Consider the following 144,179-nt stretch of genomic DNA (forward strand, 5'->3'; position numbering starts at 1 on the left):
ACCTTCAGTTGCTAATAGACTGAACTTCAGTTGGAAGAATATCCACCATTATCCAGTTGGACTCAATGATACCACATGCATTTGATATGCAATGATATCAAATGGAAGAAGAGAGCAGAAGAGAAACAGAATGGAGATGCTTCCAGAGCTGAGAATGGCAGACTAAAGGTAGGGAAGAACGAAGAATCTCAGTGCCACAATGGTGTAAAACTGAATTCTGACAATAACATAAATGATCCTGGAAATAGATTTTCTTCTAGAGCCTCAAAAAAATAAATAAATAAATAAATGGACACAGCTCTATAGACACCTTCATTTGGCTCTTTGAAGATGCAGCACAGAGAAACAAGCTAAGTCGACCTGACTCTGATATAAAACTGTGCTGTTATTAATTAGGTGTTGCTCTAAGGTGATACATATGTGATGAATTGTTACGCAGCAGTCAAAAGGTAATCTACTTGGTTTTTAATGGTTTTTCTTAAGAGGATTGGTGGGTTACCTTTATAGGGCCTTTACAGTTCCTGAATGCTTGTCCTTTCTTGATAGGAATCAGTACCACACATAGCTGGTCATAAAAAGAAAGCATGATGATTTATCTTTGAGAAATAGACTAAAGCAACAAGATGCAAACCTGGTCATGGACCCTAGTCTCACCTTCTGAGATCTTTGATCAAAGGGATGATCAGCAGATGAGGGTAAATCCAATTTATTAAGTGGATAACAGGTATAACAGGTTTTCACTTTAATTAATTGCACACCTCTGTTAGCAACTGCCAACTCTTTTCTGTCTTGATTCTAACACCTCATTCTCAAGAGTGGCTAGGAAACTTCTCTTTTCTCTCCCAGCAGGTCTCGGAAAGATGAGAGCAGCACTACGCTTGCTTGTATGACACTCCATCTTGTGAGGTATCTGTGGGGGGAAAAGTCCAGTTAGAGATTAAAAATATTGATTATAATTGGATTCCAGAAAGTGGAGAGTAAATCCTTAATAGGATGGATAGATACAATATGCTATGACTATTAACTGCTATACAGAATATATTTAATATATATATTTGTTCAATTATTTGGAAAGCTAAGCATATTAGATATCAGTATCTTCATTTTTTTCTTCCTTATGATATTCTTTTTAATGATTAATAGGCTTTTTATTATTGTACCTTTAGGTTTACAGAAAAATTGGATAGCATGGCAGGGAGGTCCACATACTGATCCAAGACCCACTCTCTACTCCCCCCAGTCTTCCTATTATTAATGTACTTCCTGTCATTAAAATTAATAGGGTTCACCTGTTACCATTAATGACCCAATGTCTATATAATGATTAACAAAGTCTATAACTTAAGGTCTGCTCTTAGGTTGTGCAGTTCTGCATTTTGATAAACATACTGTCATTTATCCACCGTTACAGATTCATATAGAATAGTACATCATATAGAATGCTATAGCACACAGAAGATAGTATCCTATAGGATCTCTCTCTGTAGTATCACACACCTCTCTTAGGATCTCCTGCATCTCACCTATGCGTCTCACCTTTTCCTCTCACTGAAACCTCTAACAATCTCAACTCTTTTTGCTCTTCTTCTTTTCACAGAATGCCATAGAGTTAGAATCTTACAGAAAGTAGTCTTTTCATACCTGCTTCTTTCACTTGTAATTATGCATTTAAGGATCTTTCATGGCTTACTAGTTCATTAATCTTTTTATTAATGAGTAATTTTCCATTGTATTGATGAACCAGTGTCTTTATACATTCATTTATTAAAAGACATCCTGGTTGCTTCCAGCTCAGGGCTGTTAGGAAAAAAGGTACTATAAATATTTGTGGTCAGGTTTTTGAATGGGTAATACCTTCATTTTTTTCAGAGTTGATATTTCATTGTTGGAAGGAGACATTTGACTTTACATTAGAGGGAACTTCATAGTATAAATATTTCAGGTTTCTCTTCAATACTTCCATCTTTCAGACCCCTGAAAAATAGAAATATCTTACTGGTAAATATATGGGGACAATCACTCCACTCCCCCTTTTTCTCTTTTTATTGAGGTTGCCTTCTGTATTATCAATTCCATGTGAATTAAAACTTCTAGCCCTGCCCTAAAACCCAACCTCTATTAGTTATTAAGGTCATATCATGACTTATATTTATTCATATTTACATTTAATTTCTTTATAGATATCTACAGAACTTGGCAGGGAAGAGAAATACTATTTACTATGGGTGTCCTCATAGATCCCAACATAAATCCAAGCTCAAAGAGGTCAAATAATTCATACAAAGTCAAGCAGTTGGCAAGTAGCAGAGCTAAAAATTAAATCTTAGTTGGTCAGATGCTAGATTCTGTATTCTTTCTCCTACACCAACCTCTTCCAAAGTACTTTCTACTTTAGCCTCTGCTAGTATTTCTCATTACTATTGGAGGAAGATGCTTTTGTATTCAAATAAACTTTGCAAAATTGGATCAGATAAAGCTAAACCAGTTAGTTTCAATGTGTTTTTCACTAAGAGAGCAGATATAGTGTGCAATGTTTCTTATATTTATAGGGACCTGGAATGCCTTTTAAGAGTATTTCATGGGACTCATGTTTTAGATTCTGAATTTTTAGATGAGCATTTTGTAGCCCCATTTCAGAAAGCATCATTTTGTTCACACCACATTACAAAACCATTTTAGAATCTGTGGGCCACAGAGCAGCCTTCCAAAAGATGTGGATAGGAAATATGTAGAAAGGGAGGTAGGTCAAAAATGCAGGGTCAAATAAAATTAAAGAAGTTGCTTTATTGCAGGATTTCTCAGTCTCTACTCCACTACTACAGTATTTTAATTTCCTGAAAAGGAACAGAGAATAAAGCATTTTGCAACAATGTCTTTAACAGAACTTTTCTTCCCCTGTGAAAAAAGGATCTCACAGTCTGTCAAAAACAATTTGGAAAATGCTGCTTTATAGCAAAATTACCATTTCTCCTACTGGTACCATATATTTTCATCTCTTTGCAAAAGAGAAATAAATTGAAACCCTCAATTACAGTGGCTTTTTGAAATGTTCCATAAGAGACAATTTGACCTTGATTGCAGATGGTCCCATACTTAAACTATTCCTCTTACAGAACCACTTTGGACTTGGAAAGTTATTCTGCCTCTAGGGATGTGATGAAATGAAAGTTGCAATGGAAGCTCTGTGTTGCCAGATAATGCTGAGAGCAGCAATTTGGGGGTGATGCTCAACCACAAGCCTCTTTTGAGAAGCCTTTGTAATTGAAAGGTCAGAAGTGAAGGGAAATAAAGACATCATTGACAGCATTACTGATGTATTCAAGTTTTCCTCCATACTGTTTCCTTCCTAAGTGAATTGCAAATTTATTCATAGAAGTTATTGGGCACTTTACAGGATATTTTACTGCTTGCCAATATCGTTGTTCATTTATTGTAACGAGCATCTAGGAACTAATTCAATAAAGCTCAGTATCCATTCCTTTTCAAGTTAATTCGTTTAGGTCATCTCTGTACCAAACGAAGGTTTTAGAAACTTGTCAAAAGTATTCTCCTTATTTAAATAAAAGTCATCATGGACTATCAGCTGTTTTCTTAAATAGGAAACCCAACTAAAGCAGGTAAGAGGCAGGATGGAAAGACATTAGGACTTAGATTTCAGTATGGGTACTTAATCCTTTGCAGGCATGCTTACTTTCAATAGAGGGTATATAGTAAACACTGTGATGGTTGAGTTATTGAGTAAGGTCAGAGATCCATGGTGTCCTATATTCTGTGATGTTGCTGAAGCATTAGTTCTACTGCTTATAGAGAGGGGGTGGTATAGAAGCAAGTTACATAGGCAATGTCTGAGTCTCCTGGAATCTCCTTTCTACTACAAGCCAACATTGGGAGGGTGGTAGGGTGAATAAATGCCCCTCCCCAAAATATATCTACTACCTAATACCTGGGACATTGAACATTTTGTTATACAGGAAGAGGACTTTGCAGATGTGCTTAATTTAAGGATCTTGAGATGGGGAGATTATTCTGGACTATGTAACTGGGCCCAATATAATCACAAAGGTTCTTATACAAAGGAGGCAGAAGGAATGACATATAAAGAAAGTGATGTAATGATCAAAACAGAACTTGTGCACTGAGCCCTTCAATGTCATAGCCAAGAAATACAGGCAGGCCACCAGAGGGTGAAAAAGGAAAACAGGCAAACAATCAGCTCTAACTCTACCTTGGCTTGAACCTAGTGAAACTGATTTCAGACTTCTGACTTCCAGCACTATAAGAGAAAAAGGGATTGTAAATTTTTAGCCAACTAATTTTGTGGTAATTTGTTACAGCAACTACAAGAACCTAATACAGGAACAAAGGCAACAAAGCAATGAACTAGACCGTCTCTGAGGCCATATTGTTGGGAGACAGTAGATAGTATCATGTCTGGGGGGTGGTGTTTGGCACTAGTTCTTCCTGTCATTTCCTGGATTGACTATAATATTTTAGAAATATTGATGTGTACCCTTATCATACATATGTTTTAAGAATTAATATACTGTAAATATAGAGTATTTAGCCGTGGGTTTAATCCAGACTAAGGACTTAAATATTATTTGTTATCATGTTTAAGAAGCTATATATAACAACTCAAAAGGTTGAACTAAAATGTCACTATTTTAGTTGGCTTTTTAGCTGATGTGACCAAAAGACTTTTTAAAGAGGAAAAGTTAATTTGTAGCTCATGGGTGCAGAGGTCTCAGTCCATAGGCAGCCAGCTTCATCACTCTTGACCCAAGATGAGGCAGGATATCATGGCAGAAAAGTGTGGTGGAGGAAAGCAATTCAAGACATGGTAGCAGAGAGAGAGAGAGACTTCTCTCACCAAGAACAAATATATAACCTAAAGACCCACCTCCTCTAGTCACACCCTACCTGCCTTCAGTTACCATCCAATTAACCCATATCAGTGGATTAATGCACTTATTAGGTTAAAACTATCATAATTCAATCATTTCACCTCTAAAGTTTCATTCATTGTCTCATACCTGAGCTCTTTGAGGGAGATCTCTTCTCTAAACCATAGCAGTCATCTACTTGGACTTCTTTTTTTAAAAATATTTTACCTGTTCTTTTTATTTACACATGACAGCAGAATGTATTTGATATATCATATATACATGTAGTATATAACATCTCATTTTTGTGGAGGTACATGGTGTGGAGTTAAACTGATCACGTGTTCATATACAAACATAGCAAAGTTATGTCTGATTCATTCTACTGTCTTTCCCATTCCACTCCCCTCTCCCTTCCCCCCACTCCACCCTGTCAATCCAGTGAGCCACCTCTCCCCCAACCCCACCCACCTATTGTGAGTCAGCACCCACTTATCAGAGAAAACAATGGTTTGGGGGGGATTGGCTTATTACAATTAGCATGATAACCTCCAGTTTCATTCATTTATTGGCAAATACCATAATTTTATTCTTCTTTATGGTGGAGTAATATTCCCTTGTGTTTATGTACCACATTTTCTTTGTTCTACAGCTTAGCTATTGTGAATTGAGCTGCCATAAACATTGATGTCTACCTGAATTTATTCTATTTTTGCCCATTTATAACCCATATTCCATATATTAATTAAAGTTGTTATCTTTCAATGACTTATAGAATATAAAACACATAAATATATAATGTTATAAAATAATATATAAAATATAATACATAAATATATATTATTTGTTTATAATAAAACCTATTATAAACATGTTTTATAGAATAAAGTATATAATGTCAATCTCTTATTTAAAGTTCTCCAAAGAATTATCACTGTCTTTAAAAAAAATGTAAGTTTTATAACATGATCTATAAACCTCTTCATAATTCAATGGCTAGATTATGTTGCTCTCTGGAAACAGGGAAAATGTGTTATTTTTTAATGACTGAATCCAATGAAGACCAAAAATCAATATGATGATCCCACTTCCCAGTGAAATGTTGATGTATCCTTTAGATATTTAAAGAAAGATTCAATCCTATACACAGTTATATACAATGTCTTGAATAACTAACGTATTCCTGGCTGATGTTATATATTCCAGTGAGAAAAGACAACAAGCAAGTAAACAAATGAAGAAACAAGAAAATTCAATAAGTGCTAAAATGGAAACAAGTTAGGCTACGGTGATGGAAAGTGGCCATTGATTGGCACCATAGGTGGTCTCCGCAGGTAAGACTTTGATGAACTGAGACCTGAGGGACAAGAAGGCACCAGCCATAGGCAGTACCATAACTAGATGCAGAGGGAGAGGGAAGAAGGTATCCAAAGCAGGAGTGTTTGAGGTGTGTGTGTGTGTGTGTGTGTGTGTGTGTGTGTGTGTGTATTCTTCAGGGAGGAAGAAGTTCAATGTTTCTAGAGTGGAGTGAGTGGATGTGTAATTTGTCAGAGAAGTAGGCAGTCACTGGATTCTGAAAAAGTTTTAGATCATGTTACAGAGTTTGGATTTTCTTGTAAGGGCAATGATAATCTTTGGGGGATATCAAACAAGAATGTGGCATTCTATTTTCTACATTTAAATCACCACTCCAGTGAATATATGGAACACTGATTATAGCAGGTCAAAAAGACAAGTAAGGAATTCTGGTTAGGTGATTTTGAAACTCATCCCAGGTAGAGGTAATAGGTATCTTGGAAAGTAGGAGTAGCAGTGAAGATGGGAATAAGTGGAAACTTTTGTAATGGGTTTTGGAGTTAGACTCAAAGCATTTGTGATAAATGGTGTTTTAGTCAGCTTTTTCATAGCTATGGTCAAAAGACCTGGCAAGAACAACATAAAGAAGGAAAGTTGACTTGGGGTCCAGGGAATCAGAGGTTCAGTCCATAGACGGCTGACTTCACCACTCTGGGCCTGAGGTGAGGCAGGACATCGTGATGGAAGGTTGTAAAGGAGGAAAGCAGCTCAGAAATGACAACTGAGGAGCAGAGAGAGTTCTGTTCATCAGAGACAAAACAGGCACCCCAATGTTACACCCTAGTGACCTGTCTCCTCCTGCCACTACCTACCTGCCTACAGTTACCACCCAAGTAATCCGCATCAATGAATTAATGCACTGATTATGTTAAGGCTCACATAACCCAATCATTTCACCTTGGAACTTTCTCACACTGTCTCACACATGAGTTTGTGGGAGACACCTCCTATCTAAACCATAACAGATGGAATTCAGTGAGAGGAAAAGAGAAAGTTATGACTCCTAGATGTTTGGATTAAACAATGAGGGAAAAATTGATTTCATTTTTTTGAGAGGACAAAAGCTTGAAAAATGTAAGGTTTAAGAGAAGGAAATTGAGTTCTCTTTGCCTGTGTTTGGGTATGAGGTAAGTGCAAATGTTGAAATAGAAATTGTATATATGTTCCTAGAGCTCATGGTGTTGAGATATTGTTGAAATGTTTAATCCATAAATAATGAAAATAGCAGCATTACAAAGACATTCCATGGTAAAGAAGATCAAATAAATTTTTGTATCATTGGATATTTTATTAAGGTTGCAATATACTGATGTGAATTAAAAATTATGTGTCTTGGGGCTGGGGTTATGGCTCAGCAGTAGAGCGTTCGCCTCGCACATGCAAGGTCCTGGGTTCGATCCTCAGCACCACATAAAATTAAATAAATAAAAGTTGTTGTGTACAACTACAAAAAAATAAATATTTAAAAAATTGCCTGTCTTAATTATTGTGTGATTTATATGTTGTTGTATTTAACAGTGTTTTATTTGGTGCCAGTGTGATTCCTATTCCTGGAAAAAATTATTTTGAAAATCAGAAAACTCAGGTAAAGATAAATATTATTTAATTCCTACTGCCACCTAGTGGCAGAATTCAAAATTAAAATGGGAAGTCACACTTGAGACAGGATTGTCATTAGCAAGTTAGAGAACAGTGACTAATGCTATCATTGATCATAGAAGGATAGAGGAAATAGATAACAGTTACCAAATATGTACTCTGAGATAGGCATTGTGTTGAAAATTTTGCCTGTACCATCTCAGTTAATCCTTACAAAAATCTCAATAAAGCAAGTTCTTTTGGTGCCTCAGTTCACAAAAGGAAACCGTGCTTTGGTGAATTTAAGTTATTTTACCAAAGTCAGATAACTAGTGAATATCAGAGTCGAGATTGAAACTTCGGTTAGTATGATGTCACAATGCAAAACCGCACTACAATGTGGCCTCTGAGCCATCAGTGTGGAGGCTTTCTAAAAACACAAATTCTTCTCTCCCTGCAAATGGTCTAAAGAAGAGAGCTCAGAAATCTGAATGTTCAGTAGGTTTTAAGCACGATAGAATTTGAAATCCACCAAGCTAGAGTGTATGAGAGGATATCAGAGAAGGTGAGAACAAAGAGCTATAAAGAATAGATAAGGTAAAATATGAAGGCCTTGCATATTTTTCAAGAGACTAGGACATTTATTTCAATTCCTTACTTCTGTTATAAAATATGTTGTCCACACTATTTTTAAAATTGTATTTCATGCTGTTTTGCAAAATACAAGGTTAGGGAAATACAAAGAATTCAATTGTCCATACATAAGCCTTAATAGCAATTTGATACATATTCCTCTAATTTTTAAATATATGGTGAACTATATTACTTTGAAAAACAATGAAATCATGAAACATTTTTTGTGTTCTCTTAGTTATAATGTAAAGCAGGAGTTTATACACTTTTACCGAGAGACAGAGAGTAAATATCTTTTTTTGTTTTTTAGGTGTGGTTCTGGGGATCGAACCAAGTGTCTCATTCATGCTAAGCAAGCGCTGTACCACTGAACCACAACCCCTGCCCAAGGGAGTAAATATTTGAGGGTTTGTGGGCCATAGGATCTTTGTCACAATGACTGAATTCTGCTATTAAAATGCAAATGCAGCCTTAGACAATACAAGATGCATGAACATAATTCTGTTTTAACACTTTATTTACAAAAATATATGATGGACCATAGTTCACTTTTATGACAACATTTGCCAAATTTTGCTCTAGAACATCATTTAGAAGTGATATAAGTTAGAAGTAGAAAGAAAAATTCAGATGAAATTAGGGCAAGCTTGGTGACAAATAAAGAGAGTTTGAACCAAAACAGTTGTGCTGAGTTATAGGTAAGCAGAAGCGTTCTTAAGATATTTCTGAGAAATAAACAGTCCAATGAGAGATGAGAGTTTGAAAGGCCAATATAAGGAAAAAAATCAAACCAGATTTTGAATTTCCTAATCTAGGACACTGGATGAATTGACATATTGTGAAATGTGATGTAGGATACATTAAAAAGGATTAATTTTTATTAGAAATAGTCTGTGTCACCCATTGTACAAGATTTAGTATACATCCAGTATTATAATAATTAAGTTTAATAGCTAGTTCTGAAATACCTCTTTAGGAAAAAATTGCTTTTGATTTGTTAAATGTTTTGGCGGGTCATTGGTAATAAAACTGAGGCCCCAAATGACCAAACAAAGAAACCAAGAAGCAAGGCATAGTGTGTAAGTGAATGTATTTAACACAGAAATTTTGAAGTGGAGAGAACACAATGAGGAGGTCATGAGAGATTAAAAAAAAAAGAGAGAGAAAGAGTAATAATAAAGTGGAAGGATTTTTTTAAAAAGGAATGCACAATATTTTACTGTAAATTATTTCTGTTGATACAAACATAGTTTGCTGCTCTTGAACTTTTCATAATTCTGTCATACATATACATGCACTTTACCTCCACATTTGTAGATGGGCATATGTGTATGGGAGCTGCATAATTCATGTAAAGAACCCGAGTTCCATATATGAGTTACAAATTAGTAAAACAAGGATAATCCGTGTACAGTTTGTGATAATTATTTATTGATGCTTAAAACAACGTTGATCTTAATGTTTCTCAGGATTCCTGTGTTGACTGGTCTTGGACTCATTCATTCGGCTACATCCAGCTGTTGGCCACTTGGAAACTGAGGTTAGCTGGGACATCTGGGAGGCTTTGGCCTGTCTCTCCATGTGATCTTTATTCAGAATCTTATTTTTTAGTAGTTTTATTGAATATATTTTAAATGCCATAAGTTTGACCCAAATGATGATTCACCCTCATTAAAAAGATTTGGAAATCTTCACCCCTTTCTGCATTCTTGATACCATAGTGGCCTCAGTTCCATGAAAACAGTGGTGGAAAATATAAGACCTCCTAACGATTAGGCTCAGAAATCACAGTCTTGGGGTCTTTCACATCCTATCAATCAAAGTAGAGTAAGATCAGCAAAAGATGGAGAAATTTCTCTTAATGGAATTTTTTTGCAAGGAATCTGTGGTCATTTTTTTAATTCACTGTGAAAATGAATAGATCATCTGTGCTCATTCACTGGAAGCCAAATTGCAGAACCAAATATAGTAGGAAAAACAGGCACCCAACTTCTCAAGAATCCCTAAAGAGATGAAGAAGCATCTTCATGGGATTATGCTTAATCCACACATGGGATTATGTTTAATCCATTTCAGTGAACTCCCAATGGAGAGGATACTTCAGCTTTCATATGAGTGTCATCATATTTGATCTTCATGACAAAATTTTGTAGTAGTTATTAACTCCATTTTACATGGGGAATGTCATCCAAATACATTGGGCACTTTTCTTGAAGCTGCATGGTAATCATGTGGTTGAACCAAGATTGAAAGCTCAGTTAATGTGAATCTATTGTCCCTGCTTTTACCACTGTCTCACATGACTTCAGGATGCAATATGAAGTGAGGAGGTTACCAGGAGGCTATTTTTTTTTTTTTTTTGGAAAGTCCTTGCATACTGGAGCTATTATTTGACAGTAGGAGATGGGTCTGGCAGCCAGGAAAATGTTTTGTGATAGGTCCAATTTATCATTGTCAACATAACAGCAATATTTGAATGGAAGGATCACATAGACTCATAGGAAACAGTGTGGAGTGAAAGGGTGGACAAAGAGAAGACAAGACTATTAAAGAGTAGAGGGAGATATTCAGGAAGTTGGGAGAAAGAAAAGGGACAGGGAAAGTGAGAGAAGGGAAGAGAGAGAAAAGGGATAAAGATAACAGCTGAATTAGAGGAACTGTCCTCACCAATTACTGCAGAGAGATGAAGCAAAATGAAAACCGAGATGAATTTACTTTGTTTTAGAAGCTTTTTGGAAGAGGTCTCTTTAGAGCATTTAAACTTCTGAATCCTTAGATTTTCGTAGATCACGTGGAATTAAGTCCTATAGTTTCACAAAAGCAAAGAGATGAAAACTCAATGATGTATATTAACAATTTCAAGAATTTAAGTTGAGCAGAATCAAAGGGTGACCAATGCACAATGTCTGTTATGGAAATACCACAGTCAACCTCATTAATTTTTACAATCAACATGTAATAATAATAATAATAATTTTTAAAGAAAAAATATAAAAAAAAGTTTTAAAGATTGTTTCTTCACTAAAGCCATGAAGAAGATAAAACTTAGTTTTTTTCTTTATAGAACACTTTTCACCTTAACCTTAAATTTTTATTTCTAAGATAACTGAAGGTCACTAATAAAACTTACCACATGAGAAAATAATAATTTCATACAATCTTATAGTTCATACCATACTTTCTTATGTTATAGTTTCATCTCTCTGTTTTTAAGCCCCATCATTTTATAACCCTCTCTAAGGAAAAACCAAGAATTGTGGCCTTAATATGTCTCTAGCATTTGTGCATGGGACAGACTTTCAGTAAGTGTGTGCTGAATAAATTGATGGGAACAAACAAGATTCATATGAACATTTCTTGCTCATGAATAGGTGGAATACCTGGGGAGACTGTGTTTCCTAAGAGAGATGTACATGTCACCTAACATGTACATCTTGTGAGCAAGACTGATATACATTTGAGGAATATGTAAACCATATTAATCCAAGAGTCAATAATGCCTCAGACTTGGTGCTACCATATTTAAACAAGAAGTCAGAGAAAACAGGTAGTTAAGAATTATTTTAACTTGGCTGGGGATGTGGCTTGGTGATAGAGTACCTGCTTAACAGGTACAAGGTCCTGAATTCAATCTCAAGTCTGTCTCTCTCTCTCTCTCTCTCTCTCTCTCTCTCTCTCTCTCTCTCTCACACACACACACACACACACACACACACACACATAATTATTTTACCTTTACTTTCATTGCTTATAAGCTGCTAAAAAGAGCATCTAATACTGAGTCCAAGGTACACCTTAAAATTCCTGTGTCCCTTCTTAAACACCATTCTGTCTCTCAATTCACAGCTACTCCGAAACTTCCTTTTCCTAAACCATGCCCTGAAAACTCTGTCTCACACCTGCACAGGTATTTTTTTTTTTTTTCTGTTTCTTTCTCAAAGTCTTTCACATCCTCAGAAGTAGCCTGTGGAAAGTAACTGTGCTATTTTGGTCCTATATATGTTACCAATTTTAAAGTTATTCTTTCACTCTGATAACCTTTTCTATGATAAATCTTTATGGATAATTGCTAATAGATAAAAAATTTTTTACTTAAGCAGATGAGTTTAATATATAAAAATAAGTAAGCTAATTTTATGATGAGTTTAAGAAACAAATCCATGCCTCCTCCCTCATATACTTACTCTGCATATATGTTTGACATTTTGCTATGTGGTAGACATATTTCTAAGTCTTAGGGATATCCCACTTGGTTAAATGAACAGAAATTCATTCATTTGTTTGATCCTAAGTAGACAGAGCAGTGATAAGCCAATTTCATTGTCTGGTACACTTGAAAGGTGATAAATTCAAGTCAACTCCTTGTTATTCTCTGTCTATATCTACATTAGTATAGATTGCAGAAAACTACACCTCTCTTGCCCAAATGTTCTGGATTTTGAGTGGGTCTGCCCATTGTGGAACAATAGAGGTTGGGATGATCAATTAAGCAATAGCAGTATAGGGGGTGCTTGAAGTCTGTGGTCACCCCTTTAACCTCAGTGGATTCATGCTCTCTAGCCTCATCTAGCTACACTGATGCAGCTTTGAGTAAGTAAGGAGCTGCAGTTTACCAGGACTCTGGTTTTAACAAGAGAACAGAGTGAATGTAGAGAGGGAGGAGGATGCTGAAACACATGCAAAACAATAATGGTACAAACTGATGATGAAAGTGAAGCTGGGCTAGGAAGAGAATAAAAAGCAATCAGATAGTGAGAAAAGGTGACAACATGGATGGATTTTACAAATCAAGCTTTGCAAGTGTTTTTCTTGACATGAGATTAAGTATTAAATATTATTTCTTGAGTATCCTTTGTAATGTAGTACAATGCTAAAAGTTAGGGACAAAGAATAAATTAGACATAGTTCCTTCATTAGATAAGCTTACATTCTAACAGGTTTGGCAGAAAATAAACAAACAAAAATAATAAAGGACCTAGATAAGAATGTCTAAATATCTTGTCCAATATCACGCATGATATTCTTACCAACAACTGCCAATTCAAGTTCATTATTCTTTGTCTATAACTCTTAAACTCCCTACTCCTGAGGCTGTACAAAGTTCTGCCAGTGTTTTTATTCTATAAAACTGAAGTCTTTTATTTGACTCTGATTGAAGTAGCAACTGTGTTTCTACTTTCAATTTGCTCTTAGATGAAGTGAGAATCTTTTTAAAAGTCTGTGAATCTATCTCAATGAATAATATTCTAGATTTTTATAATTATCTTTCCTTAAAATTTTATTTCTCCCATATGACTAATTCATTAGCAACTTTTATTTGCAATAGGTTTTATCAAGACATCCTACTTAATTTGTTTTAAAAACCATCATCTTTAATTTTGCACAATGGTTTTTCAAAAATAATGTCTAATTTAATTATTGAATTGCAGGAGCAATTGTTATTCGAAAAAACATATTGAAAGGTTAGAACAAATTAATTTTGATAAAAGAGTAATACAGTTAAAAGCACTTGCAGTAATTAAAAAAATTCATTGGTTACTATTGTTTTCTAACTTCTTGAAGGCATTAGTCATAACTTGTTGTTTGTTTGTTGAGGGGCAGTACTGAGAATTGAACTCAGAGCCTCACATGCAGTAGGCAAGCACTCTTACCACAGAGCTACATCACCAGCACCTGAGTCATAACGTTTTACAGAAGGAATAGAGAATACAGAATGAGCCAGAAGGTCAGTCAAATAAGTTAAATATAGTTTATACTGTTTTTCTCTTTTTGGAAACTTGTATGCAAGTTCCTGAAAAGACTTGAAGTGTAGACATCTACTTGGTAATTCTCAAAGTTTCCTAAGTTTATGTAATTTTACCATCATTTTAAACTTTTTTTAAAATCCCAGGTACCTGGGATTTAACCCAGGTGCAGTTTACTACTGTATTCCCAGATTTTTTTTATATTTTATTTTTGAGACAGACCCTTGCAAAACTGCTCAGTGTCTCACTAAGTTGCTGAAGCTGGCCTTGAACTTGTAATCTTCCTAACTTAGCCTCCTGCCTCAGCTTCCCCAGTTGCTGGGATTACAGGCATGCACTGCCATACCCAGCTTAAATTTTTTTTTTCTTAAAGAATTGTCCATATTGTTTTTAAAGAAAATAATTTCAGGGACTTATGTTTCAGTCCAAGATTACCTGTGTCCTCTAAACACTCCCAATTCCAAAGGAAGGAAGGAATAAAGGAAGGAAGGAAGGAAGGAAGGAAGGAAGGAAGGAAGGAAGGAAGGAAGGAAGGAAGGGAGGGAGGGAGGGAGGAAGGGAGGGAAGGAGGGAGGGAGGAAGGAAAGAAGATATTGTCCATCAGGGAAGGAAGGATCCTTGAGAAATGAAAATAAGTGAAGTGAAATCTAAACCTGCTAGGGTCTTAGTCAGAGGCGTAAGTGGAGGCACAAGAGAAAGGGAAAGGGTGTGAATGAAAAATGTTTGCAGAAATCTGTCTGAAAACATTCCAAATTAAATGAAAAGTAAAACTAGAAAGATCCAAGAATTTCACTCAGGATAAGAAATAATGAAGAAATAATGTGCATAAATTCACATCATAATCAAACTACTCAAAAATAGCAATAAAGAAAAAATTAAGGTAACCGGAATAAAAATGAATATATCTAAAAAGAAAAAAAAACAGATAATAAAGATAGCACATTTCTTATTGAAAAGGATGGAAGCAAGAAAGAACACTTTACAGTATCAAAATGATAAATCTGATAATTAAATTAGAATTTTATGCCCAATGAAAATATCTTTTAGTAGTAAAAGTGAAATGAGGACTTTAGGGGCTGTAGTGGTAGCTCAGTGGTAGAGCTCTTTTCTAGCTTTTGTGAGGCACTGGGTTTGATTCTCAGTACCACACATGAATAAATAAAGGTCCATAATCAGCTAAAAATATATATTTTTAAAAAAATATGAAGACTTTACACACACAAAACCTAAGTTTATCACTAGGTTATGGCTTGAACTACAAGAGCTCCTTGAGACTTTATCAGCTGATGGACACCTAGGTTTCTTCTAATTCTTGGCTACTATGAATGGCACAAGCATAAAAATGAGATACCTCATTTATATACTGATTTCAATTCAACACACTGATTTCAATGAGAAGGATAGAGAGATCAGTTAAGTGGAGTATGGAGATGAGTAAAGGCAATGAAACTATTAGTGATGCTGTAACAGGATTTGATGCATGTCATTAAAAATTTGTCAAAAGCTGCAGAATGAAGGTTGGGGTGTAGCTTACTGGCAGAGCACATGCTTAGCATGCTTAAGGTCCTGGGTTCAATCCCAGTACGCGTGCGCATACAACACACACACACACACACACACACACACACAAACAAATGAAGAATGTAAAACACTAAGAGTGAAACTTAATGTAAACTATAAGCTTCAGTTTGTAATAGTGTATCAATATGAGCTCATCAATTGTAACTAATGGACCACACAAAAGGAATATATTAAAAACAGAGGCCAGCAGCTCAGGAGGCTGAGATTGGAGGATCAGGAGTTCAAAGTCAGCCTTAGCAATGGTGAGGCAAGGCACTAAACAACTTAATGAGGCCCTGTCTCTAAATTAAATACAAAGTAGGGCTGGGGATATGACTCAGTGGTTGAGCGCCCCTGAGTTCAAACACCACTACCCACCCCCCAAATAGAGGAAGTTTCTGGATGTGGTGGCCCAAGTTTGTAATCCCAGTGACTCAGGGCATGAGGCAGGAGTATTGTAAATTCATGGCCAGCTTCAGCAGCTTAGTGAGATCCTGTCTCAAAAACTAAAAACAATGCACAAAGCCCTGGGTTCATTCCCAGCACCACGAAAGGAAGGAAGGAAGGAAGGAAGGAAGGAAGGACTGGAGGGAGGGAGGGAGCAAGGAAGTAAGGAAAAGAAAAATAGGGGCTGGGATGAAGCTCAGTGATAAAGCACCCCTGGTTTCAATCCACAGCAACAACAATAACAACAACAAAACAAGCAAGCAATAAAAAACCCACAGTGGTCTATTTGTCAAGTAGAGAGAAAATTTTTAAGTGTTCACCTAATATGAAAGTACCAAATTTTATGAAGCAAAAATTAATAAATAAACAAAACCTTATGTAAAAATCCACATAATTATAATTGGAGCCTTCAATACCTCTCTAAAAAATTAATAATACAAACAGACAGGAAATTATTAAAGATAAGGAGGACTTGCAGAATACAATCAACTACCTTGGCCTAATGAACATCTATCTATATGATACTGCATGTAAAAGTATGAAATATGTATCACTTTCAAGTGATTTCAGAACCTATGCTGTGATAGACTATATTTGGTGCCAGTAAAACAAATCTCAATACATTGAAAAGAATCCAGGTCATACGAAAATATATTCTCTGAAACAAAGGAATTAAATTAGAAATGAATACCAAAAACATCTTTGGATATTTTAATTTGTTTTAATTAGTTACACATGAGAGTAGAATGATCTTGACATATCTTAATTCTTGGGCAATTAAAATAGCACACTCCTAAGAAAATCTATGTCAGAGAAGAAATCAAAGAGGAAATCAAAAAGTATTTTGAACTTTATTAAAAGGAAAACATTATGAAAATGTGTTGGACGATATTACAGCAGTCCTCAAGAGGACACACTCATAGTATCCAAAAAGATACACTAGAGGAGAAGAAATATCTCAATTTGAAGTTTCAAATTCCACCTTTAGAAACAATAAAAGAAGAAAGCATTTTAACCGAAGTAAACAGAAGAAAGCTAATAGGAAACATTGGATAGGCAAACAGTGGAAGGAAAAATAAGAGAGAAAAATCAATGAAACTAAGAGTTTGTGGTTTAAGAAAATAAGCAATTTTTTACTATAATAGAATGTTTTATGTATCATAATTATTATTTCATATGAACATGGAGAACTGCAAATGTATTTTTATGTATATAGAGAGTTTTTTAAAAGTTTATTTGTTCTTTTTAGGTATATATGACAATAGAATGCATTTTGTCATATTATACATACATGGAGTATAACATATTCTAACTGGAGTCCTATTCTTTGGTCATACATGATGCAGAGTTACCCTGGTGGTGTATATAAGGCTAGGAAAGTTATGCCCAATTAATTCTACTGCTCTTCTCCTTTATCCTCCTCCTCTCCCTTCCCTTTATTCTCCCCCTGCCTTTTTTTTAATCCAGTGGACTTCTATTCTTCCCCTCTCCACCATCCCTTGATATGGGTTAGCATCTACATATCAGAAAGAACATTCAGCCTTTGACTTATTTCACTTAGCATGATATTCTCCAACTCCACCTATTTACTGGCAAATGCCATAATTTCATTCTTCTTTAAGGGTAATATTCCATTGTGTATATATACCTCATTATCTTTATCCATCCATCTATTGAAGGATTTCCAGATTGATTCCATAGCTTGGCTACTGTGAATGGTGAATAAACACTGATGTTGCTGCATCACTGTAATATGCTGATTTTAAGTCCTTTGGATATAGACCAAGGAGTGGGATAACTGGATCAAATGGTGGGTCCATTCTAAGTTTTCTAAGGAATCTCCACATTGGTTTACATAGTGGTTACACCAATTTGCAGTCCCACCACCAATGTATGAGAGTACCTTTCTCTGTACATCCTCACCAACATTTATTGTTACTTCTGTCTTTATAATTGCCATTCTGACTGGATTAAGAATAAACACAATACCAGACCTTAAATTATACTACAGAGCTATAGTAACAAAAGCAGTATGGTGTTGGCACAAAAGTAGACACAAAGGTCTATGGAACAGAATAAAAGACACAGGAACATACCCACCTAAGTACAACTATCCCATACTACAAAAAGGCTCCATAAACATACACTGAAGAAAGATAGCCTCTCAATAAATGGTGCTGGGGAAACTGGAAATACATATTTAATAGAAGAAAATTGAACCCCTATCTCTCACCTGGCACAAAATTCAACTCAATATGGATCAGATCAAGAACCTAGGCATTATACCAGACACCCTGTGACTTCTAGAAGACAAAGTAGGCCTAACTCTCCATCATGTTGGCTTACGAACCAACTTTCTCAATATGACTCCTAAAGCACAAGAAATAAAATCAAGAATCAATAAATGGAATGGTATCAAACCAAAAAGAACCTTCACGGCAAAGAAAACCATCAAGAGCATGAACAGGAAGCCTACAGAGTGGGAGAAAATCTTTACCACCTGTACCTTGGAGCATTCATCTCCAGGATAGACGAAGAAACTCGAAAATCTTAACAAGAAAAAACCAAATAACCCAACCAATAAATGGGTGAGGGAACTCTACAAACACATCACAGAAGAAGAAATGTGAATAGTCAAAAAATACATAAAAAAATTTTCAACATCTCTATCAATTAGAGAAAACAAGCAATATTAAAAAACATGAATCTATACCTATTAGGAAAAAAAAAGACATGCCTTCAATTTCAATGTCAAGAATTAGAAGACTGATGTCACTACTAACTCTAAAGATATCACAGGGCTAATTAATAGGCATCTCACCAAATAGGAGCTACAGATGGTAAATAAGTGCATGAAGAACTTTTCATCATTGCTATTGTTTTAGTCAGCTTTTTCACTGCTGTGATTAAAAGACCTGACCAGAACAAATGCAAAGGAGGAAAAGTTTATTTGAGGGCTCATGATTTCAGAGGTCTCAGTCCCTACAAGGCCAGCTCCATTGCAAAGTGCTCCAGGTGAGGCAGATCATCATGGCAGAAGAGTGTAATGGAGGGAAGTGGCTCACATGATGCTCAGGAAGCAGAGAGATTCCACTCTCCACTTACAAAATATATTCCTCATAGCCACAACCCACCTGCTCCCGTCACCATCCAGTTAATCTCTTCAAAGATGAACTATCGAATTTTGCCCCATTGTTGATGAACATCAAAATAATTATGCTGAGTAAAACAGAAGCTCCCCCCACAAACAAAAGAACTCATATGATACCATTGATTCAAAAATCTAGTGAGTGACAATTAATCTCTAGTTGAAATTAAATGTTGACCAAAAGCAGCAAGAGATGTGGAGGAGTAGGGATAAGCATTGTAAAATTGCACAAAAAGACTTTGGATAATGATAAATACATTTGCTATCTTGATTATGATGATAGCTTCTGAGGCATATATAATCCGTGACTCTGGCTCCTTCTGAGTGCTATGAAGAATAGTGTGGTTTCCAGATTCATTTCCTCTTCTTCCTGTGTACACGGATTGATTACACCTGACTGCATGCCTTGCAGTGACCAAGTGCCAAAGTGACAAGTTCCTCAGAATATAAGCAGGTACTGCTTACAGACATGACAGAAACTTCTGCATCTCACTTTTTGCTTCTCTCCTGGTAAGCACAGTGACTTTAGAGGCCTGGTTTTGAAGACAGCATAGCCAGAACACAGTAAATAAACAGTCAAAAAATAGTAAAAAAAAAATAGTAAAGAAAAAATAGTCTTTCTAATTCTTGACATTGAACTTGATGCCATGTCTTTTTTTCCTAATAGGTATAGATTCGTGTTTATTAATATTGCTTATTTTCTATAATTTCTAGAGATGTTGAACATTTTTATGTATTTTTGACTGTTCTCTAAATAACACCTTGGTAGAGAATCATCTGTTGATCAGAAAAGTACTTTCTGAAGTCAGGCACGGTGGAACTAGCTGGAACCCAGGTATGTATTCAGGAGGCTGAGGTGGGAGGATGACGGAAGCCCAGAAGTTTGAGAGGAGCCTGGGCAACAAAGTGTGATCTTATCTAAAAAAGAGAGGAGCGGGGCACATTGCAGACAGACAAGTACATTCTGGACAGAATACATTCTGGACTGAATCAATTCTGATAGAATGTAAATTTCTATCAAAATAAATCACTGAGTCTTGGGAGTGTATCTGCTACACCAGTTAGCATTTACTTTAGCTAATATACAGTTGTAGTTTGCCTAGTGGGGCCTCACTCCTCACCACATTGCTGTAAGTGTCCTTTTTAAGGCACATTGCAGTCTGACTTTCTGTCATTCTTGCTGGATGAGGAAGCACTCAAAATAAAACTAGCCTGAAACCAGGTACAGTAGCACACACCTATAATCCCAGTGGCTCGGGAGGCTGAGGCAGGAAGATCACAAGTTCAAAATCAGCCTCAGCAATTTAGGAAGACCCTATTTCAAAATAAAAAATGAAAAACGCTGGTGATGTAGATCAGTGGTAAAGCAATCCTAGGTTCAATCCTCAGTACCTGTTCTCCCGCAAGACTAGCCTAGGGGAAAAAAAAGAACAAATTTTAAGCTATAGATCCTTGAAACTTTTAAACGTGTGTGTGTGTGTGTGTGTGTGTGTGTGTGTGTGTGTGTGTGTATAATCTCTGTGTTCCTGGAGATTCCAAAAATTTGCCTCCTTCAAGAAGCCAGACTGTGATGAAATAAGAGTGCCCCCTTGTGGCTTCCTGAAGTCACATCCACATTCCTGGGAGAGTGAAGAGTTGTGAGAATCTTGCAGCCAGGAAAGATCCGAGAGATCACTGTATCCAAGGATTTTCAAGCATCTATTAGGGTTGCAGTATTCCTAATCACATTCATGCCATAAAATAGATTAAAATTCTCTTTCTTATCCTCCAAGGTGACCTGTGAAGGACCTCCACTGAACACATTTTAAAAACTGAGAGCAACCTTTTATTCTGCTAACAGGAGGGTTAAAGGATACAATTGCACATAATTAATGGCTAAATAATTACTAGAACCCAGGCCTCTGACTTCTCCTGTAGTACCCTTCTCATTTCAAACTGTCCCCCAGTGTCTTTTTCCCTGTGTTGGCCTCCTTCCCCCTCCCACCTCCCCCTCTTGTTATATTCTTTTCTTTCTGTATGACTGAGACTACCAAACAAGACATAATGTCACATTAAACAGTATGCAGGAGTAAGAAAGAAGATTGGAGAGTGGGAGTGTGTAGGATGCCCAGTGCCTCAAAATGAAAACCAACCAAATAACAAGCAACCTTCTTGACATTTAAAGATGGAAAAAAAGACAGAAAAAACGGCAGAATAATCTTTTTCTACAAGAACTCTGTTCTCACCACCTTTTCACTCTGGAGTACTCTTGAAAGAAACTGTTTTTAATTGTTTACTCAGAGAGTGGGCTATATTTAGCCATTGGATCCCTGCTTCTTCTCTTTGTTGCTGTGAACTCTTTAAAGCCAAGGTCTGGGTAATCAGCGCCTCCTCCAATTCAGCATGTTAAAGTCAATAAGCATTGCTGATTGACACCAGGTTGACCAGTAACAGCTGGAAAACAGGAAATAAGTAGCTGTAGGCAAGCATTTTAGACACAAGTAATTTAGACTTCATTTCACAAGCAGCACCCAAGTAAACATCTAAAGAAAAAAAAAATCTGCAATATATAGACCGGAACAGTCCCCACTTACTAGTTTTATATACAAGTTTTGAAGCTACATAAATATATATTATATACTCTCATTGACATCCCTCACTGTGCATCACATACAGAAGCACAAAAATACACAAATCCCACATACTTAAATTCACAAGATCTTTTATACCTAGGATTAGTAAAATGCCTCCTCTCTTCCCTACAAAATCACAGACATATTACTTTGGGGCTGGGGAGAAAATCTAGCAAACAGCAAGACCATTTTATTTATAATTATCCCTCCCTGTTTCCTCTTTTCTATTCTTAATAAATATGTAGCAAGAGATAAAATCAGACACAAAGAACATGAACACAAGGTTTCCAACATGAGAATATAGAGAAAATATAAATGTGCATGACAGATGGGGGCAGGTATACAAAACCCTCTTTCAATCAGGCAAAGGAAATCCTAACTTTTTTTTCTTTTAACCTCAAGGAGGCTTTCTTAGTCACTGATTTCTGTCAAAACAGAGTCTCTTCCTGAAGATCCTGAATTCACATGCAACATCTCCCAAGAAAATAAAACGATGTTAGTTAAACTTCTTCAACTCACTTATTTGAAATTTTATAAATACTCATTGTATGCAATGAAATACCACACCATAACCCATGAAAATGTACAATTATTATTAGCTTATAGGAATTTTTTAAAAAATTAAAAATAAGAGGCTACAAACAGGAGTCTAAAGTTTGCTTAGGAGAAGAAATGGTTTATAAGGCATCAAAGGACTCATTATATGAAATGTTGCTACTCATTTCTGATGACACTTATCCACCCCACTTAACATCCCTTTTGAAGTGTAAGGTCCACTTTGTAAGTATTTCTGATTTCTGTCTATCTTTAAAAATAATAAAATTGCATTCCTTTGGAACCCCCCAAATTAAGATATACTTCAAATGGATCCTTCCCTTTAGGTCTATGAGAGTAGCTTTATCATTCATGATGGAAGGCTTTGCAGAAGCATTGACTATCAACTACTGAAAAGAATACATTGAAAAACATTATGTAATATGAAGCATACAATTTTACACAATTTTCGATACTACCAGACACTACCTCAGCCATTTGAAACCTTGCTCATTGGTTTTCAACCAAACAAGCTCCCGTTTTCTGCTCTTGACGGGCATCCTTCTCATTCCCACCTCAGGGTAGATGTGCTAATAATCTCCTTTGTTTTTTTTTTCCCTGTTCTTTACCAAGCTAATGCTAATCATTCTTCAGAAATTAATTCAAACATCTCTTCAAAACTGAAAGCACATAACTGAGTGGTTGGGTCCTTTGGATTAATTTATATTACATCTTAATGGTCCTTTGTACTTCCATACTCCACTCCTTTATAAAGAGGGTTTTGTATTTACCTGTTTGAATTCAATACTACCTTATCCTCTAAAGAGAGGTTTCCTGCTTTTTTAGTTGAATGTTGACGTTGAGAATCATGGCAGTAGTTTAATGTTCACCAGGTGACTAAAAGTGATGTTGCGACTTCAGTTTGTCTTTGCCTAACTAGTATTAAGTTTAAACATCTTTTTATAATGGTAGTTTGGGTTTGCCTCTGAGAAGTGTCTTTTTATGTCTGTAATGAGTTGGATCCCCACAAAAATAAATACATTTTAGTCGCAATCTCTGGTACTTCAATGTGTTACTTATTTGGGAATGGGGGGGTCTTTGAAAGCCTTATTAATGAACATGAGGTCATACTGCAGTGTGGACCCTGAACCCAGTATGACTGGTATTGCTACAAAGAAGTGAAGACAGACACAGGGAAAGCTCATGTGCAGACTGAGGCAGAATCTCGAGTGGGCATCCACAAACCAAGGAGAGGCTACTGTGCCAGAGATGGCAGAGATGAGAAAGAAACTTCCCCTGAGCTTTTTGTGGACCTGACCCTGCCAGCACCTGATTTCAGTCTGCTCCACTAGAATCATGAGACAATAAATTCTGGTGTTCTAGACTAGGATTGTAAAAGAGCTTTTTACTCTCTAGCTACATATTTGCCAATTTTTGTACTATGTCAGTATTATTTTTACTATTTTTTTGGTAAAGTCATCATACAGATTTCAGCACTTTCTTTTTGCATTTTTGAATGCTTTTTCTACCTTTTATATTTGTCTATTAAATTTATTCTGTTAATCATTGTCTAGTAGAAAATAAATTTTAATTAGACATCAAAATCATTGTCAAAAGTTACAATTTTATTTAGACAATATGTCTGTCTTTTATTAATGCAGATTTAGGATTTTTTTTTATTTGAATGATCTCTCAAATCCCTAGGTTATACATCTTAAGTCCTAGATTAACTAAGGTTTTTACCATTTTATCTTTAACTTAGTTTCCTACCTAGAACTTGGATTTTTGAATATGAGAAGAGAAATAGATCATTTTTCCAGATGAATAACTAGTTGTGCCATCACCAATTGTTAAAGTATCTCCCCCATTCAAAAAAATTTTTCACACATTTAAATTCTAATGTACAGTGATATTTATTTCATTATTTAATTTGTTTTATATATATCTCACACACACAATGCAATATTGTTTGGATTGTATCCATGTATAAATGCTGAATTTTGGAAAGGCCAATGTCTTTCTTCCAGGACTCTATCAGAAGTCAAAAGAGACTCTAAAATCTCCCACAGCTGGATAAGCCTGCCCAACTCCCAGCTTCAACATTATCTCTAGCAAGAATCAAGAAAGAACCCCAGAAATCATGGATTTCAGATAGCTTTAAATTTTCCTTTTTTTTTTTTTATCACTCAGTACTGAGACAGTGCTTCAAGGAAGAAGAAATAATCTCTGTGAGTTAAATGCTCTTGATGGGTCAAAGAAGATGAAGACTTAAAATAGATTGTTGGGTTTATTTCACTTTTCTTAGATGATCATGTCTCAATTCTCTCTTACATGCTGTTATTTGTCTTGCAAGAAAACTGTGTTACCTGTTGTCTTCAAATCTGTGTGGCCACTCCTCAGTCTTTGTTGCTAGTTCCTTCCTATGCTCTTTAACTTCATACAGGGATGCCTTAAAGTCTAAATATACCATGAAGAAACTCATTCCCAGACAATCTTACCTAATCCTTTATTTAAATGATTAAACATTATTTATATTGTGTTTGATGCCAGATTTATCTTTCTGACCAAGACTTTGCCCTGAATCTAGGATATTTTATAACTTATGTCTCTAAATGCTTACTCAGCATCACCACTTAGATGTATATTGAGTATCTCAAAATTAGCAAATTCAACATGCCTAATCATTACCTCTAATCGTTTAGTCATCTGAACTTTTCAATCTGTTTTAGTCAGCTTTTTGCACTGCTGTGACTAAAAGATCTGACCACAACAATTGTAGAGGAGAAAGAGTTTATTTGGGGGCTCATAGTTTCAGAGGTCTCAGTCCGTGGAGAGCTGGGGCTGGAGATGATGCAGAATATCATGGCAGAAGAGTGTGGTGGAGGGAAGGGGATCACATGATAATCAGAAAGCAGAGAAAGATTCTACTTCCATGTACAAAATATATACCCCAAAGCCATTCTCCAAGGGACCCATCCCCTCCAGCCATATCCTACCTGCCTTCACTTAGCACTCATTTAATCCCATCAGGAAATCAATTCACTGATTAGGTTAAGATTCTCATAACCCAATCATTTCTCCTCTGAACCTTCTGGCTTTTTCTCATACAATTAACTCTGTGCTGTATTTGAATGGCAGAATATTATTTGTAGATTAATTTCTATCCCTTGCACGAATAGTTCACTCAAAGCACTGGGAGTAGTTTTGCTCAACTTGAGGACAGGAATTGTATCTAGTTACGTGTCTAGCACCAACCTTGACACGTTATGTGATCCATAAATATATGTTGAATGAATAGTGAATGGATAGATGTCAATACAGATATGGAGTTTTCTTAAATCTTGAAGAATTTATTCTTATGGTGTACAACATATAGATACATTCATCTGAATAGTACTTGGTTTCAAAGAAATTAATTTTTTTCTTAAACTTACTTATTTTGTAATTTCCAGAGAATAAAACAATGTGTTCAGTGAAATACAGGAAGACACAGTCTGTACAGAATTTTATATTCCTAACCAATCCCTCAACAGTCTTATTTCTTTTTAGATGGATCAACTTGTTCCTGGGGTGATATTAATCACTATTCTTTATACAGCTTTGAATACAAAGCCTTGCAAATGATGACATTCAATGAATTCTTGTGAAGTGCTTAGATTGAAGCCATTCATGGAAAAGTAGAATAGAACCTAGATAGAAAGGGCCTTGAGACTCAGCCTTTATTCTCCCAGTTTCCTGCAGGACTCAAAATTCAATTTGCCCCTGTAGTTTAATATTAATTCTATTTTAAAAGAAAAAAAAAGCAATTTTATTCATTTGCTTAGTAACTCACTCTATTGCCTACTAGTTAGACCATCCTGGATTTCTGTAAGTTTAGTCTGTATGGCCGTAGATAAATTCCATAAAATATCTAAAATCAAATTTCTTCTTCAACATGATGGAAATAGTATTTCCACTGGGAGAGGCTTGTGAAGTCTGGCAGCGATGGATATGCCAGTATTGGGCTTAGCACAGCATCTACCACTAAGTGCTCAGTACTTTTTAGTTTTGTTTTTGTTTTTATTACATATAACATCATATTGTAATTATCTCTAAGTGCCAAGAAAAATGAATAAAGTACAACAGGCATCCAAGAATAGTGCACAGGGAAAGTTCCAAATGAGGGAAAAATCCCCCTCTCCCACAAATGCCTCATAATTGACTTTTACTTATATGTATAGAGATCAAGTGAACACTCTGTGAACCGAATATGAAATTAGTGAACATTCTGACTTCTCATCGGGTCCTATCTAGCCCTCACTTAAAGACTATTATTTTAAGAATAGTTTTAGAATTACAGAAACCTTGCTAGGATAATACAGTAAGTTCTCACATATGCCATACCCAGTTTCTCCAATGTTAACATCCTACATTATTATGGGATATTTAATACAACTAGTGAAGCAATATTAATATTTTCTTATTAACTGCTCCCCAAACTTCTTTTAGATATCATTTTTTCTTTCCAATATGCTTCTGTTGTTCTTTCAAGATCTTATCGTATATACACACTTAATATCCTTTGTTTTTATCTTGACTTTGACAATATTTAAGACTCTCCTTGTGTTTTGATGATCCTGAACAGTTTGAGGAATACTGATCAGGTATTTTGTAGCATGTCCCTAATTTGGGACTTTATGTTTTTCTTATGTTTAAATTGAGGTTGTAGATTTAGGGGAAAAGACCACAAAGATGGAGTCTTATTCTCAACACCTAAAATAAAGGGTGCTTGCTATCAACATGTCTCATCATTGATCATGTTCATCTTGATCACCTTGATAATAGTGTTTGCCAGATTTTTTCTCCATAAAGTTATGACTTTTCCCTCTTTCCATATTGTGCTCTTCAGATGCAAGTAACTAAATGTGAACAACACATGGAGGTTGAAACATATGCTCTATTTCCTTGAGAATAGAAGGAAACCACCAAAAATATTTGCTGATTTCATCCTAGAGAATGCTGACCTCCTAATGTATAACAATAACCATTATTTTCACAACTCTAAAAACCATCACTTTGAATAATTCAAGGTATGTGTTATTCAAGAAAAAAATGCATACAGCTCAATAAGAATAGTGAACTTTCTCTTTGTTGACTTGCTGTTTCCATCACCCTCTCACAAACCCATGATAACTCTAATAACCAATGGGCCCACAAGGTAAAATTCTATCAGCCACAGAATGTGGTTGGAGCTCTACCAAAGACCAATTCCATTATTAACTCATTATTAACCTGTGAAGTTGTCAGAGAACTCCATAGGTAAAGCTTTCTTTACTTGACCTGACAGGTTTCCCAGAACCATTTCCCTGGGTGTGTTTGGGGTTGGAGGGGCACCAAGAGGCCATGTTTGTTGAAAACAATCAACAATTATTGAACATTGTATCTGCCTGATGTGACAATACTAATTGAGGCAAGCACATTTACAAAAAATATTTAAAGAAAAGCTGGGAATAAGATGTCCATTAAGGACATTGAAGAGTTCTAACAACTCCTTTGGGACAACAAAAGGCTCCATGTTTGCAGAGTGCTGGGTTCATACCTAGAGTTGTGTGCATGTCCAGGAAAGATATACGCTTTTGTATCCAGTTGATCTTGTGGCTCTAAGAAGAGTGTCAAAGGCAAACCTCAACATGCACACTTGGTCAACTCTGAGAGATGTATTGGTCCAAAGCATTCCAGGAAGTTTCTGTCTGATCATTATATTCACTAAGCTGACTGTGCTGAGACTTCAGGGTCACACATGGAAAACAATGTGGGCTTTACTAAAGTACTTGTGGATAAGTCTCTAAAGAAACAAACAACAATAAATCCTGGGTATGGTGATGATCTGATTTCCAACTTTACCACATTTATTTTTTAAATGTCAAATTTAAAACAAATATTTAGAGAGATACAAAGAAATAATAACATATGACCTATCTACAGGTGAAAAGAAATAGATGATAATAACTGTCCATGAGGAAGACCCAATGTTGGGGTTACTAGGAAAAGACAAACCTTTAAATCAACTGTTTTAAATATGTTCAAAGAAGTAAAAGAAGTTGGATTTCTGAGTGTTCTAGTTGTCCAGCTTCCCCAGGGGCGACTTCTCCCCTTTAGTTCAATTTGCATCAAAGACAAGTCTTAGATATCTTGTAAAGTTCAGAAGTTTTATTCTGTTAGTGCTGTTACAAGACAGAAGGCAGGAAGGAGCAAGTGAGTGACATGGGTCAGGCCTAGTGAAGAGTTCAGACCACTGACCAGGAGGTTCCCCCTAGAAACCACTCTCAAAGTTTAGAAGATTCTTTTCCCTTTCTCATAATTTATTATCTCTGAATTAATTACAGATTTTTCTTTTATGAAGGGAGTTTAAAATATCCTTGTGAGGGTAAGCTTTGTTGTAAGGTTCATGAAACTTTCATCTTGGCTGAGGTAGTCTTGTTACTAGGTCAACCACAGTTTTTAGGTCTCACTCTCATAGATGTGGTAATCCTTGGTTTAAGATTAGAAATTACCAGGTCAGGTTATAACCTACTGCTATGTGACATGTAGTACAGGTAGTATGAGATGTTTGAGTGGACTTTCTGACAATTGTTGATCTTTCAGGCACAATATGTCCCATAGTATACTCCATTCTGCTTCCCAACTCTAAAAGGGTAAATAATCCAAAGACTATTTAAATTTAAAAGTATATTCCATGGTCAGTCAAATCTCAAAAATGGATCTACTACAGTGGGGTTAGGTCAGTTGTAACAAGAACAGCAGGAGGTAATAAAAGAAGGTGATCATTGGCAAAGAGCAAGAGTTCATTTATTCATGCAGGTGGGAAGGAGTTTCTGTTTGACTTCAAAATGTATACCCTTACCATTACATTTGATTCCTTTCCAGATGAGGGTCTCTTCTCAAGGAAAATAACATTGAGATCCAGAGGGGAATGTTCGGGTTCCTCTCAGGGGCCCTCCAACCTCCCTGTTCAAGTTCAGGTGGCATAGAACCTTTGGTGACTGAGCTTGAATATCAATCCCAGGTGGATATTTGTCCAGGGCTTTATCCACCAAAGCTTCACCAGCAATTGGTAATTGAGATACATGTATTACATTTAGTATTTCTTAAATACAATATGTTTTCACTGATGCTTCTTTCATGCCTAATTCCCCAGACACGTCTCCATTGTGCCACATCTGTGCTACAGAATGATAGACCTTCCTATGTGCTTCAGTTGACCTTTGGAGCTTTTCAAAACAAAAATGAATAATAGAAGGAAAGGATAAATAACTAAAATTCCAACTTCCTTCTCTTAAAAATGAAACATACATTTGTTCTGAGAAAAAAAATTCAAAAATAAAAAAATTTGCTTCCCTTAAGACAACTTGTAAATATTTATCTATATTTACTGTTACTTAGAAGCTATTTGTTTGGAAATGAAGATCACCCACCACGATAGTCTCACCAAATGATTCTTCTTTACAGAAGTAAGTCAAATTTCAGTGTTCTCTGTCATTTGTTTTTGGTTTTTACAGAGGATTATGTTAGATAATGCAGGTCAAGCACCACAAATTTTCATAATTGATATTAAGCCCTCAATAAAATTTAGTAACAATGGTAAAAACACTGAAATGCTGATGGCATTGGTGGTGATCTTCTTAAAACTTCGAAGTATCATAATTTAAAAACTTAAAAAAGATATCAAAGAGAGTAATTTGAATTAATTGTCTCTCTCACTAGCATGCCATGAAAAGATGAGACAGTTAAAAGGAACAGGAGTGTAGAAGACAGTGAAAGAAACAATTATGGAACATTAGATAATATTTCAAACCATATGAAATTATTCTTTGGTCTATACAGGTTATAAGGAAAGGGAGCTATAGGAATTATGAACAACTTGCTTTGTCTAGCCATGTCTCCATGGTACCATGTGTGTGCTTCCTCTCTGGAATTTCAGACCTTCCTTGTGTGTCACACACACAATACTAGACATTATATTTCATTAGGGCAATATATTAAAGAAACATACATATAATCCTACAAATTAGGAAACTGAAATATAAGTATATATAAAGGTATATAAAGAAACTTATAAATACTTAAAAGAAACTCATATCATAAATAATCCTATCAATTGGGAATTGAAATTATATATATATATATATATATATATATATATATATATACACACACATATATATACATAAATATATATATATATATATTCATCATATTAAGTTTTCTAATTGGTAGGATTCTGTGATATTTATGGAAAATAACCTTTGTGCTCTAAGAATAAAACAATCATACTGAAACATATGATTATGATAAAAATCCAAGATATTTAAGAAAGCATAGTATAAAGCACATTCTAAAACAAACTTACCATAATCTGGTTTTGACAGACTAAATGCTGACTTTGTTCTGGTTCTCAATGAATCTTTAAGGATCACATGGAATTTATACTCTAATCAGAGAGACAGAAAGACAATATATATAATTGACAAAGAAAATATGTAATTTTGAATGGTAACATTGGTATGGGGAAAAATGCATGTACATGGTTTGGACCATTATTCAAACACATCCATTACAATGATACATTTCTGATAAACCTGAGAAATTTAAATACAGACTACTATGATTTGATTCTGTTAATTTTGTTATATTTGTTGATGGCATGGTGATTGTGCCCCATATCTCAAAAAAAGTACCTATGATCTAAAGATGTGGACTAGAAGTGTTTATAAACTTAATAATATTACAAAAATGTTGACAATTGTTGATGTTGGACAATAGATATGTGAGAAAAGGTCTACTCCATTTTTCTAAGTTGGTATATATTTAATTTTTTTCATAATATACCATTTATTTTTTAAAAAAGAAATGGATTGAGGTGGCAGGTAGCAAGGGACAAAAGTGAAGAGTTTCAAGATCAAATAGGTAGTTTAAGTAAGTTCTTGCTAAGAAGATAACATTTGAGCAAAGACTTGAAAGAGGTATGGAAAAGAACTATGTGAATCTCTGGTGGAAGAAATTCCAGGTAGAGGAAGGATCTTGTGCAAAGACATGAGAGTATGCCTGGCATGTTCAGGAAATAAGTCCAATAGATGCAAAGGATAAAATGTAAGAGGTGTCCTGAGTTAACACTGGTAAGTGGCAAAAGGAAAAGGCATGCCTGCTTATATCCAACCAAGAAGTCATATCTAAAATATATAGGTAATGCCTGCAAAGGAAGTATAAAAATGCAACTCAGTATAAAAATTGGCAAAATACTTGAAAGGGCATGTCACAGAAAAAGGAAATGGCCAGCAATCACATGAAAAGCTTCTCTATTTCATTGACACCCAGGAAATATAAATTAAAACCACAATGCTTTACTACTACACACTCACTGAAAAGTTCAAACTTTAAAGTATTTGTTGTTGCTTATTTTCACTTTTTCAAATAATTAACATTTATTAACATTTATTGCCTTGACATGTGCCAGATTCTATGCTAAGAATTTCCAAAATTATTTTATTGGTGCATATTAATAACACAGAATAGTAGGTTTCATTGTGGCATATTCATAAATGCACAAAATTTAATCAATTTCATTTTTCTGTACCTCCCCCTGCTTTCCCCTCCCACCTCCCCTGGTCCCATTTCTCTATTCTAATGATCTACTGTCTATTTTCATGAAATCTATTCCCGCTCCTTTTTTTTTTTTCTCTAGCTTTCACATATGAAAGAAAACATATGGTGGGCTGGGGATATAGCTCAGTTGGTAGAGTGCTTGCCTCGCATGCACAAGTCCCTGGGTTCAATCCCCAGCACCACACACACATACAGGCACAAGCACACACACACGCACATGCACACACACACACATACACACAAGCACATACACACACTATCTATCTATCTATATGTATGTGTGTATGTGTATATATACGCACACACATATATATATGGTACTTTTCACTCTCAGTCTGGCTATTTTAGCTTAGCATGGTGGTCTTCACTTCCATCTATCTTCCTGAAAAGGAAATAATTTTGTTCTTATTTTTAATTTAATAAAATTCCCTTGTGTATATATATCACATTTTCTTTATCCACTCATCAGTTGATGGATATGCAGACTATTTTCATAACTTGACTTTTGTGAATTGCACTGCCACAAACAGGAATGCATGTGACTATAAAGTATATTGTCTTTAATTCTTTTGGATAAATACCAAGTAGTGATATAGCTGGGTCATATAGTAGTTCCATTTTTAGTTCTTTGAGGAACTTCATAATGATTTCCACAGTGGCTGTATTAAATTTACATTCTCCCCAATAGTGTGTAAGGGTTTGTTTTACCCCATATCCTCAGTAGCACTTATTGTTATTTGTGTTCTTGATGATTGTCATTCTGACTGGAGAGAGATGGAATCTCAATGTAGCTTTGATTTGTTTCTTCTTGGTATTTGGTTTTGTTGCCATTTTGAGATCAGTTTGTCAGTTGGGCCATGGAAGGAAAATATTTTTCACCAATCTTAGTATTGCTCCCAATACTAAGCCTAAGTTGGTATACCTTGATTCCAAGTCCATATACAGTAAGTATAACATGTTAGAGGGTCTCTCAGTCATCTCTGATAAAGTGTCTGCTAGCCTGTCAAAAACATCATCAGGGTAAAATGGCCAAGGTGAAATTGGCCTGACATAGCCTAACTGGAAGAGAAGCAGCTCTGAAGATCATTGACAGAAGTCCATGCAAGTCCTTCAGCCTCCAGAAACTATTCTACAAAGAATTTTGAAGTCTCTGAATCATCCCAACATGTTAGAAGTGATTAAGACTGAGGAATCACTCTATCTGCTCATGCAGTAGTCTAGTAGACATTTGATTACTCAGGGGCTCATCGTCACTTGAAAGAAAAGGAAGCCCATTCTAAATTCTATCAAAGAACATCTTCTATAGAATATTGTACTTCTTGCCTATCAGTGAGTCTTTGGTCCCTTCCTGTATGTAATTATGAATATTGTCAACTCAGAAAACGTGCCCTGGGATGATGTAGAAATCAAAATTGCAGACTATGGCATAAGCAATGAGTTCACCTTTAACATCAAGCTGAATACCTCTGTTGGCATTCCCCTTCTGCTGCCTCCAAACTTTTACAGAGCCAGAAGTATGATGAACTTGATGTGGATGTTTGGAATCTGGAAGTCACTACATAAATATTCATTAGGGGATATCTGACTTTTTCATGCACAAAAATACAGGAATTGTGGGAATAAATTATGAGTGGGCAATGCTACTTTTCCTTGTTCATGTCCAGAGAATGTGAAGTTTTTCAAGAAATTTCTTATTTTCAACCCCAGAAAGAACAGTACATTTGAGAACAAGAAAGAGTAATGGATACATATGGTCCATGAAGATAATGAACTAAAATTTTATGTGGAGACACTCTCAGAGGACAAAGCTGATGGTATCTTTGGGTTAGACATTGGAAGAGAGGCAGGACTCACTAATGAGCAAGGTGTGTTTTCTGATCCTATAATAGATCAGGTGTGTTTTCTGATCCTATAATAGATCTGATCGGCAGATTACCCCAACACCCTGAAGTCTTAGCCTTCAGTGAATCTGAGCAATAGCATCTCTCCTTCCCCATCCCATGTGGTACAGCAGAGCAACTTTGTCAATTGCAAGGAGCAGAGTTTCAGTGAGCCAGCTGATCCCACCTTCAGTTCCTACTTAAAGAACATTCAGTAGCAATACAGAAAATCAAGTGTCCTAGAAGGACCAGGATTCAGGACTGAAGGTAATTAAAACAGCCAGTCAGACCATTCTGAGGAGTGGAGAAGAAAAGGTCCATCTTTGTTCTCTCCATTAACAGTGACTTCTCTACCAGCACAAATCAAAGCAGGAATTCCCCACCTTTGAATAGAGCCAACCTTGGTCAGGCATCCATCCCAAACATTAAAGGCAGCCTAACTGTGCCAGCCTTATGCCCTCTAGGGCCTCTGTTTCTCCCCTACCAGCTTGCACCAGTACCTTAGTCCATTCAGGCTGTTATCACAACATATCTTAGACTGAATATTTTATAAGCAGAATTTATTGCTCATGATTCTGGAAGCCAGAAGTCTAAGATCAAGGTGTCAGTGGATTTAGCATGTGGTGAGGGCTTGATCTCTGCTTCATAGGTGGAACCTTCTCTTTGAACCCTCACATGACTGGAGGGGTGGAAAAGTGCTCTCAGCCTTTTTTTTTTTGTATGAGTGCCCTCGTCCAGTTTATGAGGACAGAGCTGTCATGACCTAATTATCTTCCAAAGACCCCACCTTTTAGTACTATTGCTCTGGACAGTAGGTTTTCATATAAGAATTTGGGGAGGACACAAACATTCCCATCATAGCTATCAGGAATGTAAGATGGCTTCAATTCAGCACAACTAGATTGGCTCCCATGGAGAGTAACTGCATATCCCAACACAACCCTCCAGTATGTCCCTATGTTATGGCCTCCCCCTCCATCCACAGCCTCAGCAGCACTGGTGGGCCACTGTCATAATATCTTCCTCTGGGTGTGTCCAAAGGAATATCCATCCATGCTGGGAAATTCTAATAGGTAGGTGACCTGAAGAATTCACCCTATTAGTTATGAGTCTCATATATATCTATCAGGAGGACATTGGAGCTTCTTCAGCAATTTCTTCTTTATGTTTCTCCTTTTTACACAGAAGTCTCTGTGTCAGGTTTGCACAAAGCAAGAGAAATGCAAATCAAAACTGCTCTAAGATTTCATCTCACTCCAGTCAGAATGGCAGTTATCAAGAGCACAAACAACAATAAGTGTTGGCGACGATGTGAGGGAAAAGGCACACTCATACATTCCTGGTGGGTCTGCAAATTGGTACAACCAATCCTGAAAGCAGTATGGAGATTCCTTAGAAAACTTGGAATGGAAATACCATTTGACCCAGCTGTCCCATTCCTCAGTTTATACCCAAAAAGACTTAAAAATAGGATACTACAGAGATGAAGCCACATCAATATTTATAGCAGCAGAATTCACAATAGCTAAATTGTGGAACCAACCTAGATACCCTTCAGTAGATGAATGGAAAAAGAAACTTTGTTATACATAAACAATGGAATATTACTCAGCATTAAAAGAGAATTAAATTATGGCATTTGCAGGTAAATGGATGGAGTTGGAGGATATAATGCTAGGTGAAGTAAGCCAAACCCATAAAACCAAAACCTGAATGTTCTCTCTGATAGTGGATGCTGATCCATAATGGGGATGGGGAGAGAATGGAAGAACTGTGGGCCAAGGGGAGGGGAGTGAATGGGAGGGGGTATAGGGGTAGGAAAGATCCTGGAATGATATGAGCATCATTACCCTAGGTACATGTATGACTGCACATTGGTGAAACTTTACATCGTGTAAAATCAGAGAAATGAAAAAGTTGTGCTCCATTTGAATACAATGAATTGAAAAGCTTTCTGCTGTCATGTATAACTGACTAGAATTAATAAAAAATAAATTAAAAGAAAAAGAAGCAGCTAGCAGTCATTGACTAAGTCTGACCTTTCTGGACCAACTTTTTGGGGAGGTTGTAGTTTAGCCACCTGGGCCTGTGGCCACAGAGGCTGTGGATCTGAGTACATGCAGTCTCTCAGTCCTGAAACTGCCCCAAAGTCCAATCTTCTCCTCTCTTCCTCAGCAGGACTCTCATTGTTTCACCTAAAATAGATTTATCTTATTATTATAGAAAAAGGAAAGAAAGTTTATATGGCCACCTTTCCTCCCTGTTCTCTTGAAACACAGGAGATTAGGCCTAGGAGGTTTCCCAGGAGAGGGCTGAGAGATTGAAATGTTCTCAGGCTTGGCTGATGGAGTTCTCTGCTAGGCCCTACCAGGTCAATCTTTGCCTTACTTCCTCTTTTCCTAGTTTTTATCTTCAACTGAAGCAGAGGATCATACCCCTGACCTCATACTTCTGGGCCTGAGACTGATCAGCCCTGGGCACTGGGCAGTGCTAAGTGGATAACACAGTCAGGGCTTGCTCTCAGGCTCCAGAGAAGAGCTTTTCCCTTCTTCCCTGACTCCTCGGCCCTCTCTCCTTCCAAGGAGCTGGCATTTCCTTCCTCAAAGAGCTGTGTGAGGAGTATTTGTCTCCCTCAAGAATCTGTGTTATGCCTCCTGTACCAACCTCTTGGATAGAAGTGTAGACCCAGGGCTGGGAGGGAACTGCAGGGAGGCTCAGCTCCTCAGATCACAGTGCTCCCCTGTCATCAGGTGTCTTAAACATTTTAGTTTATTATGGTTGTTATATAGAACAAGAAAAGGCAAGTAATAGAGTCTGAGGTTATTAGGGTTTTTATACATTTTATCACTCATTGAGGGTTTTGATATTTATCAGTAAGCAATTTTTTTTTATATCACCATGGACATATATTTTATCTTGAATCAAATTAGAAATCTGGTTGCAATTGGAGGTAGATTCACTTCACCCCTCACTCTGAGTTATAGTCTCTCTTTTTGTAGAAAACAAGAGTTCTGGAGTTTCAAATTGCTAGACTGAGGTTGAGAGATCTCAATTCTGTAAGCCCATAAGATTTCAAGAGCATGAAACTATAAGACTTAAAGAAAATGAGAACTCTAGCTGAAACTGCAAAACAGGACACAGACTGCAGGAGTATAGTTTCACCATGAGACAGAGACCACATGACCTCAAGGCCCTGTGGTTATGCAACCAGACATTGAAACTGTGAGGGGGAGACTAAGGGTCAGTCTATGAGACTTTCCAGCCTTTCCCCAGCCTCCTCTTAGCAAAATTACACTGTAAAAGTATTCTTACTTAAAGAAGATGGTTTTGGCCTTTTGTGTGTATATCTCTAGATTTCAAGCTTGTCAAAATTTTGGGAAATTTATGAACTTCTTTCTTACTGGTACATAATAATTATACATAGCAGTGACATTCGTTGTGACATTATGACATATTCCTACACACACACAACATAATTTTGTCATTTTAATTCCACAGCACCCCCTTCCCTTCTCTTCCCCATCTCTATCCTAATGTTCTCTCTTCTATTTTCATGATATCTCTCTCTTCTCTCTCTCTCTCTCTCTCTCTCTCTCTCTCTCTCTCTCTCTCTCTCTCTCTCTCTCTCTCCATCCCCCTCTCTTTCAGAAAACAAACAACCTTTGACTTTCTGAGTTTGGCTTACTTCTCCTAACATGATTTTCTACAGTTCCATGTTTTCCTACAAAAGAATCATTTTTTTTCTTTATGGATGAATAAAACCCCATTGTGGATATATAACATATAACACATTTTCTTTATCTATTCATCTATTGACAGACCCTTAGCTTGGTTCCATAACTTGGCTATGGTGAATTGCAGTGCTATAAACATGGGTATGCATGTATCACTATAGTAAAATGATTTTAATTCTCTGGATGAACACCAAGGAGTGGTATAGCTGTAAATGGATAATATGTAAATATATAAGTATTATGCTACATTGTCAGGAGCAGTGATTTGAATCACAGTCTCTGATTGTCCTATAGCAGGAGCTGCACTTGTGCTGGGAATTTCTTGTGCAAAGGTGCAAGTCAAGACTGCCTGGTTGCTATGGTGATGCCATACTTAAACGAGGTTCTGTGCTAGGCTGGGAGTATCAGTCTTGACCCTGAGTGTGGATACCGGCTGCCAGGGATAGAAAATTATGAGTGCAAATTGATAATTATAATTGGCCGCTAGTCTTCGATCTTCATCCTGCATACTTTGAAGACACTTTCTTACAGAAAATCCTTTGGATGATAAAACCTATATAATAAACATGCTGAGCTAGCTCTGGGTCATTTATTCTCCATCAGAGGGTGATGTCCCACCTAGCGCCAGCTTTTACTCTACGCCTTTGTCTTATCTCAATCCCCCATCACCCCTTGTGGGTTTCTAAATTAAAGGCCATGCTGGTTGTGGCACTACATGTCTTACCATTTTCTGCCTGCCTTTAGTTCTGCTTTTGCTATTTAAAATTCTTTTGGATAAATACCAAGAAAGTGGTATAGCTGGGTTCTAATCTTTTGAGGAACCTCCATGCTGATTTCCATAATGGTTGTACAATTGCTATGCTAAAAGTCCTCTGTAACAAGATCACTTCTTGGCCTGATCTGGTCTCAAGCTTAGCAATTGGCCCAAATGTGAATGCATCCTTTATTATCATCTAGGAGGGCTCACCTCCCTGAAGTTTATATTTCTTAGATTTGTTTGTGTTCACAATTATCAAAGGTCTTTGGAGTAAAATATTAAGAAGAAGTGAGTTCTTATTTCATTAGGAAAGAAGTTCTTATCGTCTACATCCTAACCAGAGCTCAACCTTGGTTTTTAGTATACATGGGAGAAATTTTACCATATCTATGTTAGTGATGCAAGAGGTACATTTTGGTAACAACCTCTTAATTTTGCAGAACTTGCAACCCTCACCAAAATAAAAATGGGGTATAACTTGCCAGTACAGGGCCAAGCATTGGAGTTCTACACTCACCCTCACAGTTGGAGAAGAATTCTCTGAAATTCTTTTTTTGACTTAACATCTGGGAAAAGAAACTGAACCTTGCACAGCAGTGGCAAATGGTGGTAGGCATAGGGTGCGCTGTCTTCAAGAAAATAGCAAAGTAAGACCCCTTTTACGACATATATTATAGTGCTTTAGTCAAAAAGAAGTTTATTACTTAAAAATTATCCATCTCCCTTTGTTTACGATCTGGTTTATTGTCATTGGTTGATTTTTTATATTTCCAGACACATAAAGGCAAAATAGGAATCATGTAATATGAAGAGCATATTAACAATTTTTTTTGGGGGGGGGCGCTTGGGATTGAGCCCAGGGGCACTTACCTACTGAGCCACAACCCCCGTCATTTTTATATTTTATTCAGAGACAGGATTTCAATGAGTTGCTTTGGCTTTGATAAATTGCTGAGGCTGGGATTACAGGCATGGGCCACCGTGCCTGACAAGGAATCCTTTCTCTGTCAGGCCCCACATTTAATGTAACCCAATTTCTTAAATTCTTCTTCAGTCCTGAATCAAATCCCATTTCACTCACATTCAAGTCAAAACTTTATGATAGTGGGTTAAGCTCAGAATAGCCTCCTATGTCACCTCTGAACATGCCTTTTACAGTGGTCCCTCCTGCTCCTCCCAGGCCAGACTTCACCCAGCCGATAGCATTTGCCCTGACTGCTTCTTGTTCCCTTGTTACGGATACCGCATGGCCAGTTCCCTGAGTCTACCCACATATCTGGTTCTCCATGAACACACCCTGACTACTCGACTTGTAAACCTATTTACCCAGGACTGTTTACTCCTTTAAAATATATGAGCACCTCTCTTTCTAACATGTTATATAACTTAAATTATTTTTCATTATTCTCTGTCCCCAGAACTTCTCCTAGAAAGTCCTAGAAGGCAGAAATCTTACTCTTGTTCTTTTTTTCACTTATGTAAATGGAGTGCTCAAAGGAGCTCTAGACAGAAGCAAGCATCCAATAAATATTTGTCAAAATGAAATGAGGTTCCAGATCCAGGGTCTTTTCTAAGACACCCCAACTTTCTGTGATAATAATGAGAAGATTGAAATACTAATAGTTGTAAGTCGTGCATAATCACTTTAGTTTTCACAGTGCTTTCACATAAATAGTCTAAGTAGGTCAGAAATTGTGTAGTGTTTCACACAAAAAAATTGTATGAAGCTAGCTTTTTTATGTTTTTTTTTTTTTAATGCAAGCTATCTTAACTGGAACTTCAAGTGTTAATGGAGCAGAGCCTGTTATAAACAGTAACAAGCTATAAACTGTGAAGCTACAAAATTAGTAGCAACACTTTCATTCTCTGGGAATTTTAGATACATTAGGAACCTGTAATTACTGACTCCATCTGCCTACTCTGTCTTCAGCTTAATTATGTATTTCAGAAGGAACGTTTCTCATGTTTTCATTTTTTGTATATATAAATATTTAGCTACATCTCTTATCATTTTCTGCCTCCCTTTCCCTCTGCTTTTGCCATTTACAATCTCTAGAGCTATTTTTACTTCCAAATCGCAATGTCTTCCCTCAGAGTCAACATGAGAGAGATTGGAGCCAAATTTAGTTCTGCCAGTGTCCCTGTGGCATCTTTGAAGGCAGGTTACCAAGCCTCAAACACATATTTACATTTGGTGGGATGGGGCAAGACAGCTCTAGGATCTTTCTAATAGGAATATTCAAAATAGTAACACAGTCTTTTAAATCAATAAGGTGCAGACTCTTCCTTAGGGTGGGAGGTCATAAGTAAAACTGGGAAAAAATGAATTAATAGCATTCTTTGTATCCGGATTTAGAATCATCCTTAAAATATGAATATGACTCCCCAAGAGGTGAGTACAGCATACATTATTTCCAGAATAATTTGATCAGTATAAACAAAGCCCTTTGGGGCTGGGAGGAATGAGACAGACCTAGTTTCATTTCCCCCAACAATGTTCTGGAAACTGATGCTCTACTGAAAACCATTTTCATGCTCTAAATACATTGTCTATATTGATAAAGTATTGGTTAGTGTTAGCTGTGTCTTAGTATTTCATTATTTCTTATACTTCCGTGAGACATGAGAAAGAACTACAAATACAGTAACCCTTTCTGCCTCCTCACTCCAAATTCTTTACACAACCCTCACTAGTCCCAAAGGATGTCTGGAAGAATCTCCCCGCATGCCTGTGTTTAGAAATTAAGCACCAAAAGACAGAGTTGTCCAGAAAGGCAAGGAAAGATGTCTATTCCTTGGACATAAAAAAGAAAAGTCGAGCCCAAGAGGGGTGAGTGACTCCCAAAAATGGAAAAAGACTGGACTGTGAATGTATGTGCATGTATGTGGGTATGTACATGTGAGTATGCATGTATGTATAAATGCTTTTTTGTTTGTTTATTTTCTGTTGGCAGGGAAGTGTGCTCAAAGATAAAGTCCCTGGTCTGGGGAAGAAGTCACAGCTATGTCATGTCCAAGTAAAGGGGAGGTTGTCTATGCTTTATCCTAAAGTGATAAACATGATAGACTGTGGCCTACTCACTGGGTCATGATTTACAGTAAGTGACATTAAAATTGCTTATGCAATAGATAGATAGATAGATAGATAGATAGATAGATAGATAGATAGATAGATAAAACCAAAAGACTTTAGTTCTACCTTTCAGTCTAGACATTTCATATTTGATGACACTAAGACAACACTAATTTCTACTTAACTTTTAATATAAGTGAATGGTGTCAGCTCCCAGAGGAAGCCTTAAAAATCTTATGCACAATAACTTCTAAGAAAAGATCAATTTGGAATTCCAGGACAGGGTGAAAGATTATATCTACATGCCTCAGGAATGGGATTCCCATTGGATCCCATGCTGGGCATACTAGTTAACTTAGCTTTAGGATTCTAATGGTTTCAGTCAGCAGGCCTAAAACCAATAGAGGGTATAATGAGATTGGAAGCTTTTGAAACTGTAATGGGTGGTAGACCCAGTACTTCAGATCCTCCTGGCAGCAGCAAGGCAGGGGAATTTTGGAAGGAGTGGTAATAGTGTATCAATAGTATGTCTTCATAGTCAACTTAGATAACACATATTATGTAGTATTTTATGTTTAATTATAATTATTATTTGGAATACACTGATTTGAATATACTTCTGATAAAATGGATACATTTTACAGATCAGTACACAAGCTAGGGTTAATTAATTGACTAAAGTCATAGATTCAATCTGTCCCTGATTCAGCCTTACACCTAATTCCAAAGCTGATGGGCTCTTTTCAACCTCAGCAGCTCTTACTGCCCAATCATAACAATCACCTGGAAGCTTATCACAAAAAAACGAGTTCCTTATAACTATCCATAGGAACACCAATTCTATAAGGTCTGGCCCTGAGTAGTTTTCAGAAGCAAAAGCTCAGGTGTTTGTGCTGATTAGAGTTTAAGAAGTGCTATCTTTCACTGTCACTGAAAAGGGTGATTGCACCTCACTGAGGCAGAGCATAGCAGGGTTAGGAAAAATATAATGAAAACAAACAAATCCAAAGCAGTGTGGATGGATTCAGGGGCATAAGGTTAGTTCTGTCTACAGAGACTAGGAAATGCAAGGCAGAAGAGGCTAGTCCAGGTAGCACTCCAAGGCAAGGACTCAGAGACAGAGGGATGTTATTACTATAGCTGGTAGATGATGGTGGGAATGGGGAGATGTACAGAATGTTTCGAATGCTCATTTCTTAGAGCAGAGGGTAAGGGAAGTGTGTGATCAATTAGGCCAACTCTTCATATCCAGCAGAGAGACCACTGCCATTCTTTTAATCATGCAAACAGTTTATAGATTCTTTAACAAACATTACCTGAGCATCTGGTATGTGTTAGGCTTTCTGCCAGAGGATATTATAGTACCCCAAACAGATATGACACCTGCCTTTTGGAGAGTTCAGTAAGTGGAGGTGATGATCACTAAACATAATTAACTTCTATCTCATGCAATGAGGAAAATGAACTGGGAGCTGTGTTGGAGGGCAATGCCATGGGGAGATTGAGAGAAAGGAGAGGCAGGGAAGGCTTACACTAAGAAATTGCTGTAGCTGTGATGGCAAAAAGAAGCAATCTACACTCTCAAATGTGCAGGAGCTGGTGCTAAGCCACAGAAGCATCTTTCTAACATGGGCATCAGGAAACTCAACTCATTCAATGGAAAAATATTAGGATTTTTTCTTTGAACATATAAAACTGCCTTGTAATGCAAAATATAAGACACACAACATCAATGGGTGATTCCTACAACTTGGACTCTTGTGGGTATTTTTCTTTGTCTGATTGGTACTATTCAGGTCATGAGTTGGCAGGAGTATGGGAAGCTTAAACTCTAAGTTCAAGACTGGTGTAAAAGGCAGAGCAGACATTTAAAAATGCCAATACCCAAATATTTTCCGTAACAACTCCTTAGTTCTGATTCCTTCCCCCAGTCTCAGAGGACTTCTGGGAGAAATCTTACCCCAGTTCTTTGAGAGTGTGATGCTAGGTTTCATTTTAACTGCCAATTCTCAACTGATGGCTGTGGCCCCCTCAAGCAGCCTGTTTAATGATGTGTTGAGGCTCCAACTGGCTCCACAGGAAAGAGAACCCACACAGTAGGGAAGGAAGGGCAACCAAGATCAACCATTTGCTTTCAGATTAGCAGTGAGGCCCAGAGGAAAAAGTTTGAGGTTAGTTATGGGGAGGGGTTATATAACCCCTGACAGCTCTGAGAGCCAAGCCTGTGATCTTGGTTATTTTGTATTCTGGGCCTCAGTTTCCTCATTTGTAAAGGGGAGCCATGACCCACCCCACAGGCTAAGGAAATAAAATGAAATAATTAACAATTTGTCTTTTTGACAATTCTCTAGAGCTAGTCAGAAGTCAGACTGACTCAGACACTAGCTGAGGTTGCCAACTTACTTAAGGTAGGAATAAAGTGGCTCTGTCGTCAGTTCTACATTCTATGGAAAAATCTAGCACTCGGAGATTTCTTCATGTTCTGAAAAATTATTTTTCTCCTTATCTTCGTGGCTCTGATTTCTGGCTCATGCGTCTTGCATCTGTCCCCTGTTTTGGCCTTGTCATTGACTCAAATGCTGAAGATAGCATCTATTTCTCCAGATCTTTCCCTGCAAATTCATCCCCCATGTGCAAGTGTGTACAGGAGACTATTGCTTGATTTGAGGGTAAATACTAGGAGCATACATGATCATGATACTCAGAAAATAGTTTATGCATCAGAATCAATAGGTCTGGAAGATCCCTTTGGGTGTTTCTGCCAGTTTCTTCTGTAAATTTTCATCTAATCTATACTCTCACTTGGTTTTCCCCCTCCAATTATTTTCCCTACATCCAAAAGGCTGTTTCTTAGGTCTTTTATTTTTACCTCTCTTCTTCCTTGGAACTTTATCAGAATATAAAGAAGAGGTTTGCCAGGCTCCTGGGAAGACATAGTCCTTAATTGGAGGTCCTTGAGAGGGAGTTTGAGACACTTCTTTAGTTCCATTGGCCACAGAAAATTCTATGCAAGAAATTCCATATCAAAAGGAAAAAGAAAAAAGAAATTCCATGTCTATGTATCTGTTCCTGAGAACTCACTGTTTTTAGAGTATTCTCAAACAAATCTCCTGCCCAAACAAACAACAACAACAACAAAAATCGAAGTCTATATTTATACAGTATGCCTTTAACCACAGGAAACCATTACAAACCTCTATTCAAGAGAGAAAAATGGCAGCATGCAATCCTCTGGCATACATGGGAAGTAATCCTTACTCAATAAATGTAGGACTGATACACAATTATTCGTGTTAACAAAAAATATAAGATGGAGTATGAATTTAATAAATAGAAATATATCTTGCTTCTTGGAATGATTCATTTTAGGGAAGGATCTGCCTAATAGACCCTTAGATCATGAACTTGAATTTTATTTTTAATAACCTCCTAACATGTTAACATAATAACTTGCACTAGCAGTTAGGAACAATGAATGATTTGTGGTATTTTTTAACAGTGTAACATACTACTTTAGGAGAGAAAAAAAATTGTTCACTGTCACTTCATCAATTGAGAAATAATTCTTTGTTCCCTATTTTCAACAATGCCCATTGGTAATATTATGACAGTTCTAATACAAGCAATTTTCACATTCTTGTACAGAGCTGTTCTAAGAAAATGTTAGTTGGTACCATATTATTTACTTATTAACATTTATTAATTGTACAAATTAATGGAATTCATTCTGATATTTCCATACTTACATACAACACATATCGATTAGGTCCATTCACCCTTCTTCTACCATTGCCACCCTCCCCCACCTGCCCAGTACACTTTCCAATCTCTAATAATCCTTTTTACAATTTCATATCAAGTTATTTTCCTTTTAGTTTCCACATATGAGAGGACATGTGATCTTTCTGTGTCTGGTTTATTTGACTTAACATAACAACCTCCAGTTCCATTTACATTGCTGCAAATGACAGAGTTCATTTCTGTGGCTAATATTCCATTGTGCATACATATCATATTTTCTTTATCAATTCACCCTGCTGAACTGAGTCCATGTCTTAGCTATTGTGAATACTGCTGCAATAAGCATGGATCTGCAGGTACGTCTTTTGTATGCTGACTTCATTTGCTTTGGATATATGCCCAGGGGTAGGATATCTGGATCATATGGTTGCTCTATTTTTAGTTTTTCAAGGAATCTCCATAGTATTTTCCATGGTAGCCATACTAATGCACATTCTCACTAACAGTACATAAGGGTTTCTCTTTCTTCACATCCTTGACAGTACCTGGCAATAAACATTCTAACAGGGTGAGATCACTGTTAGTATTTCATTGTCGTTTTGACTTTCATTTCACTAAGGACTAGTGATATTGAGTATTTTTCAGATATTGATGACCATTTGTATTTCTTATTTTAAGAAATATATATTCAGATTCTTTGTCCATTTTAGATTGGATTACTTGGGGGATGTTTTGCTGTTTACTATTTTGGGTTCTTTACATATTCTGGATATTAACCCTTTGTCAGGTGAATAGCTAGTGAATATTTTCTCCCATTCTCTAAATTTTATCTTCACTCTATTGATTGTTTTCTTTGCTGGCCAGAAGCATTTTAGTTTGATGAAATCCCACAAATGGGATTTTCTTTTCTTTCTTGTGCATTTGGGATCCTAACCAGAAAACAGATGCCAGTACTAACACTGTGAGGTGTTTCCCCTGTTTTTCTCTACTTGTTTCAAAAGTTTCATTTATGCATATCAATTTCTTTCTGAGAAGATAATTGGTAGTACTTATTGTTTTCTCAAACATCTTGTTCAATAAATTAAATGCTATGGTTATACAAATCTTACATTAAGGTGTTTGATTCTTTTTGAGTTGACTTTTGTACAAGTAAAAAGATGAGGGTCAAGTTTCAATCTTCTGTATGTGGGTATCCAGTTTTCCCAGTACTATTTGTTACAGAGTCCAATGTATGCTTTTTAGGTACCATATGAAACAGGAAAAATCATGGTCTCTTTTGGATTTGAATATGCTGATTATTTGGAGATTATATGCCTAGCAAAGCTCAGTAACTATGTTCTTCCTCTTGGCCAGCAAGAAGTACATCATGAAGGAACTCCTTCATGAAGGCTGAAAGTTCTGTCAGAGTTAAACAGTGAAGCTCTATGGGACTTACAAATCATATATGCATGTAGTGTGTGAAGAGATAATGGGACTCCATGGAGTTGATTTTCTCACTAAGTACCCCTGGTGAGACCTCTGTTGGAACATGGGGTGAAGATTGGAGGTATATATGCTGGATACAAATAAGAGTCTAAAGGATGTGAAAGTCTTAACACTCCATTCCCTCTTGGCCAGGTCAGACATTAAAAGAAGCTAAAGTAAAAGCACTATCATGAACAACTTAGAATATTTCACCAGTAAACTAACATGTGCTTTAGGAAAGTCTACCCTTAGCATTTTTGAAAGGTCAGGGACATGAGTACAAGACAAACATACCATATGTCTAAATATTTAATAGTTATTGATAAACTAGAAACTATTAAATACAATGTTTTACATCTTATTTTGACAATATGGGTTTGTAGCAACATCAAAGGCTAGGATTAAATTTAGGATTTTCAAAGTCCTGTTATTTGATGGTACTCCACCTCTTCTTCCCACCCTGAGCTCCCAGCTCCATTGCATTATATCAAGAATCCTGCCTGCATGTGGGTGGGCACACAACCCTAATGTCAATGACCTATTCATACACCAATATAAATAGTCACCCTGATAATGGAACTTGAGAATAGGGCTTGAGAAGGCACAGTCCCTGGGTCCTTTTTGGCAATCTTGGGTTCCAGGTTTTTAAGATGTGGACTCAAGGACTTAGCCTGTAAGAAAGGGCACCAGAGGAGAAGGGTCAAAGAAGGTTTTCTAAAGAGGCACTTCTTTTAGCCTAAGTGTGTTATTGTCTCGAATAAGAAAAGCAGGCTGGAAAACCAGCCAAAAGAAGCAAGTAAAAAACAAAGAAAATAAGTAGTGATGCGTGCTATAGCAGGAATGAACCTTGAAAACATGCTATTTAAAAGAAGCCAGACGTAAAAGTTAACATATAGTATGATCCCATTCATATTGCATGTCCAGAATATGGAAATCTACAGAAACAAAAAGTAAATCAGTGGTTGTTTAAGGATGGGGTGGGTAGGTGAAGCGATGGCAAATGATGGTTCAAGAACACTGTGTTTATTTTTGAGACAATAAAAAATGATCTAAAAATTGATAATAGTAATGATTGCTTATATTGGAAAATATATTAAAAATTATTGCTTTGTAGATTTTAAATGGGAAAATGTACCCTGTGAAGTATCTCAATAGAACAATTAAAATAAAGAAGCAAGACAAATGCATTTCAGTCCAATTAATGGATTATCAAATTCTAGTCTGCAAAAGTAAGTGATTAAGCACATGTGATTTAGAATTTAAAAAAGAGTGAGGTGCAATTATAGGCTCTGTTAAATTTTGTGGTACTGGGTAATTTCCTGTATTCTTCCATATTTCATTTTCTTTATCTACAAATTGCTAATGATGTTAACTTATATCACAGTAGTATGACAGTGGAATAAATGAGTTGGTTTTTATAGTTGAATTCTATAAGTAGAAGCTAATAATTATCATAATTTTTAATCAGCATTATTAAGATATCATGTGCCCATCAAGTGCTAGACAGAGGTGAATTTTTGAAAAGTAAGACAAATTTCCCTGAGGAATTTACAAAATCTAAGAATATAGATGCTAAAAGCAACAAACTTTATGGAAATCATCTGGGAGAATCTATTTTGCACAAACTGTCGAATATCAGTCATCAACCAAAGCCAGATGACAACACAGGTAACAATGTGTGTCCTCTGAGTGGTGAGGGGAGAGAGGAAGAAACCATATGGGGATGTAGAATCCAAAACAGATAGTTGTGGGAACATAAATTCAGTGAGAATGCAGAGGAGACCTCAGGAATGTGGGCACACAGAGGAGGAACTTCCACTAGTCTAGAGACATTGGTGAAGCTTTTTAAGCTGAGGATTTTGAGAGATAGGCTGTGTAAAGAGGGATTACAGGTCCAATGCACTGAGGCAGTTAGCAAGATTGCTTAGGGAGGTGCCTGTGTTTTTGTTTCATCAGGACCACATCTCATAGTGTAGGTAAAAGAGCACAACAGGTGAGGGTAAAGGAATAGGTTGGGCAGGGCAAAGAATCCCCATATGCAAGACTGGCATTGCCCTCCAGGAAGAATTGGGCTGATTAGCATTCTTGAAATACAATGTCTTAGACACATGACTTCATGGGTTATTTATTTTGTACCAAAGTGTTACACAAGTGAGTATTATTGATAGAGTCTAGGACAAAATTCTCTCAACTTTCTCCTTGGTAAAGTTGGACTATTACTTGGTCATAACAAAATAGGGGAGGATTTTCAAAGACAGTAAGTAGGTAGGCTCAAATGAAAACCTATGTAGGTCAACAAAAGCTAGTAACCTCTGGGGTATAAGTTGAAATTTAGAAAGAGACATATCTGGGGCTGGAGTTGTAGCTCAGTGGTAGAACACTTGCCTCATATGTGTGAGACACTGTGTTCGATTCCCAGCTCACATACAAATAAGCAAATAAAATAAAGGTCCATCAACAACTAAAAAATAAAAAAAGAGACATTAATTAATCAGTCCTTTTTTGTTGTTGACATTTTAGTACAGAAGAAAAAAAGTAAATCTGCATCATTGGTAAAATGCAAACTTGGATTTGCTTGAGTTGATTGGCAGTATAGGTTGAAATAGGGCTTAGGAGTCTGGGGTTTGAATTTTCACTCTATCAATGTGTTATTGGCTCATCTTATTTGATTTTTTTTTCTTTTTTTTTTTTGAATTTAATTCAGTGGATTGAATTCAGGGGCACTCAACCACTGAGACACATCCCCAGTCCTATTTTATATTTCATTTAGAGACAAAATTTCACTGAGTTGCTCAGTACCTTGCTTTTTGCTGAGGTTGAGTTTGAACTCTCTATCCTCCTGCCTTAGCCTCCCAATCCGCTGGGATTACAGGGAGGAGCCACCGCTCCCAGCCTTATTTGATTCCTTTATCCTCATCTTTATCTGTATAGTAAGGACAGAACAGATGCCACCACATAACTGTTGTGAGGAATGAATGAAATAATGCATGCAAAGTGCCTAGCACAGAGATGTTGCAAGGCATCATCTCCAATTGATTTAGTGTTCCAGACTCTGCACCTCTGAGTTAGCATGATACTGGTTTCCTATTATTGTGAACATCAAAAGTCGTGTTTTGCTCCACCCTCCAACCACCTTTTCATTTCACTTTCTGTCTCTAAGGACAGCAATAAACCATATTTGGAAGCCTAATTAGGCATATACAACTCCTGGCTGTCTTATCTTAATCCTGCCAGTAATAGAACAGTAATTGTTCAGAGAAACTACAAGGGAAATTGTAGTGAGGAATGCAGACAGTGCTCCAATTGATCTCAATTACTGTCATGAAATTGAGTCTTCTGTCCAACATCTAAATTTAATGCTTCTTTTTCCCTGAGGATTTGTCCCTGGTTGTTTCTGCCTATTGTATCTGTGGATGGCTTGTCACCATCTGCATTGCCCTCTCCATCAGAATGATAGAATTGCTTCTATTCACCTGATATTTCCTCTCTATTTGGTTTGCCTCCTAGATCCCTGCTCTGGTCTTCTGACATTCATATCTGAATCTTTTCATTTTCTCTGGCTCAATACCCGAGGAAGAGCTATGTTGTGTTTTGGCATCCAAATAATTGATTTCCATTTATGAGCGAGAAGACAATTTTTCAAAACCTAAACAAGATGAGAGTAGGCTTTGCCCAAAGGATGAAAACATATTCTGAAGTGAATGATTTCCCTCTTTATTTGGGTGCAATTAGGAAAGTTAATGACGGGTAATTTTCAGCATGCATATGCCTTCACTTTGCTGATTTATAAGGAGGCATAAACATAATTAGGTGTGCATATGCATCCTCACAGTTTAATGGGCCCTGCATTCCTGGTAATTAGGAGGCTCAGCATGTTGTTGATGTGTCATTTTTCAGGCCAAGGTATGGGAAGATTTTTGGATTGACTACCCCTAGGAAATTACATGGAAATGCAAGGTACAAACTTACATAAATTCAGAAATAATGGTATCTTAGGAGACATTCACCATCTGTTTTTCTTCTTAAATAGATTCAATAGATTTAGATAGATTCAGAAAATGTGTCTCTCTAAAGTAGGTGTTCCTTTTTTTTATGAAGTTGTAAAGTTCTCCATATTTAGAAATTAACAGATTTATAGTATTTTAGAACTAGAATTACATAAGAGAGCATCCAATTAAGATGAGATTTTATAGATGAGATTGTTCAGACTCAGCAAATTGAAGTGATTTCCCCAAAGCTATATCATTTTTTAAAGAAACCTACAAATGAGTTGGCAGTAGATGAAAGAAACAGATTTTTTTTTTTTTTGATGGCCAATAAGGAATCCACATTTCCCTAGAAGTTCGTCTTTACTACCAGCAGGATCATCTACAGTTTGTGAGGCCCAGAGAAAGGTAAAAATTCAGAGTCCTTTGTCCAAAATTAAAAATTTAAAGATGGTGACCCCAGAGCATTACACTAAGCACCAAACCTTTCTAAGCATGGGTCCCTGTTTGGCTACACGAGTTGCACGTTTACAAAGGTGGCTCTGAGTGTATTGGATGACAAAAAACAGGCCACTAAGAGGTAGTGAGAAGGATTATAACTACCCCAGGGGTATGGAGAAATAATTGCCAAGAACATTTCCATGAGCACTGGCCAGAGAACCAGAAGAAAGGTCACTGTCACAAATGAGAAAGTTTATGTAGCTGTTTTTGAACAACTGTTCAAATGTTAGAAATAGGGCATGTCTGATTAATCAATACACAATGGCATATGAATTATGTTGAAAAAGGACAAAATTATTCCAACATCTTATGATAAACAGGAAGTTGAAACTTCTGATCTTTTTTTTTTTTTAAATATAAGCAAAGGTGTAAACAATGAAGGCATTCGGTGAGCAATGTGGAAAGCCACATGCTTTCTCTTGGGGAACTTTCTGTCAAGTAGAAATGATGATCTTATAAATTACTTTCATAAAAATTAGAAAGTGCTGAGAGATTTAGATGATAATTTCAGAGCTCAGAGAAATGCAGATGGACTTAAAAGAGAGTTAATTTACATTTATTGCTCTTCCAATATATGTCAAACTGTGCTGGTGAGGCCTCTCAAAGCAGTCTTAAGAAAGATGTATTATCAACTTCCGTTTCAAGATGTGTGATCAGAGAGTAAAAGAAATTAAGTTACTTGCTCATGACCACAGACCTCATAAAGGATGATTTTTGGGGATGAAATTGCAAGTATATCTGATTCCATAAACATTTGGTTCCTAAGTGTGGTTCCTGGACCAGCAGCATCAGCATCAGCTGGAAATTGTTAGAAATACAATTTCTTGGGCATCACTGTTTCAGACCTATGGAATCTTAGCCTCTGGGTGGGGGACCCAGCAGTCTGTTTAACATGACTTCTAGGGAATATTCATGCACTTTGGAATTTAAGACCCACTACACTGTACCACACTCTTTCTCTTGCCTTGTGCTGCCCTTTAACAATTGTTGAGTGCCTACTACAAGTCATACATTCTGCTAGGTGTTTTATGTACTTTAAGTGTTTAATTCTTACGATAATCTAATGAAATAGATAGTATGGTTATTATAGTTAATGAAACTGAAGATCAGAGATACTAAATAATATGTAATAACTACATGCTTGTTTTTAATGTGTTTTGCCCACTAGAGAATAAATTTTGTTATGATAGAACTCTTACCTGCTTATGCTATTGAGTTTTTTTTTTTTTTTTTTTTTTTTTTTTGTAACTGTGATCAAAATACCTGACAAGGACAACTTAGAGGAGAAGAAGTTTATTTGGAACTCATAGTGTCAGAGGTTGAGTCCATAGTCACCAGATTCCATTGCCCTGGGCCTGCAGTGAGGCAGAACATCTTGGTGAAAAGGGTGTAGCAGAGGAACTTGGCTCAGCTCAAGGTAGTGGGGAAGCAGAGAACAGGAAGGAAGACATCAGGGACAAAGTATAAACCCCCAAAGCATATACCCAGTGACCTGCACCCCTTAGTAGCTCTCTAACTGCCTGTAGTTATCACCCAGTACCAACTAGAGTAATACACTGATTAGGTAACAGATTTCATAATCTTCCCTTTATCCTCTGAGTATTCCTACATTATTTATCAGGAGCTTTTTGTTGGAGGGGGGAACATTTCATATCCAAACCATAACACTACCTAATTCACTACTGTGGGCTTTGTGTCTGCCCAGGACCTGAAAGGTACTATGTGCTTAACAAACATTTAGTTAGTGAGTGAATGAATTTTTGAAGGGTAGATATGCAGGAAAAAATTCAGGTTTTAAGTCTGCCTCTGTTGGTTTTGAAGCCCAAGTTCTTCATGTCATAACTTGAGAAAACTTTTTATTTTTTTTATTTTTTAAAGAGAGAGAGAGAGAGAATTATATATATATAAAATTATATATATATAATATATAAATATATATATATATATATATATTTAGTCTTTGGGGAACACAACATCTTTGTTTGTATGTGGTGCTGAGGATCGAACCCGGGCCGCACGCATGCCAGGCGAGCGCGCTACCGCTTGAGCCACATCTCCAGCCCCAAGAGAAAACTTTTTAATATGGTAACATTGAAGTTCCCTCTTCCTCTAAACTCCAGACAGACTAATTTTTTTTTCAAAATTTATGGAGAAATCAGAATTCAAGCTTGGTCTCTGCTCATGACTTATACTAAAATATTCTGCAGCATAGTTGTTGCATGGATGGGTTTGGATTAACTTGCTTTTTCAAATTTGACTTGGAGTGCTTAATTTTTATTTTCATACTTTACCACGTGCTGAAGATAGTATATTGAGCCACTTACTGAGTAATTTTGGGTAGAGCTTAGAGTTATAGGAATGTTCCATAGAGTCTGAGGGAGGAAAGAGATAGACAAGGTAACATGGCCTGAACCCTGGACTCATACTTTCAACCTAAAGAGACAGAAAATCTTCAGGTATAAATTGAAGGAGACCCTGGGAACTGTGAGTTTCTGAACAATAGCAATACTTTTTTCAATGTCTCCAGTGAAAGATTTCAATACAGTGTATAAGAATGGGCACTGTTCTCTCTTTATTTTGAAATACAATTGCCTCTATTTTGAGGATTTTATATTTGGTGGTATAGAGTTGGGTGTATTAGCACTTGTTTCCTTGGCCTGGTCTCTCCCCCAGTCTCAACATTACCATTAGTTATGGAAAGAGCCCATAAAGGTCTGTGTACCCTCCTGATACCACAGGTCTCTGCATGGGAAGATCTCCCCGAATCCCCTCTTTTAAATGCTTGTCTTTGCTTTTATCACTGCCTTTCCCTACTCTGCTTTGTGTTTTTTTTTAAATTGCATTTATCACTATGTAGCCCACTTTATTAGCTCTGCTATTTATTTCCTTGTTTCCTGCCATGTAGGCACTATTAGAACAATAATTTTTCTGTTTTACTCACATTTTTGTTTTGACTTGAACAGAGAATGTCATCTAGGAGATGTTTGACAAATATTTGTTGAATGAATTATTGACCCCAATGTCATGAAGAACAGACTGGCAGAAATGTCAGAATCAAGGGACTGTTGTCAATCAACTCTTAAACAGTGTAAAAACATGGCAAATGGATTAATAAATTATGAATGACTTTTCTGATAGTGTTTAGAAACGGCTGAGGCTGACTTCATAAGAGTGCTGGACATCACCCATACTGTAGGCCATGAACGGGCTTGCATGATTTCAATTATTACTATTAATGTGACCTCATTTATATCTATATTTTAGTGAAGCCTAGATACTTATGACATGTTAAGCCTTATGTAAGACTATTACATGGCAATGACCAGTCATATCTCTTGGTTTAGCATCAATTGAGGTATGTTTGGGTCAACAGTAGTGCCATGTGGTATGGGACTCAAACTGAGTTATCCAGGTATCTTTCCCTTTGTGGAGACCTTGAGTAAGCAAATTATTATGATTTTTCAACTCACCATTTCTATTTTACATTAGAGGCATGTAAATCTGAAGTTTACCTTCAGGAGGTTTATCTTAAATCCTAGAGATGCTTTCCTGATCCACCAATCTGTGGATGTATTGCTGAGCATCCTTACTGGGAATCTGGCACTCCGTTAGCCATCTTTCTTCCCATCCACCTCAGATAGACTCAGAAACCCTGATATTGTACCTAGATCCTTCTCTTAATGCTCGTGGCTAAACTAAGACCATGCTGAAGTTGAATAAGGTATCATTAAAGATTCAATAACAGAAGGGAAATTCAACAGAGAAAGTCACTCAGAATTGCTGCAAGATACAGCTAGTCTTAGGAGTTAAAAAAGGCATTCCCATATCATGGAAATAGTTAACTGTCTTGAACATCCAGGAAAAATACTCCATTTGTTTGCATTATCATGTTAGGTACACTAATTGATACCACTTCTCAGGATAATTTATATTAGAAAAGTCAAATTCTTCTAAGGCAAACTCTGCCCATGAGATAACTTTAAATACTGACTACTAAGTGAACTACAGTAGCTAAGTATAATATTGACATTCAAATCAGGACATTTATCAAGCTACATATTAACACTGTTGAATAAACTGTGTATTCGACATTAGTAAAGGTCAAATATGGCCATTACTAATTGGCTTACTTTTTAGAATTTCTCCTCCTTCTCCATCTGATCATTGTATTGTCCTCCATGTTTTCATACCATATACAGATCCTGAAGAACTGGTTCCCATTAACATTAAATAATGTTTTACCATTTGCATCTGGATTTTCACATTTCTTATTTTTTTATATCGCACTACATAAGGGACATTTATTCACTGTAGAAAATTCAGAAAATGCAAACTGATAATCTTAAAGCACAAATAGAATCACCAAGACTGACCCCAATCAAAACAACAATTGCTTTTTCTGTTGATTGGTATTAATATGCACATTTTAAAGGGTTTATATAGCAATATTGTTTTATTTTCCATAATATAATATTGCTCATATGAGTATAACATAATGATTAGTGATTACCATGGAATTGCATAAATGGATGTGAAACACATTATTTAATCAGTCACCAATGCTAAGTTATTTAGAGTGGGTCTGGTGATTCTGTATGCTCTGAGAGTTGCCATGAACATATATTCTTATTGCTATATATTTGTGTGTACTGATGAATAGGTTTTACAATGATTTTTGTGGAAAAGCTGAACTATTTGGAAAGGTTTTGTAATTCTGATAAATAATGTCAAGTTGATTTTCACAGATTGTGCCATCTCATACTAACCAGCAATGCAGGTGAATGGCTTCCACTGACACTGACACTAGATATTTCTCCACCTCTTCCTCTTCTGTGAGTTTGAAATGCCAATAATGACTCTTCATTTTTCAGTTTTTAATTCTTTACTAGTGCAGTTTAACATTTTCAAAATATATAATATAAAATATGTAATAATATATAATAATCACATAATATACATAATGTATGTTTGTGCAGTTCTTCTTTGGTTATTTGTCTAGCTACCTCCTTCATCTAGTTTTTTGTTGGGGTGTTGCCCTTTTTCTTTTTTGTTACTGAACTTTCCTTTCAATCATGCCTAAGAGGGGAAAGATTCTATTTCAGTTATGAGAGATAAAGTGTGGTCAAATATAAATTTGTTTTTGTGGTATTAGAAATGGAACCTAGGGTCTTGTGCATAATGCACTTTAACATTATGCCCAAGTCAAGCAATGATTTTATGTGAAATGGTTCTTCTCCCATTTAATACACTGAAATATGTTTTTCTATCTTTGTATTTATTAAAGCCCTCTTTGCACCAGAAGGGTTCTCAGCTGATGATCCATATCTAGATGGTTCTTACCAACAAGTTAACACCTAGATAAAGTTTATCAAGGGTGACTACTTAATTTCTGAAAACATCTGCCCTTTGCACAAGTCACTGAAATTTATGGAGAAGTAGCTCACTAGCTTGTCTTGAGGACTCCATGAAAAATCAATTCCTCTATTTTCTTTTCACTTAGTTTCTTCAGATAGATTGCAACCTCTTTGAGAATATGAACTATAAGTCTATCCTCAAAGTACTTGCATCTGATTTGATATTCTTTTCAATAAGGGCATTAGGTGAAATGAGATAATTAACAACTTTTAAGGTGGTTTTCTATGACAGACATTTCTAAAAACTTCACTATACAAGATGTCTTATGACTATTTCTCATATTTTTCTAAAATGTAAACCATGGTTCAGAGAGGTCAAACAACTTGCCTAAGTTCACACAGCTAGTTAGCTATTGAGAGGAGTTTCAAACCCATAACATGAGACTCCAGCACCTTTGCTCCTGTACCACAGCCATCATTGTAGTAGTCTTGGCGTGAAGCTTTCCTAAAACCAGGCAGCTAAGTACACACTTGACAATTTGATTTGTAGTTTATCCAGGAACAGCAAAATGTTATGAGAACAAGGTTTTTGTCCATTTCTGGCTCATTCCTACTCCAAGATAACATTATGCCTTTTATTTCAATGAATAATGCTGGTGAGCATACATATAAGTTCAAAGCTGTAATTCACATCAGCCTTACCTCCTCTTCAGAGGGCACTAAAAATTGCTGGGCATCTCAGTTCACTTCTGAGACTACAAATTATATTTCCATTTTCTATAAAAATATTGAGACATGCACAGATACCAAACCAAAAGAGGTTGTTATATTCCATTTTCTAAAATTATAGCAAAGAGAGTGAGTTTTCTCCCTATGGATACCGCATTGTCTGCATTTATTTTTTTCTTTTTTTTTTTAGTGTCATTTTGGCTTAGAGAAACTGGTTATCTTTCACAATAGATTTCCTCTGGTGGTAGAATACTCTGCTCTCCAGGTGTTGATAAGTTGGTTGTTATCCTTATTACAGAAATAAAAAAGGAACGGTGTGATGAAATGACACATAATAGCCTGGGCGATTTGGAAACAGAATTTTGAATGCTGCATCAACATCAGGGCCTGTATTCTGGGAATTGTCATGATATCAGTTATTACTCTGAATCACAAGATTTGTCTCCTTATAGAATTTGAATATTTCACTATATATACACATATACATAATAAAACTTTGACCACAGAAATTGAATAGCTGATAGATATACACATCTAATACAAAAATGATTTTGTAGGCATTTACATTTTCTTTATATCTAAATTTCTTTTTATATCTGCCTTTGAGTGAAGGGAAAAGGAGGAGAGAGTGTAGAAGAGAGAAACCACATTCTTCTGAGCACTTTATTATACTACTAGAGTCAGAGTTATTTGAGAGTAAGGACAATGGAAGGTTTAATTGACACATATAATTGGCATTGCTAATACTATAGATGTTTGGTTTGTGGATAAAAATGTGAACTTCTATTCACCAGTGCCATTTGATTCCCTCTCTATTTCCTTCTATTAATCAGTTGCAAAATTTCAGTATTTTCATCTCCCTTTTGGAGCATCTTTCTCTCCACCTCATCTTATTTCTGATGAGAATCAACAGCACATCTTTCTTCAGGGAAAAAGTCATATCTATTTCAAAGTCCTCTCAAGCCATAACCTTGCTCTGGACCTTGCACATGTAAAAATAAAAGTTTTCTTTGAAGAAGCAAATTTCCATCAAGTAGTTCTTTTCTTGAACATCTTTTTATTTCCTTATTGACATATAAAAATCACACATGTTTATTATGTATAACATGTTGATTTGAAATGTATGTACACCATGGAATGGCTAAATTGAGCTAATTAACATGCATATCTCACATACTTTTTCTGTGATAATAACAACTGAAATCTACTCTCAACAATTTTCAAGAATACAGTAAATGGTTGCTAACTAGTAATACAATAGCTCACTTGAACCCATTCCTCATAACTGGGATTTCATATCCTTTGGCCAATATCTTCCTGCCCACTGCCCCCTTTTATGGAATTTTTTTCCCTATTAAAATTTTGTTTTATGTACAAAATAGTTAGCATTGTTTTTTCATCATGTTGCTGGCTTAAATAATCCATTCAAGGAAGATACTGAAGTCCAACTTGGTAATCAGATTGAAATCAGTGTTAGAGACTGATTAAAAACAAGTAAGCTGAATAAGACATCTAACATGCCCCTCTACCTTCTGTAGACAATTAAGATCTGCTGTGATCTGTCTTCTCCTAATTTTCTCACTTTCTTGATAGGAACCCCAACTTAGTCTAGAATTTCCCAACTTGTATCTCACTAGGCCTTCCACCAAAACAGTAAAGGTGAAAAAGACTGGATTAAACAAGTTTTATATGGCATAGGACTTTTTAAAACCTTTATTTTGCAAATTTGCTATGCAAATTTGGGGCATAGCATGGTGTGTTTCTTGAATTCGTTTGACAATTGAACACTCTCCTTATGCTCATACAATACCTCACAAATTGGCATGCCTATGGGAAATGCTTCTTTACTCATTCTTGAAATAGTATGCACATCTCTCTCTCAGATTTTGCAGAACTGCTCTTACAGGAATATTCTCTCTGTATCCTGCCTTTTCCACCTATTTGTACAACCTTCTTGCTTTTTTGAGAAATTAAATTTTTGTTGTAGTTTAGATTTGTGTTGATTTTTAAATAGACAAACTACATATTTTCAAGACCTAGAATGAACAGATTTTGATACATTTAAGAATTTTCTTGGAGAAGAAGGATTTCTCTGCCAGGTAAGGTGCAGTATCATGGGAACTAAATAATAAATGTTTCTGTGGCTAAAATCCAACAAAAATATTGATAATGTTAAATCATACCCAATCACAATTAGGACCACCTCATTAGAGTGGAAAATTTTCAGTCCTAACTGCAGTTGTCTTAGTTCTTTGTGCTGCTATAACAAAATGCTTTAGGCTAGGTGGCTTTATAAACGGCAAAAATTTATTCCCACAGTTCTGGAGCAGGGAAGTTCAAGATCAAGGAACTGTCAAGTGTAAAAGGATCTGAAAAATCTTAACAATACTTGGAAAAAGCTGATACAATATTGTGGAAACAAATTTGGTAATAGGGATTGATTGAATATAATCAGATCCTATGGTCCAATAATTCCATTATAGGAAGTGTGTATACAGAAAAAAAAACAGATATGTGCTCAGATTTATGACAAAGGCTATATATCACAATATAATTCAAGTATTAAAATACTGGAACAAATCCAGATTCTAAAAGACATGTGTAATTAAGTTATGACATTGAAAACCTTTAAAATAAGGATATCTACCTCAATAAATGGTTGTGAGAATTAATTGAACTAATGCATTTTAAATCGTCTATATCAGGACCAGTCACAGTACCCTCCGGAGGTACTAAGTCCACTCCCCTTCTGCTCTGCCTTTCCTTCTCCCTTCCTTTGGAGAAGGACCAGCTGTCCTCCCACGGGAAGCAAGCAGGAAGCCAGATGTAGTGTGTGCTGCCACCTAGCGGACCACTATGTATTCACTGAGGCAGCCTGCTGGTATTTATTTTTAAAACCTCAAGAAATCACATAAACCTATTTGTCACAGACGTAGGATTTCTGCTGCCCTTGCCCTCTGCCGAATTGACTTGCTTTTTCTTCCTAATGCTGTTTTGTGGAATGTTTCCATTTGTGAGGCTGCTGAACTAGAACCAATTGCATTCTTTTGTCAAGAAACAGGAATAGAAAGACAAGCCAACACCCCTTAACCCACTCTTTGTAGAGCCTGGTGAGAAATGGACAGGACTTTGATTGTAAATGGACAGCTAAGGGGGCACTCTGTGGACTCCAGAGAGCAGAGCTTCTGCTCTCCCTGTTTTCCATCTTTTTTTTTTTTTCCCTGAGTCTCTCATATAAAAGGAAAGAAACAGCTTTACCTTCTCCCAGGATAGAGGACAGAGGGAAAGATAAGAAGAATTCTGCAAACACTGTGCAGAATGAGGTTCTCCATTCTCCTTTTTTGGGGGGAGGAGTAAGGACAAGATCAGGGTGTGTTTTAAATGTGTTGGTTGAAAAAAAAAAAAAAAAGAAAAACTCTAAAAAAATTCCTGTTTGATTTTGATGAGATCCAATACCAGCTCCTTCAGTTACGTTGTTACTTACTTATAACACAGTGCTTCTAAGTAATGCCAAAATGTTCTCAGGCTCAGTGTTCTTGATCTTTGGGGAAATGTGGACAATCTTGGGTCAATGCTAATGTTTATGTCTGTTTTTTACTAAATCTGAATCTGCTGAAGTTTATACACACACACACACACACACACACACACATTTAGTTGTTGATAGACCTTTAGTTTATTTATTTATATATGGTGCTGAGAATTGAACCCAGTGCCTCACACATGCCAGGCAAGTGTGTTACTGCTGAGCCACAGCCCCAACCCCAATAATTTCCTGAATTTTCCAGCACTGTTGTGGGTCTCTTAGAAGGCAGATATGCCATGCAATATACCATTCAAGATGTGTATTGCCTCTCGAATACTATCTTGTGTAATGATGTCTCAGTGTGGATCCACTGAGTTCATTTAAAAGTAAATTAAACTTCTTTTTGGATTTGAGAAAAGCTAATCCACAAAGGACTGAAATCTTCTATTTTAATTGACTATTATAGCTTGAAAATACTTTTGTGGAGCAAAGATGAGAAAAGAATAATACAGGAAAAGAGACAGTTGGGTTATAGTAATGCAAAAATGTAGACACATTAACATATACAGAAACACATACCCACAATAGAAAGATATTAAAATCCTCAGGCAAATGAACAGGATTTTAATTTTATGCCATATTCAGGTTATAAATATAGCACACACTTAATTAAAAAACACAGTAAAAATAAACAAACAAAAATACCCCAAGAATATGTCACCCATAATTCCAAAACCCAAAGACAGCTTCTGTTTACATTTTAGAACATTTTATTCAAATAACAAAGGATTTTTATAAACACACAAGTATAATTAAAGCTCAGTATTTAAATGCAGAGAAAAAAAGTTTCTCGAAGTAATTTATTACAATACATGAAATGTTTGCATCCCTTTCAAAATTCCTATGTTGAAACATAATCCCTGGATTTGGAGGTAGGGCATTTGGGAAGTGATTATTTCCTAAGGGTGGAGCCCTTATGTAGTATATTAGTGTCCTTCTGAAGGAACTTTCAGAATGTGCCCTTCTTCCTTCTGCCACATGAGGTGTAGCAAGAAGGCAACCGTCTATGCACCAGGAAAAAGACCTACGCCAGACATCAAATCTGCCAGCATCTTGAAGCGTGCACTTTCCAGTCCCCACAACTGTGGGAAATTTATTTTGTTTATAAGCCACCAACTCTGTAGCATTCTTTTATAGCAACTTGAACTAAGACACTCATTTAAGCATGTTCTGCTTTCAACATCTTTTATGATTTCCCACATAGCTTATTTGGTTTCAAAATAAGGTGGGTATATGAAGGAAAAAGGGTATGTAATCGACTTTCTGGTAACTAGATCAGAGAGAAGGAAAGGATGTCTGATATTATGACATATTAAACTCAAACCATATTTAAATGGCCTTTAAGACTTATTTCTGCATTCATTGTACCCTGTCTTTTGAAGTATTGCCTTTAAGACCACCCTAGGCTAAAAGACTGGACCAGTACTGCTACATTCAAGTAGGTTTTCTGTTGCTGGATAGAAAATATCCTGGGACACTAGGATATTTTGCTTTAATTCATTAAATCCATTCATATACTTTCTTCAGATTAATTGATTTCATTTGTTGGACAATTGAAATGAGAACAGATGAAGGGAAAGGGCTAGGAAGATTCTATAAACTACTTTGATAACCTTGGATCTCCTGAAGTTCAGTTATGGTAAAGAATTGTTCCTTCTTTTCCTACTAGGGAATGAGAACAAATTCAGTAAGAGAAGCCCTGTGTAGTTGTAGAGATTGTTTGGATTCAGTACCACTCGACCATGGAGGTTACCCTAGGAGAGCGTGTACCTGGGCAGTCTGGGAGAGGGAGACTCCACTTCATTAGCAACCATTAAGACAAACCATTTGGCCTGTGGAATTTAAGTTATTTTTAGTTTCTTTATAACATTTTAATCTGGTAAGGTTTCCCATCCAAACCTAATTCCAAAAAAAGGGGCATTTATCATGAAATTTGAACCACCTGAAAGTCAATAACTTCTCATGTCTACACTCCCAAGTTCCAATGCATGACACCATACAGAATGGTACACATCATAGGTATAGAACACATAGTCTCTAGTCTGCTATCATCTTTGCCCTTGGCTTGGAGAGGTCTGATTTTCTACCTTAATTTTCAAAAGATTCTTGGCCAGGCTATTTGACATCCCAAGATACCACTTAATAAATTTGAAATTATAAATTTTGTATCTAGGAAACTTACCACCTGATACTTCTTTTGACACAGGGCTTATCAAAAGGCTGATCTGATGCGGGGCTGCTCTCTCGGGCTTGGTGAAGGGTCTGTTTAGCAGATATACTCCAATTCATGAATACAGAAAGAAAGCCCCTATGCGTCTGTACCTGATCAATAAACCCATCTGACCTCCAAGAGTTATGGCACAGATAAAGTAAATTTCCAACCCTCTTTCCATAATTAGATCTCTGTACACTTATTATACTTCAACAAGGATGGTTCCAAGACAGCAGTATTGAGCTTCAAGTCTGAAGTGTGAGGTGTAATATAGTTAAAGGTGAAAAAAAGCAGCCACAAGGCCACCCCTAAGGGATTGGAGCACAGTTTGAGGTTATGTCATGAGCAGAACAAAAGGACACACACTGCAGGGTGTGGTCTGAAAGGGGTGGATGAGTGTCAGACTCTTACCTTATGGGACTTCACCAGGGGAGATTTCATAAACCAAATGACCTGGACAAAAAGGAACAAGGGATCTTCTCCTTTCCACAGTGTGGAAGGAGGGATTTGTAAAGAGCCCTTGTTTCAAAAGCCCTGCTGGCAATGTCTGAGCATTTGAAAGCCTCTTCAAGATCTCCTGAACTCAGTGTGGAGCAGAGGCCAAGGTCAGAGCTGGCCTCCATGTGGGTGTGTTGGTAGGACTCTCCTTGGCATCTCAGGAAGCCATCAAGTAATAGAGGCCCCCAGCCCTCCCATGCCTATGTTCTAGGACTAGTGCCCAGCTTTCTGCCTAGTTTGGGGGAACAAGACACCATTTTTCTACTTCATGTCTAAATTCAGACTAAAATTTAACCTTTGTCTCCAAATATGTTCTGACAAGACATTCTATCATTGCCAATCCCATTGTTTCCCAGGGCGGGGAGCAGGGATCCACTCCAGATTTAGCTGATTTGCTCCCAGAAGTCTCTCTGTTGTCTTCCCGAATGTTTAAAGTTCTGCTCTTTATGCTCAATCTATTTGTATGGAAAATTTATTTTTTCTACTTCTCAGGAATGCCCATCCCTCTCCCTAGCTTTTTCTAGGTAAACTGATTGATAGCTAGCTTTCTGATCTCTTCTCCTTCAGAGATACCTGTGGTATTGATCATTGCCTGGTTTTCTTGGGAAAAAAAAAAAGTTGGAAGGAAATTCTCAGAGTAATTTCCCTCACCTCTGAATCCTACATGGCTTTGGGCTCTCTTTCCGGATCACTCTTTAGAAGCATAAGTACAGAACCAAAGTATCATACCTTCCATATCAATCTGATTTCTAGTGAGAAACAGAAGAGTAGGCTACAGAGGAAGAGAGGAGGCAGAGAGGGGAGGGGGAGGAGAAGGAGAGAGAGGGAAACAGAGAGAGAGATTAAGATGGGTTTCATTTTAAGGAATTGGCTAATGGGGTTATGGAGGCTTAGAAGTTCCCAAATCCATATTTAGGAAGCTGAAAAGCCAATGGTAAGAGTTCCTGACAGTGTTTGAGCCTAATGGTAGAAGACCCATGCTCCAAAGACCAAATTTCCCTTTATCCAGCTTTTGTTTTGTTTGTTTTTCTACTCAGGCCTCCAGTAGATTGCATTTGGCTCATCCACATGGAGAGGGCAATCTTCTTTGCTATGTCTATAGGTCCAAATATTAATTCAGATACACCTTCACAGACACACCCAGAATAATATTCAACAAAATATCTTCATACCCCGTGGCTCAATCAAGTTGATGCATGAAATTAACCATCACATCCAGTGCTAGGGACAGAAACCAGGGCCTGGTACATGCTAAGCATCACCTCTAGCACTGAAGTATACCTCAGCCCACATTCTCCCCTCTTTCACTTCAGATGGTAAAGAACACAGTTCATACTTTCATAATAGTTGTGCTTGGTGTCATCAATATGAATCTGATGCTCAGGAAAGAACTTTTAATGCTCAGCCTTGGAGAAGGGGTCCTAACGTTGTTCTTTCAGTATCTTTGGTCTGAATTTGCTCCTGATATGTTCCCCAAGCATCCACTTACCTGTCCTATTAGACTCTTCCCTCACTCATCCCTGCCCTATCCCTCCATCCCTGCCCTATCCATGGCTCAGACTTGCCACATAGCTCTTACCTGTCCTATTAGACTCTTCCCTCACTCATCCCTGCCCTATCCCTCCATCCCTGCCCTATCCATGGCTCAGACTTGCCACATAGCTCTTACCTGTCCTATTAGACTCTTCCCTCACTCATCCCTGCCCTATCCCTCCATCCCTGCCCTATCCATGGCTCAGACTTGCCACATAGCTCTTTTCCTACCTTATTCATTGCTGAAAACAAATTCCATAATATATTATAATAGCTACATTAACAGCTATCTTCTCTTACCAAAGGCCATATTTTACATATATTAGTATATTAAATCCTCACTACAACTTCATGAAGGATGATGATGCTTATTTTGTAAATATTGTGACCAAAAGTCTCAAGAATTAACAAACTTTCTCAGGGTCACAAAGCTATTAAATAAACAGTAACATCATAGTTCAAATCCACATATATCTGACGCCAAAGCTTGCACACATCGTAAGTGTGTACTGTGCTCCCTGTTCCTCACTTCTCTAGACTATTTCACAAAAGAGTGAATAGCTGGTTCAAATGGAAATTTTCATCTCAGATTCAGTCTGGTAGCTCTACATAGATCCAAATTCAGTGATTTTTTTCCTCCAAGCATTGGCATAAACAGAAGGATTGAAAACTCCTATGTGACTTCTCTGTGAGCAATTAGGGGGCTGCATTCTGTAGCATCCATTCACTATTCACTATTCATCATCAGAAACTCTCAGAAACACTGAAGGTCATGATTGAAAACACAGTTATTTTAAGAGATGGCATTGTTCTCAAAAGCCACAGTAGGACCATTGCAGAATGGTTTAAGCTCAGTTCTATATTCAGAGATGAATTCTTTCAGCTTACTCATGCAGGTTTGTTAGTTGGGGTGTGAGTGGGAGGTGGTGAGATAAAAAGGGAGGGGCAGTATTCATTCTTATCCATCTCATGCTCACCTTCTGATAGTTGCTTATTTCCCCCATACTTTGCAAACTCTTTCAAATTCCTCACTTGAGCCTAACATCTCCATCCCATTTAATTTGTCATAGGGATATTTCTCAATAAGGGCAAACCTTTAAGGAAAAATGAAAAGATACTTGCAAATGAAATGGAAAAGTCGCGTGATTTTTGTTGGGTCATACTTTCTTCTAAATTTATTGTAGGGAATATGTTAAAAGTATGCCCATCTGTCTCCTGGGATTTTTGTCTTACCTTCAAATACTTTCTCGACTTCTATAGATTTGCAAGAAGAAAGTATGGGAGAGGGGAGCTACAACACAGAGAGATGATAGATGATGTGTTGTGGTAGATTGAACTATTGGTTTTAATCCTTTCTGTTCTGCACTAATAGACAATCACCCCTTTACTCTTTATTGGCACCGTATCTTCCAAATTTTGACTTTGGGCTTGCCCAAGTGATTTGTTTAGCAAATTGAATTTTAGCAGATGTGTCATGAGCAAAGCTTGTCTTTTTGCGTTTGTACCATCATGAGAAAAATATGCCATCCCAGAATAAGGAGCAGCACATGGATCAGACCTGAAAAGAACCCATACCCTAGATTTAAACCCAACCAAACCCAGCATGGATCACTTGAATCCCAGCCTTGTGAAGAAGCAGTACAAGACCTACAACAAATTTCAGTACCTGCTTTCAAGAAATACATGCTCGTTTTCATAAGGCACTGAGGTTGATGGTGGCTTGTTTTACTACATTTTTGTGAAAATAGCTGACAGTTACATGAATAAAATCAAGAATAATCCCACAAAACAGTTAGACTATATGTAACTTCAGCTTCTGCTAGACCTTATCAAGTCTAACTTTTACAACAACCATAAAAAAGCTAAGTTGTTGTTGTTGCACACAGTTTATTATGGTTCAGAATGATTAAATAGGATGGTCCCCTGTCTAGTCAGTTTTAGAGCCAAACCTCAATCTTAGATTTGGTAATAAAACTGCTGTGCTCTGTTAAAATAAATAAATGAAAAAGAAAGAAAGAAAAAGAAAATTTTTTTTCTTTTCTAAGGTAATCCTTTACATTTGAAATTTTGTGTATTTCTAAAATAATATGGAGAAAAGTTACAACCATACTTTAACACCTCCTGCATTCTCTAACTTAGGGCATGTTCAATGCTTGTTTTTTTTATTCCAACATTCATATTCACTCTTGTAGATAAAGATGTTTTAGGATCCCTCTGACCATTTTACAGAGTAGGAAACTGTGGCTCACCAGATGGCGCTAATGTTCCCCTCAGCTTGACTAAGCATTAAACTTGAGGCCCCAGGCCTCCCTGTTCTTAGAGCACTTACTTTAGAAAATTGCAGTTGTGAATTATTTCTTTATCTCTTTGAGATATCAAGTTCATCCCAAACTCTTTCCAGTTTTAAAACCCAGGGGAAAAAAAAACTTTCTCAAAGACTTGGAAATCATCCCTTTTCAACAGAGTCATCAAGAAAGATAGTGCACCTCTGTCGCAGTCTCTGTGGGGAAGTCAGACACCATCGGCTTCTCACCTCCACGGTTCTTCCCTCTGAAGCAAAAACACCCAGTAATTTTCCACCAGCTGTTGACCCCTATTGCAATAGTTTTGAATAATGTCTTCCTTGCCTGTTCAACTCCATCCGGTGAAGTTTTCCTTTGATATGAATCAAGGAGTGATTCATATAAGAACAGTCAGTAAGTGATTGCCAGGGCTTAGACTCAAATTTGCAGTCACTGGCTACAAATCTAATACTTTCTTTTATGGCCTCACTTCCACTCATACTCATTTGCTATTGATATTTATGCCTCTTTCTTTTTCTTTCTGGTCTAAACATTAGAGGGTTTTGTTTGTGAACTTCTCATTATTTTTACTCAGCTTGCAAAACTAAACCAATGAGCCTGGTGGTCCAGAGCTTCAGTCATTAATTGTATAAGAGAGATTTGGCTTTAGGCCCTTGGAGGCTGTTAAGGTGTCTCAGAGGATTGTTTAGTTTAATACTCTTGAAAATGCCCAAAGCCTTTCATTTAAAGCAACAGTTTGGGCTCTGAGATATTTTTAATTAAAAGTGCATGATCTGAAGCCTCAGCCTTTGGCCTCTTATTTATCATGAAATTCTCTGCAGTTATTGCAGCAGTGGTCACTAGAATAAATTTTTCTCCTTTCCTCCACAGGATGGCAGTATAAGTTAATGTTAAACCTCGCCATACACTGCCTTTCAAAATCCCAGAGTGGGGTTTTGTTCAGAATTGGCCACTGAACTCTATTTCCCATGTGCCTACAGCCTCCTATAACTCCAGCCCTATACATTTCTCACTTCACCCTTTAGCGAGCCAAACAAAGGGAGTCCCTTCAGTTCAAAAAGGATGTCGATGAATGAAAACCCATACAATACAACAGTTTCATTATAAAAGACCCCCAGACGGGAGGCCAGAGTCCAGCTGCCCACAAAACCACATGCGACTAACTCCTAGTTCAGGGTTGCTGAGTAGTTGCATATAAATAGCAGCAGCGGTCAGTTATACATTGTCAGCAATCTTGACCTAATCACTGTCAATCAATAAAGTCATTGAAGTATAATAGCCTCATTGGCAGTGGACTGGCACATGTCCAGCCTAGAAAGAAATAATCTTCATGAGTAGTTAGATTGTAATTATTTAATCAGAGAAGGGTGGCTGCAAACAGATCCACTATCAAAAGAAATGACTACAAAGCCATGCTTGAAACATCTTTCCTGTACTCCAGAAAAATGAAGGAGACAAATCAAATCTTTCCAAAATTTGGAAAATTGGATATGACTTAAAGACTCTAAATAAAAAGTGAAGAACAAGGATATTCCGTGAACAAATAATTAGAATAGCATTACTACCTAAGAGATTTTGCTCTTTCTTCTTATCTCTTTAAGTAGATGATCTTCTAAAGTATACATAGATCAAATATTACATCCTTTAGGGGAAAGCATCTACTCTTCCTTGTTTCTTCAATGCTTACAGTAATGTGGCTTTCAAAATTGAGTGTTAACCAAGAAAAAGGTAGGCCACAACTACAAATATTTTCTAAGACTTTATTTGTTCTCTGTAGTAAAGACATCTTCTTTGCTCATATGCCCCTTCCTTTAATGAAACTGTACTATAAATTACTTAACAACCAATGCCATCTCTTACCCTTCTTCATCTTCCCTAGTGCTTAGTCCAGGTTCATGACACTCCTTCCTTTCTAAATGTGCATTAATTAAATTCTTTCTAATGAACATAGCCTTGTAAAGACAAGCTACTGGAGATCTCTACCTAAATAGAGAACTAACATTTACAAGAGTAAACCTTATCAAGGCCAAACTATATACCAGCACTCTGCAGAGTCACATGGACAGATGTTTTCAACAATGTAAAAAAATAATTAATGAAAAAAATCTCCTAAGATTACTATGGAAAGACCCAGAAATGCACGGGCGAGCGTACACACACACATACACACGCACACACACACAGAGTAATGTTAAACTTTGGCTGTGGTCTTTCTTTCAGAAAATAGAGGAAAACCATCATGGTATTATATAATAGAAGCAATTTTCCAAACACTGCTTTCCAAATCTCACATGTGTGTGTTCATAGACCTGAGAAAAATGATGTATTTTTGAATGCAACTGGAGAGGTTTAACAAAGAAAGGCTTTTCTGGTCCCCATGGGGGGAAATCAGTGTTAGACTGTTAGCACACACATCTAAAAGTTCAATGAACTTCAGTTTGTTGCTATGCCAACCAGCAGAAGACCTGTCCAGATATGAATTGATCACACAAATAAAATCTCCCCAAAGATGATGCTTGTTTGGCTTAAGGGCATAGTCTTTGTAACAACCCTTGACAAATCATAGGTTTTTCGGCCTGGAGGATTTATTTGGACTACTATCCAAATTTCCTCAGTGTACTATTAAAATACCTTAATTTTTTTCCATAGGAAATTGAGTATTTGCTTCCCAGGGGAAATACCATTCCTTTTCTTTTCTTTCTTTCTTTCTTTTTTTTTTTTTTGTCTTTTACCCAAGTATCAAAGTGCTAAATAGAGAGAGTGGCATATAGTTCCTGATTATTAGAAAGAAAGGGTTGCTAGAACTAGAAATACAAATCTTGGGAAATGTTTTGTATTTTGTTATCATCTCGATACAAAGATGAGTATTATCTTCGTTTCTTAGTGACACATCTCCTTCACCTTGCCATGGATGGGATCCCTAATCAATCTGTGTAGAAGTCCCTGATGAGCATCTTTTGTAAAACTTTTTGTAGAGTTTGTTTTGAGCTATTGTGTGTTCCACATCCACAGAGTGAACTAATTGGAGACTAAATTATAAATAGTCATTTTGGGTAGCAAGGCAATTTCCATCAACTTCTCAGCAGCCGGAGGAGAGAACAAAAAGATGCTCTCATATTTTTTTTGTATGTACATCCCAATATTGTTCTCTTAAAAACTTACTTTTGATTTTTTTTTAACTGTGAGACCTCTCTTCAGGCATCTGGGATGTGTCTAATCTTAGGAATTAAACTAAATTAACAGAAATATTCTGGAAATTATGATTGCAGATATTAGACATGTAATTTGAATTGGCTCTTTAAAACATACTTAACAACACAAGCCCAAGAAACAGCCAGGAAAGATTCAGTTTGCTTGTTTTTGTGATATGATCTGTAGACATACTTGTGTAGTCTTCACTTCACCTTCTGTATCCACACTTTATACTAGCTAATCTTTCCTTTGACCTTTTTCAAAAAACCTCTTTTGTTGGAGTCAATAAAGGGACCCAATGAGGTATAAAGTGCAGGTTACAGATAGTAGGTACTTTAAAGTTGAGTCTACCAAAATTAAGATTAAGAAATGCATCCTTGACAAGGATAAATTCTAGGGAAAGAATATTGATTATCTGAAATATTTTCAATGAAATTCATATTCAGCCAATGATAATAAGTAAACCAAAACTCCAAAGTGAATATGAACATCCCAGTGCTTTTTGGCTTTAATCTTGAAACTCACCTTTACTTTCCAGGTAAATAAGAAACAAAGGAGTACCTACCTTTATTTTGATTGTTGTTTGTTCTTGGTCATCTAAAGGATTATATCTTCAAAAATAAAATAATGAGACTTTTCTTCTTTATTTCCTATCCCACAAATAGTAATACAGAATCTTGCAGCCAGAACTGAACTGATCCAAGTTTATATTCCAACGCAAATTTATATTCCCTGGGACTTAAAAATACAGAAACTTCCTATTTTCTGTTTTTGAGTAATGTTTTAGATCCAAAGACTGATTTGAAGAGGAGGGAAAGATAAATATGTACATCAGATATTCAAAGAGTTATATATTCTCATAAAGAACTTGATAAAATTGACAATTCTTAGCTGGCTCTCTCTGCTGTATTCTAAACTAGCATTGAGCCATTGAATGAGAGAAATCTTGAGTTCAAAGCTGTAGTTCAAAAGTGTTACCAAATAATATGCCAAGTGTTAAAAAAAATGATCTCCTTTGTGCTTGTTGAAGGAGTTGGTAGCAACCAGTGGTGATCTGGTAGCAGTGGCCAAGACCAGGGCAGATGGATTCTGAGGTCATGTTCCTAAAAGTGCTAAAAAGCAGAGCTACATGAAGATACTCCTCATGCAGTGTGGATGCTTTATATTATTTCCAATACCTCATGGGCTGGGATGGAGAAGCAAATTTCATAATTAAGTGTTATCTTTAAGAGAAAAATGAGCATTCATTTATGTCATAATGCCCTTCACCTAGCCCAGTGGAATATGTTGGCAAGATGAAAAAGGAGGATTTCATAAAAAAACGTCATTTGAGTCTGGAGACATAAGGCTGGATAACACATGGAAACTCCCGAATAGGTGAAGGCTGTTGGGGGTTGTGGGATGGGGAGAGTTAAAGAGAGAGCAATCATATTAACAGCCACTTTGGTTTCCCAACTGCTCTGTAAGAACTTAAGGTTTCTGCAGAGATCATCTCTGTAATCTGTGGTGGAAATTTGTGGAGAGTGATGAAGAAAAGAGGAACTATTCCTCCACCTTCATTTTAATAAGAGCAGCTTTGTTTTTAGCTGTCTTCAATGGGATTCTGTGACTCTCATTTGAAGAATCCTATCTATTGAAAGGAAAAAGAAAGAATTGTCAACAGAAATCGGTTATACACTGGGGAGTTCTAAAAGAATGTTTGCATCTTGTTAAGTCAGTGAAATAATAACATGTGAATCTTCATGCTTTAATTTTCTACAATAGTTTATGTAGTATAGTCCTCACTCAACAATATCATGTCTCTTGGGAATCTCTATAAATGCAAACTCTTGGACCTTGCACCAGACTTATCTGAAGCAGAAGCTCTGAGGGTGGGGATCAACAGTTTGCATTTTAACAGGACCTAAGTTGATTCTGATATGTGTTCAAGTTTAAGAACAACTTCCCTAGAACCTACTAGATTACCAAGTACATGGAATGAGGTAAAATGAAAAGAAAGACCAGTGGAGGTTCTAAGGAAAATCTCCTCCAAGTATTGCAACTTAGTCTGCTCCAATCCAAATTGTCAGCACAGAATACTAATTTTCAGTGTCAGGGACAGAAAAAAAAAATGCCACCATCACTCCTATTTTTTCAAGCCCCATAAATATAAGTCAAAATAAATCACTACTCTAACAACTTAAAGCCACTGAATCACCCCATTCTGACATAACCTCAGCCCCAAATTGTGTATTTAAAAATATATGGAACGAATTAGGAGTCAATGATAACGTCTGCAACATATTATAATTTCCTGGATGAACGCAATCCTGTATTTTTATTGTGTCTAAAGGGTTCATTTTTATAAAGTAATCATTGCTTATAAATTCCACCAAATGATGCACACCTCAGAATAGTGCTCAAGGAAGTTGTAGTCAGAGGGAATGAGGTCAGGTGAGAGGACGTTGGTTGCTTTCCTAGAACCGGGCATCTGCCGAAGGGGTGGCCTTCCTGCAAGGATGACACATCTGTGGGAGATCATGCTGAGAGATAGATTCCCCAGGAGTTGCCTTTGGACTTGCTCAAGTCTAAACCTAGGCGCTTTTCGGCGTTTTATTCAATGATGTTTCGCCACTAGATGGCTCCAGAGTGTCTATCCTGCACAGGATAGATCAGGGATGTGAAAATTGGAGTGTACTTTATGAGTTGTCCCCAACCATCTTCCTCCACGATTGACTCCCACTCTACTAAAAGCTATGTCTCATTTTCTCTCCTCCATCTTCCAATAGCGGACTAGTGATGGTGTCAACAACAGGGGGCAAAAAAATAAGACTCAGGTCAGCAGAGTGCTGTGTCTTCTCTACATTCCAAACTTTAAAGCCCAGCTTCAAGCAGGTGATGTGTGTATGGGGAAAATGGGAAGCTACATTCTGTCCTTAGCTTTCATAGCATTTCTTGGCTTAGGTGGTTGGGTATTATCAGGAAATTCGACAGCACACAGAAAAGTTAATGTTCCCCAAGCCTTAACTCTTACTTAAGCAGGAAGCTTAATGATGAATTGTTAAGCATTATTTTTTATTTTCATTTCGTTTTTAAAATCATTTTGTAGAGCTGTTGGTTAACTTTGAAATTCAAGGTTTTGTTTCTTTGCTCTGATGGAGAATTTATTCTTGTTATCATTTTGTTCTTAATCTGTGGAATGAACTCAGTTTCTTCTAGGCTCAGTTTTCTCTTCTAAATAAATCTGAGTTGATTAGTCTCTGAGAGGGGCATCTTTAGCAAAATCTCCCAGTGTGATAATGCATTATTTCCCAAGTAGGTATTTGAGTCATATTTAAAGCAGCTGTAGAGTACAATTCCTCCTTCTGTTAGTCAGTTTTACATTATTATAACAAAAAATTCCTGAGATAGTCAACTCCAAAAAGAGGAAAGGTTTATTTTGGCTTACAGTTTTAGAGGTTTTAGTCCATGACTGGTTAGCTCTGTTGTTTTTTGTCCTTTTGGTGAGGCAGTACATCAGGGCAGGGAGCATACTGCTGTAACCAGCTGCTCACCTCATGACAACTGAGAAGCAAAGAGAGAGAAAAGCTTGAGTTCCCACTATCCCCTTCAAGGACCCAACTTCAATCATCTAAGATCTCTTACTAGGCCCCATCTCTTAAAGGCTCCACTAGAGCCAAGGGTTGGAGCTCAAACTTTACCACCTCTGGGGAGAGACTTATCCAAATTAGAGCAACTCTCCAGATGCCTGGAGAAAGAGAACTTGGACAAGAAACAAAGACCTGAGTTTAGAAGGAAGAGGGTTGAAAAATCATTGCATGTCAGAGGAGGAGGTTTACCATGGCAAATCAAGCCATCAGTAATTCGAACACACTGTAATAATAAGCAGAGGAAGTCAGTCTGAAGAGAAGAGAATGAAATGTGTATAAAGAAAGTATATGGGAGGAATTTTAGACTCAGAAAGATTCATTTTAGGGATCTGAAAATTTTCCATTCCCTATGTGCCCTGCTTATATTTCCTTTGATCACACCCCATGTGTGGTTCTCTGAGTCCTTTCAATCACTCCTTCCCTACCTTCTTACATTTTCCTTGAGACTGTTGTCAAGGATTCCTGAACATGTTCTTTACTACCAATGAACTGAAATCTAGAAGACATCATTTATATGAGTCAACCCAACAAACTAAATTCCTGAGAGTTGAATTTATGCAATAGGGGTATTTCTAGATTAAAATAACACTAAAACTTGTTGTGAAAGAGAGTTTTCATATTTTCCTTGTCTCTTAGTGTTGAACTGATATGATTTGCCTGTCACCAGGAAATCTAACCCCTTTCCCAAATTCTGTCTGTGCCTTATGAAAAGAGAAGAAGTAACTAGCAATCATAAGTTATTAGTTAAGGTAAGAAGTAACAAGTAAAAATAAGAAGCAACTAATAACCATCATTTGTTGGTTCTTTATTACCATTGTCTCTTGATAGGATGACCTGGATTCTTTTTGTTGCTACTTTCCACCCTCCCATAAGAATAAAAATTAAGCATAAATTTTATTTTTTTACACTTATGTAAAACATTTTTCCCATACAAAAAATAAAATAACATGTTAACATGGCCTTCAGACCCTTCTTTTGGGTTTTGCCCACATTTATAATCTCTTTGTAGACCCATGTCCCACTCTGTTCGGATTCCAGAACAAATCATTGTCCTTCCAATCTCTGGACCTTCAGATGTTCTTTTCCAACTTCTTTCTAACTCTCTCACTCATCATCTTTTATCTCAAATGTTAATTCCCTAGTGAAGAAATTCATAAACTCATGCAAAAAAAGTTCTTTTTTCATAGTGCATTGTTTTCTGTATACCACTTATCTCACTGTGAAGCATTTATTTCCTTGTGGGTTGTCATATATTTTTCTCTTCAGACTGAACATTTTATAAAAGCAGCAATTTTTTAGTGTTTTTGCTCACAATTGCATGCCCAGTTGCAGAAGTTTAGTGCATCTCAAACGAATGAAACTAATGAATGAATGAATGAATCTGAGTACTTCATGAAAATAAATCTTGAACCCTGTAACCTATTCTGTGGAGATTTTCTGTTGTTCTGCTTGATAATTCAATTTAATTTTCTTTTATGTACATTCATCCTTTTTTGAGAATGAGAGGCTGGTACGATGTGTCTAGTTAGCATTGTTTAGTTCTTGGAAAATCTTATATTTTGGAAACAAAGATAAAAACCCATTCAATTTGAAAAATGTTCTATTATATTCAACAATCTCAGGGACACATTCAGTTTTTGTGAATAGAAGAACATTTGTATTTGAAAAATGACATGGGCATAAATACATTACAGAAATAGAATTGGAGGGTATAGGCAGAGGTGGTAGAAATTCGAGACTATTCCAAGCTCTTAGGGAACAATTAACCCTTATTAAGTAAATTTAAATACACTTTTCATTCTTTCTACTTCTTGGATACTCTTGTATTTTTCCAGTAACTACCATAATAAAATATGACCAGCAGAATAGTTATTGCTGGTTTATAAGAATTAAAAAAAAAAAGATTTCCACTACATTTCTTTGTGGGTATGAAAAACTTCAAACACATTCAAACAGCTTTTAAAAAACTGGGGAAAAAAAAGTTGGGTGTGGTGGCGCATGTCTGTAATCCCAATGACTCTGGAGGCCGAGGCAGGAGGATGGTGAGTTCAAAACCAGCCTCAGCAAAAGTGAAGTGCTAAACAACTCAGTGAGACCCTGTCTCTAAATAAAATACAAAATAGGGCTGGGGATGTGGCTCAGTGGTCATGTGCCCTAAGTTCAATCCCCAATACCAAAAAAAGAAAGAAAGAAAGAAAGAAAGAAAGAAAGAAAGAAAGAAAGAAAGAAAGAAAGAAAAGAAAAGAAAAATTGGAAAAAAAAAGACATGGACAAGGAGGAGGAAGCTTCTTGGCTGTTGTGGTACACAGCTTTGAATTGCTGTGACCAATATATCTGACAAGGAGAATTTAAAGGAGAAAAATGTATATTTGCTCATGGTTTCAGAAGTTCAGTCCAAGGCCAGTTTACTCTTTGATTTGGGCTGAAGGTGAGACACAATATCATGGTGGAAGGGTGTGGCAGAAGAAAGCATGTCAGGATATGGCAGCCAGAGAACAGAAAGAACTTGAGTGCAAGTAGTTACAGATAATATACTTTTCAAAGGCATGTCCCCGCTCTGGTGACCTGCTTCCTCCAGCCATATCCTACCTGCCTACAGTTAACACCCATTAATTCATTCAAACTATTAATCAAATGGATTAACCCACTGATTAAGTTTCCCTTCTCATAATCTGATCATTTCACCTCTGAACCTTCGTTCTTTGTCTTAAGAACACATGAGCTTTTGGGGGGTCACCTCATCCAAACTATAACATTCTGCTATTGAATGATCTTTCCTGATTGGATCATATATAATGAAGCCAGTTAAGAAAAAAAATTCTGAATTTTATTTTTCATGTTGTTTTCTCTTTATTCCATTTTGATTTACTGAAATTTATTTGTAATTATCTGCAAAAATTATAAGTCTGCAAACATTTACTCCCCTGATTATTCTAAATATTCAAATTTCAAGTAAAAATTCTCCTTCTTTCCCATTATTTAATTTGTTTTTGTTTGTTTGTTTGTTTCAGTCTCAAAAGTGAATACCATTTCTGGGCTTACGGGTATTGCTGTATGTGCATATGTGTTGCTGGATGCCTGTCCTCCTTTTGGGAAATTCCTGTCTTTTGATCAGGCTCAACAAGTTACGTCTTCACTTTTCATGCAACCTTTCAGGACATTTGGCATTTATAATGCTAGATTGAACTTTATGATGGCATGTAAAGCTTCTGTGACCATTTCACCTACAAACATGGGCATTTCATGTGCTTTGACTTAATTTTAAAATAGCTAATATTTATCAATTTTTATATTTCAAGTATTTATATTTGTACTTTGTATAAATCATTTTGTTTAAACTTCCATTTCAGTGAAATGCAGCAGCATATACTCAAGCCTGTAATTAATCTCAGTGACTTGTGAGGTTGAGTCAGGAGGATGGCAAGTTTGAGGCTAGCCTCAGCAACTTAGTGAGACCCTGTCTTGAAATAAAATAAAAAAGGGATAGGAATATAGCTTGGTGTTAGAGTTCCCCAGGCAAGAATCTCCAGGGCAAGAAAAATTAATTAATTAATGGAAATAACCTTTCATTTCACAAACTAGAAAATTAAATAACATAGAAGTTAATATAAATGTCCCATAATGAAATCATATTAAATAGAGAAGCTGGGGTCTAAACCCATGTCTGCTTTAGTCCATAACCCAAGCGGTTAAGCACTACATTTTCCCCTAAGGGTAGTTCCTTAGTTGTTCTTTTTTTTTGTCACTTTTAGAATATCATTATTGAATGCTCATTTTAGGGAAAGATATCATTAATTCAGACTAAAATTATAATTTCAAATATCTCCATGGTTCATATGCCCAAAACTAAATATAATATACTTTTAAGGAGGTTTACTCTGATAAACATCCAGATGTTCCCAAGTGTCTGAACAATATATTGCATTTTTCAGTTTTCATTGGAATAGTTTGCCATTTCATAGACAAGATATTTCCATGTCTTCCTAAAGCAATATTTTCCCCCCTAGGAACACAATGACCTGCAGATTCTGGAAATAGGGTTCAATCCCTAATAACAAAAGGCACTTTGACTCTCCCTAGTTTGTGTTAAAGGAGAATATAAATGTCTGAGGAAAATAACCATTCATGCCAGATCGCTGGCCCCCACAAATTATCCTAGAAATAAATCTGTTCTTTCTGTCTCCTATAAGTTCTTTTTAAGAAGTCTTTAAAAGTCATTTTCAATCACTGAGAATGGGGTCTATATGTGGCTTTAATAAAATTCTTTTTAAAATGTGGAAACTGTACGTTCAAAACCCAAATCAAATGTGCTTTGTGAGCTTTATAATATGGGATTGTACAGCCATCTGGCCCCCAGGCTATCTCTGCATATAAGACATTAATAACATTTTTAATTTAAGTAATAGATAAATCTGTTTCAAGTGCCTCAGCATCCACTCCCAACATTGCCTGCAGATCTGTTGATCCTAAATAATATTTTCAAGCTGTGGTAAGGTTATTGGTGTTCTGAAGCAATCTGGAAATACCAAGTTCTTATGCCAGGAAATGGGTCAAACTGTAATCTCTTCATGTTACTGTTTTGATTTCAGAAATAGAATAGCTCTGTCCTTCACACACCAGGAGCCTGTATATTTTACCCTTTTCATGGATCTGATTACAGCTGCCATTCTGTGATTTCAATGAAAACTTTATTAAATATCTACTTTTTAATTAACCTCTCTGGCACCAGAACTTCTTCCCCAACCCCAATACATTTTTTTTGGTTTCTCAGAACAATTTCACTTTTCTCCTTAAATAGCCATTCTGCAATTTTCTATCTTTTAATTTTTACAAACTAGTACTGTAGTCCTTCAGCTGAGAGATGCTAGCAGCTTGCACTTTAGAGTCAGAGATACCAGCTTTTAGACTAAACTCTGCCACTGTGTGACCCTAGGCGAGCTCCTCTCTACATCCTGATGTCCTCACTGGTGAAGTGGAGACTTCATGGAGCTGTGATGAGGATTTTACTACTTATGCAGCATCCAGTGCCTTGAGTACCCAACCCACAGGTACATGCTCTGGATGGTACCTCCTTCCCTTTATCTTCTCTCTGTGCGTGTGTGATCATAAAGAAATAGACAAAACAATTCTTTTCTTTCATTCCCATAGTCTCTGTTTTATCTTCTCCTTAGATAGAAGCTGTTATTTCTTTAGTCACTTACAAATTTTTAATAGATAATAATTGTATGTATTTATGGGGTACAATGTGATATTTTGATCTATGTATACATTATAGAAAGTTTAAATCAAGCCAATTAACATATCTATCACCTCAACTATTTGGCACTTTCTTCTGTGGTGACAGCATTCAAGATCTACTTGTACCAGTTTGAAATGCATTATCTATATTCAGGAGACTGTGAAAATCAGATCACTCAAATTTATTCTTCTTGTCTAATTACATCTTGGTTCCCCTTGACCAACACCTGCCCCCACACTTTCCTTATCACACACCTCAGCTCCCATCTCCAGTAGCCACCATACTACTCTTTGCCTTTATGAATTCAACTTTTTTTAGATACCACTTGTGAAATCATGCAGCATTTGTTTGTCTGTGTCTGGCTTATTTCACTTAAACTGAATGGTCTCCAGATTTATCCATGTTACAAATGACAGAATTACCTCCTTTTAAAAGGCTGAATTGTATTCCATGGTATATATGTACTGCATTTTCTTTACCCAGTCATCTCTTGATGGACACAGGTTGCTTATCTTTCCTATTGTGAATAGTTTCAATAAACATGAGAGAACTGATGTATCATCAATATACTGATTTCTATTCCTTTGGATTTATACCCTGGACCTTATTCTCATTGATTCCAGCTACCTTCTATGTTTTTGATAATAGTTGTTCTTTGTTTTTGATAATAGTTGTTAATTGTTTCATTTAAGAATTGTGCAAAGTCCAGTTTGCCTTATTCCCATTTATTAAAGATACAGATGTTTCTTTCTCAGAGCATTCCTTAACAGCGGGCCATCCATGTACATCTATTCCATAAGCATTCCTATCATTTAATGTCTGACAATATTTCTGATTTTCTCTTTGGCTTCTCTCTTTATGATATTGGTGGAGACTGACATTTGGGATCTAGAATTGAACATGGATGACAGTTATCTGGAAAAAGGTGAATTAACTCTTTTGTCAACCAGCAAACTAAACCAACATTCCATTACTCATCTTGTTTTTTTTTCTTTTAATAAATGGCATATTAAAATTTCTGCCCACTATCTGGCTTTACATACAATGTCCAGATACCACAAGTGACTGGATTTTCTCATCAATCTATGGTTTCAAATCATATTGTTCACCAGGTCCCATGCTAAGCAATCAAGAAAAAATAAAAGGTAAATCAAACCTAAATTCTTGTTTTAAAAGAGCTTCAAATCTGGTAGAGAAAATGAGATACAGACTCTACTAAATGGAGAATGTGAGAATCTAAGATGGCAATCCAAGGAGGGGCTTGATGGTTTGGAGGGAAAGGTTACTTACTCTCAGTTGCAGAAAAAAATGGATGTTTCTGAAAAATGTTCTATATTTTTGGTATTTCAGATTGGCTTTGAAACATTATCTTAAAATGACTTAGAAGTAGTTCAAGAGTAGTGATCAGGTTGGAGCGTTACCTGGAAGGGTGTATACTTAGGTGAGACCCCTTGGGGTTTTATTTGCACAGAAAGCTCGTGCTACTTTATTTATATGATAGGCTGCTAGACAAGCCACTATAAGCTCAATGTTGCAGTAAGAAATAGAATGCAAGACTACATAAATCTGCAGAGTGAAAAATTCATTTGTGTCAATAAACATACCCTTGATTCTTGGCCTGGTCAATCCCCCAGACATGTATGCCACAAGTTGTCAGTGTGTGGTTTTAAGCTAATTTATCAAAAGACTTTTCATACTAATGAGTTAATTTATTACCTAAATTTCAGTGTGATAGCTGCAAAAGAGAAAGTATTAGACACCCTCATCTTCTTGCTTGTATTCTTGATTCTATGTTTTCTTTGAACCGCTTATTTTTAGGCTGAGTGGTATACACTAGTAAATGACCTCATTGAGTTTTAGTGTCTGATATCATTCTCTGCACCAGCATATGTGGTTTATCTCAGTTTAAAAGGTATATTTACTTGCACTCATTTATTTAATCAATAGATCTTATAGGCAGTTGTGTTTGGCTTGCTGGAATACCACTTGGTTTTGTGACTGCTTTTCAGGATGGGTGAGTTTTGAAGAAAATCATAGATAGCAGGAGCAGCATTGGTAAATAAAAAGTATATCATAATGGAGGCCACATTTGAATGGGTAGAATGGAAGATAATGTTGGAAAGGAAGTTTTATACCAGGTCTTGAAGTCCACCTATCAGCAGAAAGAGGGAGAGGATGAACAAATTTGATGACCTTATCAAGAAGGAGTCTCTGAAAGATTATTAAATGCCTATGGAATAATAGGGTTGGAATGAAGAGATTGGAACTGTGCTCTCAAAAACAAACAAACAAACAAAAAAACAAAAAACCTAGAACTAAAACATGGTTGGGAAGTAAGACAAGCAATAAAATCAGCTTGTATTTGCTTGGTAAAGCATAAGCAATTTTATAATCAAATGAGAGATTCTCATGTTGTTCTGTGGACTAATTTTGTATTTATAACACATAATGAAATAAAATTTAGGGCTTCATAACAAAATTTTATTTTACTAAGTAGCTGTCAGATATCAGCATTTATTTACAAAGTCAAATTATTTATACACATACTGTACAAGAATCAGTAATTAAGTCTAAATGCTGAGACTTATTTTGATAGTTGTTTCCATGGTGTGGTGATATAATTTTTTTTCCATCTTCAGAACTGCCATTCTGTTAGGTGGGTTTAATTTTTTTGTGTGTGTTTATTTTTTCCCCAAACATGGATGACTTGTGAGCTGTTATGCATACGGTTTAATCAGTAAGTGAGATTGCAAGTATCAGGTTTGGTAATTGATGAGTTAATGACTGGTTTTCAAAGAACCAACTCATTTCCAGGGAAGATTAGAAAAAGTTATTGTTACTATTGTCTGTAAACCCCTGATATAAGGTTTACAACAGGACAAAATTAAGAAACAGTTTTGGGGGGCTCAGTCAGGTTGTATGCTTATCAGTTTGTGATATGGATCCTGTGTTTGCTTCCAAAATGGAACACAAGCCAGAGGATTTACCACTGGATGAAGCACTAACTTAAAATATTAGTCATTACTCTTGAAGCTGCTATGTCCTGCTGATGGCTCTGTTGATTATCAGGCTTATTTGAAAGGACCTTCCCTTTCTGTCTCTGTATTCATTAGGACCTGGAACAGTCCTGGAAAATAGTAGGCATTCACGAAATAAAGGCAGGCTTGAAAAAAGGTACCCCATGTCTTACAATCTTTAGGATTCTAGGAGAGATACCTGCATGAAGGAAGAGCTCTGCAGACATAGCAAGTCTTTCTTATTCCTCAGACCCCATTACTCTACACCCATTCCCCTTTGAAATCAGAAAAAATAGACCAAGCTTTGCATCAATGAATTGAAAAGGGGTTGGGGTGGTGGCTCAGCAGTAGAGCACTCACCTAGCACATGCAAGGTGCTGGGTTTGAGCCTCAGCACCACATAAAAATAAATAAGTAAAATAAAAGTTTAAAAAAAGAAAGAAAGAAAAAGAAAATCCAGTTCCAGCTTTTTAGCTATGAGGTCATGGGGTGGTTAGTTATCTTCTCTGAGCATCAATTTCTCTTATCTTTAAAATGAGGATAATAGCATTTTCAGAGTTGAGATAAACATCATAAGAAGTGAGCACATATTAAGTGCCTAGTTTCATGTCTTGAATTTAAAAGTACCTACTGGGTGATTCTATCTTAGTAGAACAAGGTTTAAGATCAAAACCTATGGGTGCCTGATTCCATCTTTCTTCTATTTCGGTCCATATGCAAAATTCACAGTTGGAAGATGGGTTTAAAGAGCCTTCATTAGCCAAGGCAAACTTGAGCTTGTGCCAGGAAGGCTTTGGTATTTTCTTACATGTGCAAACTTATAAACACTTTAATAATTATATAAAAAAGCACAGTGAAACAAATCTCCTCATATAGACTATTAGCTGATTTTCTTAGACCTAAAATATGTAAGTACTCTGATATCTTATCAAATCTTTGCTGTTTCTTTTTATGGATATTTAGAAATTTTTCTGGAGTGCCCTTCTACATAACTTTTGATGAGAAGTATCTCCTGCCATGCAGATTGAGAAGAGTTAGCACTGCCTTTTGAAGACTGATGAAGTGATGCTATTACCCTGTATGGATAAAACCATTAGCAAAAATGTGGAGTATATTCTTCCCCCTGACAGGCTTGAGGGTGTGGTCTATAATAAACTGGGGCAGCCTGGCAATGTTAGAAGAGCCAATGTACTAAATAATGTCTTCTTGTAGTCTCTCAAATCATTTGAGGATCTGTGCTGATCATACCTGCAGCCATTTCTTGATCTCTACACCTTCCCTGTGCACCATTAGTCTTCTAGGCATGCAAGACTCATTGCCACTCCCATTTGTATATGGACAAATGGGAGTGGCATTGCTGTTTACATGAAATAAAAGATATTAATATGATGATGTAAACCATTCTTACATTACTCATTCTCAGATAGCTCTATAGGAATAAGGGTAAGTGCATTCTTATTTTTGACACTGTAGGTACATTTATCTTATGTTCAGATGCATGTTTTTGGTGATACAGCCTAGAACTCTGAGATAGGTGCTTTCCCACATAAAATTCAGTGAGTCCAGGGAAGTCACATCCATGATTTAGGTCTAAAAATACCAAGAGTAATAAGTATTCATTGAGCACAGTGTTAAGCACCTTATGTGAATTACCATGTTTAATTCTCATAACAGTTCTATAAAGAACATTTTCCCCTCCATTTTTCAGGTGTGAAGGCCAGGCTTCAACACTCTTAAGTATGTAATGACTTGTAGAGTGTATGCCTCAACCAAAGTCATTTGAATTCCAGAGCTCACACTCCTCCTTGCTATGTTATAGTTCATATTTCCATGAAGGACGGAAACAGCACCAGTAGGCAGCCTATTCACTCCCAAGTCCATCCCCAATAAACAAACAACTCGAAAGGTAACAAATGCATGGAGTTCTATTGTACAGGAGACATGCCTGCCAATGGTTTCAGTTATCTTGAGTTTGTTGGCTAGGCATCCCACAGCACCCTCCATTCCCTGAGAGCTATAGTAGAACTCCTCTCCAGCTGCAGAAAGGCAATTAATTATTACTAAGCCAGACCCCTCATGTTAATCTCTTGTATAGGTATAATGCATGACAAAGGAGTTTGAATCATCCACAGTGCATCTGTAGAACTTGAGAAAACTTTGCCTCAACACAGGACAGATAAGCTGACCAGCATCCCTGATTAAAAGTGATTTCTTCTTTAATTGAAATGATCTCTATGAACAGCTGCCAGGTGAGTTGGGTGAATGCAGGTGGGAGGCAGCTAGGAAAATCTCCACAGCTGAGACCAGATTCATTTGTATTTATTTATTTATTTCTGCTTGAGTAGGGGGAGGAAAGGCAAACATAAATTGCAGAGTAATTTATTGACCCAATGAAAATGTCATGGAAACATTTCAGAATTGGACTGCGTGGGAAACAAACATGACTTTAGATTCAATATTCAGTTTCCATGTCGGCAAATGGCAGCTTTTTAAAAAACTTATAATCAGTAGATGAGGAATGTAAGTTTCACAAATCTTAAAATAAAAAATTTCCAGAATGCTTAATTAAAGGAGAAGTTGAGTTACACATTTTCACTATGTTTCTTTTGATCAAGGAAAAGGTGTAGGTGTGTGTGTGTGTGTGTGTGTGTGTGTGTGTGTGTGTTTGTGTACACATTTTCTTCCAGTGGGAAGTTCATACCTTGATTGTCCTTAGCTCAAATGGGTAATGGATGTATTGAACTACAGAAGACTGTAGAAATCATTTCCTCTGATCCTCTCATTTGATAGAAAAGAAAACTGAGGTCCTCATCCCCCAGAGAAAGGAAAGAGTGTATTCACTTGCATAAAAATTGTTTGTGAAACAAAGAGGAGTAAATATCACATAGATTGCGTCAATCAAAATGATTTGTTCTGGATCACCATGGTGACTTTACATGTGCCCTGGTTTTCTTGTTCTTCTTCAATTAACTTGCTGCTTGTAAATTGTGCTGTCTTATTTCATCACAATCTCATTGTTTTTCCAGTCTCAAGAAGGACAAGTAACCACTCTGGATTAGTTGTGGTTTGTTTTTTATTTTCTTTTATATATTTGGGTTTTATATCCTTCTGTTACTATTTTTATCTTCTCAGGCTGATGATCTAATATGTCATTATTTTTGATGAAGTAAAAATACTAGAATAAGAACCATTTTAACCATTCAGTTAAAATTTGAATATGATTACAATTATAGTTAGTTAGCATTTGTTGATGGTTTATTATATCCTGGGCCTTGTATAAAATCTGATACACACACACACATGTACATATACACATACACACACACATAGATCCTCATAGCAACTCTATAATGTATGTGTAATTGTTCTTTCCATTTTGTAGATAAGAAACTTAAGACATAGGGAGTTTTGGTAATATGGCCCCATAACCATTTTTTTAATGTTAGTTCAATTAATGAAGTATGACTGCAGAGATTGCATTTTTTTATTGTGTTTTCTATTATTTCTACAGCATGATATCATTTTGCAGAATGGGAAACTGATGTAAAAATTAAGTGACTTCCCAAGACAACACAGCCAGGAAGTGGCAAGGATGGGATATGAATCTGGTCTATCTTCTACATTGATGCTGATAATCCTAAGCTACCAAGAACATCAGATATTGTGATAGAGCCAAGAAGAAAGCCTGCTAGATGCAAATTGGGACCTCCCAGGGAGTTTGGACTCTGAAAGCCTTTCTTCAGGTGAAGGTGTAGATCTGGCTTGGGTCCTAGATTTTGTCCGTGTACCACCATAGCTATTACTACAAGTTTAGAAGGCAATTGAGCTCGAGACACAAATAGACCTCTGTCCAAAATAATTTTATTTCATTTTAAAGGGCAAGGGATTTGGCATTTATTCCATCTTCATTTCATGGGAAGGCCCACAGTTACCTGCATTCACAGATTCTTTAGCCCCATGCCCATATTGGATTTGCATGGCTGCCTCTGTTAAGAGCCTGAAATGTATGGGCTATTTTGACCGAGAAAAACTGCTCCTTAATTTCCCAGCCAGTTTTTCTATTTCTATTTACATAGGCCCAAGGCCTTCATGCCCAATCCCAGCTGTTCCAATCCAGGTGTGATTCTACACAACAGATGAAGCAGACACAACATTCCACATTTATCTTAACTCAATAGTTTCCAAGGAAACAGTACTGTGAGAATACTGACACTGAGTTTCAAATTCTGTATCAGTATAGGCCTAATGTTAACCTCCTATACACAGGCACACCAAATCAATACTGGGCATTAGTAGATATACCAGTGAATAATGCCTATTTTTTTATCATCATCTCACCATATCTAAGCTCAAGAAACCAAAATATAAATCAAATAATATGTAGCAGAGAATGTTTCTGATAAAATGATCCAGCTTATGAGTATTTTCACACAATATTATTTTCTCTTATTGGATATAATAATTTAGAAGACCAAATTCCCTAGAAGATCATCTCTGGGAGACCAGGAAACTAGAATAAACAAATAACAAGGAAACATTCCCCTAATGAATAAATCTCACCAATTTTTAAAATCTAGTGAATTTCTTTTACATTCTATTTAGTCATTATTGGTCAATACAATATATCCTATTTTCTGTACAAAAGTATGATTGGCAATCTATTACCCTTCAAATCTCTTACTTGTAAATATTGGTCACTTATTCATTCACTTAGCACATTATTATTGGATTCCTTTGATAGTCTAGTCACTCTGTTAGACCTCAGAGATATACTGATTAGCAAAACTAATCAGGGCCCCTGCTGCCATGGGACTTGCTCTGTTGTGGGGAGCTGTACATTAAGAAAAAAACCTAGATGTATAAAATTATTAAGGTTAAAGTGCTTTGAGAGAGGTTAGAGAGTGTATAAGAGCATCAAATAAAGGATGTAGATTTGTCAGGTTGGTCAAAGAAGGGTTCCTGAAGAATTGCTTCATCACCAGATGGTGGAAGGGGAAGTAGCAGACTCTAGGGAAGATACCAGGGAAAGAATTCCAGGCTTTGGAATAGAATATATAAAAGTCTTGTGGTAGAAAAGAAAATATGGTGCATTTGCTAAAAGTCTGTCATAAGAGTGTGTCATAATTTGCATATACTGCTTCTAAGATTATGATGCATTTTACTTGTGATGTTTCATTCATCCAACATTTTTTTTTAATTGAGAAAATACTGTGCCAAGCACTGTACCAACATTTAAGGTACAATGATCAACACAGACATGGGCCATTCCTTGAAAGTAATGGAATGTTTAAATGGAAAATCAAATATGATCATGGTATCAGTTGGGACCATAGAAGTACAAAAAAAAAATGGCATATAATCCAAAGTAAGAAAGTTAGGTAAGTCTCAAAAGAAGTGACTCTTCACTTGAGATGTGAAGGCAGAGTAAGGCCCCAAACCTCTTGCCTAGGTAGATTTCGTGATCAGTGTTCTTGCAGTTCACATTTTAGGCATAATTTTGTTTTTATTTCTTCACTGAATATTTTTGCAAATGGTTAATTTTGTGAATTTAGTGCTAGTTTGAAAGCTTTAGGCTTTGCAAGCAATATCTTCTGAGTTTATCCTAAATATGCAGCTTATAATTGGCCTACTTATTGAAATATGTATACATGTCAATATATCTATATATGCATATACTTATCTATATAAGATTATATATACCTATAAATATAGATAGATAGAAATAGATATGGGAACAGATACAGACATAGAGAGATAGACATATTGTCAAAGACACATTTCAATCCACACAATGCATCCTTGAAATAATTACATATAGTCATTTTATTTTGGAAATGTTGAGAGACTGCTGGTTAATGGTTGAGCCAAGACTCTTATGCTTGGTCTGGTGTTTCAAATGCCTCATCTACAAAGGAGAAAGAGCAGTCCCCTTGGGGGGAAAATTGTCATCAATTGGGTCTTTCCTTTGAATTGCTTAGAAACTGAAGTTGCTAGCAGGGATGTTCGGAAGGATTTGCTGGAATCAACTTTGGTGAGATTTTCTTGGGAGAAATTTTACAGCATATTTAATCAGGCAACCAAGAAACAACAGCTGCTTGTGTATGAAGCATCAGTGAAGCTGCTAAGATTTATATAATCTTTAGTGTTCAACAGATTGCTAGCATTTATAGGACAGTCAATGTATGCCTATGCTCATATGCAGTCTTATTTGATACCTTTCTCACTGCCTCTGAGTAGAGGGGCTTCCTAAAATGAAAATGTGTTGAAGAGAAATGGATTAAGAACTAGAGGGCAGAAGACTTGGTGTGGGATTCCTGGAAATTCAGAAGAATAAATTTTACCCCACAGAAGGCAATGATAGCAGTGTCTACTTGCAATGACAAGAAAGTATGTATTCCATTTAGCCTATAGACAGGTTGACATTTATCACCATAGCTGCACAATCATTCCTCTCACATTACTCCTTGTGGCAAAAGCAGCGTAAAAGTCTTTACATATTCCCGTGTTCAAAAGATTATTAGCCACTTCATTAAAAAGCTGATGATTATCCAAGGTCATTTGTTCTACTATTCCCTACTAGAACAGCTAATAAATCCACCCAGAGGAACTCAGAAGAAACTTCAGAAATTATTCAGGACACACTCTTCTTCACTTTAAAGAGGTACATTTTTGGGGTATCTGGATGTATTTGCCACAGTGATTTTTATTTTGAACAATATTTTTACTCTGGTTCTTGTGCTTTCTCCATCATTCTCCTGTCCTCAACTCTAAGCCCTTCAGTCTGACATGGAGAATCTCAAGAGGATTGTTTTCTGCCACTTTTATTTTACACTGATTTTCTAATGTATGTCTCTCCTCATATAATCCACTGTCATTCCCACCTCTACAAGCTGGTTTTACGCAGTTTCCCTTTTCTTTTGTTGACTGTCCTTACCATCTCCATCAAGAACCAGGTGAAAAACTTCTTCCCAAGAATTATATGTAACCCTGAATTAAAGGTGATAAGCACTTTCCCCCAAGTTTATAAAATATGTAGTCTGAGTCAGCAGATAGGAGCTATAATTTCATAGTACATAATGGAGGCAGTATGATAGGGTAGAAAGACCTGTCTTTGAAGCAGGCAAGTATGGATTTTAATATCACTTCTACTCTTTGCCTATAGTGTACCCTGAAAAATGTATTATTAAGGAAAGGCTCTGTTTTGTCTTAGTAAATAAACTCTCCGATCTCCATAATTTCATGTATGAAAGATTTATGTCTTACTTGTACTAGGACCAATATGGATCAGCAGCACTTGAGGGTCTGATGGTTCTTCCAAGCAATCACTCAGGGATGTAGGTTGCTTCCATTCATTGACTCTACCATATCTGTATACAGCTTTCACCTTCATTCTGAAGATAAAAGAGATAGAGATACAAGATATAACTTTCTTGTTCAAACAATGTCTAGTTTCATTTTAATATTCATTTCATTAGCCAGAACTGATTGTTAGCCCCCAGAATATCAAGGTACCTAAGAACTATATGCTAGGAAGAAGGTGAGAACTGACTATGAGTGGGCACTAATGATCTTTATTACAAGTCATACAAATTTCCCAAGATACCCCTGATAGTTTCTGTGAGCACAAAATAAGATATTATAAAGTGCAAGTGTCTGGTGCATAAATGGTAAATGATCACCATTTCCTCCAATAGAGCTTCTTACTACCCAATATAGCTTCCTCATTGTTTCCTCTTAAACACAGGCCTGGCTGAATATTATTAAGATTGCAAAACAGAACAGCATAGTTCCCTGGCAGCGCCCCTCTCATACTAAGACTTGATTGGGTCCCATCTTCTTTTCAAATTTCTATTGCTTCTTTCCAAACAATACCTATATGATTTTTGAGATGCTTAACAATTGTCCTAACACCAGTATTTAGTGCAAAGTCACTTCTTAAGATTTTGTGCAGAATTACCTATTCTCAGTTTGTTTTCCTTTTTCTTTCTTGGAAAACATAGTTATACATGGGTTATTCTTTGGAAAAAGATTTTGATGATGAATACCCTAATGTTCTAAATGAGCTATCTTCTCAATACAGCTACTAGATACATTCAGCAATAAATTTGGTTCCATCTCCAGGCATCTCTCTACATATTGATTTCCATTCAATTTAAAAGCATAATAATAAAGGCATTGAAGGAAATTAAAAGTATAAAGAATTTGCCAAAAATCCTTTCACTTTAATATTAAATTTTTAAAAATTACTATAAATTTTATAATTCTTATTTTTCTTTCAGTCTCCATTCCTCAGAAGAAATGATCAGAAATGGTCTGTGACTGGTTCATACAGGGCCTAGGCTCAAAGAAAATTAGGAACACTGTACTTGTAATATCTCCTTTCCTTTCTTGGCATCTTTACTTTCTCCATTTTCTTATATCGCACCTCCACGATCTTTTGAGAAGTCCTTCAGTTAGAGAAGGACTTGGAAATATCCAGCTCTTCGTGATCTTTACCTCTTTCCTCCTTTACTCAGTTATTTTACCTTTTTAATCATCTCTGAGCACATATGCTTCAGAAAAATGAAACACAGTGGGGAGAATCACAGCATCAAAGGGAAGTAGATTTGGGGTATTTTGCTGTTACAGTTTGACTGAACACAGCAGGCCATCGGGAGGTAGTCTTTCCTAGCCATGAAGGAGTATATGTCTCCATCTGGGCCAAAAGATAAGGACATTTCCATAGCTCAGATAAATTGCTTTGAGACATTCCAGGAAAGACACTATAATCCAACAAAAGAAAAAAAAAAAGACATCACTACAGAAAGTGTAATGGGAGAAGCCTTCAGCATTTCTGCTGAATCAAGAGCTCCTAAGCTCAAAACATGTTAGTGATACATTCTTCAAGTTCAGAATGGCTGAAGGGTGACCAATGGGTCAAGGCCAGAGTCTGCCATCTCTTCCCTGTATCAACAAAGGCACTGAAGTTTATTTAACATTTTCCTCTGTGGGTGGACTTTTTTCTTCAGAGTCTCAAAGAACAGAAAAGTTCTAGACAAATTATTTCTAAGTATGTCTCAGAAATCATGTTGTAGGCCAGTGAGTCTACAGTGGAATTTTCTGACTCTGACCTTCAAAATCAGCTTGTCTCATGGGAGGGCTGTTCAGCCTTCTTTGTCGTCCAGACTTCCTGAAGAAGCAGTGTCTTATATACATACAGAAAATAAGAATCAGGTCCTTTAGATAACTCAGATTATGTAGGTCTCCAGGGAATATCACTCTAAAGACTTCTGTCGCCCTAAGAGGTGTAGTCCTACTAGATTCCAGAGGTTTACATTGTCTGACAATTCCCTACCTCTCTTTCTGAACCCATTTCCCACCACCTAAGCAACTCTTCATCTACTCTGGTCAAAGTGGCTTTTTTAAGCCAAATGGCCCGTTTGTCCTTGTTCCCTTGGGATTTCTCCAGAATTATCGCCAAAGCCTACTGCCCTGAGAATGCTCTCAGTCCTCAGCAAACCAAGATGGCTGCTCACCTTGCTTGCAAGAATTGCTAGAACATACCAAGTTCTTCCTCTGATCTTAGCACTTGTTATGCCTTCTGCCTGGAATGCTGTTTTCCCATATCTTTATGTGATATGTGCTTTCATTTTTTTTAAACGCTGCTGAAATTTTATTCCTTTCTACCAGAATATCTTAATAATCTTTTTCCTATTACTTTTTCCCCCTAAATCTATCCTTATCCTTCTTCTTCTGTTACTATTGGAAATGCTTTGTTTTATATTTATTTATTGTTGGTTTTCTCCATGTGAAAACAAGTCCTATGAGGTTAGAAACTTAATCTAGTTTTCTTACCTCTGTATTCCTAGCACCTAGAAGAATGCTTTGATCTTAAAAGGTTCTCAAAATAATATAAGTTGAAAGAATTAGTGAATAAAATTTGAGAAGAAATATTTGCTATTTGACAACCAAAAAAATAATTTCTAGTGGCAATTTGCTTTTTTAAGACTTTGTGCAAATTTGGACAATTTATATAATTTGCACCAAATTGGAAACTTGAAAGAACTGAGAATACTATCTTCCACATAAATAACTAGCATAAATTCTTCAAAATCTTAGGGCTTAAGCATTTAACCTATTTAACACGTGCAATATTTTTTTCAAACAATTTTTTCATGCCAGTAGAATGAATATCCTTCTTTTAATGGTATTTCTGAGATTAAAAATGACACTGGAGAAGCCATATAAGGCACCGATTTTGTATCCATAGTTAGTCTTCCATTCTGAGTCATAGTTTGACCAATAAGCAGAAAGAAAAAAAAAATGTGATTATATGTAACTAACTGGGTGGAATGGCCTGGAGGAGACAGAGGGTTAGGAAGACAAAATTATATATAGATCTCATTGTTCTAAGTGTCTTGGCAAGTTTCCTTTAATCGCAAAGCTAGCCTCTTGATAAGTTGATTTTAAAGATGTGGTAATGGTGGTGATTAATCTCTTCCTCCTTGTGGTCCCATAGCACTTGGTGTGTGCCTTTATTAGAGTTCTTACCAATCTATCTTGAATAAGAGATACTTATGAGGGTCTTCCTCATCCAACAGATCATGCATCGCAGAAAATGAACAGGCTGACTCTGACTCACTCTGGATTTTTTTTGTGTTTTGTTTTTGTGTTGCTATAGCACTTAAAATTTGAGGTATAGGTACTCACTAAATGTTGAAGAAATTGATGTGAACAATTGAAAACAAGAAGATAGAATAGTATCCATGTCAAAAAAAGGAACATACTTGTTATGTATAATGTTCTTATTTCTCATCTCATTTAGAAAAGTTTTTAAAGATCTCTTGAGCACAATGGGTTTATAGATAATAGTCAAGGCAAGTAGCAAGGGAGACATGAAACACACAGTCTCAAAAGCCCTCACCTATTACACTGGGGTGTACAATCCATTTCCATTTCCCCACATTTTGACTATCCTTTGTCATGGCAATCTTTTAAGCTTTCTACTTGTTTTTCTCTGATGATCAGTGAGATAAAGTGCTTTTTAATTTTTTTCTTTTTATATGAACTGTATTATTTTATATTTTGCTTTCTTGGAGACTTGCCTTTTTTCTTTCTACCAATTTGGAGAAATTCTTTGAGTATTGGAATATTTATCCATAATTTTAATGGTGTTTTCACTAATCTATTTTATTTCACATTCATTTTTAATGAGCGCCAAAAGTGGTCATTTATTCCTTAACTTTCTATATTTTGTGCCTTTTTAAGGAAACTGTTCCCTACAATAAAATTTTAAAATATTTTATGCTTTTCACAATGCTTCAATAGCTAAGTTTAAGTTTTGGGGATCTATCAGAAATTCAATTGGCTCAATGTCTGAGTTACAGAGTCTTAATTGTGTTATTTTTCTAGTAAATAGCTAATTAAGTGAATGTGATTTATTTAACAGTCTCTCTTTTTCTAATTGATTGGACATGCTATGGATCTGGTCTATTCCAATACTAATTGTACTGTTTGTTGTTTTCTTTTTATCTTTGGTTGAAGTGCATTGAATATATACATGCCTGAAATTTTTCATTTGAATTTGAAACACATTAACAAATTGTGTGAAATTACTTTTTAGAGCCAGGCACAGCAGGGCATGCCTATAATCCCAGCAACCTGGCAGGCTGAGGTAGGACAATCACAAGTACAAGGGCAGCCTGAGCAACTTAGTGAGGTCCTAAGCAACTTAGGGAGACCCTGTCTCAAAAATAAAACAAACAAAAATAAATAAATAAAAGGACTGAGGATGTGGTTCAGTGGTAAAGTGCCTCTGGGTTCAACATACAGTATAAAAAATACTTCTTATATTTTCATTAATATCCACTAAAATCATCAGTTACTTTGGAGAATTTTATGTCTCTAATAATAATCTTGTTTATGAACTTGGTATACTACTCAATTTATTCATAAATATTTAGCTTGATACTTTTTAATGTAAGTCTTGGTCCTTTTATATTATGTATATTTTTAGGAATTTTTTCTATTTTTATTTATTGCATATAGGATCCCTTCCTGTTGCTGAGGTTCAGAGAAAGAAACCCCAGTGTTTGATGCTTTTATGCACTGAAACAAAGGCAGCCTCCTGGTCTCTTCCACCTGACCTTCCCTCTCTCCCTGTCTCTCCTTTTTTTTTTTTTTTAATCTTCTCATTTTCTCCATTTCTGAAAGCACAAGAAGCAAGAAGAGCTTCCATTGACGATCCTCCAAAGAAGATCATACTTTATTTTTGTCTTCTTACTGCAATTTCAGTAACCATGGAAGATAAATTCATATCAGAAGAAGAGACTGAAAACCAACCCTGAACACAGAGCCCAGAGAAACTTTGTTCCAGGATACTTTCTGTTCTCTGGTTTCATTGTTTTCTGTAAAATCATTGGCTACTCTTCTGAAATTGTCACCCCCCTGCTTGTTTTTTTTTTTCTTTATAAAGACAGCATTTAAACTTCAACCCTCTTTCCTCTTCTTTGAATTATATTCATCTTTTGTATGACTCCCATTCTTGTATATGACAATAAAATTTGTATGCTTTTTCTCTTGCTAATATTTATCTGTCATCAATTCATTTCAGTAGGGCCAGTGTGAACCTTCAGATGGAAAGCTTGAACTTTTCTATAATGTCCAAGACTTTATTTTTAAAATTTGGTTACTGTTTGTACAGAGAAAAATGAGTTATAAAAAACAAGTTGAACATAAATTTGCTTTCTTAACTATAAGAAAGCAAATATTAATATTCTCATTAATTCACAAAGATCTTTTTTTGGCAACTGTGACATTGTGATTTATAATTATAAATGTTTTTGGTCTTCTTTCTTTTTCTAGACACATGGCTTCTAAATGCCTTTGGATTTTTCAAAGTGATAAGCATCTTTCTGGATGGTAATGAGATTACTGATGGTTGGAAGTCCTGGGCACCCAAAGCATAGGGGCTGGTTGCCTGGGGGAAACAACCATTAGAGTAGAGGATTGGATCTCTAGAAAGAGAAGATGGGCTAAAGACTGAGTTAATCACCAATGCCAATTTAATCAATCATGCATAAGTAATGAAACCTCCCTTAAGAATAAAAGGTTTCAGAGAATATCTGTGTTACTAAGTATGTAAAGGTGATAGGAGATAGGCACCCTGAGAAGACACAGAAGCTCTTTCCCTCCCTCACTTTGCCTATAGATCTCTTCCTTCTGACCATTCATTTGTATGCTTTTATAGTAAATGGGTTAACATAAGTAGAGTGTTTTCTTGAATTCTATTAATGATTCTACAGAATAATGGAACCTGAGGATAGATAGGAGGAATCTACAATGCATTGCCAGTTGGTCAGAAGCATAGAAAAAATAAACTGGGACTTGAAGTTGGCATCCAAAGTGAGACTAAACCCTTTGCCTCTGGGTCTAACTCAAGGTAGCGTTAAAATTGAATGAAATTAACTGATACAAGCTGGCATCTGACAATTGGTCACCATGAGAGATAAAACCCCACTTATTTGGTCACAGTAGTGTTCTGTATTGAGTGTGAGAGGAAGAAAAACAGCATGATCTTTTTTCCTATCTTTTAGAGGGACATTCTTGGTTTCACAGATAGATAATCATATTGTATGAACATAAACACATTTTTGACTCTCCTATTATTTACAACTCATTTCTTTTTCTATCCTTTTGCAATAATTTGGACATCCAGTACACTGAGTATTAGTGTGGGTAGCAGGAAAACTTGAACTGTTCTTATTTTTAGTAAGTGTTATTTATTCAATAAATACTTATTAGATTCCTAGTATGTGTTAGAAACCATTCATTAAATAAGACCAAATCTAGTTTATATCCTAGTGAGAGATTTACATGAAGTATAATATCCAACATAAAGTCCTGAGAGATATGAAATGTTAGAATGTGAAATACTATGTTTAGAGAAAATGCGACACAGAACAAGTGAAATTAGGAAGCCTGAAATGCTAGGTGGTAGTGGGATGGTGCTGGATAGACCTCACTGAGGAAGTTACATTGGAGATGTGTCCAAAGATGGTAAGAGAGTTAACTTTGTGGGTACCTGGAGAAAAAGCATTGCAGACAGAGGAAATGCCAGTATGATGATTGGGGAGTTCTTAGTGCATTTGAAGAGCAGCAAGCAGGCCTTGCATACAAAGCAGAAGGAACAACAGGAGAGGAAAGGGAAATGAGGTTAGGGAGGTCATAAGGTCATATCAAAAAGCCATAAATAAAAAGCTTCTGAGTATAACTTGGTGTGGGATGGAGAGCCATTGCTATATTTTGAAATAAAGATGGTATGATATGACTTAACATTTTCAAAATATCATTCTAGTTGTTATTAGAAAATTAGATAATAGGGACCAGTGATATTTTATAAGATGGAAGACCATGTTGAAGATGATTTTGCTGATGGATGCATGTGAGGAAGCTGGTTCAGGCTGGAGTGGAAGTAGTGGAAGTATGGAGAGATGGGCGTGACACGAGTATAGTTTGATTGTAGAGTAATCATGACACCCTAATGCATTAGCAGTGAAAAGTGAGCAGAGCCATCAATGCTCACACTCTAATGGCACTTTTTTGTCTCAAAAAAAAAAAAAAAAAGAAATCTTGAATTTTAGTCAACTGAGATGATCCAACCTGGAGGTAGGTAGGATTCAAGTTCAGTTTTTGATATGGGGAATGTGTGACAACTGTGGATAGAACGATTGAAATTGTCACATTGGCAGATGCATAACTGAAGCTACAGAATTGAGAGTCATCAGCATTGCTGGAATTGGTAACTGTGAAAGCAAAGCGCATGACATCCTTAAGGAAGCGAAAGCAGGAAGGAGAATTGTCCTTAGGGAGGGATTAAGTTTTGGGGCCTTTTTCCATATTTTTTTTTTTATTGGTTCAGTATAGTTATAGATAATGGTAGGATTTGTTGTTTGTTACATATTTGTACATACACAATAGAGCAATATAACTTGGCCAATAACATTCCCCAGCATTTTCCCTGTCCTTCCCTTCCTGCCTCCCCTGGGTCCCTTACTTCTTTTCTACGGATCTCCCTTTGCTTTTCATTGAGTTATGAGGACTCCCGGTGAACAAACAAGACTATGATCAAGTGACCAGAGAGGTAGAAAGAAAACCAACAGAATGTGGGATCCTGTGAGACAAGCATGGAAAGGGTATCAACGAACAGGAGGATCAACCATCTGATGTTTGATTTGAAATGTATTGAAATTTTTTTAAAAAATCCCTATTTCAAAAGAAACTTTATTGATGTATTTTTTTTTTTAACAGAAACTTCTCATGGTACAGAACCTGCCAGCAGACAGATGAAGACACCTGTCCCTATCTGCATGTGGAGTCATAAGCAGTGATTTTCTAACTTGGCAGCACTCCTTTGAGTTGACATTTCCAACACCACCTAGAGGACCAGGAAATTCAGTCAGGCTGGCAGCACCAGAGGAGGGCCTGATCAAATCCCTCCTGGCAAATTCCTACTCAAGAAATAAAAGAAAATGGAAGACCCTGGGCATACGTCCCAAAATATTATAGAGAATTTTTTTGGAAGTAACTGCTGATTTTCAAATGTACAAAGTTTTCAAGATTTGATTTATTTGGATCTGGAAAATCTTTGGGCAAAAAAAAAACAACACTTTAAAAATAAGGATAATGTCATTACTTTCCTACTTTAACACCCACACAGGATGACAATGAGACTTGAGTAGATTAATCTCAATCATTCAAACCCTCCCATCTAGAAATAACATTATCTTGCACTATATGAGTACTGAGAGTGGAAGTTTTTGAACCTAAGCAGATTCTAAAATGACTTCTAGTTTTCTTCCTTTTCATGGTTGGGTAGCTTTCCTCATTTTTATCTCCTTTGTTTCCTCCTTCCTTCATTCCTTCCATCTGGCACATCAATAAATTTTGCAGGCATGTGTCCTTTCTTCATAGAAATCATAGGAATTAAATGGAAGCTTACACAAAGACTTATATAAAGAAATTATAAAATATTATGTTGTATGTTAAGTTTTAAGAAAAATGTAAGGTCAGGGAAGACTTACTAAAAGAAAAAAAAAAAGTATTTAAGCCAAGATCAAAAGGATGAGGAGGCTATAATGTAATGCCACATATGGAGATTTCTCAGACAATGGGAACAGCTTGTGTGAACACAGAAAATGAATAAAATTATGTCTAATATGTTTTAAATTTAGATTGACAGCCAATACTATATCAAAGAGGAAATGGTATTCTTTCTACAAACTTCTTTGTGAATCCTATCCAAGAAGAAAAGGGCTTCCTGTTACATGTCACAAAATAACCCAAGAGTACCTATACCCTAACGTTTAGATAACATGTCAGCTAAAAGAGCAAATTACAATGAACAGTGCCAGAAGGGTGATAAATTGGTGCATCCATTAATATACACTCTCTCTCTCTCTCTCTCTCTCTCTCTCTCTATATATATATATATATATATATATATATATATAAAATATATAAAACATGATTAAATTCTATCCAAACAAAATTATTTGCATCTTCAGAGGTGTATGCGGTAGGGTATAATTTTGACTGATGGGCAGAAAATCAAAGTGAAAGAAGCTTAAACATAATAAGCTTTGATTTTCTCTCTTGTAATTAATTGTGTGAATATAGGTGGACCAGAGATGGGATGGTGGCTTCATGGTGTGAAGGGTTCATACTCCTTATAGCTTAATGATTCCTACAATGCTGCTCTCAGCTGAGTCTTTCATGAAGACTTGTAAGAAGGGGGAAAGAAGTTAGGAAAGGGAAACAACCCCTTACAGACACAATCCAGGATTGTCTTGTATTCTTTTTTTGTTTTTCTTTATTTTTTTTTTTCAACACTTGGAATTGAACTCAGGAGAGGTCTTTTACTGAGATATACCCCAACACTCCACTCCTCAGATTTTTAAAATTTTGATACGGGGTCTTTGTGGCCTCAAACTTGTCAACCTCCTGCCTCAGCCTCCAGAGTAGCTGAGTTACAAGTCTGTGCCATCACACCAGGTTCATAGGTGCTCTTAAGTCGATACCTAGGTCGAGTTTGTCACAGGGCTATGTTTCCATGTGATAAGGAAATGTATTTGTTACTCTAGGCAGTAATATGCCCAAGTGTAAAATATGAGAAAGTAGATAATACTGTATAACTAGGGAAAACTAACATTTACCATCCACGTGAAAAAGGAAGAAAAGGATAATCACAATTTAAATGATACAAGAGATAAGGTATTAAGGGTGCCAGAATCAAGCAGCATAAATTTTAAAGAAGAAAGGCAGTGACTAGGGAATAAGAAGAAGCATGAAACTAATTTCCACTAAGGAGTCCTCATAGAAAAGAGAACAGCTGAGCTGGACTGTGAAGTGCAGTCAGGATTCAACAGGAAGAGAAGAGTGAGCCTGGTCCAAGAGGAGGAAGCAGCCTGTTACAGTATCCCCCTTGATGGATCTGTCTGTGCCTGAGGCACCTAATGCTGTATCCACCCTTAATCTGGTGTCAAATGATTTAAAGAATAATTTTAGCTACAAATCTTGGTCAAAGTAATCAGTATTATCCAGCATAATTTAAAAGTGAATTCCGGAAGTTTCTGAATCACAAGGAGTACATTCCTAAGTGGTGAGATCCTGCTTCATTGACCCAACAAAAAAGATAAAGCCAAGATTCTTCTTAGAACCATTAATCTGCAAAGCATGTAGCCATAAACATAACTTCCTTTTATATTTTGAGGTCATCTCCAAAATAAGGTAAACAGTGAAGTAGAATCTATAAAATAGTCTATTTCAAGAACATTACAAGCCATAAAAAGGGGATTAACTAAACTCTGGCCTGATGAGAAAATAATAATCATAATTTCCATGAGCATTTAAATTATAGTTTTAAAGTATTTTTACATGAATTATTATTGGTTTATTCTTAAATCAATGGCCAGCACCATTATCTTAGTGTTAATGTTATAAAACTAAGGGTAAAAAAATAATTAAGAAATCACTCAATATCAGATATGAAGAGTTTCAGAGATGAGAATCAAATCCAAGACATAACAAGGGCTCACATGGACTCTTTTGTGAAAAATTAAAACTTTCCATGTGTACATTCTCTGGTGGAGGGGATAAGTGAAACGAAACATAAAGAATTAAATGGTAATTAACTAAATACATTATGTTATGTTTATTGAGATGTAACTTCACGATACATTGAGAAACATCTGCAGGTCCTGAGAATTCTAGAAGGGTTGAAGTTGTCTCTCTCATTTTTCTTAATTTATGTATAAGTTTTCTCAAGAATAGAATGCTAGAATGCTCTGATATGAAATTCATTCCATAAGTATATGGTCTAATAACCCATCCAATTTAGTCATGTTATTTAAAAATTGTGTTGTTACAAAAGTCTATTGACAAAAATGTGGTAATAATTTATCAAAACACTGTCTAAGAAGATTAATTGTAGATAGCTATTTTGGTCAGTTAGTTAAAAGTCTGAATTTTAACCACTTTAACAAAATATTACTTGCATATAAACAATGTGCGATCTAATTGTAAAGTCTGTGGGGCATATTTTAACAAATGTTTTCAATTTGCAGTACATATAATGTCTAAAGATTTATTAAATAAATCTATACTCTGATGTAAAATATCTGTTTGCTTAAGAAACCATTATTCTTCAGTCTTGTAATCAATCTAAAGATGGATTTTAGTCAAAGCAAGTGTTTATAATTCACATTACCAGAAAGAGTCAAGTTGTCATGTCCTGAAGTCAATCTGTATCATAATGCAATAGTAATCATAATGATTACTAATAGTAATAGTTACTATTCATTGAGTATGTGTCACTCCATATGCATGTGTGTTCACATGCCAACCTCAAAGCTATACTGAAAAGCAGTTTTCATCATCCTATTTTTATTACTGCGGCTACTAAGGATCAAAGGGATTATGTGGCTTGGCCAAAGTCATATAGTTTTTAAGGGAGGGAAACGAAACTAATTCTAGTTCTGTGTGATTTTACAACCTAAGTCTTTCCCACTATAACTAAAAAGAGTTGTACCCTCACGAGAACATCTGTGTTGATACCAGTGTTCTATTTCTTGATTCAGGTGTTAATTACACAATTGTTTGCCTTATAGCTATTATTCTGAACTCTTTTTGAATTTCTCATGTATTGCTTCTTTGAGCAAAGTCTTTGTGACAAAGTCATTTCTGTATTGGTTGGAATTGGACATTGATCTCCTAAGCACATAGAGGTGGGGCCTCAAACTACAGCAAGTCATTGGTATTGGAGGAAGGCAGAATACTATGGGCATAGTCTACTTCTGTGAATTTGTAAGATGTGGATATGGAATATGGAAAATGGGGAGGGAGTGAAAGAGGAAAACATTTATTGTCAGTGTACACGTCTAAGGCAGTCATCCTCCTCACAACAACCATTAGCATTGGTTATTATGATACTCATTTAATACAAAGAAGTTTAGTATATTCCACATAGGTAAATGGATATAATCTGAAGTATATATACATCTGGGTCCATCAAGTTATTGAACAAGGATTCAGGAGTCAAGAACAGTCAAATATATTATCAGGAAACAGAGGCCTCAAAGCAACCATATTCCATTCTCTGAGATTTACTTACCAGGTTTCTAGAATTCCTATTCTCTGGAGTGATAATGTGGTGTTAAAACAATACCAATGGTAGAAAAAATGGCTCTACAATGATGCCACAGGACAGAGCAGTCAAATGTCTGTGAGCTGCCACGGATACTCACTAGAGTATAATGGTTGATTGGGCAAACTGTGTTCTATGACCAGCTCAGTGTCCAAATTCCTGTGTGAAGTTAACTTCAGTTAACTTCCCTGAGAGTTCGTTTCACCTTTACTTAACAGCAAGAGAGGACTTCATGAGAATGCACTTTGGACAATGTAAAGACCTTTATAGACACTAGATAACCTTATTTAGGCTTAGAGTGCCCAGCTTGCAACAGGGCCAGCTGTTTTAACTACAACATGGCTCTGCTAATTGGTCTGCTCATGTTCATTTCACTTGTGACTGCTGCCCAGTTAAATAGAAGATAATAAAGGAATATAAAGTTTGATATATCTAAATTAACTTTGAAAAAATCTTGCTGAAATGCACACACTGGCTGAAATGAAGAGTGCAAATAGAAATTCTCCCATTTGCCTTCTGCAATCTGCCAGTTTTATTTAGTTCAGGTTAATTTGTCTTCATTTTCACAGAGAATTTTCTGGATAATAATTTCATATAATTGATGTGAGGGTCTCTAATTCCCTGACTTACATGTGGAGGTGCTATTCTTTACTAGAATAGCATCGGTTTTCTTAACCTCTTTATATTCTACCTTGTTCCAGACAATGGATAAACCAACTTCCAAGAATAACAATTGAAGGGGAAAGAAATATGAAGTGACCATCTCAAAAAGTTATGTCAGTCAAAAATTCTAGCCTCATGTTTTCTAGTTCATCCATGTTGTAACCTGTAAGTATGTTATTTTTCCGTTTTTATTTGCTTCAAGTACATTTTAAATTCCTCTTTTGATTTTTTCAGTGGCCCATCATTACATAGCATATTGTTCAGTTTCCATGAGATTGTATAATTGCTTGAGTTTCTTCGGTGGTTTCTTTAAATGAAAATGGCTGCAAAAAAACGGTTGTATTGTTTGCCATTTCTCTTTGACTCACCACCTACAGAGAATAACCTTGCAATGTGACTAAGATGTCACGGAATAAAGTTTAGAAAGTTATTTGTTTAAAACAAGGACAACTGGACAGTGGGCTGGGAGCCATAAACACAGACACCTGCAGAACAAATTTGCTTTTGGAATCAGAAACCAGTGTCCAAATATGCAGGGCTTTCTGAAACATCTCGAATATTTACACAGTAATATGATTTGGGAGCCTCCTTGTGTTTCTCTTTTCCACTAATTTAGTCACCCACTGGCAACTTTGTGAGTTCCAGCAGGGGTCAGGAACCCCCAAAGCAATTGGTCCTGTAATCACAGAGAATCAAGATGGAAAACTGTTCATTGGAGAGCCAGTGTACCCCAAGGGAATTGGGGGTGTTGGGAAGCAGACTGTTCACCACAATGTACTTCCTATTCTTCCATGCAACCTGGATTCATATGCCTCCTGGGAGGCTGGCTGAATCACCTTCTTGGAAAGAGTCATCATTTTGATAGACTTTCCTGCCAGCAAGTGTTATTTTCAACCGACATTTTGTTTTCTTTGGTTTCTGGTTAAATCTCCTTGGGTTATTTATTCAGCCTGGGGAAAGATACTAGTGTTCTTAATGGCAATGTCTTCTAGATAGATCTGAATTCATGTTTAGCATCATTTTATCTCTTCCTATGATCCAAAGTACTTGCACACACACATTTTTTTTTTTTTTAAATCTACAAGGATTTCCCTTTAGTATGGGACTACAGTGTTATTCTCTTGGTAATAAGTTTTATTAGTCTTTGAAATGAAATCCAAGATTTCTTGATTTTGTTATTGTCAAAGCTTTATGGGGCTATATAATTGCTCTTTCCTTAATGAAGTGACCTTTCAACAATAGACCCTGTGACTTGTTGGCCTGTCATATGTTTGATGTCCCCTCTTATCTCCTGAACATTTCTGTTGTTTTGTGCTCTACATTTGCCTTTCAGTTAGAATTTTCTATCCCTTAGGGATACATTAATGACAAATTGCCTTTTCCATTTCCAAATATTTCCCAAGATGATGAATCTGAATAAATCAGAAGACTCATTACTTTTATGCAAAAGGAAGTTTAGACAAAGAGAACTAACCTACAGAGGGATCCCACTGTGTGCCAGATCTGGGGAATTGGCAGCACAAAGGAATTGATGATACAGTGATGAATAAGAAAAGTAGGGCCCCACATCATTTAATCCTCATGATAATTACTTGCTCCCCATTCTTTCCATTTTATAGTTGAAGAAATTGAGTTATTCATGTAAGACCATCCTTTGGCAGAGGTTAAATTGGATCCCAGACCTTCTTTACTTCACTGAGTTCTTCCTATTATGATACATGGCACTCTGTCCCCTTTCACTTCCAGGTAAGTGAAGCTGGAAGGTGATGTGCCTTCAGATTTCTTTGGATGTCATGTGTTTGTCCAGGCTAAAATGTACATCAGCTTTCACATAGTTCCACATGTTTAGAGGATCCTCTAGGCAATCCTTATACCCAGCTGCCATATGCTGCTTCTAGGTTTCTGGCCATTTTGTCTTTCTTTTGACATATCAGTTGTAATCACAAAAGTAAACTGAAAGTTTTCAGAGGAAATTACACCTGATTTTAGGATTTACATATTAAGGATAAACTATGGCTTGTACTCTGCTAAAACGATTTAGAAGTTCTAATTTTACCAGCTTGAATAGAGACAGAGTAGACCTAACCCAATAAGCACTGGTCAATGAACTGGGATCTCTGGTTTTACACCTAGAGTGTGACTAGGGAAACCTTAATCTCATTTGGTCTCTGATGAGGTAGTTTGACTATACTACTATTAAACCATGGACCTTTCCCTGAGTCTCTATGATTCTAGAGTTATATCCACAATATAGGATGTGCAATTCAAACATTTTTTTTTCAGTCAACAGATTTGCCAAGTAACAAGAAATTTAACAAAGAACAACAACAACAACAAAAATAAAACAGACATGCCCTTAGCATTTTCTCACAAAACTAGAATATCTTTTTTCCATCATTTTCTAGGAGCTTTACAAATATGGCTCCCTTTTATAGTCTTTGGAGAAAGAGACCCCACCATCCATTCAGCTACTCTGGGATTGGTAACCAAGGAAAGAACAGAAGAAAAAAAGGTCTTGTTATTCCTTTTTTGTCTCGGGTAAGAATAGCTTTTGAGGTAAGAACACATTTTTTATTTGTTACCTTTGTCAATTCCATCATTTTGTTATTCAGAGATCCTGTTCCTTTTTATCATAAAAGGCTTTTGGAGAGCTTTGTGTTTTTTTTTTTTTTTTTTGTTAAATCATGGAACTAGTTTTAATTTAAACTCAGTCCAAATACAATTTCTCCAGATAGGGATGTGCTTCTGCCAACGTATCTATTTATTGTGTATAATCAGAATAAAAGATAGATTTTAAAAGTTTGATAAAGTAGTCATAATCACTTGGGAGACACTGGAGAAGGATAAACTTGGCTTTCTCAATTGAGGATTCTAGTGTTCTTTCACATGAACTGAGGGAGGGTTGGTGGGAATTGGTTAGTGGGTATATAGACCACCTTTTGTACTCCTTTTCTTTGTTTTCCTATATCATGGATACTGGAAAAATACTGGAGGGTTTGGTTTATGCATATAAAAGTAGATACAAATACAAATATATGTGAGTGTCCCTGTCTGTATATAGATCCATATTTATTAGTCAAACAGTAAAAGAAGATCTATTCCAGTTATAAAGTGCTCAAGTGAAATCTGTCACACAGTCAAGGGCTTACTTTGTTCTTTGAATCATCCCTGAATGACCTGTGTACAAATTACAAAACCCTAAAGAGTTAAAAGTGTTTGTTTCACAGGAAATTGGAAGAAATTTATGTGCGCAAGTGAAGCTGAAAGGTCGAATGTGTGACTCACATCTATTGACAGATGGAATGAGCATAACATAAGCAGACAGTGACTAGAAAACAAGCCGGTTGTGTGAAAGTATTTTTAGAGACTAATTTCTACCCAGCTGTGTCATCTATGAATGGGAGAAGTTTGAGAAAGTTACCTAGGGGTGTCTGAGCTCAATCAAGTGAAAGTTAATGATACTGATTTGGCTTAAATATTCACTTCCAACTTTGATGTGCAAATGGATCTAGTATCTGAACTAATTTCCAGGGAAGCTGGATGGTTCTTTATCAAAATGACATAATTCTCTGTAGTAGGACCTCTCTTGACACCCATATTTCCAACAATATAAACAATTGTGGTTCTTATTTAAAAAAAATGCATTACTACAATTTTATTAGTATTATCATATGCCTGTGAATCTGGCAAGGCAAATATCATTATCTCATTTTAAAGTACATAGGTGAAGTTGTAAGCCCTTAAGTCAGTGCTAAAATTCAGAATGCTGCTAAATGTTAGATAAAGTATAAAAACCAAGAACCATTGGCAACTAGTACAAATGTTAACAGCTAAGTATGTGATCTTCTTAGTTAGAATTCCTGGGTTGAACTGCAGCTCAACTACTTAGTAACATCTTGATTTTGGATACCTTATTTAACATTCCTATGCCTCAATTTTCTTTTCTTATCTTTAAGTTGTGAATGACAATGTATGTTTCTTAATTAGCCCTTCCTAAGTGCCATAAACTAGGTCAAGGGGTAAATTCTCTATTATCATGAGATTTTTGTTCTAGTTGAGCGCGCACACATGTGCGCTCACACACACACACATACATACACACACATATATAAATGTATCAGATAAACTAGGAAAATGTTTTATGGAGAGTGCTGAAGGGGTTGTTGTAATTTTAAATTAGTTTGAGAAATTGACATGTGCTAGATTAGTAACATCTACGTCCATTGGGGTTAATATTTACCTCTTTAGAAGGCTTGGCCAGTTAGGGTTGTTCATTTCTCAGCCAAGTATAATTGACTAAGGATGAGAGCATAAAGCCAACATGCTCCAATTTCTGTGAATTCTGGTAGTTGTACTTTGGATACCAGGAAGATTCCAGGAAATCTGATTCTGGAATAACCCATGCCTGCAAACATTTGCCATGTTAATATCCCGTGGAATCTGAAAAGGAAGCATGACATAGATACTGTTCTAGGGCACGTTTTGAGTTTCCACCTCAAGACCCACATTTGTCTTTTGGGTTATAAAGTCAATGGGTTCCCTTTATTGAATATTTTGATTTGAACTATGTTTTTTATTGTTGGTCACCAAACAAACAAACAAACAAACAACAACAACAAAACACTGACAACCATAAGCACAATGAGGTTTATGTAGTATTTCCTGACAGAGAAAAGATGCATGTCCCTTTCACTAAGCAGGTAGCAAAACAGCTTTGATGAATATTTTTAATTTTTCTCCTGGATCTCTCAAGTTATGCCAATAGATACTTCAACTTAAAGACAACTTTTACATGAGAAAATATGTGCATCATTAGGGGACCAAAAATTATTAAGTCCAACACCTTCTTACTTTAGATGAGAAGTTGAGACTTATAAAAATGGAGAATCTTTTTTTCCCAAGCAGGCTACTTTGTAGAAAATATCAAACACACCTCATTTCTTACCATTTAGAAATAGGATGAATTTCCAAGATATTTAACTCTACATGTTTAAGGTCCAGAAATCAATCATATACATTCTTCTGTCCTTTAGAATATGAATGAGGTCTGTTTGATAGAGAAGGATTATGAACTACACTTTTCTCTTAGTAGTTGGCTATCTTTGCACATGTTTCTGAATACTTCTGAGTTCAGTGTCCTCATCTGTAAGGCACAAGTAATCATGTTTTCCCTATCAACCGTCTATGGTGGCTGTGAAGGTCCAGAAAAGATATGCTACAGCAACTAGCATTTCCATTGCTGTAGAAACTCAAGGACCCACTCTGAGTAATCACTGCAGACTTATTAATTTCTTATCAGTATTTCTAAATTTTTTTCTTTGCCCTATATTTTTATTGGTGCCTTATAATTGTATATAATGATGTGATTCTTTGGTACATATTCATACAAGCACATAATAGAACAATAAAATTTTGCCAATGTCATTTTCCCCTTTCCCCACTTCCTCCATTCTTGGTCGCTTTACTCTTACCTACTGATTACCCTTCAATTTTCACGAGACCCCTCTCCTCCTTTCTTTTCCTTTCTCTTCTTTATTAGATGAATTAAAAACATATGAAAGAAAAACATAGACCCTTGACTTTCTGAGTTTGGCTTATTTTCCTTAACATAATGGTTTCAAGTTTCATCCATTTTCCTGCAAATGACAATATTTCATTTTTATTTGTTCCTTTTTAGATATATAAGACAGTGGAGTGTATTTTGACATAGTATACATATGTGAACTATAACTTATTCTAATTAGGAAATCATTCTTGTGGTTGTACATGATGTGGGGTTTCACTGGTTGTGTATTCATATATGAACATAGGAAAGTTATGTCTGATTCATTCTACTGTATTTCCTCTTCCTATCCCTGCTCCCTTCCTTTCATTCCCCTTTGTCTAAACAACCGACCTTCTGTTCTTCCTCTCACCTCTTGTGTTTTAATGGTTATGTTTTTATAAGAGTGATATACAATCAAAGACAATGGGTTTATTTATTTCTTTTTTTTTGGTAAAATATTTGGGTCTTTGGGATTATCAGCCATTTTGCTGATACTGATTCACTTCAATAAATTATATAAATTTTAACAATGAAACAAATCAAAATGATCTTTATATAACTTCTTTGTCAGAAAATATATATGGTATCACTCTCAGTGTCTTGGTGACTACTTGTATGCAAAATATATGGATAGTAACATTTGTGTACTGTCTGTGGCACATTTTCAATGGTAAAAGATCCCATTCCAGTGCTGGGGAAGTAGCTCAGTGGTAGAACACTTGCCCGGTGTAAGCAAGGCCCACAGTTCAACCCCCATTAGTGAAAAAAAAAAGTCCCTTTCCAAACTTGATTTTTTCCATTTGAATTATGGAGTTCTCTTTGGAAGGATCTTCTAGCTTTGTTGAAATAATGGAACCATACAGATAATAAAATACATATCATGTGAGGGAAAAACGCCAGTAGGTAGCCAAGATGACTTTTAGAAATAACATGTTTGTACACTTTTGTGTTCAGAAGGAACAACTGGTTAATTCAAAATCAAGAAAGTGCATCTACATACATTTTGAAGCATAATCATTGTTGATTTAATGATAGCCTGGTTTTCATTGTGTTGAGGCTTAGACAGCTTCTTATTAACAACTATATTCTTAGTAACTAACACAACTAATGTTTATTAAATGAATGATAGAAAAGCTATGTAAAGCAACCCACAAATCATTCCTCTCACCCCCAACACTGTCTTATTCCAGCAAGGAGCTTAGTGAGGAAGAAATGCAAATGTAATGAGAAAAATTAAAATGCCTTGTCATTTTCTGCTCATGACTGTTTCTAAGAAAGAAGAGTATAGTTTTTAAAAAGTTGAGTAGTGTTCTTTACCTATAAATGTGTAAACAAGGTCTCCATTTTTCAGCTGTCGCTAGATTGATTTGACTTTTTTACCACTTAGTTTAGACTTTTCCCTCTCCATATACAATAACCTGTAATCATATGCATCACTCTGACATCTACATGTCTTCAAGAAAATGTTATAGCTTAATCCTAGTGACCAGAATTTAAGCAAAATGTTGGTATTTCTATTTTTAGGAGCATCGTGACCTTGAGAATTATATATATATATATATATATATATATATATATATACACACACACATATATTCCATGTATGTATATATATATATATATATATATACACACACACATATATTCCATGTATGTATACCCACCCCCCCACACACATATACATATATATGTATACATATATACTGATTTATAAGTATAAGCACCCACTTTTAAAATATTATGGAATTCAGAAAATTTGTATTTCATTATTCTAGTATCTTCATCATTTCTAGTGTTTGTAGCTTTTCTTTTCTTTTTTCTTTTTTTGTACCAGGGATTGAACCCTGAGCCACATTCCCAACCCATTTTTTTTTTTAAGACAGTGTGTCAGTTAGTTGCTTAGGGCTTCGCTAGGTTACCTAGGCTAGCTTCTGAACTAGTGATCTTCCTTCCTCAGCTTCCCAAGCCACTGGGATTATGGGTATGCACCATCATTCCAGGCTAGTATTTGCAACTGTGAATTCCTACTATGTGAATATACTGGGATTCTTTATGTTGAAGAATATTTTGAAATATGATGGGAAATATGAAAACACAAGATGCTGCATTACTGAAATACTCTATTTAAAGCATCTTTATGGATTTCAAACACCATATTCACTGCACTGTTCATGTGTTAAAAATTCTGTTTATAGTGACTATACTTGCCTATTTTAACAATCATGCTTCCTTTTCTCTACTGTAAGTCTTTAAGAGGCCACTACCCACTGTCAAATGATGTTCAAAAGAAGTTTGGCTATTTTAATTAATAGTCTGCACCACTCAATGGCAAAGCAGTCACTTTCAGTAAGAGCACATTACACTAGCTAGTTCCACTGAGATCTCTTTGAAAGGAAAGCTGAATAGGAACTCAGTTGACTACATGGTGGTCTTTAATTGACTAATTATTTTAATGGCTGGAATCCAATTGATTAGCTTGATTAAAGACAGTTTAAAATTAAAATTTTAAGCATTGTTTGTTAGCTTCACGCTGACCTAGCACATGCTCATATCTTTTTTCCATGGAATGAACTACCTGAAACATATGTTGGAATAGGATGAATGAGAAATAAATAGCATGTGCCAATGTCTTGGGGGGCACCAGAATCAGGAGGCACCACAGCTTTGTAGGTTCAACAGCAATTCAACAGCAAGGTGATCCACCCTCGATCACCTTGAGCAGGGTCATCTTACTAAAGCACACAAGCAAGGTCGCAGCAAATTTCCAAGGCAAGTCCATTTAACATGGGGTACACTGGCAAGGATTATGATGTGTCAATACCTACTTGGTAATGGCCCTCAGCAAGCATGTAAGTTCTGTATATGACAGAGGAAGTCAATAACCAAAATGTTATGTGTCTAAAGGCCAAGAAGCAGGAAGAGGATGGAGATCAAATGAAAGGAAAACTTTGAATGGGAGAGGTAGAAGCTTCCATCCCAGAGAGGATTTTACCCTTTCCTTAGATTGAGTAGACAACTGATGATGGGGTGGCAGAGAATGGTGGTATGTCCAGATCCCCAGATAAGGGAATAGCTGTGGCATGTCATGTCAATGGGGGGGGGGTGTCCTATGAAGGTGGTCTCAGAGCCAGGGTAGAGCAGCAGCGTTGTTTAGTTTTTCCAAGTTGTATTGAGAGATAAGTGACAAATAAAATCACATACATTTGAAATGCATAATGTGATGTCTTGATATATATGTATATTGTGAAATGATCACCAAGAATATGAATATATTCATTACCTCCTATAGGTATCTCTTATGGTGTGGGGAGAATGCCTAAGATCTACACCATTAGCAAATTTAAAGTAAGATATATATATATATATATATATATATATATATATATATGTATATATTTATACATATCGATTACAGGCACCAGGTTGTGGGGTTGTGGTTTGTACCTTTTAACTACTATCGCCCCCTTTGCCTCACCTTGCTAACTTCTAGGACTCACCCTCTGCTTTTTGCTTCTATTTGTTTGATTGTTTTAGATTCTACATAAATGTGAGATCAGTATTTGTGCTTATGTGCCTGGCTTATTTCACTTAGCATAGTACATTCCAGATTCATCCATGTTGTTGCAAATCTCGAAAAGCAGCATTTTAGAGCCAGATGGCAGGGACTACCAGTTGACAACACATTATGTAGGCATAGGAGCAATTTTATTTTTTAAAAATATTTATTTTGTAGTTGTAGTTGGACACAATAACTTTATTTTATTTATTTATTTCTGTGTGGGGCGGAAGATTGAATACAGGGCCTGCACATGCAAGGTGAGCGCTCTACCACTGAGCCACAACCCCAGCTCCCATAGGAGCAATTTAAAAAATGACAATTTCCAAATATTAAGACTTCAGTCACTCTTGTAGGTCGATAGGCTCCAAATTATTTGAAGTAAAATTTTTGTATTTCACAGGTGAAAACTCTGAGCTGTTAAATCTTCTTTAAGGGGAAGAAAAAGCTGATATTTTTTGCATCTTCTGATTGATACCAGGTACATATATTTATATACATATCTACATCTGTACATCTCTGGAAGTATGATAAAGAGGTTGATCAGTAGATTAAAAAACTATTCCTATCCTTAGGTAATCAAAATGTAGGTTTTTATTAGTAGTAAAGTTTCTTCAGAATATGAATGTAAACAATATTTTAGCTCATAAATCTGGCCATTTTTCCCTCTGTTGAGTGCTAGCCATGATTTTTCAATTTTAACTGTAACAAACTACATGTTTATTTAGAATTTACTTAGATAACGTATAAGAAATTCTATTTACCTCCAACTCAGCCATCTCAGGCAACTTGATTCTATGATTCTATTGCTCCAGGGTAGCTAGTATTGTACCAAGGCCATCAAGAAATTAGAATTCATGTGTCATACCAAATCTGCAAAAGTATCATAATTCTGTTGATTGATATATGTATCATATATCATATGTCACACAATGTAAATATGCTTTTCAAACACTGGTTTGAAAAAAACACTTAATGACAAGAACCCTGTTTTGTTTATGTGCTTCTCAGAGGACTTTATGTAAATAAATCAATGCAAAATTATTTTACTTAATAAATAAATTATTTGGTACTTTTCCAAAATGTTAAAAATGCAAGCACCCATTTTATAATAATCAATACTGATATTCCTAGACCTGGAATTTATAACCCATGTGTATCATTTGACAAATTGAGACTTCTCTACATATATGGAATTGGGACTTCTACAGGTCAACTCCCAAATGAACATTTGGCACCCTACCATATGAGTGCTCTTTCTCTGACCAACAAAACAGTTGATCAGTGTCATCAACTTTGACCATGGTACTTGTGTAATTATTGTAAGGTTTTATTCATGTTTGACCATCAAATTAAAGAAAAAAAGAAAGAATGAAGATGAAGGCTAGTGATCAGAGGTTTATTTAATAAGATAGAGACAAAGGAGGAAATCTTTAGGCTTGCTGAGAGAGATGATTCTTAGCCTCAGTTGAACTCACTGAAATTAAGTTGATGGATGGTGTTTCATTTTGGAAGGGAAAGAATGAAAAACACATGGATGAAATAACATTGCTTAAAATTGAAGTCAAGTAGAGATTCCATATTTTAATTCTATGCACATAGAAATTCTCTAATAACATGCAAGGCTGTTACTATTTGACTTTTCTAAGACACAAGAAATTTACAGTTTCCAGTTTCTGGATGTATGTGCCTTAGCCTCACTTGTGTACTGTAAACATCCTGGTCTTTGAAAGCAGGAAATATTTGGTTGCAAATTCTGTCTCCTCCACTACTACTGGTGTTATCTTTGCCTCCTAAATAATAGCTCAGTAACAAGCTTTTCAAGGAGTTGTAGAGATTAAACATGTGTTTCAAAAAGTGTGCATGATACTAAGTTGTAAGTCAAAAACAATATTTGCTTTCTACTTCAGCCTTACCCGTATTCTGTTGTAAATTCTCTTCTTTCCTCCTTTCTACCTATCTAAATCTATCTAAATATTACTCTTTTGGAAGGGCTTCAGGATCAACCATTTCCATTTTCAGATACATTTCAGATTAACACACAAAAACCTTCTAAATGTGTAGATGTGTGTATTTACACATCATAAGTAATTAAAATTTTCTCTCATGTCCCTGTAATATTGACTGTCTATATTTTCACTCACAGTGTCAATCTAATATCTTATATCATTTTGTTATCTCTTAGATTATCTGTTTACATAATTTGCTTTACCAAAAAGATTGTTAGCTCCTTGAGGACAGTAACTATGTCTTAACCTCTGACTTATCTTAAAAGTATTGACCATTAAATATGCCAGTCGGGGTCTGAAGAGAGCTCAGGTAGTGACCTACCTGAGAACTTGCTGCAGGAGGCAGAGGAAAATATTTGGTACAGACAGACTGAATCTCCACCCACTAGTGGTGATTTGGTCAAATGGGCACTGGATTGATTCCATGCATTTACTATGGAGGAGTCCTCAGAATGGGCTAACTATTCTGTTGGATAGTTCTGTTTTCCCCAATCTAGATATGAACCTGGAGAGCTCTGTAGAAATAAAAGGAAGGCTGATTTGGTGATAAAAATCAGAGTTAAGAGAGTCCTTTTAAAAAATCCTGCATTTTCTAGCTTCTTACGCACAAAGTCAATGTTCATAGGAGACACCTCTGGGGGGTCCAATCTACCTACCCCATCTGGGGGAGCTGGATGAGGAGGCATGGATGTGATTTTAGATCTGATTCTGAAATGACTCAGCCCCAACCTCAGCCTTGGCTTTTGCAGCAATGCTTGAGTGACTCATTTTTCTGGCACAGTCTTTGTTAACTCCTGGGATCAGAAGAAGTGTCCTGTTTACATAGCCTCACATATGGCTGCTCGTTCCATTTTTTTTTTTTTTAAAGGAGCTACTGCTTCCATCCTGTAACTATTAGATGGTTTCCCTGACAAGAAAAATGACTTGGGTATGCTCCCCTCCTACTTAGTCCTGCTCTTGCCAATGAGCTGACCTTTCCCCCCAACCTTTCACCTAATCCTTTAGGACGAAAGTGTATGTGTTTCCAGAGAAAGTGTTGGAGGAGATCTGGGTGTTTACATCAGCCCCTACAGCTTGTTCTCAATATATAATCCTTTCCTAAGGTATAGGATAGAATTTTAACACAAATTCTAATACTTGTCATCTGAACAATGTCATTTTTTTTAAATGACTCTTCTGCTTCAACTCAGATGTCAGACAAACTTTGGACAATCTACTAAAGTAATATTCACCCTGGGCATGAGTATCAGGCTGGCAGTATGAGGGTCTCTAAGGACAGCACCATTGAACAATCTAGTCAGAGAAAATAATTAGGATCCCTCCCGCACTCCTCCCCTCAAAACCTGTTGTCCCTACAGCATTCTGAGTTTGCAGTCCCTTGCCTCCACATGCACCCTAATGGAATGAAAATGACAAGCAGGATAGTGCTCTGAGGCCCTCCCACCTCTAGCTAATGGCCTCTGATCCTTCCAACTTGGTCTCATCTGACACCAGTCTTTAGGCACTCTCTCCCAATTGCAGTGTCATTATTCAGGCCCCCTGTTGCAGTGTTTCCAAGGTAAAGAACAGCTTTCTCCCTGATGCTTTGGACAAGCTGTCCTGATTCAGCAGGAGAAATCTGAAAATCGTGATGTTTGTGCACCTCCTAATCCATTATTCAAATCTATAGGCACTCCTAGCATTTAGAGAGGAGCCTCCTCCCTGCACCGTTGGGAGAGAATCACTCATTCAAATTACTATTGTAAAAATCAATCCCTTTACTCTTTTGGAAAGATGACATTTATTCCCCCTTCTGGCTTCCTTTGCTTGCTGACTGCTGCCAACTGCAACGGGTTAAGGACTTAATGTAAAGAGCACGTGTTGTGTTTGTGGTTATGGGATATCCTGACCTTCTAACATCCACCCTCATCTCCCTGTCCCTAGCACCACTGCCACCAATAGCCCTTTAATTAAAATGCAAGCTGTTTTGCTCTATCTGAATAAGAGAGTGCAAGTGTTAATGACAGCCTGGTTTCATCATTAAAATCTGAGGAGTAAAGCTGCAAATGTGTGATCACACAGCAACTCTAAACAACCCCTGCATTGTAAAAGGAAAAAAAAATGATTATTTATAAAAATCAGACCTCTACTTAATTAGCCTTTCCTAAGAATCTAGCTCAGGAAGGAGAGAAATGGTCAAGTACCATGTCATTGCATGAGTCTGCACCTTCAGGTAACATCACACACACACACACACACACACACACACACACGCACAGGGAGGCGCATGCACACACTTGGCAATTGCTAGGATACAGGATGGTGTGCTTTTAAAGGGTTAAAAAATTAATAAAGGAAAAAGAACACTGTTACACTCTTACCTTTTCATGGAAAATACTACCTGCAAATTAATGTGAAACCACAGTGGATCTCTTTAGTGTGAATCTAGAGCAAGCCCTCTCTCTGTTTCTCTCCAGCAAGCTCTCATTATGCAGGGGCCTATGAGTACTTCTTTACAGAACGGACAGAAAAACACCTTTTTCTTAAGATCATTGCACTTTGTCTTGAACCTGTTTGTCTTCACACCAGTCCAAGTCCCTTTCCCCTGACCACACATTTTTCTAAAAAATGCTATACCTCTTCAAATAAATGATGGAGAGTCACATGATATCACTTTTTCAGGCCTCCCATGCTTTTTACCCGATTGATTGGTTGATATTTTTATTAGGGTGACCAGCTCTTGCTGAAGTAGAAGTACCGCATTCTCAACTAATAATATTTCCTTTTTATCCTTTACTGCTACCATCTCCTGTTGAAATAATTAAATGTCCTGCTTTTATTTCACTGATAAATGTTTCTGTATGCTGATTGGGCAGAAGAGATGCTTTCTCTAGCTCTGTGCAACTCCCAAAGGGAAGGAAAAGCCTATGTGTGATATGTATTTCCTGAGTGTTGAGAATTTAGTAGTTTGCTCCTCATTTCACATTCAAGGCTTTGTTGAAATAAAACAATCATATTTTCATGAGAAGAAAATAAAGACATGGACAAGAACTGAATGCCCTAATTGCACTCACTCCAGAAGAGGGCGCCCTTTGTAGGAACCTAGAGAAACCAGAAAGTAAATGCTGCCCTTAGAATTAAAGTGGATATAGTGAGAATGTGAAGTGTGGGTGTGTGGGAGTCAAAACACATAGACCAGCAGTCTCGTATTTATATACTCGATGCACAATAGTCAGGTTTTTGCTGTTTTCCAGTATCAGCCAAGTATCTATGTTAACTTGCTTAGCCATATAGATTCTGCTTATGTGATTGTGGCATATATCTAACATGACTGTTTATGACTGTTCATATGACTGTTCTATAACTAATTTTTTGGTGTGGGGGGGGTGCTGGGGATTGAACCCTGTAACTGTTTTTTTTTTTAAATTAGACAATTCAATTTTTTTCTATTAATATTCCATCCAATTCATTGATACAAGTTCCATCTAGAACATACTGTAAAATTCTCTCATTTTCTATTCTAATATGGAACCATGATATTTCCTTGGGTATATGATTGTTAACCTCTTATCTAACAGAAGTAATGTAGGCTGACCAAAATAATTTTAAAACACACACACACACACACACACACACACACTTCTCTGAATTTGTCATACAGTCTAACTGAATAAGAAAATAATAGCCATGGACAATGAAAATAACCTAGCTGAATTCTTGCATTTTTTTGTTTCTATTTTCTTCCTAGAAATTTTGCATGTGTTCTCCTTTCTCTTGCTCCTGTCTTCTAAACTTATTGGGAAGTGAACTATGTTTCTTATGAATCATATTTTCCATGTTGAAGATTCTTTTATTTAGAAAAAAGAAAGCTAGAACAGAAAAGACAATTTAAACAATCATTTTTAGTAATGGTTAAATAGCTAAATCTGGCAATGGGGCAGAAATGGGCAGTCTCATCTCTAGCTAATGGTAATAAAAGTTGTTACATTGATTCTGAAGAAGTCACTGTAACAAAACATTAGTATATCAGATCTGCATACTTCTGGACTCAGCAATCCCCCTTCTAGGAATCAATTCTAAAGAAGGAAGGGAGGGTTTGGTATACAAAGATATGACTATAAGGATCTTATTCCAGGTTTCATCTTGTAATAATGTAAAAACTAAAAGAATGTCCTGTCATAGGAAATTATTTATTTAAATTATACTGGTTCCATATATGTAGTGTTATGCAGCTTTTGAAAATTATTCTATGAAAAATATGTGATGCCATGGAAAGATAGCATTGTGCATCTTTTTTGGGGGGAGGTAGGGGGACAGAGGGTACAGGGATCGAACTCAGGGACACTTGACCACTAAAACACATCCCCAGCCCTATTTTGTATTTTATTTAGAGACACGATCCTACTGAGTTGCTTAGCGCCTCACTGTTGCTGAGCTGGCTTTGAACTTGCAATCCTCCTGCCTCATTCTTCAGAGCCATTAGGATGACAGGTATGTACCACCCACACCCAGCACCACAGTGCATCTTATTTAAAAAAAACAGCTTATATCACAATATTACTGTTTAATAATTTGTAAATAAAAATAATATCAGTTTTATAATATTATGTTTGCATAATAAAGTATAAAATGATATAAACCGATACAAAATATTGCTGATCACTATTTTTCAATAGTACTCAAAAGGATAAAATTTTAAAATATTTTTCTTCTTTTCTTATGTCAGTATTTTTAAGATTTACATGAAAAAAACCTTTTAAAATTATAATGAAAAAATATGATTTCTTAAGTGAGAAAAAAATAACTGGTTTGGTAGTCAAAAACTTATAAATTTGTTTTTACAACATAATGTTTAGTATAATACATTTGTCACTGTTTTCATCATAAGTATACATATAATTATTTCAATTGCAATAATTATACACTCTGCCATCTAGCTTCAGAATATGTTAACATGCATTTTAAAATAGAATATTAAAAGAATAAAGAAGAATATGGGGATACAACATTACTTACTAGCACTTGAACCTTACTAATGAAAACTTTCTGATATGCCACAAGTATTTTACATACTCAAATACATGCATTTTAAGTTGGCAATATACTGCAAAGTCACTCAATCTTTACACTAAGCAACTCTGCAGATTTCCAATTCCCTAGATCCACTTTGTTTTTACTCATCTAACTATGGGTGTAGTAAGTTTTAGATATTGCTCCTGTTTTGCATCTCAGTGGCTTAGTGGTAAGCATCTCAAGCAATGAGAAAAGCAATTGCAAGACATGTAGTATTAGAGAAAATTGAGTTAAGAAATGGTGTCATATATGGCTGTTTGGGAATTTAGGGTCAATGTGGGGATATGGTAAAGGGTGAGTCTGAAGAAGGATCATTACTAAATTGTTCCATTTTTTAATTTTATGTTATTACTATTAATTTTGGGGAGTACTGGGGACTAACCTATAGGCACTTTGCCACAGAGCTACATCCTCAGCCCTTTTTAATTGTTTTTGATAAGTTGCTTAGGGTGCTGCTAAATAGCAGAAGCTGGCCTTGAATTTGCAATCCTCTTGCCTCAGTTTCCCAAATTGCTGGGATTATAGGCATATGCTACTAGGCCTGGCTGTTCTATTACTTTCAAGATAAGATCCAAGCTCAGAAGGATGATGGATTACTAGTACCAGTATCATGGTTCTTCTGAATTTGGATCTTATAATTAAAGAAATAATTTTAAGCCTCAGAGTAATAAGATCATGTTCATGTCTAAGGATATCCTTCTGGCTACAGAAGGAAGGTCATATAAGGACTGGACTGAGCAAAGTCTGTACATCTTTTGTCTTAGTTCATTTAGGCTTCTTTAAAAAATGCCATAAACTGATGGGTATAAGCAAAATTTATTTCTCCCAGATCTGGAGGCTGGAAATTCCAAGACCAAGAGTCCATCAGATTCTGTGTCTGAGAGGACCTGTTTTCTCATCCATATATGGTGACTTCTAGCTGTGTTTTCACATGGTTGAAGGGATTAGCTAGCTCTTTGGGGATGGGTATTTGCTATTGTAAGGGCACTAGTCCCAAACATGAGGGCACTATCTTCATGAACCAACCACTTCTGAAAGCTCTGCCTCCTAATGCCATAACCTTGGGGATTAAGGTTTCTACCTATGAATTGCTGGGGTGGGGTGAGGTGCACATTAAAACCATAGCAGATATTAAATAAATGTAGCTTATGAATGATGGGGCCCATTTAAAACATTGAGGTGAGGATAGAGACTGAAGAAAAATTAAGAAGTGTAGTGATATGATTTTGCATATCATTTGTTGTGAGATGATGAAGCAGAAGAAATTTAAATATGATTGCTAGCTTTCTGGCTTAGGTAAATACTTTGAGTAGATAAGAAATCTTCCTATAGTCTAATGCATATTTATATATTCACTACATTTATGAAGAAAGGCAAAAGAAAGCTAGATTAACCAGTTGCATAATATTAGTGTTCCATAAAATATCTAGGATAGCACCCCTTCTCTAAAAGCATTTTATTTACTTTTCATTGACTCTTCTTTCACGTCCCCCATTCCAAACTTGATATGCCCCCTTCAAGTTGTAAGTCCAAGAGTCTGTAAAATAATTCCATATAACATAAATTGCTTTCCAACAAAAGGGTTTCATTTTAAAATAAGTGTGAGAAATACAATATGCATAGGAAATATGGTGACTTGTGGTAACATGGTAACTTTTAGAAAAATTCTTATATTACAGATAATGCATTATCTAAATATTTTACAAATGTATTTAATTTTAGTGCATATATATACGTATATACACAACACATACATATATACACATATATGTATATGTGTACAAACATGCAACCAGATGTTCAAGTAGGTGTATTTCGGTTCTCCAGAGATACAGAATCAATAGTACATATATACACACAGACAACATTCACACATCCTATAGACAAATAGATGGGTGATATGGAGATTTTAAATAATTAACTTGCTGAAATTTCAGGGATGGCAAGATTGAAAACTATAGGGCAGACAGGAAAACATATTAGGTGCCCAAATTATAGTCTTGAGACAAAATTCCTTCTTTAACAGGAAACTTTAGTATTTGTTCTTAAGGCCCAACCACATTATTGAGGGTAATCTTTTAAAGTCAACTGATTGTAGATGTTCTTCACACCAAAAATATCTTCATAGCAACATCTAGACATACATTTAACCAACACAGCATGAGTTAATTTACGTGTAGTTTGTATCTACTTTGTGGTAACTGTTATCTCATAGAGCATAATTTGAAAAATATGATTCATACCCTGATTATGAAAGTCAGTTTTCTCTTTTTAGGTCAAGAACTCACAGTAGAAAGTTTCTAGTTTCCTTGTCAACCTCAAAACATTTCTCAGCTTTCGTATTCTTATTTGTCTTTTATGTATACCACTTTAGACTTACTTTCCCATCCTCTACCACCTTCTTGGAAATTTCTATAGAAAGTAACCACCTAGGCTTACTTTGAAAAATGCTCTGATATGGAATTTTCTAAATGGTCAGCCTGAAATCTTTAGTAAATTGGTAATTTTCTATGAAATGTTTCTCATAGTATAACTAGGGCAAAATTTATGAGACTTATCTGATGATCCCAGATATTTCCTTTCATATGTTTGAGAGATGAGAACTTAAAGAAAGTTGCCAAAATACAGGCAGTGACTGGGTTATCTATTTCCAATAACAAACCACCCAAAAACTTAGCACTAGATAATAACCATGTTATTATATTCTTGGACTCTATGGTACAGAATTTACACTAAACACAGTAGGGATGGTTTGTCTCTGTTTCACAATGTCTGGGATGTGAATTGTAAAGTTTAAAGCTAGGCTTCAACGGCTATGGGTTGAAATATTTGGCTGCAGGATCCATGTTTGAGCTGGCTTCTCCACTTGCATGTGTGCCCTTGTGCTAGGATCACCCAAAGGCTTCCCCAGAGGGACAATCTGTGGATGACAAGTACACATGACATCTTCATGTGGCTTGGACTTTCAACAATATGAATGATGAATTTTCAGATGGAATACCTTAAGCAAAAGTGTCCAGAAATGGGCATTTTAAGAGAAATGCATGACCTATAACTTAATCTCAGAAATCATATAGCATCACTTCTGCCAACTCTATTTGAGCCTGGGTGTCACAAGCCCACTTAGATTCAAAGTCAGGGAGCAGAGATACCAAACTTGGCGGACAGACAATTAAAAAAGGTCAATGAATGATGTAAAACTATCACATATATTTTCACTGGAATCAAGTCTGAGATCGGAGTAGTGGTTAAGTAAGGTAGAAAATTTCCAAGAGAAGGAGGATGTTGGAAAACTGTCAAAAGTGTGAGAATCCTGGATGCTTTCATATAGGGATTAGTGAGATCCCTGGATGTCATTTATAATCTCTGCCTATAAATGTCTTGACTATTGAATTTTCAGATTTTAAAAATGGGAAAATAATATAGTATTCTCAACCTATCCAAAAACCCTACCAAAGTTCACCAAATTGTACCAAAATACTCTTAAGCAGTAGGACTTTGGGATTAAATATAACATTTAAAATGCCATGTTTGAAATTATTTAACATTGACTGAACTCCTATCAGTCTGTGGTAACTTAGAAGATTGTAGAGTACCATATGTTTCGAAACTAGGTTTTACTTTTCCTGAATTTTAAAGGATGTTTAAGAATTAAGGAATGTTTGTGTCAACAAACAGTGAAATAATGTTACATAAGTTGAAAATGCTTGGTAATGTCCCCTGAGCTGGCAGAAGAAAACATTTGAGACTCACAAAGAGTATGACAGTAAAGGAAAAGATGGAGAAGATGATAGCAAACATGAGGCAAACATGTTAAACAGCAGAGCAGGAAATCATGTCCATTGGGGAAGCAACAGCTGAGCTATGACTTTAGGGAAACTCAATAGTCTACTGCCTGAACTTGAGGGTGATTAAAATATTTTTCCTACTATGATCAGGTGAATTAGTTATAGCTAATTTTCATTTTAGATAGTAAATAAATAGAAAATGCTTAAAAATCTTCATAATGATTTTTTAAAGAAAATATTGAGGTATATCTGTATTAAATAAAAAGTGGTTTCCTACAATGAGGCTTATAGATGTGAGTTTGCAGGCTAGATCTGGACCTTGGTTCTTTCTTTATAAAATAAAATATCAAAGATATCCTCACGAGGCTGCCTTGGTATAAATAAAAGATATTGGCACACGTAAATATTCCCCAGATAAGCAACTCATTTACTCCTTTCAGGTTTTAGTTCCTTATCAGTAAAAGGAGAACATCTGTGGGAGTTGTTCTAGTCCAAGGGAACAGCAAAGAAAGGTAGGTCTAGATTAGTGGTTCTCAGTGGGGTGATTTTCCTGCCCAAGGAGACATCAGGTAATATCTGGAAACATTTTTGATTGTAAAGAAAGAGGATGATGGTGTTACAGATGTCTACTAGATAGAGGTTGTCAAACAATCCACAATGTAGAGGATCATACCCCCAGTCATCCAATATTGAGTATTAATTAATAGTGCAGAGGTTGGGAAAACCTTGATTAGAGCATTCTTGATAATGTCTAAAGCACATTTGATTTTGCAAAGCTGGGATTCATTCTTATTGGCATAACTTCCTGATCCAAAAAGATGAATCAACCTTGATTTGGCTTTTAGTTCTGCTTGTCTCTAGGCTTTCTCTTTTTAACAACAAAACCTCAATACTTGCCACCAAGAAGGCTGGTGGTGGTATGCAAAGAGGCATTAACTGAGACCTCTTTATGTTCTGATTAATTTGTGAGTGAAGTAGATGAAAACCAACAAGGCAGAAAATGGTTGCAAATGTAAATGCCAATGTGCTTAATGATCCGAGGAAGCAAGTTCAATTGGAGCTTGTCAGATGAAAATTATTCTGTTAGTTGACCTGTCCATAAACACAAAGAGGCTGAGAGACTGTGGAAGGCTGGACAAATTCACTAGCTGTGGAATGGCTTAATTACATAAATGAATAGAAATACTGAATAATGAAACTTTAAAGTGATGGAAATTATCTGCTCATATGTTAGTCTAAGAAGTGTCCATGGAGTTATTCTAAGGGGAAATTGTAGGAGCTACTGGCTCCATATATATCTTCCAGTGCAATGTTAAAGAGCATCAACTAAGGCACAGAGAACCTGGCTTCAAACTCCAGCTTTACCACTGACCAACTTTGCTTCCTTACTCAGTAAAATGAAGGTGATATTAGCTTGTTGTGCTACACGTAATTGTTATAAATATTATAGAACATATTAAATGGACAATATTAGCACTTCTCATGTTCCTAGCCTGCTTTAAAAAAAAACAGTAAGTAAATGATACCCTCTCACACCTACCAGGTGATGGATGAACATTAATTAGGTCCCTCTCTCATAGAAACCCTATTCCCTCAGGTTCCATTTATTATTTTAAGATGTTCAGATCTGACTGGAGCCTTTAAGTTATGTTGGGATAAGTGATGCATTGAAATATCATCATTCAAGAGTTGTTTTTTGTTTGTTTGTTTGTTTTTGTTTTTGGTACCAGGGACTAAACCCAGGGTCTTGACCATTGAGCAATATCCCCAACCGTTTTTATATTTTATTTTGAGACAGGATCTCACTAAGTTGCTTAGGGCCTAGCTAAGTTTCTGAGGCTGGCTTTCAACTCTCAATCCTCCTGCCTCAGCCTCCTGAGCTACTGGGATTACAGGATTCAATAGGTTTTCTTTTTTTTATTTCACCTATTGTGCAGTATATGCACTTTGTTTACCTTCTTTGTAGAGAAAACATCCTGCTTGACTGATAGAATAGAGAAAACTGACTAGGGGGAGCAAGCAGGAGAGGGAAAGAGAAAGCATGGGGACTGAAATGGAGCAAATGATACTCCATGCATGTATGATTATGTCAAAATGAAGCCTACTATTATGTATTAACTATAATTCACTAATGAAAACATTCTAAAAATCATCCTTTTAAATTTATTTAAAAATTAATATTTCCCAAAATTAGTTCTGTCTAGGCTCATAAATATGATCATACCTGACTGTGATGGCATAGTGGAAAGAACATAGGTCTCGAAATTTGAGAGAGAAAATCTTAAGTCCAGCTCCATTTTTAGTTAATTCTGGTGGTATATCAAAGGCCATAGTTCTCTGATGCTTTCATGAATAATGTAGTATTTATAATTGTATTCAATTATACCATATTGCAAATCAGGCACTTGTAGGTATTAAATAGACTAGGTATTCTGAATTCTGAATACCAGCTAGAACAAAAGAGGTGTTAAATTGGTGTGCTTATGACTGAATTTCATTGATTGTTTGGGAAAACAAAATGAGATAATGTATATGCAGTACTTCTAAAATAACACCTGATATGAAGTAAAGGTTCAATACCTATCAATTTTTTTTCTCCTTGCATCTCTAGATGTTATTTGAAGTATTCTCTGTTTCTTTATTTTGCACATTATCTACAAAATGGAAATCAATTTATGGGTAGGTTTCTACTGTACCAGTGTTGTCAACCATGGATTTGGAAAATCTAGAGATAGGACAAAGCAAAGACACAAGTCCTTGGATAGGGACCAATTGTCTATTTTTTATTTTGCATCCAGCTATTTTAACATGGCTCTGTTGAAAATTATTTTCAACAGTTCTCAGTTCTGTTTAAAATTATTTTTTATTAAGTCTTTCTCATTCACTTTCAACATTGAGATGATTGTGATTTCTTTTCTTTTTCCTGGTTATAAAAACAAACATGGGACTAAACAAAGCAAGGGAGGAGTAAGTCAATAAGTAAGAGAAGCCACATATGTAGAAACCAGGGGGCATTTCACAAGAGGAGATGATAGAAACATTCAAAAATGCCTCAAAAGTATGGAAGTGCAAACAGGAGAGAAAGCTCCAAATATTCACGTTGTTTTGCCTGAGCAACAAGCCCCATTGACCCAGAGAGAAAGGAAAAATTTTAAACAATTACAACTAAACATTGAAATATGGAACAAATAGAAAGTAAAGAGGGTTGACAAAGAGCCAGTATTTCAGGTGGACAGGCGAGTACACAGATGGAACGTTTGCAATGTACTTTAAGGGACATATTCATCAACTAGAAGAAAACTGAAATGATCCATTCTAAATGAGTCTAATTTGTTCTCTTTCCTCTCTTTTTCTTTTTCTCCCTTCCCCCCTTTCTTTTCTGGACTGAGGCTGGGGAGAAGGTACACAATCTGTCCCAGCATCTGACACTCTGCCTCCCCTTTGTTCCATGTATTTCTGTTTTCCTTTAGCCTTGTGAAGTGCAAAGCAGTTTTTACAACCAGTCTCAATCCTGGATGACTTAGTTTTTATTACCCTTCCCCATTTATGTTAAAGAAAAGAGCCTCAGCAAGATCTGTTTCCCACTGCTGCCCTCTTGGTAAGAGATACTAGAAATAAGAATAAAGATGGCTATGCCCAGAATCACCTGGTAGAGTGACAGGGGCTTAGAGACAAACCAAGCTGGGTGGAAATCCTGGTTTCCATCCCTCATTAGTTATGCAACAGAGCAACTTTTTTTTTTTATCCACCTGAGATTTAGTTTCCTTACTGGTCATCTCCTGGTAATTATTCCTATCTTCCAGTTTTATAAGAATAAATGATAATAGGGACTGGAGGGGTTATTCAGTGTTAGAGCACTTTCCTAGAGTGCATGAGGTCCTGAGCTTGAGCCTCACCACTGAAATAAATAAATAAACAAATAAATAAATAGTAAATAAAGGTAGCCTTGCCTTCTACTTAGGATACAGCGGATCATGAGTGAAAATTATTTGTTTTCTATTGTCCAATAATAGATGGCCAACATACTTTCATATTTTAATTTGAAAATATTTTTATCCCAATAGTGGTGAAGCTGGCTCCTGAAGAGTTTATAAAAAGAATGGCAGTAGTCATCCAAGTGTGTAAGAGTTAAGGAATTACAAACAGATATATTTACTTTGAGGTTCTGTTATGTGTCTTAACATTTTACTGTCTGTCTTCATTAGTCTAGTTACTTGCCCTAAGATGAAAAATATTACTCTCTTCAAATTCTCATACGTCCTCCAAAAAACTAGAAAAAATTTTCTAGACCTATAAAATATCTTAAAAAAAAACATATATCGATAGGCACAATGTTACATTTGTAGAGGGAAATGTCATTGGTAGGAAGAGAACTGCCTAGGTCAGTTTAGATGTTGAGTTTATTTTCCAATAATTTTAAAAATTAAAGTTAAAAATGTATTTAAAATACTCTGTATATGAAAGTCATACAAAATAAAAGGAGGAGAAGGTAAGAGAGCAAAAGAAATGTGAGAGGGTACTCTGAAATCAACTATAAGACAGGGCAATGCTTTTGCAAAACAAAATGTTCAGTGAGAAATTTCTAGTTATACACTGATAGAAAGAAGGACTTTTTTGTAAAAAATAGTCTAATGTGTAGTGTTATGTTCATTTTACCTCAAGGAAAACCCTTTCATCGTTTCAAAACCTCAGGACAATCTTCTATGCAACTAATAGAAATGAGAGAATCCAGCTGGACCAGCAACTCAATGTCAGAAAATACCATGAGAAATCTTGCAGAGGGATTCAATTTCCCAGAAGAAGTCAAATAGGTGAGTTCTGTCATTTTAATTTAAAATGGAAAAGACAAAGGGTACTTTAGTTGGCATCCAGAACACAGACACCATTTTGGGGGATGATAGTAACCCATGGGCAGCATAATTCCCCATCCCATAATCAGATGTGGATACTCTGATTGGAAACAAGTTTTAACATTAAAAGCAACTAATCTAGGGGATTTTTTCCCATAAAGAAGTAAACCAATATGTTAAAACTGAGGTAATAACACTGTTTAAAAAAATATGGACAAGTTTTAAAAAAAATGTCCGAATCCAAATTTCTTACTTTCAAAAAAGAATAGCAAACCACATTCTCAAATGGTATAGCGCATCACTCCAAGATTATATACAAGATATCCATGTAAGATATTATCATAATACCTGGAACATAGAGAGTTTTATTGAAAAAGGAATGACCATCTTTAATTCTATCCTAACAGATGATACCCAAATACATCTTTGGAAGAACCTAAACATATTTTTGTAAATATATGATAAATCTTAAAATAGGAATTGAGACCTTTAACATAGAATTTCACATAACAAAAATGTTTTGAAGCTATAGTGGCAGAGTTTAAGTCAGTAGTTCTGTATTGTTATTTCTGATGCTCTAGAATCTTTCTAGTTTTCTGCATGGCTACATCAAGATATTTGCCATATTATTAAGGTTGTATAATGCTTGTTAATTTTTCTCAAGTAGTAAAATGGCCTCTTCCTTCCCAACACTCCGGACAAAAGATTTGTACAAGTCATGCTTCTTTTAAGCAATATTTCATTTAAATTGAAGCAGACTAATGATAAATGTGTAATAATGGAGGATTTCACTTGGCTTGTCAAAATGATTGCTCTTGGTACCATTTATCCTTATTTGAAAAAAAATAAGGTTAAAGACTCTTTTCTGTATCTAGAAAACCTGAAAATGTACCAATTGCTTCTGCAAAAATGGAGGTAAAAATCAAGTGACGATCTGTCCTTAATACTCAGGAAATTACTAAGTTTTGTTGTAACCAACTTTTGAAAGATTTTAATTCAGGGTCTTCTGGAGAAGAGAACAAAACAAAAGGAAACAAAAACACAAAACAGAAAACCACCTGACAATGTACTGCTATTCTCAGTAATGAGGCCAGAGGAACACCATAGGAAACACCCCTGCAGCTTAATCAATGACCAGCCCTTGCACATAAGTCAAAGGTGTACTCAATTGTTCCAAATTAGGAATAACTGACGTCAAGAACCAACCTGATTTCTTATTGGTTTCACACCCTGTTGCCTTCAGTGACAAAGTAATAACTAATTCTGTTCCTCCCAAGGCACAAACTTTATTTTGTATTATTTTTTTCCTTCTAGTATGCTTTCCTAATTTATGCCAAAGGCAAACAAATACATCCAGAGAGGCTTTAACTGCAGAGTTGATTTCTATGTTGTTATTAACTAGAGGTGACAGTAGTATAGTAATTAATCTTTTATCATTCAGTTCCTGTTCTCTACAGAATTTGAAGGACATGATGCTCTATATACACTTACATAAGAAGAATCATTATTTCATGTTAAACTGAAGCAAGGATTATATGTTTAATTCTAATTTTCCTGACCTGGGTATCCCTGCCCACATCATCAGGTATGCCAACTATAAAAATGAAATGATGATTTGTTCCTAGAATATGAACTTTTGGAACAGTCTTTTAGTGACAACAGCTAAAAGGAAAGAGGGACTCTGTGAGCCTTATTGGCTTTACCATATGAAGGGAGGGATTAGAGGTTTATTCTAAATATTTGTCCAAAATTAAATGTGAACATATGCCTTTCCTTTTCCTAATTCTTATACCTGAAAAAGTAATGACTTTATTTATTTGATACCAAAGAAAAGTAAATGGTATGTGGCCAAATACATTGTATGTTAGAAAAGAGTAGACAAATAATACTGTATTCATTTTAATAGTTCTTTAATATTTTCTCAAGTTGCTGAACTGAATTGACAAGAACAAAGGAACACATTATGTCCCTTGTTCCTCTAGGCAGCAGTGAGTGAGCAATTGCCTTAGGAGAGAAGTTGTTGATGTAAATTGAATGGGAATAGAGTATTCCTCATAAACCATCCAGAGTGATTTCTCTTCTTACTTCCTACCTTTGAAATTTAATTCACAGGCCCAGGAAAGTTAGAATGGGATTATTTGTCTTTGGAAGACAGATCTGATTCCACAGTTTTTGAAAGAAGTATCTTGACAGAAAACATTTGGGGACAAGACAGGAGTTAGCATGGAATCTGGATTGGGTGTTTGATGTAGCCATTCTGAGGAATTGTCAAGTGTTGAAAGTTGATGTTCTAGAGCCAAACTTCTAAAATATCTATCAGTTGGAGAAGGTGACCATTTTCCATTTTTTTTTATTTCTGTGCCATATCTTCAGTGACATTCTGAAGACACTAAGTAATTCCAAGTTGTCAAACTGTTCTGAGCTGTCATTATTTATGTCTTCTATTAACTTCCTCCCCAAATTGTGAAGCTACTTGAGGCCAGGGCTACCTCACTCACGGTTTATATCCATAAATGGTAATCATTGTAGGTACAACACAATTAAATGATAAATATTTGTTGAGTGGGTAAATATTTGAATTAAGAGGGGGAATGTTTGGTTAAGTTGGGCAAGTACAACTTTCATGTTCAGTGTAGGTGATGTATTCTATTCTTGGAAGGTTGAGAAGCCTTATATAATAATATATGTGGTAACTCAGTCAGAATATTGTCAAACCAGAATGATCCATAACCCTGCCAGATAACAGTTAGACAGATTTTGCAAACTGGTGACCCACATGCTACATTTGGCCCACAGACATGTTTTGTTTGGCCTAGAGAGGCTTTTGAATTTTTTTTAAAGTAGTTGCCAACACATAAAAATCGGTAGTTTTCACATTTCAAAGATCCAGATTTCCTACTTCTCTTGGAAAAAATCAGAATAGCTGGCATTGCTAGGCTCAATTTCTGCATAGCAATAATTGCCCAGAGCTCCATGACTACCACACACTTAAGACAAGTCATGAAACTGCTGACTCTCCAGCTGCCCTTCAGCCTCATTCTGGTAAGCGGTTATCACTTCTCGAGGTTACCTTTCTGTTCTGTGTGATATGTGAGTTTCCAAACCCCTCAGGAAAAGACTGTATATTTTACACAAGAAGGCAAAGTGGAAGAAGAGAAGGGAAGGCAGAGAGTGAAGGAATTTTGGATTTTGCAGTATCCAATAAAAATTCCAGTCCAACACCTATCTAAACTGTTGTATTTAGGAACATATGCATTCATTCCATCTCTGATAGCTTCTAACTTACTGAAGGTATCTTGTACATTTCACTTGAGCAATGCAGATATTTACAAGTTGGTGTCTGTTTCCTGTTTCTTCCCTCTACAAACAATTTTACAATATAGGTCTTAGCACAGTCCCTCAGAGATCCCTCATGGATGAATGAATAAGGTTTATATCCTATGGTTTACTATTCAATTTCTTCCATGAGTCTTCCTTAACCCAAACTCATAATCCTATCACACCCAATGTCTTCTCCTATTCAGTGATAGAAATATTTAGAGCTTATGTGTAATTTACTTACATCCTTTTAGCTATCCATAGGTCTCTCTTGAGCTCCTAACTTGGTATGCATCAATACTGTCCTAGTTCCTTCAAATCTTTCATCATTCCCAGCCTAAAATACTAATTTTTACAAAATCTTTCAGTCGCTTATTTATCTCTAACAGTTCACCATTTTTTTCTTGTATTATAGTCATGAATTGATAATATTTTAAAATGTTAATGTTTTCATTTATAAAAAAAACTAGTAAGACTTAGGAATAACTAATAATGAGCCAGGCCATCTCAAATGTTTTAAATATATTAAGTCATTTAGTATTCACAACTTCCATATGAGACTGTACTATTATTATCACCATTTTATATAGAAGAAAACTGAAACAAAGAGGATAACTCTCTTGTCCCCAAATAATAATAAGAGATGATCTAATTTCAGATTCTCTACTCTTTATTACAAGAACCTAATTCTTCAAAAGGCCCTATACATGACAGGTACCACTGTTAGAAATTTTATAAAATTTGCCCATTGTGATCCATGTCAGCAAGTCCTTTATTTGTTCAAATGTTCATAATCTTAAGTGATTAAGTTCCCTTGGGGGAAGTGTGTGTGTTGCCTTTGTGTATGCTCAGCATATTTTAAAATGAATAAATAAATAAGTCAGCAAAGAAAAAAAGAATCAAATATCCAACCACCTAAAAACAATCTTAAGAGAATCACTTTATTGACTGGCTGGGTGGGCTTTAATGACAACTTGTTTAATTATTTTGACTGTAAAGATATTTCCCCTTGTTTTTGAGTCTTCATTTCTTTATTTCCAGCAATATGTGAAGGATGTGATAAAGAATTTTCATCTACTTTTTTTATTTGGAGGTACAGGAAAGTTGAAAGGAATTACTGGCACTATAGTATCATCAAAATTCTTCACAGCCAGCAGAGACACAGAGCTACCTCACATAATTCTTGAGAAGAAATTATAATTAATGGTAATGAGGAGAGTATAAGGCAGAGATCAAATTTTTCTAGCAAGAGGTCAGCATAAGCAAATTTGAGAAATCAAGAATAGATCATTGTTGACTAACCACATATTTTAAGAGAAATAGCAAAGGAACTGTCAAATATATTGTCATGAAGCACAGTTTTCTTATGTATAGATGATAGAGTTCTTCCTAATTGTAAATAATTTCCTTGTTACTAAGAATGATACCTTCAGAATGTAATCCTTATAATTTTAGACTTTAGAAGACTTTATCCAATAAATGTATGCTGAGAGCTATTTGAGCCATTCTTAACAATTGGCTGTTATAAGTTAATGAGCCATGAGGAAGAAGGATGGATATGGCTCAGAGCAATATTGTCTTGAGAGAAATAGCATTGAAATGAAGAGGGTAGGCATTGTGAATACAAGGGATATTTTAGTTAAGAAATGCCATAAAATTGAGGAAATGGGTGAGAATTATAAAAAAAAAAAGCAACAACAACAAAAAAAACAAAGCAATCTGGTTAACTTTCTAATTTTGCACCAGACTCCATGGGAAAGAGTATACTAAGGCCCAAGTCTGTATGGTTTGAGCAAGTTGACCTTTTTTTTTCTTACCATGTTGGCATTTTAGTCTTTAACTATACATAAAAGTATGTTCTATATCAGTTATTGCAAGAGTTGATTTTTTTTTCTGAAGTACTGAGAATTGAACCCAGGTCCTTACACATGCTAGGCAAGTGCTCTACCAGTGAGATACATCCTGAGTCCAAGAGTTGATTCTTTATAAATAGAATTTATGATTTCTAATTCTCTCCTGGATTCACATATGAGGTCAGAACTCACACATTCGTTTTTATCCCTGACTTCTAACCCATTTTTAACCATATAGGTGCATAAGCCCATTACCACCTAAGTGCCTGCTTTTTAGCTTTCATTATGTATATGTATAGGCCATTTATGGTTCTCTTGGTTTTTTCTGTTGGGACTTTTCCTAAAGGTTAACTGAGACCTTGGTGAATTTATCATGTGTGATAAACCTGTTGCCTCTTCATCATAGGTTCAAATGTTGTTCAGCCTCTGGAGGAAAAAAAAAAAAAAACTAAGCAAGAACAGATGCTGTTTTCATTCTACTCATTCTAGTTTTGACACAATGATTCAGAATTTTTGCCAACTATTAGTTCACTCCTTCTCAAACTAATTTTAAGGTCATCAGAGCTCTACAATTCATTTAACACTCTTTTGTTTAAGATATTTTTGCACCATTGTCATTGGGAAGATGGGGGAAAAGGAGCTAGTGAATGACAATTATTTTTTTTTTACATTGCAATATTCTTTCCCAGAATTCTATATGTTGCAGAATTCTATCATGCTATACTCTATGTACAGCTATACATGAAATTTAATTAATTTTAATAGGAACAAAAAGAGTACTGCATTAAATATTAAACCCAAGGTTAAATTGAAGGATGTAAATATACATGTGTTAGAGATGAGATAATCCCACAACTTCAGAAATTCTGGAACAGCACAGGTTGGATATATCCTACTGTGATTTCCCTGTTCTATACTCCATACTTCCTCAATGATATTCTGTGTTCCAAGAAAGGACTGTCTGAGAAGATTGACTGTTATGAACTGCTTCAGTGGGCTCATTTGTCCTCTGGATACAGGTTAGGTAGCCAAAAGGGGAAATAGGTATAATATGGGCATAGGCACATTGGAAGATATTTGGTTGGGATATCTATTTCCATTGGAATTGTCCGCTTGTTTACCATGAGAGAATGGCTGCATCTCCAAATAGCATCTCCATGATATTGGCTAGATTTATATAATAAAGATAATATTTCCGGTTAAAATCTATGCACCCTTCTCTCAAAATATTGCCTTAATTTAGCTGTTTCAATGGACAGATATCTAGTAAAGTAATAAATTACTGACCTACAAGAGCAAAATTATTTCTCAATAATTAATTAGTTGTGTGGTCTTAATAATGGACAGCATCTTAATTTTTGAGGGAATGTCTTATTTTCTCAAATATAAAATTTAATATTAGGATCAAAGATAACTTTGTGATGGAAGCGTGTTGTGTTATTTTCTCAAGCACAGAATATAATAGGATGAAAGTTCTCTAAGCCATTAAAACAAACACTCGTAAGTGTTAAGATTATATGGCTCTTGATCAATTCCTATGCATTTATCTGAGTCTATATGTCATGCTAAAGCTATCAAAAAAGAGGGACACAAAGATAGATGTTACCAGAGGATTTTCTTATTTCATCTAGAATCTGAGGATGAAGAATTCTGAGGACATTGGCTTTGTTTTATTCATTGGAAAATAGTTAACGTTGAGGACATTTTTTTTTAATGGACTACATTAGTTGATTTTTAAATGTTGAATCAACCTTACACACCAGAAATACATCCTTCTGGTCATGTTTTTATAATACATTTTATATTTGGAGGTCTGATATGTTACTATTCTGTTAAGAATTTTGACATCTATGTTGATGAGAGACATTAGTTTGTAGTTTCTCTTCTTGCTATGTCTGTCTTGTTTTAGTGATAGGGTAATGAATTAAAAAGCATTCTATCTCACAAAAAGGCAGGTTCTGTGGTTCACCTGTAATCCCAGTGGCTCGGGAGGCTGAGACAGGAGAGTTCCAAGTTCAAAGCCAGCCTCAGCAATGGCAAGGTACAAAGCAACTCAGTGAGACCCTGTCTCTAAATAAAATACAAAATAGGGCTGGGGATGTGGCTCATTGCCTGAGTGCCCCTGAGTTCAGTCCCTAGTACCCTGCCCCCCAGAAAAGTATTCTATCTCACAAATAAAATAATTAAAAAATGATATCCGTTTTCTGAAAGAAATAATTGAAAATGATATAATTTATTCCTTAAATGTTTAGTATAGAATTCACCAATGAACTCATATGGGTCTGGTGCTTTTTCTTTTGGGAAGGTTAATAGTTGATTCAACTTAACAGAAAAAAACCTATTCAAGTTTTCTATTTCTTCTATGAATTTTGACAGACCCTGTAAGAAATTAGTCCATTTCATCTAGGTTATCCTGTTTGGGGGCAAATAATAGTGCATAGTATTTCTTTACTATCATTTTAACAAAAATAATATATATAGTGATGTTCCTTCCCCCACACTTTTTTGGTACCAGGGATTAAGCCTAGTGGTGCTTAACCGCTGAACTGTAGCCCCAGATTTAGGGCTTAGGGCCTCCTTAAGTTGTTGGGACTGGTTTTCAACTTGTGATCCTCTTTTCTCAGCCTCCCTCCAGAACTGTTGGAATTACAGGCATGTTCCATTGTGCATTACTTATTTGTAATATTAGTAATTTGGGTTTGTGTTTACTTTTTTTCTTAGCCCAGATAAAGAAAGACTGATCAATTTTATTAATCTTTTCAAAGCACCAGATATTCATTTTGATGAGTTTCTTCATTTATTTCTTATTTTCAATTCAGGGAAAGGCATATGCTTGGCAAGCACTCTACCACTGAGCTACCACCCTTGTTCTGAATTATAGTTTTATAAAAAAAATTATTTTAATGGTTGTTCTAAAGTTTGCAATATATATTTACAACTAATCCAGTTCCAATTTTAAATAACACAGTACTTACTACTTAACTCGGAGTGTTGGTACCTTATGAAACTAAATAATCCTTATTTTCCTCTTCTATCCTTTGCATTATGCTGCAACTCATTTATTTAATACATGAGCATGTATAAGTGCATATACCTATATTTATATTGTTGAATATATTATTGCTATTATTTGAACAAACTTATATGTTAGATTATTAAAGAATAAAAAATATGAAAATATTTGTTTTGCCTTTACTGATTGCTTCACTTATCATCTTCCTTTTTTTATGTAAACTCAGATTCCTGTCTTATCTATATCATTTTCCTTTACTCCATAAATAACATTTTTAAATTTTAATGTATTTATTTTTTACCACTTTTTTGGCAGGCAATATTGCTCAATGGTAAAATATTTGCTTAGTACATGCAAGGCCCTGGATTTGATCCTCAGCACTAAAAATCAATAAACAAATAAATAAATAAAACAAAACAAAAAAAACAGAACCAAAAATTCTTGCAAGGCAGGTCTATTAGCAACATTCCTCCTTGATTTTTGCATTGTCTGATGAAGTTTATATTTTTCTCATTTTTGGAGGATAATTTTGCATGGAAGACAATTTAAAGTTGATATTTTCTGGTTTTTGTTTTTCTTTCAAAACCTTAAATAGTTTACTATCTTCTTGTTTTCATGGTTTCTGAGGAGGAACCTCACGTGATTCTTCTCTTTGCTCCAGTATAGGTAAGGTTCCCACCCACCATCTCTGATTTTTTTCAGTAGTTTTCTTTATTTTTTAATTTTCTGTTGCTTGAAAATAACATGAGCAAGTATAATTTTTATGGTATTTATTCTGTTCAGTGTTCTCTGAGCTTCCTGGTTCTGTGGTTTGGTATTGAAAATGAATTTTGAGGGTAATCATTGTATCATTTTTTTTCTTTTCTTCTCCACTCCTAATATATTTGAAATATATTTATATTCAAATATGTAAATATATATATATATATATATATATATATATGTATATATTTATATCCAAAAAAGGAGGGGATTTTTCTTGGATATTTCTATTGCAAGCTGGTCAATTTCCTGGAGGTGAAACTCAAAAAAGTATGTTCAATACTTTTATATAGTTATTTCTCAGTTCTGTGATAATCTTCTATTTTTAATTTTTTTTTCCTTTCATTTTTAGTCTTAACATTTTGTCTTAAGAAATCTTCAAGCTCAGAGGATTTTTTCCTCACTTGTGCCCAATGTAGTTATAAGCCTGTCTGTAAAGGGCATTCTTTATTGCTGTTTTAATGACTTTAGTCTTCAGGTTTTTTTAAATTATTATTTTGTTATTTTTTAACTTATTTCTTAGATCCTCCATCACTCTGCTTACGTTGCCTGTTTGTACCTGCTATCTACTTTATCCATTAGAATCCTTAACAGATATATATATATATATATATATATATATATATATATATATATATATATATATATATATTTCACCCTGTGCTATGGTTTGGCTATTTGTTCTTTGTAAAAATCATGTTGAAATTTAATTGCAGTTATAGAAAGTATTGAGATAGAAACTGTAAGAGGTGATTAGGCCATGAGGTTTCTGTCCTCATGAGTGGGATCTGTGCCTTTATGAAAGGGTTAGTTTGTCTCCCTTTTGCCTACTCTTAATCCTTCTGCCTTCTGCCATGGCATGGGGCAGAAACAAGGTCCTTGTCAAGATGCCAGCACCTTGATATTGGGCTTTTCACTCAAAACTGTGAGTCAATAAGTATCTGTTCATCACAAGCAACAACTACCTAATCTGTAGTGTTACTGCAGCACAAAGCAAACTGATGCACCATGTTTCCCAGGTGCAATTTTGGAAGTCCAAATTGGCAATCCTCAATATTTCCCTCAGGAAGACTGGCTGTGCTGCCCTCAGGCACATGTAAGAGTGTTTGTCAAAGGAACAGTTTATGGAATAAATACAAGTGAATCCCATCTCAGTTATTAGCTGTGTGTCCGTGGCAAGTTGTTTCATTTTATATTTTTAGGAATATCGTTATTGTTAATAACAGTACTTATCCACATGATTGTTTACAAGTGTAAATGAGATTGCATTAAACTTGGCAGCTCAGAATTCAGCACATGCAATCAACTAAGAGTTTATTCCCTTCTTTTCTTTCTTTGCTTATGAGAAAAGCCCATCTGGTTATTCCTCTACTTTAGAAACATAAAATCCACAGTTCCTACAATCTTTCCAAAATAGAAAGTCTAACAAGTTTATTTATATATATATATATATATATATATATATATATATATATATATACATGTGTCTATATATATTTATTTATTTATTTATTTATTTCTATACAGTATGACTCTTATAATTCTTTCTGAACCTAAGGTAAATTGCTTAAGACCATTTCTTGACTATATTTTCCTAAGGAGATTCCAGCAACCCGGGAGGAGTTCTAAAGCCTCCCAGGGAAGTCTTTTGAGAAGCTTAATTAAACAGAAATAATCAATAGATAAAAACCTAATTCTATCACTACCCTTTACTATAGCAACAAAAATCAAATTTCTAAGACCCACTATGCTTGCAAGTTATAAAGATATTTACATTTTTCTATCTTGTTTTCAAGAAATTGAACCCACCCAAATGTTCTTTCAGGAACATTTTGCATATTTATATAGAAGTCCTAAAGTTTCCATGACTTTGCAGTTTGCTATTAACATTTTGTGTAGACTTTGTCCTAGCTAAAGATATATGAACACATTTTACATAGAGCCCAAATGCTGGCCAGACCTTCCTTATGCATAAAAGACAGATCTTTCCCTTGGAACTAATTTCCCCTAAGATATATTACAGAATGTGTTACATTTTTCTTGGCCAGCAAGAAAGCCATGCTCTCTTCAATATCAAATGAGTAAGTTGATATACTAAGAATTTTCAATAATCTCGAATTTCTAGACTAGTAAGGAAATAGAGCCATTTTTTTTTTAAATAAAAAATCTGCTTAGGTTTCTAGTCTGGCATGTAAAAGGCCTGCAGAGTCACCACTCCAGCCTAACAACAAATATATAATATATAATCAGGTTCCACAGATATTTCCATAATTGTATGCTGTATGAGTTTTCCACTAGGCAGTTATTTGATGTATTGAACTTATCTGTACCACATCCTTCAAGACAAAGTAATCATTACCAAGACAGTGCATGAGTTATAGAGCTTTTGACTACATCACTAACTATCTACTTCATGCTATGCCCAGTCTCTAATCTTTGAAAGTAAATAGGAATATTTCTGGACTCTCGGGACCTTTTTCCTTTTTTAATGATAGAAAAAATGATAAAGCTTCTAATAGAAATGTTTAGATTCACCTTGATTCTAAGGTGATTCTAGTCGTGAATCAAGAAAACTGCATTTAAACAGTAAAACAAGTAGTAGATATGGTTGCCCCCATAGTCTCATGACACTTTCCTTATTCTTGTTTACATGGTAGTGATTTCCATAAATGTAATCTTCCCTGCTTGACTATAAAATATTATAATTTGTTGTCAGTTTTAGACACCATCCCTAGTCTCTTATCCTTAACAGTATTGTGCAATCAAGATAGCATTTGTTAAATTATCAGAGATAAAGGATAGGGGTGGAAAATTTACAGCTGCAGAAATGTAACTCAAGTGCATTTATGATTTTCTCTCTTCCATTAGACTCTGCGGGTCTACTCCATTTAAGAGTTCAACCTTTAGCTTTCCTGAATTATAATAATTATTCTTTCCATATTTTTCTACATTATTTTAATTAGGAACATAAACTCTACCAACTTTTGAAAAACAATCTGCAGACAATTACAGAAAGATTTCTAAAAGGAGAATTGTCACAATACAATACACACAACTTCAACTTTAAGCCACAATGGAGAGCCTGAATTTATTTTTGAAAACAGAAACATGACAGAGAAAAATCAGTGGAAATAAAACCTGATTCTTTAATGGATTCATAAAATAGGTAAGTTTTTCCCAGATTGACCAAAAGCACAAAACAATTAAATAGAGATAAAACCAATTACCAAAAACAAAAACAAAAGTAAGAACTTGGTTACCTACTCCACATTTGTTAAAAGTGTAAGGCACTTTTAATCAACATTTTAGACAAATCTTGAAAGATACAAGCTATCAAATAAGAAATAGATAATCATAATGAATGTACATGTATTTAATGAATTTGTAGTTAATTACTTTCACACCAGAAAAAAAAAAAAAAAAAAAAAAAACTCCAGGTGTAGAAGACTTCAATGGAGACTTCTACCAGCATTGGAAAGATATAATTCCAACTTTGTACAAATTCTTCCAAAAAATAGAGGAAAAGTTCTATTAATAAGAAGTTAATATTTTCCTGATACAGACACCAGACAAGGATGTTACAATGAAAGTAAATATACAGAGCAATAAAAATGTAATACTTGAAAAATTTCAGCAATAGATTAAAAGAATAAAAGTGAAAAATTATATGGTGATTTCAATGAAAGCAGAAAATAATTTGAAAAAATCCAACATCTATTCATAATATTTTTAAAAATCCCTTAGACTATGATTAGTAAGGAATGTCATCAAATTGGTGAAGTTCATCTAAGAAAAGTCCATAAGGTCATACTTAATGGGGATAAGTGGAATCATTCTCTCATCAGACCAGAAATAAGGCAAGATCAAAACAGCAATAATAACAGATGATTTTGTAGGAGATACCCAATGCAATAAATCAAGACATAGAGAAACATTCATTAGAAAAAAGAACTCAAACTGTGTTTGCAGAGATCACCATTCACACAGAATAAACTAAAGAAATAAATTGCTTGTGGGACTAAGACATGGGTTTAAATAGGATGTAGTGTGGAAGGTTGGAATGGAAGTAAGCATTTCCAAAGAATAGAAAATATTTGATAAAGGCACTATATGCAGTATGTAACCAGCTCTCAAAATTCAACACCAAGAACCAAACCCCCAATTCATAAAAATAGTCAAGAGATTCTGATGGAACAGACACTTTCCCAAAGAAGATGAATAAAGGGAAATTACTGATATGAAAAAGGCTTAACATTATTAATTGTTACAAAAGGCAAATTCAAAGCACAATGAAATACCACTATATACTCACTAGAATTGCTAACATTTAAACAAACACACAATAAACAAATTACAAAACCAAGTGCTGACAAAGATTTGAAGCAATTGAAAATTTCACACACTGCTGATGGGAATGCAAAGTTTTACTGCCACTTTGAAAAACAGTTTGATGGTTTCTTTCTTCTACAAATGAGAAATAGACATGTTTAAATAAACATCTACCATATGACCTAGCAATTCTTGCAGACATTTATCCAGGAGAAATGCAAATATATATCCACTTAAAGTTACATGCTCAAATATTTATGGCAGCTTTAACTTTTTATTTCTTGGCTAAAACAAATATCAATATCTTTCAACTTGTGAGTAGGTAAACAAATTATAATATACCAATCCAATGGAATACTACTGAGATGAACAATTGAAACAATACAGTAAGTAAAGATCTTGAAAATATAATGCTAAATGAAAGAATCCATATACAAAAATATCATGTATCACAGTATTCACATACCATTTTAGAAAAGACAAAGAGACAGAAAGCAAATCAATGGTAGCTAGGAATGGTTCTAGAAATAGTGAGTGATTGTGGGCTGCAATGGGGAAACTCTGCTGGGAATAAAAATATTCTATAATTTGATTGTGCTAATGGTTGTATGGCTATTGGCATTTTCCAGGTTTATTAAACTGTATGCTTAAAATGATCAACTATTGTACTTCTGTGAGGCTGTCTGAAAATCATCAATGAGAATGGAAAATGAAATATTATCAACTACCTTGTTTAATAGAGTTACAAGAATTGAACATACAATTTCCATCTGAGCTTCCTATCAGTAAATAAAACTAGAAAGGCAACATGTTATTATCTATTGACTATTATGAAATACATTTTACCTATGAAACAAATAATGAAAGGAATTCATTACATACATTTTAAAATTTTTTTTCACAATGATGTTTGGCTAACATTCTTCATAGATCACATACTAACCCTTGATACAGGCAAAGATACATTTCTATTCCTTTCTATTTCACTAAACTCCCAATTCTCCCATTCATTAAAGAATGTGGAAGCATCAACAAAACACTATATGCCATCTAACTCTGGTGGGTATGTAATGGTTACTTGCAGGGTAATGCCATCTCTAATGTAGTGGCATGGCCTCAAAAACTATCAGAGGTAGCTCTGAAATCTTCGGAGTCCTCAACCCTAGCTTACTTCTCTCTCTTTTTTTTTTTAATCATTCAACTCAATATATTTGGAAATAATTTAAATGTATAGTCAATATAAAGATTATTCACAAAATATTTTACAATCATTTTTAACACTGAATCTTTGAAATACATTTTTCATTCATAACACATCTCGATTTGGACCAGCCACATATCAAGTCCTCAGTAACCACATGTGGCTAATGTCTACCATATTGGATAGCAGAGATCTACTGTTCATCTTTTCACATATTCTAATTCAAACAGTGTGTTCAAACTCTTTGGTGTGTTCAATCTCTTTTGGATTCTTTCTCGATGACTTACTCTTGCTATATAAATATATTTAACATATATTTGCATATCCCACACATTATGTATACTTAACATAGACATTTCTCTCTGTGATCAGGATGGTCCATAGAAGTGGCTTGCCATTTATAAGCTGATATAATGACTTTTGGTTATATTACTATGTGGTTTGGCAATTCACCTATTGAGTGAGTACCTTCTCTTAAGTGTCTTGTAAATAGCAGGGACTTAGGAAGAAATTCCAACCATACACTTTCATATTCATATCTGTACCAAAGCAATTGCACCTGAGTTTTGTCTAACTGGGTAAGAATTTTGAGTTTAACTAGAATCCCTGAATAAGACTCAGAAAAAAAAATCACAGTCACAATCTCCAAGTCAAAAGAGAAAAGTTTGTGCTACACTTGGAAAATTGCTTTCACCTATGACCTAGATCTCATTAGTAGCACTACATAGACATCGTCTAATAGCCATTTCCCCTGCCTTCTTCCAATCAGACAATATCTTTATGGGCAAGAAAAAAAGAGGACCAAACTCTGACCCTGACTTGCCTTTTCAAATTCCAGTAGTTGGTTTTCACTTTAATTTCCATTTCCTATTGCTTCCTGTAAATAAAATTCACAAAACAAACATGCTCACTTTGGGGAAGAAATTTCACCTGTATTCTTGCTTTAATGTCTTGCTGTTCTTGCCTTTGTTACCAGTCAGCATTCCTGGAAAGTCACAAATTGTATATAGATCTGAGCTGTTGAATAATTGATTCTTGCATTTGGCAAGTATTTATTGACATTTTATACTCTATGCTACATATTGAAAGACAAATAAGACACAGTTACTATCCCTAAGAAAACTGTATTGTAGTAAGGGATAGAGACATGATAACAAATAATTATGCGATGTGTTGCTGTGTTCTAATAGATACTTCTATGAACAGGATGTTAACAGACAACAAGCTATTAGAACATAGCAGCTAATCTTTTCCACAAAGGTGCTAGAGATTTCATAAAGTAGGTAGCAGCAGAGGTTTTGAAGCATGAGGTGGCAGGATCAGATGGCTTTCCAAGCCAAAGAAATAATTCACATGCAAATAAATTAGGGAGGTTTCAAGGACATTCAGGTAGTAATGAAAACTTGTGTGACTGGAGCTCAAGGTACATTTACTCATTTACTTATTTAATTAGTATATTAGTAAGCAACTCCTGCATATCAAATATCACTGTAGACTTTGTTACCAAAATTGATAAACATCTCTTGTAAAGCTTATATTCTAATTGGGGGTGAAAACAATAAGGGGAGGGAAAAAGGGAATACTAGGGACTGAATTAGAGCAAATTATATTCTATGGTTTTGTAATTATGTCAAATTTAATCCTAATGTTACATATAACTAAAAGGTACCAACTAAAAAAGGAAAAAAAGTACAGAGTATATCAAATCATGAAATTCTCTATCAAGAAAATTTAAAAGGGAAATTATACAGTCAGGATTGTTGGGCCTAGTGAATAAAATGCTAAATGAAGACCAAATTGATGAGATGACATGAGGAGGGCCTACAGGAAACCGGAAAAAAGAGTCATTTGTATATCTGGGGGAAAACATGTCAGGCAGAGGAAATCTTTCAAGTCTTGTTGGTAAATATGCTTGTTGTGTGGGAAATAGTTGCAAAGGGGGACAGTAAAGCAAAAGCAGAGAGAGAAGAGAATAGGAGGAGAGGGGAAATGTA

Source organism: Urocitellus parryii, chromosome 4 (assembly GCF_045843805.1).
Source record: "Urocitellus parryii isolate mUroPar1 chromosome 4, mUroPar1.hap1, whole genome shotgun sequence".
In the NCBI taxonomy this organism is placed as follows: Eukaryota; Metazoa; Chordata; class Mammalia; order Rodentia; family Sciuridae; genus Urocitellus; species Urocitellus parryii.